The sequence below is a fragment of the Phyllobates terribilis genome, unplaced genomic scaffold (genome assembly GCF_046119375.1).
Source record: "Phyllobates terribilis strain yellow unplaced genomic scaffold, ASM4611937v1 Scaffold_5__5_contigs__length_657084704, whole genome shotgun sequence".
In the NCBI taxonomy this organism is placed as follows: Eukaryota; Metazoa; Chordata; class Amphibia; order Anura; family Dendrobatidae; genus Phyllobates; species Phyllobates terribilis.
The window spans coordinates 47655089-47793662 of NW_027362765.1; the positions used below are offsets into that span (position 1 = coordinate 47655089).

General features: G+C 43.7%; 2 protein-coding genes across 3 annotated transcripts; both read right to left on the reverse strand.

Annotated features, from left to right (window-relative positions):
• Nucleotides 1-2479: 2479 nt before the first annotated feature.
• On the reverse strand, nucleotides 2480-61651 carry LOC141271919 (uncharacterized). Its single transcript, XM_073682161.1, has 7 exons — nucleotides 61587-61651; nucleotides 28979-29132; nucleotides 28670-28849; nucleotides 28463-28586; nucleotides 28282-28379; nucleotides 27993-28083; nucleotides 2480-5633 (listed from the first exon to the last, which is right to left on the reverse strand). The coding sequence occupies exons 2-7, from the start codon at nucleotides 29048-29050 to the stop codon at nucleotides 4459-4461; spliced, it is 1740 nt and encodes a 579-aa protein (XP_073538262.1). The 5' UTR covers nucleotides 29051-29132; nucleotides 61587-61651; the 3' UTR covers nucleotides 2480-4458.
• Nucleotides 61652-85212: 23561 nt separating this feature from the next.
• Nucleotides 85213-117281, reverse strand: LOC141271912 (uncharacterized). 2 transcript variants are annotated; one of them, XM_073682149.1, is made up of 7 exons: nucleotides 117217-117281; nucleotides 105119-105291; nucleotides 104810-104989; nucleotides 104612-104735; nucleotides 104425-104522; nucleotides 104136-104226; nucleotides 85213-88985 (listed from the first exon to the last, which is right to left on the reverse strand). In XM_073682149.1, exons 2-7 carry the CDS (start codon nucleotides 105194-105196, stop codon nucleotides 87394-87396), a joined length of 2163 nt encoding a protein of 720 aa, XP_073538250.1. In that variant the 5' UTR covers nucleotides 105197-105291; nucleotides 117217-117281; the 3' UTR covers nucleotides 85213-87393. The 2 variants fall into 2 exon arrangements, with proteins under 2 accessions (XP_073538250.1, XP_073538249.1); XM_073682148.1 differs by having other exon boundaries at nucleotides 85213-88988.
• Between the last annotated feature and the right edge of the window lie 21293 nt (nucleotides 117282-138574).

Below are 138574 nucleotides of genomic sequence, written 5' to 3' on the forward strand. Positions count from 1 at the left end.
AAATACAGTAGTACACGCAAAGCGCCAGTGTCAACGACTACAGTGAAGAGGCGACTCCGGGATGCTGGCCTTCAGGGCAAAGTGGCAAAGAAAAAGCCATATTTGAGACATGCTAATAAAAGGAAAAGATTAATATGGGCAAAAGAACACAGACATTGGACAGAGGAAGATTGGAAAAAAGTTTTATGGACAGACAAATCAAAATTTGAGGTGTTTGGATCACACAGAAGAACATTTGTGAGACGCAGAACAACTGAAAAGATGCTGGAAGAGTGCCTGACGCCATCTGTCAAGCATGGTGGAGGTAATGTGATAGTCTGGGGTTGCTTTGGTGCTGGTAAAGAGGGAGATTTGTACAAGGTAAATGGGATTTTGAATAAGGAAGGCTATCACTCCATTTTGCAATGCCAGGCCATACCCTGTGGACAGCTCTTGATTGGAGCCAATTTCATCCTACAACAGGACAATGACCCAAAGCACACCTCCAAATTATGCATGAACTATTTAGGGAAGAAGCAGGCAGCTGGTATTCTATCTGTAATGGAGTGGCTAGCGCAGTCACCAGATCTCAACCCCAAGTTTGAAAGAGAAAATTATTCTTTCAAATTAAAATCATTATTTCTAACCTTATCAATGTCTGGGCTATATTTTCTAATCATTTTTGCAACTCATTTGATAAATAAAAGTATGAGTTTTCATGGAAAACACAAAATTGTCTGGGTGACCCCAAACTTTATATCCGACTAACAGTTGTTAAAGTGAGAAATAAATCTAATGGGCGGGTACCTCTCAGGTTTTTTCGGCGGTTTGGAAAGGAGTTGGGCACATGGAGTTCTCCTGGCACGAATATAACCCCTCCTGATAGTGTGGTTACTATACCCCCGTTCACGAAAACGATGGCCTAGGTCCCGAGCGTGAGCCTCATAAATCCCATCCGTGGAACAAATACGCTTCATTCTAAGAAACTGTCCCGCTGGTATAGTCCCAAGCGCAGTGCTGGTACCGTTATATAGATGATGTGTTCTTCATATGGCAGGGTCCCAAGTCTGGGCTTCATGATTTCATCACAACACTTAATTGTAACCAACGGAACATTAAACTTACTTACAAATACCATCAACCTCAAATTGATTTTTTGGACATTAAAATCATGGTCCAACCAAATTGGATTTATTGAAACTGACGTATTTCGTAAAGAAACGTCAGTAAACTCGCTTCTTTATGCCATATCGGCACATATTCGTTCCACTATCCAGGCTATACCAGTGGGACAGTTTCTTAGAATAAAGTGTATTTGTTCCACGGATGGGATATTTGAGGCTCAGGCTCGGGACCTAGGCCATCGTTTTTGTGAACGGGGTTATAGTAACCGCACTATCAAGAGGGGTTATATTCGTGCCATGGGGGCCTCCATGGGCCCAACTCCTTTCCAAGCCTCCGAAAAAAAAGTGAGAGGGACCGGTTCATTAGATTTATTTCTCAATTTAACAACTGTTGGTCGGATATACGCCAGATTTTGAACAAACATTGGTCCGTTCTGCAAACTGAACCGACATGTCGAATTCTACCTAATCGCCTCTTGCTGAATGCTAGGCGAGGGAAAAATCTCAAAGATGTGTTAGTAAAGAGCCACTATATGGCAACCTCTCCCACTCTTTTTGTCAAGTAGACAAAGGTGGGGTTGCTACCCGTGTGGGTCGTGTATTTTTTGCAAAAAATATAGTTCGGGCAACTTCTTTTTCATCTGCTGATGATCGCAGGACTTTCCAAATTATGAGTTACATCTCATACAGTACTACATTTGTAGTATACTTGGCTACCTGTTCCTGTAACCTTAGCTATGTGGGACTCAACTCTCGAGAGTTCCGTGTCAGAGCTAGGGAGTATATCAGGGACATTGGGGCAGCAAGAGATGCGGAGGACCTCACAATACTAAAAACCCACGACATTTTGAACTGCGCCATAATTGCAATTCAATTGGCCTCAGATTTAGAGGCATAGATAGAGGGCACCTCGGAACGAGAAGTGGCGACTATAAACACATTTTCGTGCAGCTTGAATGTCGGTGGATCGCTGTATTGGGCACTATGTCACCACAGGGCCTAAATGAGAAACTTAGTTTCACCTCATTTTTATAGGATCCTCATACTTATTCTTGATTTTTAATTCTGTGTGTTTTTCTCTTTTTTTTGTTTTTTAGCAGGGTCACCTTTCTGTGTCATTCAATTCCGGTCTACGCTTCTGGACCGGCAGAAATTTGTCATCATTTATTGAAGTCCATCACCTTTATACATTTGTATGCAGTATTTATCAAAAAATTATCCCTTTTTTGCTGTGTCACTCAAATGTTTCTTTGTATCTGATGGGGCTAATATGTATGTACTGTAGACCCTATTGTTTTCTTACTGGGCCAACGGGTACTTTATTAAAGTATATATTGCAGGGTTTCCCTCCCGCTGTAATTTTACTTCCTGTAGATTGCTCCATGATACTCACTTTTGAGATAATTTGTCCCACACTTTGCCCTTAACAACGATGGCCGCCGCAAGCCTTGCATTCGCTGTGCTCTGCCCTTCCATCCGCGTCAGACCGGGCATCCCTACGGCGGTGGCGTGGGCTAATGACGTCACTGGAACAATTGTTCATTCCACGCCACCAGGATCCGGCCAGATGTGACTCGGTTCTGGGGGCAGTCATCGCGCAAGCGCTGCGATACATTGCGGATAACACGGAACACCTGTGAGGTGGGTACTTAATGGTGTCCCACAACACACACACCACAGAGCTCCCCCGAGGAAGCCTACGCGAAACGAGCGTCGGGGCTCTTGGTAGGCACCGGGCCCTTACCTCTATGGGTGAATTTGCTATATCTCTCATGCAGCATTAGATTTTATCCCTATTTCCGTGGGCGACACTCTTATACACAGCCCAGAGAGCACATGGACTCTCCTGCATCAGTTTCATACTAATGACCTAATGCTACCTTACATAGGTTTTACATATTAAAGGGCATATTACCATGTGTATACATCTTCTTTTGAACCCACGGTTAATGCTTTTCTGGTTGCCTCCATATCTGTCTTATTTGTGCTCACCTTTTGACCCTTCATTTTAAATGTTAGTGTCAATTCTAGGAGTGTGTTCTTTGACCTCTCCCTATTTTATATTTTGCATATCTAATAAAATTGATTTTTATACTGTAATCAATTTTGTGCGTTGCCTTCATGTTTCTTGGGCATAGTTACTCCCATTTATTTTGTAGGTTTGGTTTCATTGGGAGTGCCCCTGTACTATTACGAGTATGGTGTTTGTGTATTATGCCATTATGTTCTGTGTTTTCGAATTCATATCAGAAAATGTCGGCGGTGAGTGGAATCTCCTCTCTGCCTATTGATTTCCCAGTGGTGGGCTTCGGGGAAAAAGTTGCCTCTGGCAGTGCATGCATAGATTGAGATCTCGGCTCCCAAGTTCTCAATCTGCACATACGCCACCCCGGCAGATGGCTTCCTGCAATAGCAACCCTGCCTCGTTTGATCCCGCTACACTGCATCAGCCCCCTTCCCCGGTAAGCTACATTCAAATTATAAGCCACACCACCATTTTCCTCCCAAACTGGGGGGGGGGGGGGGGGGGGGAGTGTGTTTTATAATCTGGTACTATGGTTTTTGCTAACCCAACCAACCAGACTCCGACATTATCAACTTCTACCCACCTCCTTCTCTGTAGATTGATGTTTAGTTCTACTTGTTGTGCCTCATTAAATATTACTAATTGTTACATAGTGTAAATCCTTTTTTGCATTCTGTAATTAAGAGTGCTATAGAACAAATATATTGCTACATAAGGTCATTTCTCTAGCAAGAGTTATAGCTCTCTATAACTATAATGAAGAAATGGACAGATAAAAGTATCTCTAGCCTGGATTAAAGGAACAGTATGGTTAATATACTTAATGCTTATAAAATAATAATTTTCAAGAGCAAAACTGACCTAAAAAACTCTTGGTGGACTCTACTGTGCATTTTTCATTTTACTATTTATACAGAAAATTGCTAACAGCTCTCAGACAACTCTTCACAGTTGTAGCATAAAACGAATAAAGATAAGCTCAAACACAAGCATATATTGCAAACATGTATTAATTATTGATATCAATTTTGAGATTCACATGAATGTATATATAACCCTTTGAAAAAGCTTGACCGTGAAACGTGCATCGGGGTTACAGTAGTGATCTTTTTTTTTTAAGCACTTTCCTATGTCCCAGTCTGGTCTATAATATTCTTTTTTATGCACTTTTGAGCCACTGGATTTTGTACTTTATTTTTCTGGCTTATATGCCTTTCTGCATCATGCAATCATCCTCAGAGCAATTGCAATATTGCACTTTTATATCGCCTATGATGTGATTTCGTTGATTTTTGTCATATGGACTAGTCTGCTTTCTAAAAATGCACATTATGAACATGAAAATGGCTCTTCCATTGTATGAATTCTCTGATGTCTAATAATATGCGATTTCCTGTTAAAACACTCTCCACATTCAGAACATGAATATGGCTTCTCACCTCTATGAGTTCTCTGATGTCTAATAACATGTGATTTACAGTTAAAACATTTTCCACACTCAGAACATGAATATGGCTTATTCCCTGTGTGAGTTCCCTGATGTCTAATAAGATGTGATTTCCTGTAAAAACATTTTCCACACTCAGAACATGAATATGGCTTCTCCCCTGTGTGAGTTCTCTGATGTCTAATAAGAAGTGATTTCCTGTGGAAACATTTTCTACATTCAGAACATGAATATGGCTTCTCTCCTGTGTGAATACTCTCATGTTTAACAAGACTTGATTTGTTGTTAAAACATATCCCACATTCTGGACATGAAAATGGCTTCTCTCCTGTGTGACTTCTCAGATGTATAGTAAGATTTGTTTTGTTGTGAAAACATTTCCCACATTCTGAACATGAAAATGGCTTCTCCCCCGTGTGACTTCTCATATGTATAGTAAGATTTGATTTGCTGCTAAAATATTTCCCACATTCGGAACATAAAAATGGCTTCTCTCCTGTGTGAGTTCTCTGATGTCTTGTAAGATTTGATTTTGTGTTGAAACATTTTCTACATTCAACACATGAATATGGCTTCTCACCTGTGTGACTTCTCTGATGTGCAGCAAGATTTGACTTCTTTGTGAATCTCTTTCCACATTCTGAACACTCCCCTGTGTGAATTCTCATATGTTTAACAAGACTTGATTTTTTGTTAAAACATTTCCCACACTCAGAACATGAATATGGCTTCTCCCCTGTGCAAATTCTCTGATGTGTAGCAAGATGTAATGTAGCAGTATAACTTTTGTCACATTCTGAATATGAAAATTGCCTTTCTACTGTATGAGATGATAGTTCGACATCCCTCCTGTGATGTTTGCTTTGCTTAACATTCTGTGATAAATCAGAAGATAGAAACTGTTGAAAATTATCAAATGACAGATCTTTGCTGGAAAGGGTTGTCTGTAAAGCAGGTATAATGTCATCCTCTTCATATGTATCTTGTGTGATCCCATGATCATCTTCAGCAAAATCTGATGACTTCATATGAGTCTCTGAGTTTCTGATACAGTTTTCTGAAAAAAAAAATATATAATTGTTTTTTTTTATTGATAATATTACTTTATAGTTATATTGATTTATTACCACACCTTTGTGTGAATTTTAGAATATAAATTGAAATACATGTAGGAAAATTCTATTTTTTCATTAAAGTTGCCATACACATTATACGTGGAAAACTTGCCTTACATGTAAGAAATTGTGGCTAACATAAAGAATATTGGTGCAATTTCGGATCTTATGAAGTTTGTAGCTATGTTATTTGCAAACCATGGGTGTTTACCCTTGGTTTTCTAGAGTTCAATAACTCAAGTAATAAAAGTATATTTCATTAAAAAATATTCCCTCAAAATATAATAATTATAATAATATAACAATAGAATCGGTGGGAGGCTGTTCAGCATATCTCCACCAGGGTGGAGTCCAGAGGATAAATACACAGCCTTCTGGCTCATTTAGTGTTGGGTGTGCCTGGAGGTGCTAGCTCCAGAGCTATGTTTTCATAAGAAAAGCTGAACCTTTTGTTGTTTGATCCCCGCAGAAACACGGACTGTGCCATATGTTATGTTTCTGTTTTCCCGTTAAGCCATAAAGGCCGTGTTTGTTTTGCTAACACTGCGCTGTTTTATGCAGTACCTTTTAATAAACAAGGGAAGATTTAAAGAGACAGTGTTCTGGTGTGTACCTCTATATGCAGCCGAGCGAGTTGATTTACATTATAAAAGCCATAACGTTTTTATTTCTGCTTTTATAGCCATATGAGGTATTGTTTTTTATTACTGGACAAATTATAGTTTTGAATAACAATATTTAGGTGGAAAAAAACACATGGTCATGGTAATTTGGTAATTTGGGGTTTTGTAAGTGGTGAAAAAAATGTAATTTTTTGGGTTTCATATGGGGTTCAGTAAAAGTGACTAGAACACAGGATTTTTCAATTATGACACTACCAAACTTGTACACTGTTATATACAGTTGAAACCAGAGTTTTACATACACTATATAAAATATCTGACATGAATAAACCTTTCCCATTTCAGGTTAATTAGGATTACCATAATGTTTAATATTTGCCATAATGAGAGAGAGAATGTTTTAAGGCATTTTTATTACTTACTGCAAAGTCAAAAGTTTACATACACTAAGATTACTATGCCTTTAAACAATTCTGGACTGCCCATATGACGATGTCATGTGTTTGGCTTCTGATTTTTTGGCAACATCTGAGTTAATTAGAGACACCTGTGGATGTATTTTAATGCACACCTGAAACACACTGCTTCTTTGTATAGCATAATGGAAATGTCTAAAGAAATCAGCCACGATATCAGGAAGAGAATTGTGGACTTGCACAAGTCTGTGTCATCCTTGGGTACAATTTCAAGATACCTGAAGGTGCCTCGTTCATCTGTACAAACAATTATACGCAAGTACAAACAAGATGGAAATGTCCAGCCATCATACCGCTCAGGAAGGAGACGGGTTCTGTGTTCCAGAGATGAACGTGCTTTGGTCCGACATGTGCATATCAACCCAAGGACAAAAGCAAAAGACCTTGTGAAGATGATGGTGCAAGCTGGTAAGATTGTGTCAATATCCACAGTGAAACGAGTACTGTATCAACATGGGATGAAAGGTCACTCTGCCAGGAAGAAGGCACTACTCCAAAAGAAACATAAAAAAGACAGATTAATGTTTGCAAATGCACACAGGAACAAAGACCTTCATTTTTGGAGACACGTTCTGTGGTCTGATGAAACTAAAATTGAACTTTTTGGGCATCGTTATGTTTGGAGGAAAAAGGGAGAAGCTTTGAAGCCTAAGAACATCATCCCAACTGTGAAACACGTGGGTAGCAGCATCATGTTGTGGGGTTGTTTTGCTGCAGGAGGGACTGGTGTACTTCACAAAATAGATGGCATCATGAGAACAGAAGATTATGTGCCAATACTAAAGCAACATCTCAAGACATCAGCCAGCAAGTTAAAGCTTGGATGGAAACGGGTCTTCCAAATGGACCCGAAGCATACTGTCAAAATGGTAACAAAGTGGCTTAAGGATAACAAAGTCAATGTTTTGGAGTGCCCATTACAAAACCCTGATCTTAATCCTATTGAAAATTTATGGGCAAAGCTGAAAAAGCAGGTGCGAGCAAGGCGACGTACAAACCTGGATCAGTTACACCAGTTTTGTCATGAGGAATGGACCCAAATTCTGACCAACTATTGTGAGAAGCTTGTGGAAGGATAACCCAAATGTTTGACCCAAGTCATTCAGTTTATGGGCAATGGTACCAAATACTAATGAAATGTATGTAAATTTTTGACTTTGCAGTAAGTAATAAAGATGCCTTAAAACATTATCTCTCTCATTATTCTGCCATTTGGCAAATGTTAAAAATTATGGTAATCCTTATTGACCTAAAATGGGAAAGATTTATTCTGATTTCATGTCATATATTGAGAAAAACATGCATATGTGTCTTTTTACATTGTGTATGTAAACTTCTGGTTTCAACTGTATATACATTTATTATTTTTTATGGCTGAAAATAATTGTGAACTTTGTAAAAAATATAAAATAAATTAAATTCTGGTTAGTGCGATCCATAACTTTTTATTTTTCTGTCAATGGGATATATACAACCTTTTGATCTCGGGGTGGAGTGGGGCGAAAACAGGGCACTCAAAAACATCAGTTCTGTAGTTCCAATTTTTTTTTAATCTCATTTACCATATGCGGTAATTAATTTTACATGTTGACAGATGGGATAATTACAGGCATGGCGATAGCAGATATAATTTGAATTTTCTTTTTTTCATATTCTCATAAACTTTAATTACTTTCAATTTTTTTGTGAAGGTGGAGATGAAGAAATGACAATGGATGCATAAACAGACTAGGAATGGAAAAGAGCACAGTAAGCCATCACTGACCGATCTGATGTTATATTCATTAACCTCTTCATGACATTTGATGTACCTATACGTCATGGTTGAGAAGGGGTTCATCATGGAACTGTGCCCGCACGATCGCTGTCGGGAGCTCTGCGTAAGTGAAAACTGAGACCCAGCTGTTTCTGCACCGCCCCAGGCTGCTTAATCCCCTAACTGCCATGATCAACAGGAATTGCAGCATTTAGGAGGCTCTGAGAGAGAGGAGGCTCCCGTCCAATCAGCACCCCAGCGATGTAATCGCGGGCAGCCGATCGTTGCCATTGCAGCACGAGGTCATCATCACGGCCTCCAGGTCTACCAATTGCGGTATGACTCTTAGACCATGCCAGGAGTATTGTCACGGGTTTATCGCGGCAGAGAGGAGCCTGAAGACAGCAGCATCTGATTCCTCCCACTCCTTCACTTACTAGAAGCCTTTCACCTTCATATTTAATGATGCAAGTTTCTTTCAGAAGTGCAGGGGTTAATCTCTGTTGTGAGCTCATGGAAGCTTACCTGCATTAACGCTCTCAGCTGTCCAGTGTTAGCCACTCCCGCTTCTATATATTCTGGGCTTTGGCTAGGAGTCATTGCGAGAGCTAGCTTATGCTGCATGGTTCTAGGAGTGTTGTTGTTTGAGAAGGCGTTTGGAGGATTTAAGCTAAGACTGTTGAGTGGTTTAGGTTGTGTGTAATCCTCTTCTTCTCCTATTTAGTTTTTTCCCCCATCCTCCACTCCCGGTGTTTACCTTGATTGTTTGTGTGCATATATTTGTACCATTGATATTTTCCTTTAGTCTTGTTTGTATTACCTTGTTAGTCAGGTTAGTGTACTGCAATGCACTTCTACTCCCCTCTTCCCTGGGTAGGGGAAGGGAACAGACTGAGGGCAGATTGAGGACCTCAGGCAAGGTACGTGGCCCCGGCGTCTTCACCTTCAGAAGTAATCCGGGGAATAGGACCGGCTAGGGCGCCACTAGCGTTAGGAACAGGGAAGGAGCCCCTGGCCCCGGGATACCCAACAACAGAGTAGTGGCAAGTATGCTCTAAAAGGTATTGCAATGCTTTATAAAAGTGTTCAGAGTAATGTACATTAACGTCCCATGGAAGGACAAAGTAAAAAAAATAAAGCTGTTTTTTGTTTATCTGCCTCTCTAAAATCGGAACAGAAAGCAATCAAAAAATGTCATGTACCCAAAAAGGGCACCAATAAAACAGTGATCCAACTAAAACCAAGCCCTCACATGACTGTCGGCAAAAATATAGAAAAATTATAGCTCTCAAAATATGGCAATTGTAGAAAAAAAATTAAAATCCAGAGAGGGACATATCACCCTCACACTGAACATATAGGATTAATTATAACTGGGGAACTAAGAAATTACATTCATTTCAACCTCCAATGAAGTAGGACTTTACATTGAACATATGGGATTAATTATAACTGGAAAAGCGAGAAACTAATAACTGGGGAAGCGAGAGAGAGTTGACATTTCAACTTCCATAGAAGTAGGGACCTCTTGCAGTGACCAGGTAATTACAACAGGAGATCTGCTCTGGGAATCAGCCACCAAGACCGGGATTCATTTATGCAGAGGCGGAAAAAAACACTACTGAGGCAAGAGCTTTCTCTGTTCAAAGGGAATATCGGGATTTGCATCAATCCGATATTTATGGGAGATATATTTTCTGTATCATAGTGGAGGGACGAACATAACACATTCACTCACATCACCGTAAGGCCATTATAACCCCCCCCCCCCCCCAAGTTAATATCGGACAGATGGAGGAGGAAATCCAAGCCATGTTTCATCTCTATAGAAAGGTAAAATCGCAATAGGAAACATGACGATATCTACCGCTTGGAAACTCCAGGGGCGAAGACATCCTGAAAGTTTGGGATCTCAAACTTTTAAAAGACCTAGCACATCCCACAACCAGCGCCCATATGAGCTCACCAAGGGGAAGGTATGTGGGCCTAATCTTGATCTAATAAAAAGCAGAATTTGGGTTTTTCTATTTTGTCAGCCCTGGAAGGTACTGTGACGCTGAGTCACCACTCACGGGCAAGCTGTGAGACAGGGTAGTTAAAAGGTCCAAGGTCAGATACCAGGAGGGCTCGTAGTACAGAGGGGTACGTCAAAGGCGTGGTCAGGAAACAGTCCAGGGTCAAATACCAGGAGGGTATGTCAAAACCAGAGGATACAACAAACGGATAGTCAGAGGTCAAATCCGGGGTCAGATGCCAGGAGGGTACGTCAAAAGCAGAAAGGGGAATCCACAAGAATAGTCACAACAAATCCTAGGTCCGGCAACAGGGTCAGAGGAAAGAGACACAGAGCTAAGCAAACACATCCAGCTAAGCAGAGCTAAAACTGACACTGGCTACTAACAGCTAGCCAGCTAAAGCAATTGCACATGACTAAGGATGAGAGACCCCTAGGGGGAATGCCCACAGACTAAACCAGACAGAACAGAAGGACTCTCAATCAAAATGCTGACAGCCTAGTACGCCCCAGGATCAGATTGAATGACTGGACTGTCACTCACAAAACAAACAGTCCAGCACACTCCAGATTCCATAGGGCGGCAGAGCTGTCACTGACAGCATCACTAGGGCACAGTCAGTTATGAAACCGTGACTGGTAAAGCTGGCAGTAGTTCTGTCTGTTTTCCTAAGGAGTACCTTCCTCCGCTATGGCTAAGCTCTAAGCCATTTCCTTGACACAGGTTTAGTCATTTTCTTGTGTTATCCCTTTAATCTCATGTAATTGTATATACCATATTGTTTTGTTCCCATTTTGTATCATCTTTGTATATTTTTTTTATAAACACTGCCTACCTTTCTGGATTAAATATAGAAAGATTAATATCTCTGTTCCTCATGCTCTGTAAACCACACCCTTGAAGCCATATGCTCCTGTAACGGGTGTTCAATCGGCCAGTATAAACCATTGGTGGTGGCAGCTAGTAGTTCCTTTTTGTTATTGTGGAGCTGGCAGTGACCGTACCAAGGTACACACCACATACATAGAATATTAAAATATATATATATATATACATACACATACATTATATATATATATACAGTACGGACCAAAAATTTGGACACACCTTCTCATTTTAAGATTGTTCTGTATTTTCTTGACTATGGAAATTGTACATTCACACTGAAGGCATCAAAACTAGGAATTAACACATGTGGAATTATATACTTAACAAAAAAGTGTGAAACTACTGAAAATATGTCTTATATTCTAGGTTCTTCAAAGTAGCCACCTTTTGCTTTGATGACTGCTTTGCACACTCTTGGCATTCTCTTGATAAGCTTCAAGAGATAGTCACCGGAAATGGTCTTCCAACAATCTTGAAGGAGTTCCCAGAGATGCTTAGCACTTGTTGGCCCTTTTGCCTTCACTCTGCGGTCCAGCTCACCCCAAACAATCTCGATTGGGTTCAGGTCTGGTGATTGTGGAGGCCAGGTCATCTGGCATAGCACCCCATCACTCTCCTTCTTGGTCAAATAGCCCTTACACAGCCTGGAGTCATTGTCCTGTTGAAAAATAAATGATGGTCCAACTAAACGCAAACCAGATGGAATAGCATGCCGCTGCAAGATGCTGTGTTAGCCATGCTGGTTCAGTATGCCTTCAATTTTGAATAAATGCCCAACATTGTCACCAGCAAAGCACCCCTACACCATCACACCTCCTCCTCCATGCTTCACGGTGGGAACCAGGCATGTAGAGTCCATCCGTTCATCTTTTATGCGTCATACAAAGACACGGTGGTTGGAACCAAAGATCTCAAATTTGGACTCATCAGACCAAAGCACAGATTTCCACTGGTCTAATGTCCATTTCTTGTGTTCTTTAGCCCAAACAAGTCTCTTATGCTTGTTGCCCGTCCTTAGCAGTGGTTTCCTAGCAGCTATTTTACCATGAAGGCCTGCTGCACAAAGTCTCCTCTTAACAGTTGTTGAAGAGATGTGTCGGCTGCTAGAACACTGTGTGTCATTGACCTAGTCTCTAATCTGAGCTGCTGTTAACCTGTGATTTCTGTGGCTGGTGACTCGGATAAACTTATCCTCAGAAGCAGAGGTGACTCTTGGTCTTCCTTTCCTGGGGCGGTCCTCATGTGAGCCAGTTTCTTTGTACCGCTTGATGGTTTTTGCAATTGCACTTGGGGACACTTTCAAAGTTTTCCCAATTTTTCGCACGGCCTGACCTTCATTTCTTAAAGTAATGATGGCCACTCGTTTTTCTTTACTTAGCTGCTTTTTTCTTGCCATAATACAAATTCTAACAGTCTATTCAGTAGGACTATCAGCTGTGTATCCACCAGACTTCTGCACAACACAACTGATGGTCCCAACCCCATTTATAAAGCAAGAAATCCCACTTATTAAACCTGACAGGGCACACCTGTGAAGTGAAAATCATTTCCGGTGACTACATCTTGAAGCTCATCAAGAGAATGCCAAGAGTGTGCAAAGCAGTCATCAAAGCAAAAGGTGCCTACTTTGAAGAACCTAGAATATAAGACATATTTTCAGTTGTTTCACACATTTTTGTTAAGTATATAATTCCACATGTGTTATTTCATAGTTTTGATGCCTTCAGTGTGAATGTACAATTTTCATAGTCAAGAAAATACAGAAAAATCTTTAAATGAGAAGGTGTGTCCAAACTTTTGGTCTGTACTGTATATATATATATATATACACATATATATATACACACACACACACACACACACATACAGTTGTGCTCAAAAGTTTACATACCCCGCCAGAATTTTTGCTTTCTTGGCCTTGTTTCAGAGACTATGAATGATAACAAAAAAATGTTTTCTGCACTCATGGTTATTGGTTGGGTGAGGCCATTTATTGTCAATCTACTGTGTTTTCTCTTTTTAAATCTTAATGACAACCAAAAACATCCAAATGACCCTGATCAAAAGTTCACATACCCTGGTGATTTTGGCCTGATAGGATGCTCAGAATTTGACACAAATGGGATTGAATGGCTGCTAAAGGTAACATCCTCACCTGTGACCTGTTTGCTTGTGTGTGTGTGCATAAAAGCTGAGTGAGTTTCTGGGATCCAGACAGACTCTTGCATCTTTCATCCAGCCACTGACGTTTCTGGATTGTGAGTCATGTGGCTCTGCATACATGACATTTGGTCCACCATGTATCCCAGCCAATTTTGAGTTCCAAAAGTCAAATGTTGCTCCTTCCCTTCCGAACCCTGCCGTGCACTCAAACAATAGTTTTTCACCACATATGGGGTATCGGTGTACTCAGAAGAAATTGCACAACAAATTGTACTGTCCATTTTCCAGTTCTCTTGTGAAAAAGCAAAATTTAGGGTTAAAGCAACATTTTTGTGGGAAAAAGTAAAATTTTAATTTTTTTCCTTCCATGTTGCTTTAATTCCTATGAAGCACCTGAAGGGTTAATACACTTCTTGAATATGTTTTTGAGCACAATGAGGGGTGCAGTTTTTAGAATGGTGTCACTTTTGGGTATTTCTGTCATATTGACCCCTCAAATCACATCAAATGTGACATAGTCCCTAAAAAATTGGTTTTGTAAATTATGCTGGAAAAATTAGAAATTGCTGATCAACTTTTAACCCTTTTAACTTGCTAACAAAAATAAATTATGTTTTAAAAATGATGCTGATGTGAAGTAGACATGTGGTAAATGATATTTATTATCTATTTTGTGTGATACAATTATATGGTTTAAGGACATAAAAATTCAAAGTTTGAAATATGGCTAAAATTTTTAAAATGGTCGCCAAAATTCCAATGTTTTCACAAATTAGCGCAAAAAAATTCAACCTAAATTTACCACTAACAAGTACAATGTATCATGAAAAAAAAATCTCACAATCACTGCAAAACGTTGAAAAGTGACACTGGTCAGAATTATAAATTTTGGCCTTTTCAGAAAGGTAAAAACAGGTTCGGGAGTAAAAGAGGTTGTCCACTACCTTGACTCACTGATTTCGCCAAAAATGTCTAAGGATAATGCCCCTTAAAGAGGTTATTCGGTCAAAAGTGATAAGTCTGCAGTCATTGTGAGCCTGCAGACTTATGAATCCCCCCAGAACAGACACTGTGCGCTGCAGGGATTTGCCGGTATGAGATTCGGGACCGGAGGCTATGTATACGTTAAACATACCCCCAGCCATTCAGCTCCACCTCTCTCCATTCACTTGTATGGAGCGAGGCCACGTCCGGTCTAGTGATGTGGACGGCCAGTGGGCGCGTCGACTAGAAGGTGCGGCCTCGCTCAATACAAGTGTATGGAGAGAGAGGCCAAGCCCACTGGCGGGGGTATTTATAACACATACATATCCTCCGTTACTGGGTGAATCCCCGCAGCGCTCAGTGCCTATGCTGGGAGGATTCATAAGTCTGCAGTCAAACAGAGTGACTGCAGATTTATCACTTTTGACCGGACAACCCTTTTAAGATCCCTATATACCTTTTCTGACAATTTTCATGTTTTGTGTTTTGTTTCTTTACACCTTTCTGCTTCACTTTCTGTGTCCTGGCTCCAACTCTGCTCTCACAGCCATCACTTCCAGTTCAGATTCCCCTGCTCCCTTCTGACTACATTTCCCATCAGCCCTCATGTTGGGCTGCAAACCAGCAGTGAGCACACCCTCTATCATTCCACCTTATCCTCTCCCACTCCTCCCCAGCTTCACACTAGTGATGGGTAGTCCGGATCTTTATGGTGATATAGATTTCTTTACTCCATTCATGAACATGATCCAGCTCTTTTAGAACCCAAATGGATCCATATTAGATATTGGTGAACACATATTTAAAATAAAATCGCAGCAGCTGAAACATCCCACCTGCAGTCAGCCAATGAAGGTCTGGAATCCATGGATGTCACCAATTGCTGAGTTTCCTCCGTTCTGATGCTTTGCTAGGCCTTTACTGCACCTGACTTCAGTTGTTGCTTGTTTGTGGGTCTTTCTGCCTTAAGTTTTGTCTTAAAACGTGAAATGCAGCTCGATCGGGTTGAGATCTGGTGCTTGACTTGGTCATTGCAGAATATTCTACTTCTTTGCTTTCACATGATGCTTTGATTCATTGTCCATCTGTACTGTGAAGCGCCATCCAATCAACCTTGCGGCATTTGGTTGAGTCTGAGCATAAAGTATCGCCCTGATCACTGCAGAAATCATCCGGCTGCTTCTGTCTTCAGTCACATCATCAATAAACACTAGTGGCCCAGCGTCATTGGAAGCCATGCATGCCCGTGCCATTACACAGTCACCACGTGTTACCATGTGAATCATGAGCCGTTCCAAGACTTCTCCATACTTTCTTCTTCCCATCATTCTGGTACAGGTTGATTTTCGTTTCATCTGACCAAAGAATGCTTTCCCAGAACTGAGCTGGCTTCTTTACTTTTTTTTTTTTGCAAAGTCAATTCTGGCTTTTCTATTTTTAAGGCTGGTTAACCCCTTAACAACCTTGGCCGTATAGGTGCGTCCAAGGTCATGTCTCTGCATTTGATGCGTGCTCTGGCGCTGAGCCCGCACCTTTACCTGCACATGATAGCTGATCTGGCCAGCTGTCATGTGCATCTAACAGGCGCGAATGGTTCCGAGATCCACCCGTGACTGTTAACAAGTTAATGCTGCTTTCAATCTCTGACAGCGGCATTTAATACGCTACAAGCGGAAGCGCTTCACAAGACCCATCCATCAGCGCCAATTTCACGTGATCGCAGGGTGCTGACGGGTTGCCATGACAGCTGGGGGTCTGCAGAAGAACCCAGTGTCTGTCATTGTAAATCTCCTATGAATGCCAACCCATTGCCGGTGTTCATAGGAGATCATAATTTATGTTACACATGGCAGGGCTGAAGCACTATGTATAGCACAGGCGATCAGAAGGTCACAGCTTCAAGTCACCTAAGGGAGCTATTGAAGCAAGTAAAAAAAATTAAAAAAATCACCCCCCTTTTGCCCCATTCAAAATAAACATTAAAAAAAAATAGACATATTTGGTAATCGCTGAGTTCAGGAATGTCAGATCTATAAAAGTATAAACTAAATTAATCAGATCGGTAAGCGCTGTAACGAGAAAAAAAATGAAAACCCCAGAATTAGGGTTTTTTTGCTGCCGCAACATTGCAGTGAAATGCAATAACAGGCGATCCCCTGGTCAATTTTAGCATTTAATGAACATAGTAAATAAAAAACCCAAAAAAAACTATTGTGGAATTGATAGGAAATTCAATGTATATATTAATCTAAACCCCTTTCAATCCATATATACCTCATCCCTTTAACACTCCTGTAAGGACCAATTTAGTAAAATATGCTGCTCAAGCAACTAGATCATAACAAGATTAATAAATAATCACTAAGCAAAGATGCAAAGTTTACCCAAGCCACTGTGGTATTTGCGGGGGCTGCTTATCTTAGTCAAAATGCCCTTTTAGGTCAGTTTGATCTAGGGTAAGCATATTGACCAACAAAATAGGTACATTGCATCAAGTAATTATATAAGTACATAGGTAAGCATTTTTATATAACTGCCTGATTAGTCATGATTGGTTGTTAGTGGTTTGTAAAATGATTGGTTATGTTATAATGTCCCTCCTACTTTGAACAACCCATTGTAATTTACTATAAGAATTGAGCCCCGATACAATGGAGGCAATTCTGTTCTAACATTGATCAGAGCTCTTGTGGCTACAATAAAACTTTCTTTAATCTTTAGAGAAAGTGTGTGACCTCATCCTTTGGGAGACTGAGAAGTTATTCTGTATCAGAATTGCACTTTTTTTTGCAGTTTCACCGCACTTGGAATTTTTTCCCCGTTTTCCAGTACACTATATGGTAAAAGCAATAGTGTCATTCAAAACTACAACTAGTCCCGCGAAAAACAAGCCCTCATATGGCTATATTCACAGAAAAATAAAAAAAATTATGGATCTGCGAAGAAGGGGAGAAAAAAATGAAAGCGCAAAAATTCCAAGGTGGTGAAGGGGTTAATAGTTGGCACGTTGTCGTGAACCCTCTGTATTTGCTCTCAGGACATCTTCTCTTCATGGTAGACTTAGATACTGAAACACCTACTATACCTCCTGGAAAGTGTTCGTCACTTGTAGAATGTTGTGAAGGCGTTTTCTTCACCATGGAAAGGATTCTGTGATCATCCACCACTGTTGTCCTACATGGACGTCCAGGCCTTTTTGAGTTCCCAAGCTCACCAGTTCTTTTTTTTGCAAAATGTACCAAGCTAATGATCTGGCCTCTCCTAACATTTCTGCTATCTCTGATGGATTTCTTATTTTTTTTTCAGCCTATTGATGGTCTGTTTCTCTTCCATTGATTGCTCTTTTGACCGCATGCTGTGGGTTCACAGCAACAGGTTCAAAACGCAAATGCCACACCTGGAATCAGCTCCAGACCTTTTACCTGCTTAATTGATGATGGATTAATGACGGAAAAGCCCATGCAGCCCATTAAAGAGCTTTTGAGATAATTGTCCAACTAATTTTCCCTGGGAAAAAAGGCAGCTACTTTACAGAGCTGTAATTCCTAAACCATTACTCCATTTAAGAGGTGAATACTCTCAAATTAAAGTTGAGAGTCTGCACTTTAGCCCATATTGATTATGTAACTATATCTTAAATATGTAACTATATCTTAAATATGGTTCACAGCCATATTTGTCATTGGCTGTAAGCCATAATCATCAACATTAACAGAAATAAACATTTGAAATAGATCACTCTGTTTGTAATGACTCTATATAATATATGAGTTTCACTTTTTGCATTGAAGAACTGAAATAAATTAACTTTTTGATGATATTCTAATTTTGTGAGATGCACCTGTATATATACATACTGCTCTGGCAAAAATTAAGAGACCAAAGCAAAATTTTCATTTTCTCAGATTTTTCTCTTTATAGGTACAGTGCCTACAAGTAGTATTCAACCCCCTGCAGATTTAGCTGGTTTGATAAGATGCAAATAAGTTAGAGCCTTCAAACTGCAAACGAGAGTAGGTTTTATGAACAGAAACATAAATCTTACAAACCAAAAAGTTATGTTGCTCAGTTGAATTTTATTAAATTTTAAACATAAAAGTGTGGGTCAATTATTATACAACCCCTATGTTTAATATTTTGTGGAATAACCCTTGTTTGCAATTACAGCTAATAATCGTCTTTTATAAGACCTGATCAGGCCGGCACAGGTCTGTGGAGTTATCTTGGCCCACTCCTCCATGCAGATCTTCTCCAAGTTATCTAGGTTCTTTGGGTGTCTCATGTGGACTTTATTCTTGAGCTCCTTCCACAAGTTTTCAATTGGGTTAAGGTCAGGAGACTGACTAGGCCACTCCAACACCTTGACTTTTTCCCTCTTGAACCAGGCCTTGGTTTTCTTGGCTGTGTGCTTTGGGTCGTTGTCTTGTTGGAAGATGAAATTAGGACCAATCTTAAGATCCTTGATGGAGGAGCGGAGGTTCTTGGCCAAAATCTCCAGGTAGGCCGTGCTATCCATCTTCCCATGGATGCGGACCAGATGGCCAGGCCCCTTGGCTGAGAAACAGCCCCACAGCATGATGCTGCCACCACCATGCTTGACTGTAGGGATGGTATTCTTGGGGTCGTATGCAGTGCCATCCAGTCTCCAAACGTCACGTGTGTGGTTGGCACCAAAGATCTCGATCTTGGTCTCATCAGACCATAGAACCTTGAACCAGTCTGTCTCAGAGTCCTCCAAGTGATCATGAGCAAACTGTACACGAGCCTTGACATGACGCTTTGAAAGTAAAGGTACCATACAGGCTCGTCTGGAACGGAGACCATTGTGGTGGAGTACGTTACTTATGGTATTGACTGAAACCAATGTCCCCACTGCCATGAGATCTTCTCGGAGCTCCTTCCTTGTTGTCCTTGGGTTAGCCTTGACTCTTCGGACAAGCCTGGCCTCGGCACGGGAGGACACTTTCAAAGGCTGTCCAGGCTGTGGAAGGCTAACAGTAGTTCCATAAGCCTTCCACTTATGGATGATGCTCCCAACAGTGGAGACAGGTAGGCCCAACTCCTTGGAAAGGGTTTTGTACCCCTTGCCAGCCTTGTGACCCTCCACGATCTGGTCTCTGATGGCCTTGGAATGCTCCTTTGTCTTTCCCATGTTGACCATGTCTGAGTGCTGTTCACAAGTTTGGGGAGGGTCTTAAATAGTCAGAAAAGGCTGGCAAAAGAGATCTTTAATCCACACATGTGAAGCTCATTATTCTTGGTGCCTGAACTACTTCTTAATACTTTAGGGGGACCAAACAGAATTCTTGTGGTTTGAGGGGTTGAATAATAAATGACACTCTGAATTAACTTTTAACATTTTTTTTTTAAAAAAATAAATAAATAAACAAAAACAAAATTTGCTGCAGTGCATTTCCCACTTCCAGGCTGATCTACAGTACAAATGTCACAATGCCAAGTTAATTCCGCATGTGTCAACCAGCTAAATCTGCAGGGGATTGAATACTACTTGTAGGCACTGTATATTTTTCAGTAAAATGTACATTGTTGTTTTATTCTATAAACTACTGACAACATGTCTCCGAAATTCAAAGCTAAAAATTTTGTATTTATTTGCAGCAAATGAGAAATTGTCAAAATAATAAAAAAGAAACAGTGCTTTCAGACCTCAAATAATGCAAAGAAAACCAGTTCTTATTCATTTAGAGACAACAATACTCATGTTTTAACTCAGGATGAGTTCAGAAATCAATATTTGGTGGAATAACCATGATTTTTAATCACAGCTTTCATGCGTCTTGGCATGCTTTCCACCAATCTATCACACTGCTTTTGGGTGACCTTATGCCACTCCAGGCACAAAAATATAAGCAGTTCTTCTTTGTTTGATGGCTTGTGACTATCCATCTTCCTCTTGATTACATTCCAGAGGTTTTCAATGGGATTCAGGTCTGGAGATTGGGCTGGCCATGACATTGCCTTGATGTGGTGCTCCTTCATCCACACATTGATTGACCTAGCTGTGTGGCATGGGGCATTGTCCTGCTGGAAAAAACACTCCTCAGAGTTGGGGAACATTGCCTGAGCAGAAGGAAGCAAGTGTTTTTCAAGGATAACCTTGTATGCGGCTTGATTCATACGTCCTTCGCAAAGATTAGCCTGCCCGATTCCAGCCTTGCCGAAGCATCCCCAGATCATCACCCATCCTCAACCAAATTTCACAATGGGTGCAAGACACTGTGGCTTGTATGCCTCTCCAGGTCTCCGTCTAACCATTAGACGACCAGGTGTTGGGCAAAGCTGAAAATTAGACTCATCAGAGAAGATTACCTTACTCCAGTACTCTATGGTCCAATCCTTATAGTCTTTGGCAAACTTCAGCCTGGCTCTCCTTTGCTTCTCATTGATGAAAGGCTTTTTTCTATCTTTACATGACTTGAGGCCTGCCTCTAGGAGCCTGTTACGAACTGTTCTTGCCGTGCACTTCACCCCAGCTGCCATTTGACATTCCGTTTGTAGGTCACTTGATGTCATCCTGTGGGTGCTGAGTGACATTCGAATAAGATGAAAGGTCATCCAGGTCAGTGGAGAGTCGCTTTCGCCCTCAGCTGCTCTGTAGCTTTGTTGTCCCCAATGTCTGCTGCTTGACCCCGTTGTAATGGACTGCCATCTTCGAAATTTTAAGGATGCAGGCAACATGAAGCTCACTGTATCCATCTGCTAGTAAAACCAGAATTGAGCCCTTCTTTTCCTGACTCAGGACTTTTCTTTTCAACTCCTTTGGCATGGTTAAAAGTTATTTTTTCATTCAAATTACTTTTGGACTATTCCTGCCACTTGTTTTGCCATCCAGCTTGTCCTATTGCAAGAGGATTGTGAAGACCACAGCAGTGTTTTTTATACTTTCCCTGGTTACATAAGATTTGGTTCAGGTGATCACCTAATCAGAAGCACATTAAGTAGAATGAGGTGGACTTTGGTTGGAATTCAACTGACACTGGAATGGAATGGCTGTCAGACATGAAGAGATGGTGATTTTTAGAAAACTGTGCAGTGGTCTCTTAATTTTTGCCAGAGCTGTATATATGTATTATACATAAATAAAGATAACAAAAGTAAACAAAATAAGCAGTTTTTAAATAAAGGTTTTTATTATTAAGAGAAAAAGTAATTGCCCCCCCCCCCCCCTTCCACTTAAAACATAAATTAACTGTGGTTTATCATATCTTTGGGAACCGGTGTTCAATTTACCTAGCCACACACAGGCCTCATTACTGCCACACCTGTTCTCAATCAAGAAATTACTTAAATAGGACCTGCCTGACAAAATGAAGTAGACCAAAAGAACCTCAAAATCTAGACATCATGCTGCAATCCAAAGAAATTAAAGAACAAATGAGAAACAAAGTAATTGAGATCTATCAGTCTGGAAAAGGTTATAAAGCCATTTCTAAAGCATTGGGACTCAGAGAACCACAGTGAGAAGCCATTATCCACTAATAATGAAAACATGGAACAGTGATGAACCTTCCCTGGAGGGGTGGGCTGACCAAATTTACCCTAAGAGCGCAGCAACGACTCATCCAAGAGGTCACAAAAGGACCCAGAACAACATCGAAAGAACTCAAGGCCTCACTTAAGGTCAGTGTTCATGACTCCACCATAAGAAAGAGACTCCACCATAAGAAACAGTTCCAAAACAATAACCACTGCTGAGCAAGAATAACTTAAAAGGCTTGTCTCAGTTTTGCCAGAAAACATCTTGATGATCACCAAGACTTTTGGGAGAACTGTGGACTGAAGAGACAAAAGTTGAACTTTTTGGAAAATGTATGTCCCATTACATCTGCCATAGAAGTAACACAGCTTTTCAGAAAAGGAACATCATACCAACAGTAAAATATGGTGATGGTAGTGTGATGGTATTGGGCTGTTCAGCTGCTTCAGGACCTTGAAGACTTGCTGTGGTAAATGGAACCACGAATTCTGCTGTGTACCAAAAAATCCTGAAGGAGAATGTGCGGCCATCTGTTTGTGACCTCAAGTTGAAGCGTACTTGTGTTATGCAGCAGGACAATGATCCAAAACACATCAGCAAGTCCACTTCTGAATGGCTTAAGAAAAACAAAATTAAGACTTTTTTTTAGCTTAGTAAAAGTCCTGACCTTAATCCGATTGAGATGCTGTGGCATGACCTTAAAAAGGCGGAAACCATCCAATGTGGCTGAACTATTAGAATTTTGCAAAGATGAGTGGGCCAAAATTCCCCCATAGTGTTGTAAAAGACTCATTGCCAGTGTCAAGACCTGGGGTCTTCCGTGGGCATAACGCTACTGAGACAACACAGGGTGAGGGTAAAACAGCGTGCCAATACTGTATTGAACCACAAAGCAGACAATAAACACATAGAACAGTCCCAGCAAATAACTAAATGGTACAACATTACACAGTCTTACCCTTACTTCTCCGCCCATCTGGGATAGAACAGCTGCGACTTTGGAGACTTCCAGGGCCGACTACCTCAACCAGTGGCCCCCCCGCTTCTGGCGGGCCCCCACAGAGAGAAGGTAGCGGCAAGCTTAGGAAGCTAGCAGTCCATCGAGGTGCAAGACCAGGAGACCCAAGGATCTCAACCTGGCCTCTTCGAGAGTTTCCATAGGGCCAGATGGCCGGTGAGTACCAATCTGGCTCCTCCGAATGTCTCCGTGGTTTGCAGGCGACTGGTGGATCCCTTCTGGCAACCCCAAACAACATATCCATGGGGCCAGGTGACTTCTTCATGCCAACCCTGGTCTCCCCAAAATGTATCCATGGTTTCTCTGATGGTTAATGGAGCAGATCCAAATCTTTCCAGTCAGGGCAGATACCCTTGGGCTAGAATCATATAGAATTCAAATCTGTGTCTATTTGAGTAATGTCATGCAATTCATCTGCTGTCCTGAAGAATGTGTATAATTCTCCTTCTAAAGTCTTTCTGATGTTCCTTGATTCTCTGTCCCAAGTCTGACTGCTACAAAAAAAACACATGTCTCTCCTGCTTCTCTGGGCTCAGCCCCCTGAACGGCAGAACTGCTCTCACGCTCCCCCCCAAAGCCAAGTGTGCATTAGTGGAGGTTTCTTTCTCAGGTCGACTGCATCACCTGGGTCTACATGTGAGACTCCCTGTGGTGAAGGCTCCACGGGATCTTCTTACAACACTTACACAATCGGCCTAGACGATTTTTGAACAATGGTTAGGGGCTCCTGAGATACTAATGAGATTAGTGGAATGCTGGACACTTTACAAGTTAAATTAGTGTACATGAACTGACAAGCAAGCAGAACATTAATAAAACACAGCCAGCAATCTCTAATAAAACACAATAAGGTATTTCTCTTGGTTTAACAAATCTAATCGTCTGGCTTATTAAGATTTTAAGGTGTATCGTCACAGTCAGTTATCGCAAACACTTGATTGCAGTTGTTGCTGCTAAGGGTGGCCCAACCAGTTATTAGGTTTAAGGGGCAATCACTTTTCCACACAGGGCCCTGTAGGTTTGGATTTCTTTTTCCCTTAATAATAAAGACCTTCATTTAATAACTTCATTTTGTGTTTCCTTGTGTTATCTTTGTCTAATATTTAAATCTGTATTGTGATCTGAAACATTTAAGTGTGACAAACATGCAAAAGAGTAAGAAATAAGGAAGGGGCAAACACACACACACACACACACACACACACACACACACACACACATACATATATATATATATATATATATATATATATATACAGTACAGACCAAAAGTTTGGACACATCTCATTTAAAGATTTTTCTGTATTTTCATGACTATGAAAATTGTACATTCACACTGAAGGCATCAAAACTATGAATTAACACATGTGGAATTATATACTTAACAAAAAAGTGTGAAACAACTGAAAATATGTCTTATATTCTAGGTTCTTCAAAGTAGCCACCTTTTTCTTTGATGACTGCTTTGCACACTCTTGGCATTCTCTTGATGAGCTTCAAGAGGTAGTCACCGGAAATGATTTTAACTTCACAGGTGTGCCCTGGAAGGTTTAATAAGTGGGATTTCTTGCCTTATAAATGGGGTAGGGACCATCAGTTGTGTTGTGCAGAAGTCTGGTGGATACACAGCTGATAGTCCTACTGAATAGACTATTAGAATTTGTATTATGGCAAGAAAAAAGCAGCTAAGTAAAGAAAAATGAGTGGCCATCATTACTTTAAGAAATGAAGGTCAGTCAGTCCGAAAAATTGGGCAAACTTTGAAAGTGTCCCCAAGTGCAGTAGCAAAAACCATCAAGCGCTACAAAGAAACTGGCTCACATGAGGACCGCCCCAGGAAAGGAAGACCAAGAGTCACCTCTGTTTCTGAGGATAAGTTTATCCGAGTCACCAGCCTCAGAAATCGCAGGTTAACAGCAGCTCAGATTAGAGACCAGGTCAATGCCACACAGAGTTCTAGCAGCAGACACATCTCTACAACAACTGTTAAGAGGAGACTTTGTGCAGCAGGCCTTCATGGTAAAACAGCTGCTAGGAAACCACTGCTAAGGACAGGCAAAAAGCAGAAGAGACTTGTTTGGGCTAAAGAACACAAGGAATGGACATTAGACCAGTGGAAATCTGTGCTTTGGTCTGATGAGTCCAAATTTGAGATGTTTGGTTCCAACCACAGTGTCTTTGTGCGACGCAGAAAAGGTGAACGGATGGACTCTACATGCCTGGTTCCCACCGTGAAGCATGGAGGAGGAGGTGTGATGATGTCGGGGTGCTTTGCTGGTGACACTGTTGGGGATTTATTAAAAATTGAAGGCATACTGAACCAGCATGGCTACCACAGCATCTTGCAGCGGCATGCTATTCCATCGGTTTGCGTTTAGTTTGACCATCATTTATTTTTCAACAGGACAATGACCCCAAACACAACTCCAGGCTGTGTAAGGGCTATTTGACCAAGAGGGAGAGTGATGGGGTGCTACGCCAGATGACCTGGCCTCCACAGTCACCAGACCTGAACCCAATCGAGATGGTTTGGGGTGAGCTGGACCGCAGAGTGAAGGCAAAAGGGCCAACAATGCTTTGCATCTCTGGGAACTCCTTCAAGATTGTTGGAAGACCATTTCTGGTGACTACCTCTTGAAGCTCATCAAGAGAATGCCAAGAGTGTGCAAAGCAGTCATCAAAGCCAAAGGTGGCTACTTTGAAGAACCTAGAATATAAGACATATTTTCAGCTATTTCACACTTTTTTGTTAAGTATATAATTCAACATGTGTTAATTCATAGTTTTCATGCCTTCAGTGTGAATGTACAATTTTCATAGTCATGAAAATACAGAAAAATCTTTAAATGAGAAGGTGTGTCCAAACTTTTGGTCTGTACTGTATATATATATACACACACGTGCACAAAATTAGAATATCATCTAAAAGTCAATTTATTTCAGTTCTTCAATACAAAAAGTGAAACTCATATATTATATTGATTCATTACAAACAAAGAGATCTATTTAAAGTGTTTATTTCTGTTAATGTTGATGATTATGGCTTACAGCCAATGAAAACACAAAAGTCATTATCTCAGTAAATTTAAATAATTAAATAATTAAAAACACCTGCAAAGGCTTCCTAAGCATTAAAAAAGGTCCCTTAGTCTGTTTCAGTAGGCTCCACAATCATGGGGAAGACTGCTGACTTGAAAGGTGTCCAGAAGGCAGTCATTGACACACTCCACAAGGTCCCAGAGTTCCAATTTTCATTTGGAAATCAAGGTCCCAGAGTCTGGAGGAAGAGTGTAGGGGCACACAATCCAAGCTGCTTGAGGTCTAGTGTGAAGTTTCCACAATCAGTGATGGTTTGGGGAGCCATGTCATCTGCTGGTGTAGGTCCACTGTGTTTTATCAAGACCAAAGTCAACGCAGCCGTCTACCAGGAAATTTTAGAGCACTTCATGCTTTTCTCTGCCGACAAGCTCTTTGGAGATGGAAATTTCATTCTCCAGCAGGACATGGCACTTGTCCACGCTGCCAAAAGTACCAATACCTGGTTTAAAAACAACAGTATCACTGTGCTTGATTGGCCACCAAACTTGCCTGACGTTAAGCCCATGGAGAATCTATGGGGTATTGTCAAGAGGAGGATGAGAGACACCAGACCCAACAATGCAGATGAGCTGAAGGCTGCTATCAAAGCCACCTGGGCTTCCATAACACCTCAGCAGTGCCACAGGCTGATCGTCTCCATGCCACGCAGCATTGATGCAGTAATTGATGCAAAAGGAGCCCCGACCAAGTATTGAGTGCATTTACTGAACATACATTTCAGTAGGCCAACATTTCGGATTTTAAAAACATTTTTCAAGCTGGTGTTATAAAGTATTCTAATTTACTGAGATAATGACTTTTGTGTTTTCATTGGCTATAAGCCATAATCATCAACATTACCAGAAATAAACACTTGAAATAGATCACTCTGTTTGTAATAATATAAGAGTTTTACTTGTTGTATTGAAGAACTGAAAAAAATTAACTTTTTGATGATATTCTAATTTAGTGAGATGCACCTGTATATACACAGACACACACACAGAGCTGTACACTTACAACTACAAAGGTAGAAGTCTGGAAGGAGAAATGTACAGAGGTGAGAGAGCTGTGTCTGCAGTCCTATACATAGAAGTAGTGACTGAGCGCTGATGAATAAAATCCTGCCCACCCACACAGCATAAAGGTCACATGACTGTGATGTCACATCAGATTCCAGAGCCAGGAAGTCATGGAAAATCTGATGTGACATCACAGGAAGTCAGAGGATTCTCAGCCAGAGATCATGTGACCAGAAGAGCAGCTCAGGTTACAGAAGGATTTGGGAAAGCAAGGTATTTAGTAAAGTAAAACATTTCCAAATAATTGTTCATATTACACTAATTTTGTTACACAAAACCTAAGATAGACACAAAATGATCACATACCCTGTTGTAAGTAAATAGTAGTAGTAGATATAAATAATATAGGGTACTGAGGAAACACTGTTTTTAATCAAAAAAGCCTAAAAGCTATTCCAATGCGACAAGGTGTACCCCAATCGGGATGGTCCTATCCTCTAGTATTAAAACCTCATCTAGTGTCAGACGACCACAATGAAGATAGGGGTAGACAATGTTTACCAAGCACACTATTTATACTGTATTTACTATTACTATTTACTTACAGCAGGATATATGCTCATTTTGTTTCTATCTTGGGTTTTGTCTGTTAAATGGCCACAGTGTGAACATGCTCCTATGTGTTGCAAGTATACCAACTTATATTCCAGCTCATTTTTTGGGTTTTATTTTTTATTAGTAGAATCTGTGACTTCTCCGCATTCAGTGGTTACTACTCACCTGGTCTGTTATCTGTAGGAATCTCCTCTTTACACCGCTCATCACCCCTCACATATGTCTCTGTAGTATTAATATGGGTCAGATCTTTACCCTGAAACAAATATTGGAAAAGTCACAGACAGATGGAGAAGTCCCATCTATGATCAGCTCTAATCCTGCCATCTCAACCGTTCTCATTACACAAGTATAAAACATATAATACTGGTGGATAAAACAAGACTGAACACAAGACCTTCACAGCCGTCTACACATCATAGGGGAGATCTCATGACACCTTCTCTCCATCTACCTGATGATCCTGAGGAACATTGGGATCTTCTTGTTTACAGTCCTGTGTGAGAAGAGGATGGGGCCTTCTTTGAGGTGTTGTCCTCTTACTGGATAGAACTGGAGGAAACACATACAGGGACTGGATTCATTCTTTACATACAGATAATTATAGGCCGTGTGTATTTAGTCCTGTCTATTACCTGGTGATGTGAGGGACTGGGGAACCTCCATCATGACGTCCTTGTATAAATCTTTGTGTCCTTCTAAATAATCCCACTCCTCCATGGAAAAATAGATGGTGACGTCCTGACACCTTATAGGAACCTGACAAATAAAATGATACAGTCATCCCCCTGATCCCTTCATAGTGTTACTGTATAATGTCCCAGCATTCCCAGCAGTGTCACCTCTCCAGTCAGCAGCTCAATCATCTTGTAGACGAGTTCTAGGATCTTCTGGTCATTGATGTCCTCATGTATCAGGGGGTGAGGTGGAGGCCTGGTGATTGGGCTCAGGGGTCTTCCCCATCCCTCAGACACAGGGGCCTGACAGCGCTCACTAGAGGTCTTCTTCACTACTGTGTAATCCTGGTTATGGAGAGACACATTAATAAATCTCACTGCAGACATTTCCAGAGTCCTCACCTCTCCAGTTCTGTCCATCTGTTATTCCCATAGATAAGAATGATGTAATGTGACGTCATCAGAATCTCTCACCTCTCCAGTAAGCCGGAAGAGGATCTCTAGGGTGAGGTGTAATATCCTCTCCACCATCCTATCCCTATCCATCCTTGACGGTTTTTCTTATTTAGAAGATCTCCACTGAGAGGATCCAATATTTTAAGGAACTAAATCTGAAGAAGGTGAGCTGCTGGAAAATATAAAGAATCTCATGTAAAAACATAAAATATAAAGCGATATTACACCTTTACAAGAACACTACAGCCATTGATAGCAGAGGTGATGCCATCATGCACGGCATATAATTATTGTAGACCAGCAGTTCTCAAACGGTGAGGTTCGGCTCATGAGTCAATCAGGGCATCGACACAAGCAGAGGCTCCACTGAAGAAATTTCCGTTGCATGCAGGACCTGTGGTTATGTGAACATGATATCACAACAGGTCATTAAGCCCTTCTAACCTCACAAACTATAAGTCTATAGGCTACTCGAGAACTGTCGGGGAAGAAAAAGACTAAAGAGCTCTGCTGACACTCTCCTTCCTTATCTGCTACTCTGGAAGTTGTGGGAATAGGAAAAGTATGGCTGCCTGTGGAAAATGCTTTTCTGAAGGAGAATGGCTGAATGCTGAGGAATTTTGTGCTGCACTGTCTTTATTCGCAGTTTGAGGGAGGGTTTTTTTGTATTTGGACTACAAGGGTACAAAATAGCATGTCTGAGGTGCAATCTTCACCAGAGGAAAGTAAATGTCTTTTCTATTTAATTTTCATGAAATAAATTCACTGAAAATCAATTATCCCAAATGAATTTGAGCAAATCTGGCAGCTTCCCTCTTCCTCCTCAGTAATAATCTGGCAGATTCCCTCTTCCTCCTCAGTAATAATCTGGCAGATTCCCTCTTCCTCCTCAGTAATAATATGGCAGATTCCCTCTTCCTCCTCAGTAATAATCTGGCAGATGCCCTCCTCCTCCTCAGTAATAATCTGGCAGATTCCCTCCTCCTCAGTAATAATCTGGCAGATTCCCTCTTCCTCCTCAGTAATAATCTGGCAGATTCCCTCTTCCTCCTCAGTAATAATCTGGCAGATGCCCTCTTCCTCCTCAGTAATAATCTGGCAGATGCCCTCTTCCTCCTCAGTAATAATCTGGCAGATTCCCTCTTCCTCCTCAGTAATAATCTGGCAGATGCCCTCTTCCTCCTCAGTAATAATCTGGCAGATTCCCTCCTCCTCAGTAATAATCTGGCAGATTCCCTCCTCCTCAGTAATAATCTATATTAGTCACCAGAACTACGTTCACATTAGAGGAGTATATAGATGGCATGTTTCCCATAAGCTCTGGCCGCCTCCATTAGAAGAAACAACAACGTTTATAATGTAGAAAAAATGAGGAATTCCTCCAATGTACAGTAGAAGAAAAGACAGTATGCAATGGAGAAGGGATCACCCATAAAAGTAAATTTTATTAAATAGAGCCAAAGATATGCATAAAAACACTTAAAAAGCCAAAAGGCTAGCACAAATGATTATAATCATACAAATTCTGGTGTTTTGATTTTTTTTCTCGTTACACCATTTACCGATCAGATTCTTTTTATATTTTGATAGATTGGACATTTCTGAAAGCAGCAATACCCAATATGTGTATTTTTTTATTGTTTTATTTTGAATAGGGCAAAAGGGTGGGATTTGAACTTCTGTATTTTTTTTTTTTATATTTTTTAAAACTTTTTTTTTCTACTTTTTACTGGCTTCAATAGTCTCCTTATAAGACTTGAAACTGCGGTCATCTGATTGATTATGCTACATATAGCAGAGCTAGGTAATCAGCCTGCTAATGCAATAACAATCCTGATGTGCTGTGCACATGATCTGGAATTTTCAGCTCAGGATTGTCATTGCGTTTAAATCCGCACCATGTCCATTCTTTGTAGCGTTTCTGCAGTGTTTCCCGCCCACTGAGCTCAACTGAACGGCAGCAAACCCGCAGGTATAAATATATTTGCGGATTTGCTGCGGTTGTTTGCTGCGTATTTAACTTACTCAATGAGTCAAATACGCTGCAAAAACACACAATGAATGGTACCCAGGCCAGCGAAGAAGAATACTTCTCCCATCATCCGACCACCGCCCCCGCTGATAACAGTGAGAGTAGCTCGCCTCGCCTGAGGGAAGAAGTAGTCTGCTCAGCCGAGCCGATGCCTGTGCGCGGTGTGTAAAAAGAAAAAAAATAATATTCAAATAAAAAAACACCTTATTCTCACCTGTTCGACATCCTCACAATGTCCACCTGAGACCCGATCACCCGGTGTTACTCTGACAGGAGCGCGCTCGCTCACGGCAGTGTACATAGCTGCGCTGCCGGGATTGAGTTCGCCAGCTGGAGATCAGCTGATGAGCTCCAGGACCTCACTTTACGGCACCAGTGCTGCATGGTAATTTTTTCACGAATTTTCTACCAATACTGATGCAGTAAGTGAGGGCACCAGAGCTGATTATCTAATCTTCAGCTGATGAACTCAGGTGAACTCAGCCAGCAGCACAGCGATGTACACTGACAGGAGTGGTTAAACTCCTGTCAGGGTATAGTGCTGTCTTCTACAGAAGTCACATCAGTGATTGATGTGGCTGCTGTAGAAGAGACCAGGATCACCGTGCGACACTGGGATTACGTCATGATGGTGGACAGGTGAGGGATATGGTTGTTTTTTATTTTTATTTTTTTTTACTGGATACGAGGGATTCGGGGATTAGGCGAATAATAAATAAATTATTAAAACCGTGTGTAATTTTACTTCAATAAAATACTTTATTGTGGCAGTGTCTTTATTGAAAAAGCATCGAAAAAGCATTGAAAACCTCACCTTCATGTCAGCCGCCAATACAAGGCTAATAAACAAAGTAGAACACTGCAACGCTAAGTATGCGAACATGAAATATATGAAATTTGAATTGCATTACGGCTCTAGAAAATAGAAATAAATTAGAAATCTTAGCGCATAAATTTGCCAATTCATGTGTACCTGGTAGCCACGTTAAGGCGTTTCTCATCATACCAGGAACCTGCCTGTGTGACCTCCTGTCTAAGAGACATAAGTCTGTTTATGTGTGGGAATGCAAGATCCTGCAGAGAGACTTTAGTACATATAAGGGTGTGGCCTTTGTCTTAGCTGAAAGGCTCATTCTGCCTCAGGTCTATGCTTCTACTAGGGGGTCAGTCTCTCTGCCCTTATCCATATGTACGTCACTTGACAAATGGTAAGGTTTTAATATTAGAGTTAGGACTGTCCCATAAGGGTTGCCGTGACGTGGCGGTATAGCTTTTACACTATTTTGATCAAAATTATGTTAACTAAATACCCTTTATTATTTATCATTATTTTTGCACTGTGCGATTTATCCATTTACTTCTAGTTACTTGGGTATTTTGCTTGTCTTTGGTTTTTCTTTGTCTAGTGGCCTTGTGTGAACATGCATTTACATTTTGCATGCACATCAATTTATGTTTCAGTTCAGACTTCTAGGTTTTTTAATAATTTCATTATGTGTGTGTAGATTGTAGACACAGTGGAGCCATCACCACAGGGGTTCTTACATGTAGTCTCAGATGAAGGCTTCAAGAATATTCTTCATTGTTTTAGTGAACAGTGAATGTATAAGGGGGAGGGTGTGATCACTTCTGACCTGGGAGGGGACTGATACCAGTGGAAGAAAGTGGAGACATGTTTAAGGAGTGGAATGGAAGGATTGAAAGAAGAGGATGGAGACAGTGGACTTGGAAGGATGGATTGATAAACATGTTACCATTATGGATTATGTCGTTTGGATTTAAACTTTCTTAATAGGATTGCTGCTACTGGATACCTGTGCTTTCATCGTTTTATCTGCCGTCTAGAGGATCAAGGACTGTGGCTACAGACTATACTGGCTGGAGATACAAAATCTATGGGCCAACCAAAAGTTGGGAGACAGTGAGTATGGTATGGCCTTATACAAAGGTAGTGGAACTACTGAACCCATATTGGGAACTTGAGGATTGAGAGAACTGTATTTTCGCCATTTACCTGGAATTGCTTTATGGCTGTGATCAATAAAATATTGTTGCATTGTTAACCTGCCTAGGTGATTACTTACAACCCACAACCTCAGATCTTTACAAGTGGTGGCAAGCGGTGGGATCACCTATCTCTGGAGAGCATACCAGGGAAAGTTACCGAGCGGTGACTTGGCAGAAGAGATGACGGAGGATGGACCAACTGAGTTAAGGAGGATGCTAGACACGCTAGGAGAGCAGGCCACGGAGATGAAGCGGGCGGCAGTGTTAAACAAATTTCTGTGTGTGCATGTAGCGATACACCCACCCGCCCCAGTGCAGAGGACAATGGTTAACAGGAGAGAGGGGCCTACATCTTTAAGGTACCGAGATATACCACAGTTTAATGAAGGGTCATTCCACATCAAGTGGACCAGTTTTAAAAATCGTCCCGACTCGACCTTCTTCGATTTTGTTGAAAATTTATAAGGATGTACATGTATGTTTGAAAAGAGGTTCTGTAAATTTTTAGGGCCAGTTCTCAAATACATTGGGCACTGTTGACCTTTCACTGGAGGTTCCACCAAGCCTGCGGCTTCAGCTAAGAAGATTTTGCAAACTTTGGCACATAGCCATTAGAGTTCTATACTGGCTATGATGCTGAAATTTGGCATACTAGCTCAACTTTTGCTGCTAAAACACGATAAAATTATTACCGGCTATGACAAAACAATATTTCGGCCGCAATTTTGTGTCAAAGTAGCTTGTAAAATGCGTCGCATAAAATTTATGCCAAACTTTGCCCATATATAACTCAAGACCAAAAATCAATAGTAACTGGTGCTTTGCCCTGTACACCAAACATCTACATGACTTTGCATTGCTGCAATATCACGGTCAAACCATATGTATTTGTGGAAATATTCACACCCACATATGATGAAAAACTTAAAAAAAACTAATTTTACCTATTTTTAGGTCAAATTTCTCAAAAAGGGTACCCCTAAAATATATTAATTCTGATATCATTAGAAAGAGCACATTTTTCTCTACAAGAATCATTGTTTTTTTTTTTTGGAGTCTCTCAGTTTAAGAAAAGAAAAATGCCACTGAACATGGTGTTATTTATGCGCGTAATGCATTGATTTTGTGTTTGATTTTCAGATTCTTATCACATGTTACTGAGTTGTATTATTGCTAGCAATGTCTATTATAATCAAAAACCTATAAACCTTTTTGTTTATGAAAAGTTATTGACTATTGTTACATTTTAATGCATATATTATTTATTTTTTAGCGATGGAGAATGAAATTGATGAAGAATCAGCCCAGTGCTCTATCGGCCTTGCGAACAATTCGAAGTGCCACCTTAAGACAGTCACCCATAGCAAGGATGAGTTGAAATTGTTTACAAGCTTTGGATTGGATGAACAGAAATTGCTGCGTCGACGAGTGGGACTAAATTTTGACGAACATTCACAAATCTGTTTACACCATGAAGCTTCATTCTTGACCAAATATGAGCATTTGCAAAAATTGTGTTGCAATCCTTTTGGGAAGAAAGGTCATAACACCAAAAAGAATTTGCGAGCTATCAATTTGTTAGCAGCTGACCAGTTGAACGAATTTACAAAGAATGATGTGAAGCCTGGCCAGAAGATGTGTGCATCATGTCGAAAAGAATTTGCTAACAGGAAAAAATCAGCTGATCCAGTTTCCTCTGAATCAGATCCAGATGGAATGGAATGTTCTCCTGAAAGTCTAAATTCAAGCTTAACATCCATTGGCATCTCTCCTCTGAAATATCCACGGGTAAGCCAGCGGGATTCACTTGGATATGCAAGGAGAAAGATAAGCTAGGTACAAAATGCATTTTCTAGCAAGATTGCTTAAATTGGAGGGCTTGAGCCGAAAGACATTGAGCAAACAAAAACAGCACAGTGCAAAATGTGTCTGGATTACAATCACCTTTTGGCAGATTTGAAGCAAAAGCTGCAGGTGTCCAGTCAGGCAGAAAAGGTCCAAATCTTGACATTGGCACCTAAAAGTTGGTCCATTAAGGCTATATCAGACGAATTCGGTGTCTCTGAACGAATGGTCAAACAAGCTCGAAAGCTTAAATGTGAACATGGGATCTTAGCCTTACCTAGAATCAAGTGTGGCAAGAAAGTTTCTGAGGAAGTGAAGAAAAAGGTGCAGGCATTTTTTGAGGATGATGAATTCAGTCGAATGTGCCCTGGTAAAAAAGACTATGTATCAGTGCGAATAGCAGGAGAAAAAAAGCAGATGCAAAAGCGACTATTACTGAGCAATATGAGGGAAATGTTTGTTGCCTATCGGGATCGGAATGGCCCTGAAATTGGATTTTCCAAGTTTTGTGAGCTTCGGCCAAAGTGGTGCGTAACCGTTGGATCTGCTGGAACACATTCCGTTTGTGTGTGAACCATTCACCAAAATGTCAAACTAATGCTTGCAGCATGCCCAATCAATGATGACTACAAAGAGCTCATATGCAAAATGGTCTGTGGAACTGAATCCAAGGACTGTATGCTTGGCCGTTGTGATAAATGCCCGGGTCCTGAAGTTTTAAAATAATTTCTAGTCAATGTGTTTGTCAACAGTGACCCTGAAGATATTATTGAGTTCAAACAATGGATTCACACTGATCGAGACACGCTTGATACCAAACAACTGACTATAGAAGATTTCATTGAAGAATTGGTTTTGAAAATTTCTAAACTTTGTAGCCATCACTACATCGCCAAGCATCAAAGTAGCTATTTGAAATCGTTGAAGGAAAATCTGAGACCTGGAGAGCTTGTGATCCTTATGAACTTTGCTGAAAATTACTCATTTATTGTTCAAGATGCCATTCAAGGTTTCCACTGGGAAAATAGTCAAGCTACAGTATACCCATTTGTAATTTACTTCAAGGAGTTAAATGGTGAAGCTGCGCAGAACATCAGCTTGTGCATAATCAGTGATTGCTCACGACATGACACAGTTACAGTCCACACTTTCTTAACAGTAATTGTGGAGTATCTCAAGACTCTCATCTATGGGATTCGTCATATCCACTACTTCAGCGATGGATCTGCAGCCCAGTACAAAAATTTCAAAAATTTTCTCAACTTGTGCCACCACAATGCTGATTTCAATATCAGCGCTGAATGGAATTTTTTTGGTACCAGTCATGGAAAGTCGCCCTGTGATGGGATTGGAGGGACAGCAAAGAGGTTGGCAGCTCGTGCCAGTCTTCAACGCCCAACTGAAAACCAAATACTGACCCCGGTGGATTTATTCAACTTTTGCAACGAGCAACTGCATGGAATCAAATTTTTTTTTGTTCCAAAAGAAAAAATTGACGAAATACGGGTAGTTCAAGAGGAAAGGTTCAAAGATGGACATACAATTGCTGGAACAAGAGAAAATCACTAGTTTGTGCCAATTGATGACAAAAAGATTCGCATTTCAAGGGTGTCAAATGACCCATCATCTTTCATTGCCCATGTAGATAGATCTGTCAGATCATAAATGCCTTTTGTGCCAATTGCAAACCTCCAGCCAGGGCAATACATTGCCTGCATTTACGATAGGAACTGGTGGATTGGAAATATTTCTGAAATTTCAGTCGACGACCATGATGCATTAATAAATTTTATGCATCCTCATGGACCAGCTAGCTTCTTTCACTGGCCTGTGAGAAATGATACATGCTGGATTCCCGAGCAGTCAATCATTGCAATAATTCCAGCACCAGCTGCAACAGCAATGGGCCGACAATACAGCTTCTCTGAACCGATTATGTTGCAAATTCAGCAACAATTCCAGACCACTTAGACTGAACATTATGGCTTGGGAACCAACAAAAGATACCCAATATTAGGCTTGGGATCCTAGGCAAAGACACCCACCCTCAGGCTTCGGAACCTGCGATAAAGAGACCGCCCGCAGCTGGCCTTGCACGGCTATCGGCCATGGCTCCTAGGCGATGGGGCTGCCAATTCTCGAAAGACAGCATTATTACAATTCTTAATAGGATTATAATACCAATTCTTAGGGAATTGGTTGTGGTATAACCACCATGGACCAACGCAAGGGTTTGAATAGTGCAGTTACCATTCATTGCTTATTAATAAATAACACCATGTTCAGTGGCATTTTTCTTTTCTTAAACTGAGAGACTCCAAAAAAAAAACCAATGATCATTGAAGAGAAAAATGTGCTCTTTCTAATGATATCAGAATTAATATATTTTAGGGGTACCTTTTTTGAGAAATTTGACCTAAAAATAGGTAAAATTAGTTTTTTTTAAGTTTTTCATCATATGTGGGTGTGAATATTTCCACAAATACATATGGTTTGACCGTGATATTGCAGCAATGCAAAATCATGTAGATGTTTGGTGTACAGGGCAAAGCACCAGTTACTATTGGTTTTTGGTCTTGAGTTATATATGGGCAAAGTTTGGCATAAATTTTATGCGACGCGTTTTACAAGCTACTTTGACACAAAATTGCGGCCGAAATATTGTTTTGTCATAGTCGGTAATAATTTTATCGTGTTTAGCAGCAAAAGTTGAGCTAGTATGCCAAATTTCAGCATCATAGCCAGTATAGAACTCTAATGGCTATGTGCCAAAGTTTGCAAAATCCTCTTAGCTGAAGCCGTAGGCTTGGTGGAACCTCCAGTGAAAGGTCAACAGTGCCCAATGTATTTGAGAACTGGCCCTAAAAATTTACAGAACCTCTTTTCAAACATACATGTACATCCTTATAAATTTTCAGCAAAATCGGAGGTCGAGTGGGGACCACTGGTCCACTTGATGTGGAATGACTCTGAAGACACCTCAGATATTGATGAACATCTCCGGTTATTTGAGAACCTCTGCCTGCTGCATGAGGTGTCAGTCAGTGACTGGCCCAGATTTTTGAGTGTTGGCCTGACCGGAAAAGCAAGTGAAGCTTTTAATAACTTGTCTTCAGTGGATCAGAGATGTTACTCTACCATTTGCAGTGCATTGCTAGAGAGGTAAGCCTTCACGCCGGAAACCTACCGGAGGAAGTTTCGGGAGACTGACAAGCCCGCTGCACACAAGCATCAGGAGTTTGCTAACACACTACATACGGCATGCACTCGGTGGATAGAGGGACTAAGGGCTCGGGAAGCAGAACATGTAATGGATATAGTCAAGCTGGAACAATTTATGTCAAAGCTCCCAGGTAATTTAAAAGACTGGGTGGCAGATAGAAAACCACTCAGCCTGGATGAGGCTGCAAGATTGGCTGATGATTGGTCTGCTAATCGACCAGGGCAACGTGGTAGTACAGCCCCAGTGAGTCAGGAACAGGATTTTACAGGGAGACCATCGAGACCCATGGACTGGCCAGATGAGGAACTGCAGGGATTTTGGACTTCACAAAGAGGGGGAGGTTTCCCAAGCCCCCAAGTTCGGTCTGTGTTGGGGCGAGGAGGGCTAAACTGCCATAACTGTGGCCGCATGGGGCATTTTGCCAGGGAATGCTAGGAACGTACTAGCCCACATCACAACCTAGGACGAGGATTGGTGTGCCACTGGGCCAATGTCGTAACCCAAAACCAAAGGCCGTTTCTCACTGCTTCAGCCGAGAGGGAGCGGCACTATCTGCAGACTAACCCCCCACCTGTGGTGAGTAATACACAAAATGCAATGACTGTCACAATGAAGGAATGTAATCTGGGGGAGGTAAATTGCATCAGGGAGGATGCCCAGGGACTTCGGGACACTGGATCTACCCTCACCCTGGTCAGCCCAGATACTGTTCCCACAGAGCTCCCTTTACCAGGCCGCCAAGTGACCATCCCCCTAACTGGGTGTCAGCACTCTAGGGTTGGTCGCAATGGATACAAGTTTGGTTCTCATTGGGCATGTGGGGAGTTTCCCAGGACAAACCGGGGATCAGGGGGGGGGATATGGAGGACCCTGCGGAAAGGACAGACCCCTGATCCAGCGAACTAAATAGAGTCCTTGTCTCAGGGCTTCCCCCATCGGGAAGTTGGCAGGATGTGAAAGACCATATGAGAGAAGTTGGAGATGTCTATTACACTGACGTATACCAGGGTGGAATGGGGACTGTGGAGTATATTCGCAAGGACGACATGGAATATGCTTTGAGGAAACTGGATGATACAAAGTTTCGTTCTCATAAAGGCGAGACCTCTTACATTCGTGTCTGTGCTGAAAAAGTGGGGGAGGTATGTGAGGAGCTGCCCACTTTCTAAAGACTATGATACTTTTCCAGCAACGGACCACCATTTTTGTTAATATTATTATTGTGTTTTATTATTGATTTACTTGTTATGTTTCGTATAGTTCTGCTAACTTGTCAGTATGTGCACTAGATTCACTTGTAAAATGTCCAGCATTCCACTAATCTGTATCTCAGGAAATCAGTATCTCAGGAGTATCTAACCATTGTTCCAATAGCCAATAATCTCATTATGTGTGTGTAGATTGTAGACACAGTGGAGCCATCACCACAGGGGGTCTTACATGCAGTCTCATATGAAGGCTTCTAGAATATTCTTCATTGTTTTAGTGAACAGTGAATGCTTAAGAGGGAGGGTGTGATCACTTCTGACCTGGGAGGGGACTGATCCCAGTGGAAGAAAGTGGAGACATGTTTTAGGAGTGGTGTGGAAGGATTGAAGGAAGAGGATGGAGACCGTAGACTTGGAAGGATGGATTGATAAACATGTTACCATTATGGATTATGTCGTTTGAATTTAAACTTTCTTAAAAGGACTGCTGATACTGGATACCTGTGCTTTCATTGTTTTATCTGCCGTCTAGAGGATCATGGACTGTGGCTACAGACTATACTGGCTGGAGATACGAAATCTGTGGGCCAACCAAAAGTTGGGAGACAGTGGGTATGGCCTTATACAAAGCCAGTGGAACTACTGAACCCAGATTGGGAACTTGAGGACTGAGAGCACTGTATGTATTTTGGCCATTTACCTGTAATTGCTTTATGGCTGTGATCAATAAAATATTGTTGCATTGTTAACCTGCCTAGATGATTACTACAACCCACAACCTCAGATCTTTACAGTGCCGGTCAGTTTTTTCTGTGCCAATACAAGGTCGACGTGAACCCCAACCTTATTACCCCACTCGCCACCGCTACACGGCAGTGGGAAGAGCGGGGGCTAAGCGCCAGATTTGGCGCATCTTATGGATGCGCCTTTTCTGGGACTGCTGAGAGCTGACATTTTTACCCGCGGAGGGGGCCAGGATCCATGGCCCCTTCCCTAGCTATTAATATCAGCCCGCAGCTATCTGTTTAGCCTTTTCTGGTTAGATTTTATAGCAGGACCCTACGTCAATTTTTTTCTGGAGTCCCCCTGTAATCTAGCCAGTACAGGCTAAGCAAACAGCTGTGGGCTGTTATTAATAGCCAGGGAACATGTTTGGCTAATGGCCCCTTCCCCAGCTACTAATATCAGCTCCCAGCGGTCAGCTTTCTCTCTGCTGGTTATGAAAATGAAGCTGGAGCTCACGCCATTTTTTAAAAGTTTTTAGGCTATGTGCCCACGATCCAGACATAGCAGCGCTTTGGACGCAGCATATTTTATCCATATTAAGTCCACATGTGTTCACTAAAACATTCAGATTTACAGCATTCAATACATTATACTGGTCAAATTTCTGTTGCAGCGACTCTGCAAGAGAATTTGACACGCTGTGGTCCTGAAAGACGTGCTGCATGTCAGTGTCCGCGGGTGATCTGCAGCCTCAGATGTACACATCGTTGACATGGGATTTCTAGAAATCCCATCCACTATGCTGCAACATCTTATTCAATTCTTTTTCCCCCGATAAAAAGGGAGTCGACTTTATAAAAACATTTTTCATGTCTATTAAATTATATATAGGTTTTAGGCCCCTTTTTTGGATGAAACATTTGAAAGAGTCAATGTTAATCCTGAGTTAACCATTCCCACTGAGATCGGAAAATGTTGTAGTGCGTGCCGAATTTGGAGATATTTGTAGAACTCTTTATTGGGAATATTGAAATGAGAATGTAAAGAAGCAAAAGCGAGGAGGTTAGGACCTTCATACAAATCTTTCACGAGTACAATGCCTTGTTTTATCCAGTCTTTAATATTAAGATCTGGTATTAAGAGTTCTAAGGTTTCCAATGGAGTTATGGACATAACAGAGACTGAGGCGTTAGAACTAGTGTTGAGCCACCCCCGTAGTGTTCGAGTTCGGTTCGGTTCGTCGAACACCCGTGTGTTCGCCGAACTGTTCGTCGAACTGTTCGTCGAACACCTTCGAACACCGTTAAAACCAATGGCAGGCAAACAAAAACACATAGAAACACATAGAAAACACCTTCAAAGGTGTCCAAAAGCTGACAAACTGCTCAGAAGACATAACTAACACATGGAAAAGTGACAAGTACATATAGTCATGCGAAAATAAAAGAGGTGGAGGAGTAAAAGGAGGGGGAGACACAGATATAGGCATGTCATGCCCTTCTAAAATCCAAAAAGTGAGAAGCCGACACGGCCAGTCCGCTCCTGCCCGTGCCACCTCCGTGTCGCCGGGTTTGTGCCAGAGCCGCGGTGAACCCTGATGGCCAGCCCCCCTCTCCCAATACTGGTGCCTGTCCGCTGGTGGGTCGAGCGAGCCCCCCTGTGGTGGAGGCAGCTCTAAGCTTTTTAATTTAAATTGTCTCTCTAATTTGAATGAATACACTTTAAATCCATTTACAAGGATCTATTGGAGGGCAAGTCTCATGCCAGCAGCCGCGTAATTCCAGCTCCAGTAGCGTCCACTAAAGCTGCTGCAGTTAAAAAGCTTTTATAAGGATCGAGCTCGGCTGTCCACCGCAAGGCATCCTACTGCCAGTCCCAGCCCCTATGCCTTGGGGTGCCTCCTGATGCTCTTCACTAAGTATCCCATGGTCCCGAAGCATTTCCTTTGAAAAAATTAAGTGTCTAAACTACAGGTGGTGTAGCTTGCTTAACAGCCGGGATAATCCGCTGACTAGCAGACACTGCTACTAGGCACAAAGTATTTCCTGGGCTAGATGCAGTTAAAAATTTGTAATTAGATACTCTCGTTGGATGCTGAGAAAGCATTCCATAGAGTCTCCTGGCACGCCATATATGATTCTCTTAAAAAGCTTGGGGTAGGGGTCTAGGGGACCCTTTTATAGCCAAAATCACGGCCCTGTATCACAATACGTCACCTAGGCTGAAGATAAATGGAACTGTAGCACCCTGAGGGCTCGGTTGCTACAGACGTATTGCACCTCACCCAGAGGTGTGATATCTCACTCTCAGGTAAGGATGGAGTGTGGATCAGGACCCGACACCTGCATGCATTACACCACATTGCCGTGGGGCAGGGCGACCAATATGCCCCTGAGATGGGCACGACAGTCCCTGTCCCTGGCTGGAGTGGGGGGAGGGAACACTGAGGAAGGGGAACCCTGTAGTGCAGGAGCAGGGAGGAAGCAGTTCCTGGGTGCATTGAGAAGGGAGTATAAAAGGTGGGCACCATCTTAGTTCAGTGCAGAGAAGTCTGAGCAGAAGTGGCAGGGAGCAGGGGCTCTGCATGAGCTCTGCTCCGGAGGCGGGCCTAGTAACAGAGGCCCAGGCCTGGAAGAGGGAGAAGGAAGGAAGAGGAGCGGAGAAGGCTCCAGGAACGAGGAATGAAGGGATCCCAGGGGTGCGGACGGGCGAGTCGCCACCGCACGCCCGAATCCACCTGCGTGGAGGGGTCAGGCCAAAGGGGGAGACCGGTCCCCGAACTAGTGGAGGCAGGAAACGACCCTCAGCTAGAAACCGGAGGCTCTGACATTTTATGTGGCGCAGCCCCTCGCTACACCCGCTAGGAAGGCACCACATAGGGTCAGGGAAACTGGCGCCAAGTTTACCAAGAGGAGGCCCGAGGCAGCCGGACAGAAGTGTTGGTAAGAAAGGCCAGACAAAGGACACACAAAGGGGGTCCTGTGAAGTGCTCCAAAGTTATCTGGGAGTTGTCTGAGCCCCTGACCTGGTGAGCACAGTACGACGTGGGCAGCCGTTACCTGCAGACGTGGTCTGGATAATAAGAACTGTGAGTAAAGGCCCTGAACTGCATCACTGACTCCGTGTCGTTACTGCTGCTGCCCTGCACCATCACCCCCATCCTCCGCATACACTGCCCTGAGGCTATACTCCTCCCGTGGGGAGTTATGCTACGCTCTGCTGCACCCACAACACCAGCCTCAGCGGTCTGCCCTGTAGCGGCGGTTCACTCTGACCGCAATCCACGGGTGGCGTAGTCGTACATTTAAACATCAAAACCACATAAATAGTTCCGCCACTGGTTTGACCGCCCTGAGCCACGGAACCGGGTCGCCGCCACGAAGACTACAACCACCAGCATCCACCAAAAAGGGTCCGGCTCCGGGTGTCCCAAGGCCCAGGGGGTGCGTCAGAACATTTTCATCACCTTTCACAATCACCAATGGGACAAGGCAGGGATGTCCTCTGTCCCCTCTCTTATACATCCTAGTGACGGAGCACCTGCTCTCATCAATTCGCCATAACCCCAATATTAGGTGGATTGAGGTGGGAGGCACCGAGTACAAGTGCTCTCTATTTGCTGATGATGTCCTAGTATATATCACTCAATCACATATATCCATCCATGCTGTTATGGCTGAAATAGATCACTTTGTTACATGGTCAAATTTTAAAATCAATGCAGCGAAGTCTGAGGCCCTCGATGTCTCCCTCCCCAAATCCATATAGGATTCCATCCAGTCCAACTTTCCCTTTGCCTGGCCCTCACAGGGTATCAAATACTTAGGAATTCCTATTCATAGAGACCTCTCCCATCTATGTTATCTTAATTTTGGGCCCTTTATTGAACAACTCCATACAGACCACGGTTGGCAAGTTAGAACTGTAAGATTCACTACGTGAACCGCTGGTGTTTTGTGGAAAAGCACATGTACACTGCGTTCCAAATTATTATGCATAAAGTGTTTAGGAATGATAAGGGAAGAATTTGTTTGTTTGTCAGTTAAACTCATTGATGGTGATGTGTGTCAGGGCTCTTTATATCACTGTAAGCAATTGCAGACACCTGTGCTAATTAGTTTGGCAGGTGTGTCCAATGAAAGGCAAGACTACTTAAGAAGGCTCTCTCACATTATTAAGCAGCCTACATTTTCTGCCAAAATGGGAAAGAAAAAGGATGTGTCGGCTGCTGAGAAGCAACAAATTGTGGAGTGTTTAGGTCAAGGCATGACTACAATCAACATTGTGCGATGATCAGGATGAAGTGTCTTGGCAATCAAGAAGTATGTAGCTGATTCACAGTACACACGTGTGCGTGCTGATAAGGGCAAATTGAGGACTCTTTCCTACAGGCAATTACGTCAGGTTGAAAGAGCAGCGGCAAAAAAGCCTTGTCATAGCAGCAGACAAGTTTTTGAAGCTGCTTGTGCCTCCAACGTCCCCCGAACAACAAGATGCAGGGTCCTTCAGAGGTTTGCAGCTGTGCATACGCCATCCTGTCGACCTCCTCTATCCACTTCACACAAGCAGAAATGGCTCCAGTGGGCCAAACATTACATGAAGACTGATTTCAAAACTGTTTTGTTCACGGATGAGTGCCGTGCAGCGCTCGATGGTCCAGATGGATGGAGTGGAGGATGGCTGGTTGATGGACACCCCACGCAAACACGGCTACAGCGCCAACAAGGAGGAGGTGGAGTAATGTTTTGGGCTGGAATCATGGGGAGAGAGATTGTCGGCCCCTTTAGGATCCCTGAAAGCGCTAAAGATGAACTCCATAATGTATGTGGATTTTCTCAAACAGCACTTCCTGCCATGGTTCAAGAAGAAGAACCGTGTATTTCACAGCAAGATCATTTTTCTGCATGATAATGCACCATCTCATGCTGCACATAAAACATCTGCATCTCTGGCTGATATGGGCATAAAAGGGGACAAACTTATGGTGTGACCCCCATGCTCCCCTGACCTCTACCCCATTCAGAACCTTTGGAGCATCATTAAAAGGAGTGTCTATGATGGCGGGAGGCAGTTCACATCTAAGCAACAGCTCTGGGAGGGTATTCTGTCCTCATGCAAAACAATTGAAGCAGAAACCATCCAAAACCTGACAAATTCAATGGACGAGAGAGTTCAGAAGCTCCTTTCGAACAAGGGGTCCTATGTGAAAATGTAACATCACCTAGAATAAAGTTTTGAGTTGAAAACTGTTTGATTTCAGTTTCTAACAACCTGCTAATGCTTATAATTTCAAAAATGACCATTTTTTTGGTCTTTATTAAAATGAAAAGGTTGATCGAAAAGTTTGGGGGATCTAAGAGTGTGGCAACCCAGTTGTCATGATTACTTCGAATTCTGACAATATGAGGGTCATGCTGCAGGTAGTGCAGCAAGAAGGCACTTATGTGTCTTGCGCATCTCGGAGCCCCAAAATTATTTTCCGGGCTAGATGCAGCTAAAAATTATTTTTAATTTTAAATCTGGTGAAGCTTTAGTATAGATGGCCTAATAGGATCAGTGCTGCACACTGCTACAAAGCCCAAATTATTTTCCAGTCAAGATACAGATAAACATGATTAGTAATTTGAAAGCTTAAAACGGTTGGTAGGGTGATTTTAACCAATCATCAAGCTTTTACTCTCCCCAGGATGACACAGGGGTAGAAAAGTCGTTTCGGATCCATGATTTGTTCATCTTTATGAACGTGAGTCTGTGTACATTATCAGTGGAGAGCCGCGTGCGCTTATCTGTCAGCACACCACCAGCAGCGCTGAACACACGTTCAGACAGAACGCTGGCTGCGGGGCATGACAAGATCTCCAAGGCGTAAGTGGCTAGCTCCGGCCATTTATCCAGATTGGAAGCCCAAAAAGAGCAATGGTCCAGTGACACAGTCGTGGCTTCAATGTTTACTTGGAGATACTCCTGTACCATCGTCTCTAGGCGTTGACTATGTGTCAGACTTCTTGTCTCCTGTGGCCTTGCAAAGGATGGGCTAAAAAAGTGGTGAAATGATTCCGAAAAATTGATGTTACCAGCAGATACTGTGGTTCTGTTACGGTTTGAGTGCTGAACACTTGACGGTCCCACGGTTGGCAAGTTGGAACTGTGAGATTCACTACGTGCACCACTGGTATTTTGTGGAAAAGCACATGTAAGATTCTGCAACAGTCTCTGCTGATACTCCTGCATGCGTGCATCCCTTTCTATGGCAGGAATAATTTCTGCAAATTTACTTTTGTACCGGGGATCTAACAGTGTGGCAACCCAGTAGTCAGGATTATTTCTAATTCTCACAATTCGAGGGTCATGTTGCAGGTAGTGCAGCAAGAAGGCACTCATGTGTGTTGCGCATCCAGGAGCACCAAGTCCCTGTTGTGTTGGTGGCGAGGTAACAATCATGCTTCCTTCCTCTGTCCTCTCCCCCCAACCTCGCACAACAGAAATGTGATCAAGGTCTCCCTCATCTGATGAGTCTTCCATCAGTTCGTCCTCCACTTCTTCCTGGGCTCCTGCACCTTCCTCACTAGTTTGGCTGCTACCATGCGCCCTGGTAAAACCATCTCCCCCACCCTCACATGCCTGCCGCTTTGGTGCTGCCGACCGTCTGGACCTTGCAGATGTTAGCCCTTCCGCATACAACTCCTCCTCCTCTACTTCCTCCACCTCCTCTTGTGCCACCACCTGACTCCGAATTCTGTTTAACATGTGCTCCAGCATGTAAATCACCGGAATAGTCATGCTGATAATGGCATCGTCAGCACTAAACATCTTCGTCGCCATTTCAAAACTGTGCAGAAGGGTGCATAGGTCCCTGATCTGAGACCACTCCTCCAGCGTGATTTGCCCCACCTCTGAATCTCGTTGGCCCAGGCTATACGTCAGAACGTATTGCACCAGGGCTTGTCGGTGCTGCCACAGTTGCTGCAACATGTGCAGAGTTGAATTCCACCGGGTAGGCACATCGCATTTTAGCCGGTGAAGTGGCAGGCCCAACGACTTCTGTAGACATGTAAGTCGCTGAGCTGCGGGATGCGAACGGCGGAAGTGAGCACACAGCGACCGTGCCCTCTGCAGAAGGCCATCTAGTCTGGGATAGTGGGCTAAAAATTGCTGGACAACCAGGTTCAACACGTGAGCCATACAAGGCACGTGTGTGACATTGCCCCGGCGAAGGGCCGCACCCAGGTTTGCAGCATTGTTGCACACGGCCTTCCCTGGTTTCAGGTCCAGTGGAGACAACCATTCATGAAATTGGTTCTCCAGAGCTGACCACAACTCCTCAGCTGTGTGACTCACATTTCCCAGACATTTCAATGTAAAAACCGCCTGATGACGTTGAGCCCTACTGCCAGCATAGTAAGGAGGTGTGCAGGATCCCTTCTGCGCAGTTAGAAAGCTTGTGGCATGACCAGACAGGCTTTGGGTGCAGGTGGAAGACCGAGAGGAGGTTGAGGAGGCAGAAGCAGTGGAGGAACTTTGACATAAAGAGGATTGACGCACAACTCGTGGGGACGGCAAGACTTGGACAGCAGCCCCTTGTCCTGCTGTCACCATAGTTACCCAGTGCCCAGTCAGCGACATGTAACGCCCCTGTCCATGCCTACTCGTCCAAGTGTCTGTGGTGAAATGCATCCTGTCACACACAGAGTTTCTCAAAGAAGCGGTGATGTTGTGTGCGACATGCTGGTGGAGCGCAGGCACACCTTTCTTTGAGAAGTAGTGCCGACTGGGCATCTGGTACTGGGGCACTGCGACGGACATAAGGTCTCGAAAATCCTCTGTGTCCACCAGGCGGAAAGACAGCATTTCTGTAGCCAAGAGCTTGCAGATGGTGAAATTCAACCTCTTAGCTTTCTCATGGCTAGGAGGAAATGGTCTTTTACTTGTCCACATCTGAGGGACCGAGGGCTGGCTATTGTGCTTAGACGGGGTTGATAAGGGTGTCCCCGGCAAACTGCCGGTCTGTGAGGAAGATGCAGGCAGACATGTTAGGTTGCCTTGATCCAAAGGTGGTGCTATCGATGTCGGACAGCGCTCAACACCAGCTGGTGTTCCCACCTCCAAAGAAAATGATGACCTGCCAATCACGCTGGCTGTTGCGGGTAAAGAGGTGGCAGGTCTGCGCCCCAAAACAGGTGTGACTGCTGTCCCCCCAGTCACAGAGGATGAAGAGGCCGCGGATGCACAAGATATGGCAGACGGTGGTTGGCCCGGCCGGCTAGGCCGCATTGTAGCACACTGAGCTTCCCACTGCAACTTATGCTTCATGTCCATGTGCCGGTTCATGCATGAAGTACTCAAACTATGTATTTTTGGCCTCTACTTAGCTTTTGCTGACAAATGTTACAGATAACACGAGTTGGGTCATCTTTATCGATCTGAAAAAATGCCCAGGCTATGCAAGGCTTAGCACCCATGCGACCTGAAGAGCCACCACGACTTGTGGTGAGAGGCAGAGTTGTGTTTGAGGATGCAGTTGTTGACGTGCTTCCAGTACTACGTCTCTGTCCAGGAAGGCGCAACCTGACCTCGTCGTCACTAGCATCTTCCTCCACCTCCTCTGCTGACCTCATTTCTTGGCTGACTGTGGGTTGACAGTAAGTGGGATCTCCAACCTCATCATCATCACCCTGTGCGTTATCACACCCGTCGTCCTCAGAGCCAACCTGTTCCTGCCCTGACAAAAAACTAAAGTTGTCGCTCCAATCAGGTGTTTGAGTCTTATCATCGTCTTCCTCATTGTCTCCACCAACAGGAGTTACAGTTTGGGAATGAGGGTCTATATTATGGTCAGAACCTTCTGCGTCTGGTCCTGGATCCGACTCATAAAGATTCTGGGCATCAGTGCAGATCATTTCCTCGTCTGGATTCACAGAAGCGCTGGAGTCGACCTCTGATTCCCAGGCTATAGTATGAGTAAACAGCTCTGCAGACTCAACCATCTGTTCTACCTCATACTCAGACGGGCAGCTGGAGATTTGGGAGCTGTGAGGAAGCAAGTGCGATTGGGGTGACACCTTTGAGGACTGGAGTATTTGTGATGTTGAAGTTGATGTGGAGGAGAGCCCACTTAAAGGAGCACTTGATATCCGTTGAAGCACCTGCTGTTTTTGTGCCTCATCTGGAATTTGTAGCGATTGGCGTGGCCGTAAGAAAGGGATCTTATCACATTGTCCGCTAAAAGAAGTAGACATTTTAGTTTGGCTGGAAGAGGGTCTTTCTTCTGCAGATGTTACTGTTGCTTTAACACCTACCCCACGGACACAACCTTTTTTCCCCTTCCCAACACGCCTATTCCCCTTTCCACCAGCAGCAGGCCTTTTTCCACTCATTTTGGTGGTTAACTAATTCACAACTCTGGAGTTGTTTGCACAAAAAAACAATGGATGGTAACCGAGCAGAGCTGAGTGGCCAAACTGTGGTATTAGGCCAAAACTATTGGCTGGGTTAGATGCAGAAAAAAATTATATTCAATTTGCAACCTGATGGAGGTCAGTATAGATGGACTAATACAACAAGTCCCACACACAGCTAGAAGCCCAATATTTTTTCAGAAGTAGATGCAGAAAAAAAATATATTTTTAATTTGCAACCTGATGGAGGTCAGTATAGATGGACTAATAGAGAAAGTCCGACACACTGCTAGAAGGCCAAATATTTTTTCAGAGGTAGATGCAGAAAAAAATTATATTCAGTTTGCAACCTGATGGAGGTCTGTATAGATGGATTAATAGAACAAGACCCACACACAGCTAGAAGCCCAATATTTTTTCAGAGGTAGATGCAGAAAAAAATATATTCAGTTTGCAACCTGATGGAGGTCAGTATAGATGGACTAATACAACAAGTCCCACACACAGCTAGAAGCCCAATATTTTTTCAGAGGTAGATGCAGAAAAAAATATATTCAGTTTGCAACCTGATGGAGGTCAGTATAGATGGACTAATACAACAAGTCCCACACACAGATAGAAGCCCAAATATTTTTTCAGAGGTACTGTAGATGCAGATAAAAATTATTTTTAATTTGCAACCTGATGGAGGTCAGTATAGATGGACTAATAGAGAAAGTCCGACACACTGCTAGAAGGCCAAATATTTTTTCAGAGCTAGATGCAGAAAAAAATTATATTCAGTTTGCAACCTGATGGAGGTCTGTATAGATGGATTAATAGAACAAGACCCACACACAGCTAGAAGCCCAATATTTTTTCAGAGGTAGATGCAGAAAAAAATATATTCAGTTTGCAACCTGATGGAGGTCAGTATAGATGGACTAATACAACAAGTCCCACACACAGCTAGAAGCCCAATATTTTTTCAGAGGTAGATGCAGAAAAAAATATATTCAGTTTGCAACCTGATGGAGGTCAGTATAGATGGACTAATACAACAAGTCCCACACACAGCTAGAAGCCCAAATATTTTTTCAGAGGTAGATGCAGAAAAAAATATATTCAGTTTGCAACCTGATGGAGGTCAGTATAGATGGACTAATACAACAAGTCCCACACACAGCTAGAAGCCCAAATATTTTTTCAGAGGTACTGTAGATGCAGATAAAAATTATTTTTAATTTGCAACCTGATGGAGGTCAGTATAGATGGACTAATAGAGAAAGTCCGACACACTGCTAGAAGGCCAAATATTTTTTCAGAGCTAGATGCAGAAAAAAATTATATTCAGTTTGCAACCTGATGGAGGTCAGTATAGATGGACTAATAGAATGATGCTATGCCCAAAAGATTTTACTTCACTAGGTGCAGTAAAAAAATTGGTATTCTATACACAGGTGGTATATCTTGCAACACAGATAGGCTACTCCACTGACTAACACACTCTGCAATAGGCCAAAAAGGATTAGCTTTGCTAGATTCAGCCAAATGCTGTGAAAAAAACTTGCACAGCACTGGCACAGACCTGCCTGGCAAAAACTGATAGGAACTGATGTAACCTAGTCCTGAAAAGGACTCCAATTACAATTAGTCTTTACTCCCACAATCTATCTATTTAAGAGCACAGACCTCCCTGATAAAAGTCGTAGGAAATGCTGTAACCTAGTCCTTAAAAGGACTGCAATCACAACTATTCCCTACTCCCAAGCTATCTGTATATTTGTGCGAAAATTGGCTTGAAATTAACAAGGTATAGCACACACAGCAACAGCGGTGCCGTCTAACACGCAGCTGCAGCAGTGAGAAAATGGTGGCGACGGGGAAAATGGCTTGGTCTTATAGGGCAAGGACATGTGACATACACTGCCAATGACACATGCCCTTGCTTGTGTGAAAAAAAGCACTTCACTCCGTGTGTGCGCTGCTGATAGGCTGACAGATTGCACCTCCCCACTGCAAATGCGGGAAAGAGAGAAAAAAATGGAGATCTTCATTGTTCCTGCAGAGATCCATCCCCTGCCCCTCCCCCCACCCCGCTGTACACTCAAACTGCGTATTAACATTAATTTTCATCATTACTGAGAAAAAATCCAGTTATGATTTTGGTGCACGAACAGTTATCGAACATAACCTCGAACAGCCGAATTTTTCTCAAATTGTTCGTGTTCGCCGAACGGCTCGAACACCGCCCAAAACAGCTCGAATTTGAGATTGGCGAACAGTTCGAGTAGAACAACGCTCATCTCTAGTTAGAACCTTTTTTGTTCCTATTACTTCCTGTAGGTGGCACTAGAGTTCTGGTCCTCTTCCTCTCTGAAGAGACAATTTGCAACCTTTTTTATGGAATGCTTTCCAGCTGGAGATGAATGAAACCGTCACAGGAAAAGCATCTATTTTATTAGTTGGAGCAATCAAAGACACACTAAATAGAGGTTTTAGATTTTTAGAGGCAGCACATTGTGATTCAATTTGAACCCAATTACAAGTTTTATTCCCATTCCACCACGGTCTTGATCTGATTGGGTAGATAGATAGTAATCTTGGATATTAGGGAGGTTGAGCCCCCGAAATTTCTTAGGTCTTTTCATGATGTGATTAGATAAGAGAGGTATTTTGTTCCTACACACAAAAGTGTTTAAGATTCTGTGTACCTGGTGGAAAAAAGTTTTTGGGAGGGAAATTGGAACAGTGCGAAACATGTATAATAATTTGGGTAGTGAGAACATCTGAAAGGCCGCAACAGGTCCCACCCATGAAACCTCGTATTGGCCTACTTTATTTAGGTCAGATTCTAGAGTCTGTAATAAAGGAAGATAATTTGATTTATATAAGGTTGATGTAGATATAGTTAATGACGTTCCTAAATATGTAATTTGGTCCTGATGCCAATCAAGAGGAACATTTTTTTATAGATGTAATAGAACCTCAACTGGGGTGTTTAAAGGCTGAATCTTGGATTTGGTTTCATTTACTTTATAGAATGACCTGTTTCTGAAATCTTTGATGGTCTCTAGGGCTTCCCCAAGTGAAGTCTTAGGCTCCGCTAAGGTTAAAATCACGTCATCAGCATATAATGAGATGCTATGTGAACTTCCAGAAATCTCCACCCCCATTATTCTTATATATTGCCTAATGGCCTGTGCCAAAGGTTCAATAGTGAGCATAAACACCAGGGGAAACAGGGGGCATCCCTGTCTTGTTCCGTTTGTTATTAAAAATTCTTCTGATAAGGTGCCATTAACGTAAACTCTTGCTAAGGGTGTGGAGTAATGGGCTTTAATGACATTTAGTATTGAGCCCCCGAAACCCATTCGATCCAATACCGAGAAGGCGAGCGACCAGTTAACCTGGTCAAACGCCTTCTCGGCATCCAATGCCACCAGGACCGCCGTAGACCTCCTATTGTTTATGACATCAATCAAGTCTATGACCCTCCTTGTGTTATCCGCCACTTGACTCCCATTTTAAAGCCAGTTTTATCTAATGATATTAATGATGGGAGAATAGGGGCTAGGCATTTAGCATAGATCTTAAGGTCGGTATTTAATAAGCATATGGGTCTAAAATTTTGTGGGATGTACGGCTGCTTGCCGGGTTTTGGTAATGTTATTATTGTGGCTGATAACATCTCTTTGGGAAATGAACCCTGAGTAACCGCATGCTGGAGGGTTTCTGTCAGATATGGGGTTAACTGATCTCTAAAGACTTTATAATACATATTTGAAAAAACGTCCGGGCCCGTCGCCTTATGTGATGGTAGAGATAAGATGGTTTTCTTTATTTCTGCATTAGTAAGAGGGGCACTCAACTGCTCCAATTGATCCTTAAGGCCCCGTCACACTAAGCGATATCGCTAGCGAGATCGCTGCTGTGTCACGGTTTTGGTGACTCACCAGCGACCTCACCAGCGATGTCGCTGTGTGTGACACTTTGCAACGATCAGGCCCCTGCTGTGAGGTCGCTGATCGTTGCAAAGTGTCCTGGACCATTTTTTGGTCGTTGGCCTCCCGCTGGCCAGCACACATCGCTGTGTGTGACCAGCGGGACCAACGATCTGGCTGGTAACCATGGTAAATATCGGGTTACTAGGGGCACGCGCGCACTTAGTAACCCGCTGTTTACCATAGATACCACTCTGCTACGGTGAGCGGAGGCTCCAGCACACCGTAGCAGAGTGGTATCCATGGTAAACAGCGGGTTACTAGGGGCACACGCGCACTTAGTAACCCGATGTTTACCATAGTTACCAGCCTGCTCCTGCTTGCAGCAGGCTGGTAACGGGAGCAGGACATCGTGGAACGATTCTTTCCACGATATCGCTGCTCCCCTCATCGCTGGTGAGCCTGCCTGTTTGACAGCTCACCAGCGATGTATTAGCGATGCAGCAACGATCCCTGACAGGTCATATCGTTGTCGGGATCGCTGCTGCATCGCTTAGTGTGACGGGGCCTTTAGGCACAACAGGAAGACTAAGATTAGATAGGAAGGACTCAATGTCCAACAAACTGGGAGGAGTATGGCAGGGGCAGAAGGTAAGTTATAAAGTGAGGAATAATATTCCTTAAATTTGTTTGCAATATCTTTAGGGCTGTATAATTTCTGTTGTTGAGGGCCATTTTTGAGATAGGGTATTTTTGCTTTAATTTCTCTGGATTTTAGTCTATTCGCTAACAATTTCCCTGCTTTGTTGTCTTGAGAATAATAATGCGCTTTTATTTTTTGAAAATTTTTCTCATATTTATACAATAAACAGTCTCTCGATTGAATTAGAAGATTACATAGTTTACCAGCTCGTTTTCTATTGAAAGAATGTTTGTTTAAGACTTCTAGATTCTGGATTTCAGAGAGTATTTAATTGAATTTTTTATCCCTTTCTCATTTAATTTTATGGCCTAGTTTAATAAAAATCCCTCCAGGCATGTATGCCTTTTGTGAGTTCCAGAGGGGGAAAGGGCTATCCACTGATTTGGTGTTAATTTGAAAAAATTCTTGTAAATTATTTTGAAGGTACTCAACGTTTTGTGGAGAAGATAAAAAAAATATACGAATTAGCTTTCCAAAGATAAGTGGGAGGGGACGAGTGTCTCTCCTCCACATGTTACCTTAACGGGGCATGATCTGACCATGTAATGAGGCCTATGGACGAAAGTACAATGTCATCTAGAAGTGATCTGCACACCAAAAATAAATCTATGTGTGAGTATGTGTTATGGACAGACGAGAAGAAGGAATAATCTCTTTCATTCATATGATGGATTCTCCAAATATCATATAGAGCTTTTTTGTTAAAGATGCTAAATTGTTAATGTCCCCTGTATACATGAGCACATCCAGCGTTATAATACTGTACATATACACATGGCAAAACTGGGGGAAGGGGACACTATCTCCAGGAATGGAGGGGTTAATGCCCACTGTATACATGAGCACATCCAGCGTTATATCACTGTACATATACACATGGCAGAACTGGGGGAAGGGGGCACTATCTCCGGGAATAGAGGGGTTAATGTCCCCTGTATACATGAGCACATCTAGCGTTATAATACTGTACATATACACATGGCAGAACTGGGAGGAGGGGGGCACTATCTCTGGCAATGGAGGGGTTAATGCCCCCTGTATACATGAGCACATCCAGCGTTATATTACTGTACATATACACATGGCAGAACTGGGGAAAGGGGGCACTATCTCCAGGAATGGAGGGGTTAATGCCCCCTGTATACATGATCACATCCAGTGTTATATTACTGTACATATACACATGGCAGAACTGGGGGAAGGGGCACTATCTCCAGGAATGGAGGGGTTAATGCCCCCTGTATACATGAGCACATCCAGCGTTATATTACTGTACATATACACATGGCAGAACTGGGGGAAGGGGGGCACTATCTCCAGGAATGGAGGGGTTAATACCCACTGTATACATGATCACATCCAGCGTTATATCACTGTACATATACACATGGCAGAACTGGGGGAAGGGGGCACTATCTCCGGGAATAGAGGGGTTAATGTCCCCTGTATACATGAGCACATCCAGCGTTATAATACTGTACATATACACATGGCAGAACTGGGGGGAGGGGGGCATTATCTCCGGGAATGGAGGGGTTAATGCCCCTTGTATACAGTACAGACCAAAAGTTTGGACACACCTTCTCATTTAAAGATTTTTCTGTATTTTCATGACTTTGAAAATTGTACATTCACACTGAAGGCATCAAAACTATGAATTAACACATGTGGAATTATATACTTAACAAAAAAGTGTGAAACAACTGAAAATATGTCTTATATTCTAGGTTCTTCAAAGTAGCCACCTTTTGCTTTGATGACTGCTTTGCACACTCTTGGCACTCTCTTGTTGTTGTAGAGATGTGTCTGCTGCTAGAACTCTGTGTGGCATTGACCTGGTCTCTAATCTGAGCTGCTGTTAACCTGCGATTTCTGAGGCTGGTGACTCGGAGAAACTTATCCTCAGAAGCAGAGGTGACTCTTGGTCTTCCTTTCCTGGGGCAGTACTCATGTGAGCCAGTTTCTTTGTAGCGCTTGATGGTTTTTGCAACTGCACTTGGGGACACTTTCAAAGTTTTCCCAATTTTTCGCACTGATTGACCTTCATTACGTAAAGCAATGATGGCCACTCGTTTTTCTTTACTTAGCTGTTTTTTTCTTGCCATAATACATATTCTAACTGTTTATTCAGTAGGACTATCAGCTGTGTATCCACCAGACTTCTGCACAACACAACTGATGGTCCCAACCCCATTTATAAGGCAAGAAATCCCACTTATTAAACCTGACAGGGCACACCTGTGAAGTGAAAACCATTTCCGGTGACTACCTCTTGAAGCTCATCAAGAAAATGCCAAGAGTGTGCAAAGCAGTCATCAAAGCAAAAGGTTGAAGAACCTAGAATATAAGACATATTTTCAGTTGTTTCACAATTTTTCGTTAAGCATATAATTCCACATGTGTTAATTCATAGTTTTGATGCCTTCAGTGTGAATGTACAATTTTCATAGTCATGAAAATACAGAAAAAATCTTTAAATGAGAAGGTGTGTCCAAACTTTTGGTCTGTACTGTACATGAGCACATCCAGCGTTATATTACTGTACATACACACATGGCAGAACTGGGGGAAGGGAGGCACTATCTCCAGGAATGGAGGGGTTAATGCCTCCTGTATACATGAGCACATCCAGCGTTATATTACTGTACATACACACATGGCAGAACTGGGGGAAGGGAGGCACTATCTCCAGGAATGGAGGGGTTAATGTCCCCTGTATACATGAGCACATCCAGCGTTATATTACTGTACATAGGATTTAATTCATCGCACTCTCATAATTTTGAAAGAAATGATTTATTTAGAGCAAAAAATTATAAGATACTTTAACCAAACCAGAGATGGGTGACAACAATATAGCGAGTATAAGACGTTTCGGCCTGAATTGGCCTTTTTCAATCAGTCGCTACTGGAAAACAAGAAATAAGAGTATAAATACACTGTGTTCCAAATTATTATGCAAATAATATTTTCTCAGATTTTCCCAAATTACCTATATGAATTGCAGTCATTGTAATTTTCCAGTCAAATAACCATTAGAGTACAATTGAAAGGTTTTTTGTATAAACTGCCTATGATAACAGTAAATTTTTAAAAAAATAAAAAACTCAAACTGCATGTTCCAAATTATTATGCACAGCAGAGTTTTCAACCTTTTCCTTTCAATAAAGAACAAAAAAATGGTCATTTTTGAAATTATAAGCATTAGCAGGTTACTACAAACTGAAATCAAACAGTTTTCAACTCAAAACTTAATTCTAGGTGATGTTACATTTGCTCATAGGACCGCTTGTTCGAAAGGAGCTTCTGAACTCTCTCGTCCATTGAATTTGTCAGGTTTTGGATGGTTTCTGCTTTAATTGTTTTGCATGAGGACAGAATACCCTCCCAGAGCAGTTGCTTAGATGTGAACTGCCTCCCGCCATCATAGACACTCCTTTTGATGATGCTTCAGAGGTTCTCAATGGGGTTGAGGTCAGGGGAACATGGGTGCCACACCATAAGTTTGTCCCCTTTTATGCCCATAGCAGCCAGAGATGCAGATGTGTTATGTGCAGCATGAGACGGGGCATTATCATGCATGAAAATGATCTTGCTGCGGAATGCACGGTTCTTCTTCTTGAACCATGGAAGAAAGTGCTGTTTGAGGAACTCAACATACATTACGGAGTTCATCTTTACCCCTTCAGGGATCCTAAAAGGGCCGACAATCTCTCTCCCCATGATTCCAGCCCAAAACATTACTCCACCTCCTCCTTGTTAGCGCCGTAGCCGCGTTTGCATGGGGTGTCCATCAACCAGCCATCCTCCACTCCATCCATCTGGACCATCGAGATCATTTCATGCATGATAATGCACCGTCTCATGCTGCACATAACACATCTGCATCTCTGGCTGCTATGGGCATAAAAGGGGACAAACTTATGGTGTGGCACCCATGCTCCCCTGACCTTAACCCCATTGAGAACCTCTGGAGCATCATCAATAGGAGTGTCTTTGATGGCGGGAGGCAGTTCACATCTAAGCAACAGCTCTGGGAGGGTATTCTGTCCTCATGCAAAACAATTAAAGCAGAAACCATCCAAAACCTGACAAATTCAATGGACGAGAGAGTTCAGAAGCTCCTTTCGAACAAGGGGTCCTATGTGCAAATGTAACATCACCTAGAATAAAGTTTTGAGTTGAAAACTGTTTGATTTCAGTTTGTAATAACCAGCTAATGCTTATAATTTCAAAAATGACCATTTTTTTGTTCTTTATTAAAATGAAAAGGTTGAAAACTCTGCTGTGCAGAATAATTTGGAACATGCATTTTGAGTGCAGTTTGAGTTTTTTATCTTTTTAAAAATATACTGTTATCATAGGCAGTTTGTACAAAAACCTTTCAATTGTACTCTAATAGTTATTTGACTGGAAAATTACAATGACTGCAATTCATATAAGTAATTTGGGAAAAACTGAGAAAATATTATTTGCATAATAATTTGGAACACAGTGTATAAAGTAGTATATACAAGCTTATAAATTTGAAACTGTGTCAGTTATCACAGTGCATTAAAGATATTTACAAAACATAAATTCCAAGTTAAAAGAAAATGGTGAAACGCCAGGAACGGGGGAGGAGGAGGGGACGGGGTGGGGAGGGGAGAAAGGGAAGAGACTTAAAGAGAGTGGGAGACATCACTAGCAGTTTTTTCACATTTATAGTATAATTTTAATGCATGTCATATCAATTGCAACAATATAAAGAGACAGAAAAAGAACTCACTTTTACTGGATGGTGTATATATGTGAGAATTAGGCTGTATGCTCAGGTAGGTCAGACACCTTGGAAGAAAAACTATGGAGAAGAGGTATTAGGGAAATTGTGGAGTAGATGTATTAGGACATGGTATCTTCTAATAGTACCAACATACCTAGGATAAAGGTAGGTACCTCTTAGTCCAAAACGTGCTGGTTTGGGCAAGCCTACGGGGAATATAATAGTCGGTATTGAGGGAATGTGAATCCACAATAAGGGAGATCATTTAAAGGGTTCTATACTCACGAATGAGAGCCGGTATCTGTCCGGTGTCTGGTTAGTGATAGCGAGTAGCGGTGCTGCCAGCACCAAGCTCATGGAGAGGACGTGGTTCCATAGAGGAGCGGGGCCCTTTTTAAAAGTCTGCGTTACCGCCGGACCGGAAGGGGCGGGGCGCCGGATGTGACGTGTACCTATTCAGTATCATGAAGCCAGGTGTCCTGTGTTGTTCGCGCGATAGGTGGAAGGGAGGGGGGGGTCGTCGAATATGATGTCACGGTTTACATAGTGTTGCTATGGGGACCTGAGTGCCCTGTCCCTGAAGCGCAATAGCTGGAGGGGGCGGGACGCTGAATGGTTGTTATGGGGACCAGAGTAACAAAAGGATTAGAAGTGTAGACTCAACAGTATGAGTCATACAGAGGAAGGACAGGCAGCATATAAGAGTAGACGCAATGTGTGCAGCATTGTGGGTCATATAAAGACAGGACATGCAGTACAGTTATTGGACTTACACCTAATATATATGCTTGTATATACTACTTTATATTTATACTCTTATTTCTTGTTTTCCAGTAGCGACTGATTGAAAAAGGCCAATTCAGGCCAAAACGTCTTATACTCGCTATATTGTCATCACCCATCTCTGGTTTGGTTAAAGTATCTTATAATTTTTTGCTCTAAAGAAATCACTTCTTTCAAAATTATGAGAGTGCGATAAATTAAATCCATTGTACTAGTTTGGGCCTACAAGCCTATTGCTTCAGCACCTCAACTCATGACCGAGTGCACGCCAACTTAATCCCATATTACTGTACATATACACATGGCAGAACTGGGGGAAGGGGGCCACTATCTCTAGGAATGGAGGGGTTAATGTCCCCTGTATACATGAGCACATCCAGTGTCATATTACTGTACATATACACATGGCAGAACTGGGGAAAGGGGGCACTATCTCCGGGAATGGAGGGGTTAATGTCACCTGTATACATGAGCACATCCAGCGTTATATTACTATACATATACACATGGCAGAACTGTGGGAAAGGGGCACTATCTCCGGGAATGGAGGGGTTAAAGACCCCTGTATACATCAGCACATCCGGCGTTATATTACTGTACATATACACATGGCAGAACTGGGGGAGGGGGCACTATCTCCGGGAATGGAGGGGTTAATGCCCCCTGTATACATGAGCACATCCAGCGTTATATTACTGTACATATACACATGGCAGAACTGGGGGAAGGGTCACTATCTCCGGGAATGGAGGGGTTAATGACCCCTGTATACATGAGCACATCCAGCGTTATATTACTGTACATATACACATGGCAGAACTGGGGGAAGGGGGCACTATCTCCGGGAATGGAGGGGTTAATGCCCCCTGTATACATGAGCACATCCAGCGTTATATTACTGTACATATACACATGACAGAACTGGGGGAGGGGGCACTATCTCCGGGAATGGAAGGGTTAATGCCCCCTGTATACATGAGCACATCCAGCGTTATATTACTGTACATATACACATGGCAGAACTGGGGGAAGGGGGGCACTATCTCCGGGAATGGAGGGGTTAATGCCCCCTGTATACATGAGCACATCCAGCGTTATATTACTGTACATATACACATGGCAGAACTGGGGGAAGGGGGCACTATCTCCGGGAATGGAGGGGTTAATGTCCCCTGTATACATGAGCACATCCAGCGTTATATTACTGTACATATACACATGGCAGAACTGGGGGAAGGGGGCACTATCTCCAGGAATGGAGGGGTTAATGCCCCCTGTATACATGAGCACATCCAGCGTTATATTGCTGTACATATACACATGGCAGAACTGGGGGAAGGGGGGCACTATCTCCGGGAATGGAGGGGTTAATGCCCCCTGTATACATGAGCACATCCAGCGTTATATTACTGTACATATACACATGGCAGAACTGGGGGAAGGGGGCACTATCTCCAGGAATGGAGGGGTTAATGCCCCCTGTATACATGAGCACATCCATCGTTATATTACTGTACATATACACATGGCAGAACTGGGGGAAGGGGGCACTATCTCCGGGAATGGAGGGGTTAATGCCCCCTGTATACATGAGCACATCCAGCGTTATATTACTGTACATATACACATGACAGAACTGGGGGAGGGGGCCACTATCTCCAGGAATGGAGGGGTTAATGTCCCCTGTATACATGAGCACATCCAGCGTTATATTACTGTACATATACACATGGCAGAACTGGGGGAAGGGGGCACTATCTCCGGGAATGGAGGGGTTAATGTCCCCTGTATACATGAGCACATCCAGCGTTATATTACTGTACATATACACATGACAGAACTGGGGAAGGGGACACTATCTCCGGGAATGGAGGGGTTAATGTCCCCTGTATACATGAGCACATCCAGCGTTATATTACTGTACATATACACATGGCAGAACTGGGGGAAGGGGGCACTGTCTCCGGGAATGGAGGGGTTAATGCCCCCTGCGCCCAGTAATGGGGGATCTCCACATACCTCCACCTGCAGAGCCGCCACCACATATATGGCTGTTCTGTGCGCACAGGACCTGTGATGAGGTCACAGGAGGGGAGGAGTCAGGGGTCACATGATCAGGGGCCTCAGTGGATGCAGGACTCTGCTGTGCTGGTTGTCATGGTGCTGGATGAGGTGAAGGTTATGTGTGGGGTCAGGAGGGGTTTACAGGGTGGATGTAGGAGAGCCGCGTGTGTACGAGGTGTATGGAGCGGAGCCGTGTGTTTACAAGGTGTACGGAGCGGAGCCTCATATGTACGAGGCGTACGGTGCAGAGCCGCGTGTGTACGAGGCGTACGGAGAGGAGCCGCGTGTGTACAAGGTGTACGGAGCGGAGTCGCGTGTGTACGAGGTGTACGGAGCGGAGCTGCGTGTGTACGAGGTGTACGGAGCGGAGCCGCGTGTGTACGAGGTGTACGGAGCGGAGCCATGTGTGTACGAGGTGTACGGAGCGGAGCCGTGTGTGTACGAGGCGTACGGAGCAGAGCCGTGTGTGTACGAGGTGTACGGAGAGGATCCGCGTGTGTACGATGTGTACGGAGCAGAGCCGCGCGTGTACGAGGTGTACGGAGCAGAGCCGTGTGTGTATGTAATAGAAGGAGAAAATTCTTTCAGAGAATCAATGCGAGATGTATGTAATAAGGAGAAAGAGCACCATCTGGTGAGCATTTCAAGTTTGCACGTTGGACCTGGTCAGGTGATCTCCAGCAGAGGATTTCAAAATTTAACGGTCGAGCGCGCAGGGCCTGAGGTGATTTCGGCGCCAGACACAGAGAGAGACGTGACGCAGGCTGGACGCGCTGAAGGAACCAGCGAGAGATGGGTGGCTGCCGGTGAACGGGATTCAGCGCAGCAGTCCCTCGGGTGTCACGGCTACGAAAGAGGACCGGGACTTGGATATGACATTATGGAAATGTTCAAGACCCTCCTACCCACGACGTGGTAAACCGCCCCGATTGACAGGACAAAGAGAGGATAGAAACGAGTTGTGCCGGAGAGATCACGTCAGCAGAAGCCGACGAGTGTCATCACTGAACAGGGCTGTCACTTCAACCGCTCCCTCACGGTACCGGGAACAATCGGATTTAGGGTATCAGGTTGGGTGGGAGGGGAACGGGTGAGGTGGGACAAGCCAAACGGGATCTAATTGACTTTTTCAGAAAAAGACTTAAAGGCCTAGCGGGAATAACCGGAGACCCCCGCTAGGGCCATTTGCAGAACCAATGGACTTCAGTGCTAATCCCATATTTGGGCTAGATACAGTATTTTAGAGAAGGATTTTATTGCTATTGTTATTGCTATTGTGATAGTGTTCTCATTACTAACCCCTGTTGCAATCCCTGTCAGCTTGTTTAATATATATACATATATAAATTATTATTCATAGCTATTTGACTGCCCTCATTTTGTGACTCTGCGCGTTGCATTCTGACACCTGCATTACATTTGGCGTAATCGGCAGGATGCAAAATTCAGACGCATAGATGGTGTATCAGTCTGTGACCGGGTTGGTCAGTGGACATATACCCTTGGGGGCTATGCTCAGTCACCTTCCCAAATTTACAGGGGATGGTACGTCACTGTGGGACTGGGTAGAGAGACTGAAAAGTATGCTATGCATGTATCCCCTTAATCCCTTAGCCCAGGCTGAGTTGGCCCTACTCATACTACGGATCTGGGGCATTTACGGTTGCGGTTATTTCAGAGAGTTCAAAAGGAAAATGAGACTATTAATCAACATATTAATGCATTGCAGGAAGTGAAAGCCCATATCATTAAGAAGGCTCGAGCTGGGAATCGAGGACTGGGATCATTAGATGAAATATTGCTTGACCAATTGATTGCTGGCTTAAAAGACCCCTCCCTGAGACAGATCTTAAAGGAGTGGCTACGCCTGAGGCCCGGCCCGCCTAGGTGTCTTAGAGATTGGAGCGGAAGCTAGAGTCTTGGAGGAAGAATTTCCTGTTCTCAAGGCCAATGTCAGAAGTCATGAGGCAATAACCCCTCTTCCACCCTATTCTCAGCACACTGCTTTCAGTCAGTTGCCCGATTGGGCACAAGAGATACGTCAAGAGATTCGAGACCTTCGAAATGAACTGAGCACTACTAGAGAGACCCCTATAGCCCCCTTGTTAATGGACCGCTCTGCCTCACGTGGACGGAGACAAGAGCGAGGAAGACGTTCCTATCAGATTCCAACGAGTCGTGCACTCAATCCATCGGTAGAGCGAGGACCGGAGTGGTGGACCTGTGGCTGTAGAGGTCATATCTCCAGAGACTGTCCGAATAAAGAACAGAGGAGTCAAGGGCAGCTGTTAAACGAAGACGCCCCACGGTCGTGGAGCATACCGTGGGGTTTCAAACTTCAGGCTGTGTAAGGAGAACCTCTCAAGACATGGTCTCCGAGAGGTCTATTATTTGGGCTGAATTCAATGGACAGTGGATTCATTGTTTAATGGATGTAACATCCCTGGCGGCGTGCTTGCATAGTGCACCACCTCCCACTATGCAAGACCGCAATCTTACCTGTCAGTTCAGCCTGCAAACCGTGCTCCAGTTCATGCTGTGTGCATGTCTTTTGACTGATTGCTTAGGGCGGCGGCCCGGTTACTTCCTGATTCTTATAGCTGCTGTGGGCGCACCCCTAATGCGTCTCCAGCCTATTGTTGTGAGTCACTGGATATTTAAACCCCCTCCACCCAGTAGGAGGTGCCTGAGCAACACTAACATTCAGTGTGCTCCTTGACTCTGAAGTTGCCAGGTCCAGTTCTGCTTCTTGTCTTTTTCCGCCATCTCTGGGGGCTGGATACCCAGACCTGTTATCTCTGACTTCTAGTCTCTCCCGCCACTCTGGGGGCTGTATACCCAGGCTCGTTCTTGTATCTCATTGCAGTAGCAGTTTCTGTCTGAACTGTATCTTAGCCTGTTACCTGTTTGTCTCTATGTCCGTAACTTCCCTTTTCCTGCAGTATCTGAACCTTCACCCAACTCCAACTCGTTGTCTCTGTACTTCTGTTTGTGAGTTTTGTGTCCACTCGCTACTTCATAGGAAGCACCTTGTGTGTATCTGGTTCTGCTTGTCCCTTTTCCCTTCCTCCGTATCTTCCTTTATTTTCCAGTCTGTTCCATGTGAACAGAGCCCTGTCCTCTCTGCCTTGTCCACCGCACCTGCGGTTTCGCTCCGCTCTGTCTAGCCCACCGCTTCGGCGGTTTCCCTCTGCTCTGACTTGCCCACCGCTCCGGCGGTTTCCCTCTGCTCTGCCTTACCCACCGCTCCAGCGGTTTCTCTCTGCTCTGACTTGCCCACCGCTCCGGCGGCTTCTCTCTGCTCTGACTTGCCCTCCGCTCCAGCGGCTTCTGTCTGCTCTGCCTTGCTCACCACACCAGCGGTTTCTTTCTGCTCTGCTTGCTCACCGCTCCGGCGGTTCCCCTCTGCTCTGCCTAGTCCACCGCTCCGGCGGTTCCTCTCTGCTCTGCCTTGTTCACCGCACCTGCGGTTTAGTTCTGTTCTGCTTGCCCACCGCTCCGGCGGTTCCCCTCTGCTCTGCCTAGCTCACCGCTCCGGCGGTTCCTCTCTGCTCTGCCTTGTTCACCGCACCTACGGTTTAGTTCTACTCTGCTTGCTCACCGCTCCGACGGTTCCCCTCTGCTCTGCCTAGCCCACCGCTCCGGCGGTTCCTCTCTGCTCTGCCTTGTTCACCGCACCTGCGGTTTAGTTCTGCTCTGCTTGCTCACCGCTCCGGCGGTTCCCCTCTGCTCTGCCTAGCTCACCGCTCTGGCGGTTCCTCTCTGCTCTGCCTTGTTCACCGCACCTGCGGTTTAGTTCTGCTCTGCTTGCTCACCGCTCCGGCGGTCCCCCTCTGCTCTGCCTAGCCCACCGCTCCGGCGGTTCCTCTCTGCTCTACCTTGTTCACCGCACCTGCGGTTTAGTTCTTCTCTGCTTGCTCAACGCTCCGGCGGTTCCCTTCTGCTCTGCCTAGCCCACCGCTCCAGCTGTTCCTCTCTGCTCTGCCTTGTTCACCGCACCTGCGGTTTAGTTCTGCTCTGCTTGCTCACCGCTCCGGCGGTTCCTCTCGGCTCGGCCTAGCCCACCGCTCCAGCTGTTCCTCTCTGCCTTGTTCACCGCACGTGCGGTTTAGTTCTGCTCTGTTTGCTCACCGCTCCGGCGGGTTCTCCTCTGCTCTGCCTAGCCCACCGCTCCGGCGGTTCCTCTCTGCTCTGCCTTGTTCACCGCACCTGTGGTTTAGTTCTGCTCTGTTTGCTCAACGCTCCGGCGGTTCCTCTCTGCTCTGCCTAGCCTACCTTTCCGGCGGTTCCTCACTGCTCTGCCTTGTTCACCGCACCTGCGGTTTTGCTCCGCTCGGCTTGCTCACTGCACCTGCGGTTTCGCTGCGCTCTGCCTTGTCCACGGCACCTGCGGTTCCGCTCTGCTCTGCCTTGTCCTCCGCTCCGGCGGTTTCGCTTTACTCTGCTTGTTTACCGCATCTGCGGCTCTGTTCCTGTCTTCCAATCTGTACTGGACTCTATCCAGCCTGCACTCCAACCTGCTAGAACCTACCTGTCTGCATTCCAGCCGTGCTTGCCAGTATTTCCCTGTCTGCACTCCAGCCGTGCTTGCCAGTACCAACCTGTCTGCACACCAGCCGTGCTTGCCAGTACCCACCAGTCTGCATACCAGCCGTGCCTGCCAATACCCACCTGTCTGTATGCCAGCCTAACCTGCCTGTTCCTGCATTCCTCGGTGTGGGTCAACAGCTGTGACCGGGGTCTGACCTGGAGTAGCACCTGGTCCCTCTGCTTGGTTCCTCCACAGGAAATACGGCTCCCATTCAGGAAAAGTATCGGCAGATCCCACCTCAAATGTACCGGGAGGTGAAAGAACTTTTAGCCCATATGCTGTGGAATGGTGTAATTCGTGAAAGTCAGAGTCCTTGGACAGCTCCTATTGTGCTAGTTCGGAAAAAAGACGGTACTCCGAGATTTTGCGTAGATTATTGGAAATTGAATGCATGTACTGTGCGAGATTCTTACCCATTACCCCGAATAGAAGAATCTCTATCCGCATTAGGAAGTGCTAAATTCTTCTCTTCTCTTGACCTGGCCAGTGGCTATTGGCAGGTCCCAGTAGCTGAGAAAGATCATCCAAAAACTGCAGCAAGAAATCGAAAAAGTTTGCCGAAGGTGTCGGCAAAGTGAGTTGAGCAAGCCTCCTGAACAAAGAGCTCCCATTCAGACCATCCGAACTTCTGCACCATTAGAGGTTCTGATGATCGATTATCTGACGATCGGAGCTTCATACAAAGGCTACGGTCACTTCACCAAGTTTGCAGTGGTGACACCTACTCGGGATCAGATGGCAGAAACCACAGCCAAGGCTATTTGTCAAGATTTCATTCAGATCTATGGGTGTCCGAAGCGAATACATTCTGACCAAGGGGCCTGCTTCCAAGGGCGAGTCATGGATGAGATATATCATATCTATGGGATCAACAGATCTCGAACAACGCCCTATCACCCCCAGGGAAATGGGGCATGTGAGCGTTTCAACCGAACCTTGTTGCAGATGTTACGAACGTTGGAAGAGGACAAGAAAATGAAATGGCACGAGTTAGTGTCCGAGTTGGTGTGGGTGTATAATAATCGTGTTCATGCGACTCCTGGTTACACACCCTATATGCTGCTGTTTGGAAGGAATGGACGAGAGATTACTGAGCTGGAGCTAGACTCAGAAGATTCCGGTCTGTACAACAGTCCGAGTACCTGGATTCAAGAACACAGACTGCGGCTTCATACAGTGAGAACGCTGGTTGCACAGAAATTTCAGGAAATAGAGCATACAGGGCGGCCCCCGATTTCAGTGAGCCCACTCTGACCAGGAGATCGTGTCTTTGGAAGGGCCAAACCGGTTGGGAGTAAGCTAGACCATCATTGGGAGGTGGTAACATATCGAGTGGTGAAGCAGATCCATACAAAGAATTCAGTTTACGAGGTTAGGCCTGAAGGGGGTGATGCCACGACATCTAGGTTGTTGCACCGTAATATGCTACGACCCTGTTCGTCCGAAGCAGAGGACTGTAACAGAATTGAGTCTGCGGAAAAACTAACTGAAGTGCCACACATGGTGACTCTGGAAGACGAAGAAGGATGGGCTACAATGCAACTGAGCCTTCCAGTCCCGAGTGAGATACAAAATGGATCAGGAGGCGATTTACAATCTTCACTGCTTGATTTATCAGATACCCCAGAATCACCTTTGCGGTAGGAACCCCGCAGAACCGAACGGGCTAATGTACGGGATCCCTCCTAACCGATATGCTCAAGAGGAGTTTATCTGGTCTCAGATTCAACAGAAAACAGAAGAGTGTGCTCAACTCTTCTCTGAACTTACGCTGCCTCGAAGGAGGCATCGATCTCGCAAAGAATCCACTCGCCCGGGGACTGGCGATCAAAAAGGAGGGAGGAATGTAATAGGAGAAAAGTCTTTCAGAGAATCAATGCGAGATGTATGTAATAAGGAGAAAGAGCGCCATCTGGTGAGCATTTCAAATTTGCATGCTGGACCTGTTCAGGTGACCTCCAGCAGAGTATTTCAAAATTTAACGGTCGAGCGCGCAGGGCCTGAGGTGATTTCGGCGCCAGATACAGAGAGAGACGTGACGCAGGCTGGATGCGCTGAAGGAACCAGCGAGAGATGGGTGGATGCCGGTGAACGGGATTCAGCGCAGCAGTCCCTCGGGTGTCACGTCTACGAAAAAGGACCGGGACTTGGATATGACATTATGGAAATGTTCAAGACCCTCCTACCCACAACGTGGTAAACCGCCCCGATTGACAGGACAAAGAGAGGATTGAAACGAGTTGTGCCAGAGAGATCTCGTCAGCAGAAGCTGACGAGTGTCATCACTGAACAGGGCTGTCACTTCAACCACTCCCTCACGGTACCGGGAACAATCGGGTTTAGGGTATCAGGTTGGGAGGGGGATGGGTGAGGTGGGACAAGCCAAACGGGATCTAATTGACTTTTTCAGAAAAAGACTTAAAGGCCTAGCGGGTATAACCGGAGAGCCCCTCAAGGGCCATTTGCAGAACCAATGGACTTCAGTCCCATATTTGGGCTAGATACAGTATTTTAGAGAAGGATTTTATTGCTATTGTTATTGCTATTGTATTGTATTGTGTGTTATTGCTATTGTGATAGTGTTCTCATTACTAACCCCCGTGGCAATCCCCGTCAGCTTTGTTTAATATATATACATATATAAATAGTTATTTATTGCTATTTGACTGCCCTCATTTTGTGACCCTGCGCGGTGGTGCTTCATTGATGCTCAAAACATTGACCCCGTGGGCCCTGAAAGACATGTTCTGTCCCTGACCATAATTGCTGCTTCACATGTCGAATGTGCAGTTCCCTTTCAAGCTCAATGCGAAATTCAGAAAACCGCATTCTCCCGCACTCCCAGTAGACAGTGGTTTTGCATCGACTGTACCACCAGAAACTTCACGAAGTGGGAGTTGAGTTTGCACAAGTGAATGATTGGGAGCGTATAGCTGTTTTCTGGTCACACAATTAGATATGGATCTGTGTTGCGCAAATGTGCTTAGACAAGGTGTTATCTGAGCACACTCGGGTGCTGAATGTCTTTGGTGTGCTCGAAAAATATGTTTGCGTCGCCGCGGCTGTTAGACCCCCGCACCACATGCAGGGATTGTCTGTTAGGCAATCCCTGCATGTGTTGCAGCTGTCTAACATTCACGAGACATGGAGCCACGCCGACACAAACATATTTTTCGAGCACGCCGAAACGACTTATCCGAGCACATTCAAGCAACACTAGTATGGATATCTGATGGTGAGAAAAGAGGAGGAATAGTCAGAGTTCGACAAGCCGTAGATGATGACACCAACCAGGTACCACCTGAGGATGTGGCCTCAGGAAAAAGCTCATCAAGAGAATGCCAAGAGTGTGCAAAGCAGTCAACAAAGCAAAAGGTGGCTACTTTGAAGAACCAAGAATATAAGACATATTTTCAGTTGTGTCACACTTTTTTGTTAGGTATATAATTCCACATGTGTTAATTCATAGTTTTGATGCCTTCAGTGTGAATGTACAATTTTCATAGTCATGAAAATACAGAAAAATTTTTAAATGAGAAGGTGTGTCCAAACTTTTGGTCTGTACTGTAGGTAACAGAAAAATGAAACCGAGAAAAAAAAAGTGCCCACCTAGCTTGACGGGCATTCAAGCGCTTGGCTGCATCCAGATAGATCAAATTCTTATGATCTGTGAACACCTGAATAGGAAATCTAGCGTCTTCCAAAAAATGACGCCAATGTTCAAATGCAAGTTTAATAGCCAGCAACTCCCGAATTCCAACATCATAATTCAGTTCGGTTTCCAAAAATGTTTTTGAAAAGAAGGCACAAGGATGTACTCCATCCTTGTTCTCCTGTGACAAAACTGCTCCGACCCCCACTGATGAAGCATTGACCTAGACCAAAAAAGGCTTTGTTTCATCAGGCTGCATACGGATAGGGGCAGAACTGAACCTCTGAGATACTCAAACGCTTCAATGGCCTCAGTTGTCCACTGGACCATATTCGCACCTTTCCTGGTGAGAGGGTCAGAGGCTTAACAATTACAGAAAAATTCTTAATGAATTTTCTGTAATAATTGGAAAAACCCAAAATATCTCGGTATAGATTTCAAACCAATAAGCCTAGGCCATTCCTGCACAGCCTGAACCTTCACCGGGTCCATCTCAAAGCCCTCGCTGGAGACAATGTAGCCCAAAAAACTAATTTTCTGCATAGCGAACTCACATTTCTCTAGCTTAGCAAAGAGTGAATTATTACTCAATAACTGCAAAACTTCACGTACACTCTGCCAATGGGACTCTAGATCTGGTGAATAAATCAAAATGTCATCCAAATACACAACCACATTCTTACCAATCAAAGGTCTCAGGATGTCATTAATAAGGTTCTGAAAAAATGCAGGTGCATTGGTAAGACCAAAAGGCATCACCAGATTCTCAAAATGACCTACCGGAGTGTTAAAAGCAGTTTTCCATTCATAACCCTCCTTCACTCGTAACAAATTGTATGCCCCCCGGAGATCAATTTTAGAGAACCACTTGGCCCCCACCAACTGGTTAAACAAGTCAGGAATTAACGGCAATAGGTAGGAATTGCGTACGGTAATCTTATTAATTTCACGAAAATCCAGACATGGACGTAAACCCCCGTCCTTTTTTTTTTAACAAAGAAAAGTCCAACTGCCACAGGCGACTTAGAAGGTCTAATGTAACCAGCAGCCAGGCTAGTCTGTATGTACTCCTCCAAGGCCTTTCTTTCAGGGAGAGTCAGATTAAACAAGCGACTCTTGGGAAGAGTAGCTCCAGGAACAAACTCAATGGCGCAATCATAATCCCTATGAGGAGGTAAAACTTGCGACTCCTCCTCTGAAAAAACCCTCCAAAAATCTTGAATAGGTACAGGTAATTCCCCTTTTTCCACAGCCGCAATGCGACCATTACAACATTTATCATAGCACTTCGGACTTCAAGACTTAATCACATTAGTAGACCAGTCCAGCAAAGGATTGTGCAGTTTTAACCAAGGCACACCTAAAACAACCGGAGAGGGTAAATTATCTAATACAACCAAGTCCAAAATTTCTTGGTGAACTCCATTGATAGTGAGGGGAAATGCAGCAACCTTGTGAGTAATACATTTCAAGGGAGTGTTATAAATTGCAATCACAGAAATAGGTGATGACAAAGGTTTGGATTTCAATTTAAGGTTTTCCAAAAACCCTTTATCAATCACATTAAGTGTTGAACCACAATCCACAAATACCTGAAATTCAATCAAATTCTCCTGCAAAGTAGTACTCCCAGAAAGAAATACTACTGCAGAGCGTAAACAAGCTATACGGGCGTAACTGACCTTTTTTTTTCCTTTACTTAAACGAACCTCACAATACTTAATCAAATGATCAGCTTTACCACAATACACAATCCCTCGGCAAACCTCCGGTCTCTTTCCTGAGAGGGGAGCGACCTCGCCCCAACCTCCATTGGTTCTCCGCCGTCAGAGCAGATTTTCTGGGGACTAGGACCTGGCATTACAGGAGTCTTTACCTCATTCAGTTTAAATCTCAGCTGTTCATGTGGATAGGAGACTAATTGCATGGCATCCTGCAGAGTTTAAGGTGCGGGCAATTAGCAAATCCTTAATCCTTTCACTCAGACCAGCAAGAAATAGATATTTCAGCGCAGGCTCATTGCATTTAACTTCTGAGGCCCATCTTCTGAAGTGTGTGCAATAATTTTCAACATCACCTGACCCCAGATTCAAACGCCTGAGTTCTGCCTCAGCAGATCAGATTCGATCAGGATCATCATATAATAGCCCCATAGCAGAAAAAAATTCTTCTACAGACCTTTTTTTTTAAATCAGATAAATTTTTATTCATTTAAAGATAGGATAATAAAATACATCTTCAGTACAATAATTTCACATTTTCTTATTATCAAAAAGAACCCCTCACCCACCCTCCCCGTTTACGGACGACAATAAACCCTTATCGTTATATAACATATGTTTCAACGTCTTATAATCATTGCAATACGTTTTATAATGTAATGTAGTCATCGGATTCTTTCCTCCAAAAGCATTATCATTAACACACCTTCCATGGTGCCCATAGGTTGTCACTGAGTTTGGCGTTTTTCCTTTTTAAATAAATTTTATCCTCCATTCGTACCACATACTCCACCTGCCTTATATACTCCTGTCTAGAGGGAGGCTCCGGTCGCACCCAATACCTAGCTATTACTTTCCTAGCTGCATATAAAAGTCTGGCAATTGCCAGTTTTGTGACATCATTCCCCACAAGTTCTTCCACATATCCCAGCAAGCAAACTACCGGATCCCTAGGAATTATACAATGCTATCGTCCTTCAATTAGGGCAGCTACTTCAGACCAATAGTTTGCAAGCTTTGGGCAACTCCACATAACATGTAATATATCAGCATTTTCTGACCCACATCTCGGGCAATTCGATTTCTCCCGTACCCCTATCCTGAACAAAAAATCGGGTGATCTATATGCTCTATGTACAAGAAGTAACTGAGACATTCTGGCAGGTTCATTTAGAGACAATTTAGGAATATATTCCAAAATGGATTCCCACCTGTCATCTTCAATGGTACCGTCTGCTTCCCACCTCTCCCTCGCCAAAACAGGATATTTCAATAGAAAGGTGTGAAGCAGATCAGCATACACCCTAGATATAACGCCTGCTGTACATCCCCCATACAAATATAGTCAATAACAATATCCTTTTGAACAGACAGGTTCTTGATTTTCCTTTACTTAATAAACGAATGTTTAACCTGTGTATACTGATACCTGTGTCTGTCTAATAAATGAAATTCCTCTTTTAGCATCTTTAAGGTTTTGATGTTTTGGTTATCCATCAGTTGGTAAATGTACTGTATACCCCTTACCACCCATCCTCTCAGCTCTCCTATCTTATAAAATTCACCTAAATTTTCGTTATCCCAAATAGGAGTATACATAGACATTCCCACTATACCTCTAATCCTCTTCACCCTCATCCACAGTTTATGGACTAAGCCACATGTCGGGTATGAGCTGCCTTTCTTCCCAAAAAGTTCCAATTCTAGGCCCGCCACCAATGGATCCTTTTTTAAAATGAGCTTCCAAAACCGCCTGGTTAGTCCCCTTCGCCGCCTTCAGTGCCCACCCTCTAATATGCTGGGACTGTGCTGCCAAAAAGTATATCCACAGGTCTGGTAAGGCGAGACCCCCCTCTTCTTTCGGCCCCTGGAGAGTCTCCAGCTTAATCCTGGGTTGTCCTCCACCCCAAACCAGATCCCTAAATATTGAATTAATACGCTGGAACACCGACCGGGGGATCCACACAGGGGAGTTATGTAAAACATATAGCAATTTGGGCATCAGCACCATTTTAAGAAGATTGGTGGTCCCACCACCGAGAGGCGCATTTTGCTCCACGTAGATGCTTTATCTTTTAATTTCCCAATTATCGGGTATACATTCAACTGAAGGTATTCCTTTACTGGTAACGTTATTGTAATTCCAAGATATTTAAACTCTCGTACTAATTTAAGTTGTGTACGTTCCACCTGTTCAACATCTAAGCCATCCAGGGTATCTATTTCCATAATATGAGATTTATCCCAATTAATTTGTAACCCAGATAACAGGCCAAATCTATTGATGACAGCTATTGCACCATGTAATGACGCTTGAGGGTCCTGTAAGAGTAATAAAATATCTGCGTACAACGCTATCTTCTCCTCAACCATTCCATACCGAAATCCCTTTGCCACGTCTGACTGTCTCATTACAGAAGCCAGCGGCTCTATGGCCAGGGCAAATAACAGCGGGGAGAGGGGGCAGCCCTGTCTGGTTCCTCTTGTCATATCAAATTTCTCTGACCGTTCCCCATTTACTCTTATTCTAGCTACAGGGCGCGTATACAATAACTTTACCCAGGCCACAAAAACCGGACCAAATCCCATCAGTTGGAGAACTTGCCAGAGATAGCTCCACTCCACACTATCAAAGGCTTTTCGTGTGTCCAGTGAGACTACAACTCTATGCCCAGCATTGTCAGCGGCCAATTGCATGTTAAAAAATAATCGCCTCAAGTTAATGGCCATTGATCTATCTGGCATAAAACCTGACTGATCTGAGTGTATAATACTAGAGACTACACGGCTTAATCGGTTAAACAATACTTTAGCTAAGATTTTAATATCAGCCGGTAGTAGAGATATGGGTCTATACGAATCTGGCTGTCTCCGGTCCTTATCCGCCTTGGGCAAAACCACTACTGTAGCCTCCCGCATTGACTCCGGTAATTCTCCCACCTCCAAGGCCTCCAGAAACACATCCTTCAATTTTGGCAATAGTATATCTCTAAAATGTTTATAAAATTCTGTTGGTATGCCATCTGCTCCTGGGGCTTTATTATTTGCCATTGAAGCCAGATCTTCCTCCATCTCCTCCGCCGTCAGGGGGCCCTCCAAGCTATCCCTAGCCTCCTCACTAAGTCTAGATATCTGGGTTCCCCTCAAGAATTGGTCTATGTCATCTCCCGTATTACTTAACTTAGAATGATATAGATCACCATAGAAGTCCCTAAACACCTTCAAGATATCTTGCGTTTCAGTGACTAAGGTGCCAGTTGGATCCAGGAGACCGTATATATATATCCTGCTTCTCTCTGCGCTGCCGCTATAATAGACAACAGGTGGCCAACTTTTTCACCTTCTTCATAAAAGGCAATTTTTTGAAATTCCCTCTTTTTTTCCCCATTGGCTAGAAATATTTTATCCACACCTTTTTGAGCATCTCTCATGGTCTGTTGCGCCTGTACGGTGGGGTTAAGCACCAATTCCTCCTCTGCTCTCTTCAGCATGGCCAATGCCTCTCTTTCCTCCATTCTGTTCTGATTTTTAACTCTGGAAATATCTCGGATCAGCAAACCCCTAACATAAGCCTTGTGTCCCACACAGTTCCTATGGCTGTACTTCCCACGTTATTCTGGAAGAACTCCTCCACTTCTCCTGCTATTTTCTGAATATCCACCGTTTCCAGCCAAACTGGGTGAACCTTCCATTCCTTCCGCCCACCGCCCCCACATATACCGGACCTCAGCTCTACCAACAGTGGGCAATGATCAGAGAGTATCCTAGGTAGATATTCAATATGCATAATGTTTCGGTCAATCATCCCATTTCCAAGGGCTAGGTCTATTCTAGACATAGAGCCGTGTGTCGAAGAGTAGCACGAGTATGTCCTCACTCCCACACGTCTCACTCTCCACAAATCTATCAGGCCCAACTCTGATACATACTTAGCAAAGGGTGTCTCCTCCTCTCCGTCATTTCTTCCCGAATGCCTATTAGTTTTGTCCCAAATTTTATTCATTATATTGTTGACATCCCCAATCAGCAACACAGGAATCCCTACCCAATGCCTCATGAGCTCTATAATCTCCTGCAGTTTCGTCCCAGTGTATGGCGGTGGAAAATACACTGCCACCACACAATAAAATTTGCCATAAAGTCTGCAAACTAGAAAAACGTATTGCCCGTCTTTATCTATTTTAATCTCAACCTCCTCGAACGGAGTTCCCACATGCACCAGGATAGAAACCCCCCTTGCATATGCAGAATAGGTAGAATGGTATGCTCTGTGCACCCACTTCCTTGCTAAAAAAACAATTTTGTCCCTTGTCAGGTGTGTTTCCATAAGGTAGATAATGGAGGGCCCTCGATCTAAAATATTCTGCAGAATAGTGGCCAGTCTCTTACGGTCCGCCAAACCACGTATGTTCCAGCTTAATACCTTAACCATACCCGCCATTGTTTATCAGAATCAATATCTGCGTATATAACCACATCATACAGTGCCCCCCATGCCGCCCGCCCCCCCATACCCAAAACTAAGATAACTTCCAACTCTTCTAACCATCCTTGTCACCCCTAATCCTCCTCCCAATTTGTCGTTCCGTTCTCTCTCTCTATCCGAGAGTGGGTGAATGAAACCGGCCTACTCCACCAGATAATCCCTCCCGCCTAAACTTCAAATAGACAAGAACCGAATGTCTTCCCCAAGGTCTCTCCCGCCTTATGAAAAACATATTAGATTACAAGTATATAAACTGTATGCATCGCCAGCACACCGCCTTCGTCCAGAATCAAAACTTGTATCCTGCAACAAGCAGTTAAATGCAGTTGAAAAAGGACAGCAAATGATAACTATAGACACATGTTCAAAACATATATTCTGCCTCTCTTCAGCTGTCTTTGTATTCCTGCACTCTTTTAGAGTTCTTTTCAATCCATTCCAGAGCTTCTTCTGGAGATTGCAAAAAGTGAATTCTACCCAGTGCAACCAGTGGGTGAATAGTCTGAATAAAACGAGATATCTTGACCATCTATTGTTAATTCCTTAGTCTTTCTCGCCATACGCAGGATAGTGTCTCTGTCTCTATAATTTAAGATCCTAGCCAACATGGCTCGGGGAGCTGCTCCTGGAGGCTGGGGTCTCAGTGGGACTCTATGAGCTCGCTCTACAACAAAGACTTTTGATAGTTTATCAGCTCCAAATTTTTCCAGCAGCCAATTCTCAATAAATTCTGTAGGGTTTGATCCTTCTGCTTTTTCTGGGACCCCCACTATCCTGACATTATTACTTCTTGACCTGTTTTCCAAGTCGTCCTTTTTAGCAATAACATCATTTAACAGCTTGTCCTGCTTTTTTTGAGCAGCTTGCACAGATATTATGGTGTCCTCAGCCGTGCTCACTCTTTCCTCTACTTCTCCTGTGCGGACATCGGCTTTCTGCATGGCAGCTTTAATATTAGTAATTTCTGCTTGCACACCAGTAACCTGTTTTGACAGCTTAGTAAGCGTTTGTTTGCAATACGACACCACAGTGAACACATCTTTCAAAGTGGGTTCTCCCACATCAGGATCACTCCACATTTTGCTCATCTTCTCCAGAGCCATCAGCCTCACAGTCCACTGTACCTATTGCACTCTCCTGATCCTCCATGTCATTTACTGCCCCAGCCTCCCCCTCTGAGAGTCCAGCTTTATTATTACTTGCTTCCACCCTTGCAAACCTCTCCAGGCGTGCAGCAGCCGACATCCTCCTGGAACACGCTGTGTTTTCTCTGGCCGCCTCCTCCTGAGCTACGGTGCTATCTTGGCCCCTACCTTTTCTTCCAGGGCCAGGATCTCGCTGCCTGGTGCGGGTCATTACGGCAGTCCTGCTTGTCAGGAACTCTCCCCGGGGCGACAGGAGACCTTCCCCCACGATCCAGCGGTACTTCAAAGGCTTTGTGGCGTCCTGGCTCAGCGCAAACAGCTACGGTCGGCGGGAGAGTTCCAGACCGCGTCCTCTCACATCGCTGGCTAGGCCACGCCCCCCTCTACAGACCTTAAACATGGATCATTAGGTTGGAAAGGAAAGGCCCACCCCTGTGGTTCTTTGCACAAAAGTGACATAATAAAACCAATGCGCTGTGATTCATTCCCAGAGGATCTTGGTCTCAAACGGAAATATAACAAGCATTTTTAAAAGAAAATAAGTCTTGCTGTTTACCATAAAAAACATCAGGCAGTCCTACCTTGGGTTCCACAAAATGCGCTTCAGAACAGCTACTCACGTGTTGCTGGAACTTGGCCACCTCCAGAGACAATCCCTGCAGGCGTTGAGCAAAATCCTGGACGGAAACCATACTGATCCCCGAATTTCTTTCCTTTTAGTTTTTTTGGGCTGGACTTACTGTTATGATCTGCAACAAGTACTAAGGAAAGATAAGGGAAAACTGTCCCTACAGTAAGACTAAGCTGAATCCCTACGATGTAGACGGCTGCCTGTTCCTAGCGAACAGACCCGCCTTAGTCCTCGGCTAGTCTGAACAAAGACCTATAGCATAAGGGGAGGGGTCCCTAAAAGAACTAAGGACTGGGACAAAAATGGGACACCTCCTAAACAGAGAAGTTGTTGCAGAACACAAAAAGACAAACAGACAAAAAGGTACTAGAGGTCCCAGAAGGAACAAGCGAACTGACAGAGAAAGGCACAGAAGCACCTGGCTAGAGAAAAAGTAAACACTGAAGTCCAGCACAGCCAAAAGGGCAGAGCTGGAATATAAAGGCAGGTGGTCACATGACCGCAAAACACAAGAAGGAAAAAAAACAAACAGGAGGGTTCTAACAAGGACAATGGCATACCGCCAAAGGCAGCAGAACATGGAGCCGCTACGGGCCCCTGAGTTAGGGGGGTCCGATGCCAACGCTGGCACAGCTCCCCCCCATCCTACTTTTCAACTGTTTCGGCATCCTGGTCCTGTATGCTGATACAGCTGAAAAGAATGGTAGCGGAGGGAGATGTCTGCTGACACTCCCTCTCCCATCTCTGCATCTGAGCTCTGTGACATCACTATAGTGCGCCCTCTGTGCTGAGCAGTGCAGTGTCAGAAGATTGGAGACTGCAGAGACCAGAGCACCTGGGAATGGCGAGAGGTGAATATTTATGCATGAACCAATATATGGGACCCATTATACTGTATGGATCAATATATGGGGCCCATTATACTGAATGGAGCACTATATGGGGCCCAATATACTGTATGGAGCACTATGTGGGGACCATTATACTGTTTTGAGCAGTGCCCATAATACTGTATGGAGGACTATGTGGTGCCCATAATAGTTACATAGTTTATAAGGCCGAAAAAAGACAAGCGTCCATCGAGTTCAGCCTATTTCTTGTGCACTGCAGCTATTCCGCAGCGTTGATCCAGGGGAAGGCAAAAAAAAAACATGCGGTATAGGCCAATTTACATCATTGAGGAAAAATTCACTTCCCGACTCCAATCTGGCAGTCAGATTAAATCCCTGGAGGACTATATGGTGCCCATAATACTGTATGGAGGACTTTGTGGGGCCCATAATACTGTATGGAGGACTATGTGGTGCTCATATTACTGTATGAAGGGGTATATAGGAGGAAAGTGACTTTGTAAAGGCTGCAAATTTGTGAGACATGCTCTTCTGTGACCACGCCAAATATTAAGGTTTTTTTTGGAGGGGGGAACCAAATAGAACTTCTGCTATGGGGCCCCTTCATTTCTATGTACACCCCTGCTACAGGAGCATATGCCATTGTGCGTGTTTAGGCCCAAAATGCCGTATGGACATGAACAAACCTTTATCCATATTTTCCTGGATTCTGAACGGTAGATTGCATCTGTTTTTGTCAATATCATGGCCGAAGATGTTGCAGCAGTGTGAGCCCGTGGGTCAGGCCTTTATCCATGAGTGAATGTTCAAGTTCCGGTACCAAGAGGATCACATCTCAGCTGTTGCATGTAGACCCTTCTAATGAATGAAGAGAAGAGCAACCCCCCTCTGTGTGTCATGTGATTTATATATGTCTCACATACCACCTGTTTTCTATGTATGCCTCTACCATGTACCATGAGCTAAGTGTACAGAAATAACACATGTAATGTCAGCTAAACCTTCCATGAAGCAATATACCAGTACAGAGTTGTAATTAGAAATTAATATTTGATTGTTTAACATGGTGTAACATGTATGAACAACAAATGTGACAAACAAAACAGTACAAAAATCTAAATTTGTGACACACGACAGTCACAGTTAAACATATGGATTTTGTAGACACCATAATTCCCGAAATGAACATGAAATGCTAGATACATGTCCAAACAACAGCAGCGGCACATTATGGGGATGGCGAGTACAGATGTCAAATTTAGCTAATAAAATGGAGGCGCAAAAAGGTAGTATCTCTTTTTCATTGTGTTTGATAAGGGTAAATGTTTATTCATTTATTTTTTGGGACAAGTTGTGTTTGTCTGTGGCATCATTTTGGGGTACATATTACTTATTAACAAACTTTTATCAACTCTTTATGTAAAGGAATATAAAAAAAAACTATTCTGTTTTTTTTGCTTTTTACATTTTTCGTGTTTTGCTGTGCTGCACAAATAATGTGTTAACTTTATTCTTTGGGTCAGTGTGAATATACCAAATCGATATAGTTTTTATTTCTTTTTTTAATAACTTTTGTACATTTAACCCCTGCCCGCAAAATGACGTAACTGTATAAGATTGCAGGTTTACTTCTATCTGATGTACAGTTATGTCAGGGAGAGGGCACGGGCTCGGGAGCTGTGCTTGTCTCATCTGCAGAAGTTGGATGCCACAATTCTGCTGCATGTGCTGAGACCAAAAATAATGGCACTCTCACCCCTGATGTTCCGCTGTCATTAGTGATAACGGCATGTGAGGAATCTGACAAAAGAAGATTGCTCCCTTTATCAGCTCATCTGCACCTCAGCAACACGATTGCAGGGTGCCGATTGATAGGGAGGCCTAACAATGGCTTCCCTGTCTGGCATATCCCTCAGCCAATCAGATCCTGCTGGGGGTGTCGCCTGATTGCCTAAAGGTCATGACGAGATAATACACTGTAGTACATAAATACTATAGTGTATTATCAATGCAATCAAAGGATCGCCAGTCCACACTGTACCCGTGGGACCAGTAAATATTTCAATCTAATGTGACAAAAACACAAATCCCAGTTTTAAAAATAAGTAAAGGTTTAACTGTAAGAAACACAAATTAGCGTAAAATTTAAAATGCAAAAAAAACAGTGGCAGAACAGTTGTTTTCTTTATATTCCATCCAACAAAGACTTAAAGTATGTTAATGGGAACCTGTCATGTCAAAAAATGCAATTAACCTGCAGATATGGGGTTAATCTGCAGACTAATAGTATTCTAAGGCTGTGTGCCCACGATGTGTTTTTTAAGCGTTTCCGCAGCGGCAAAAACGCTGCAGAAACGCTTAAAAAACGCATGGTAGAAGGCCTGCCATGTCCCCCAATGATAATCCGCATGTGCTGTGCACATGCTGCGGAAATTTTCGCTGCGGATTATCATTGCGGAAAAAAATGCAGCATTACCAATTATTTTGCGGAAGCGCTGCGTTTTCGCCACCATTGACTTGCATTGGAACGCATGTATTTCGCTTCACTAGATAAACACATGCGGAATACATGCGTTCAATGTGCGGATGGTACCCGGGTGTGGAGGAGAGGAGACTCTCCTCCGGACCCGGGTACCATAGAAACTGTAAAAAAAAAGAGAATAAAATAAAAAATAAATATGATACTTACCTTCTGATGGCCCGCGGTGCGCTCGTCCTCCCTTGCTGGCAGATCACGATGGACTGGAGGACCTGCGCTGACGTCCTAGTCATGTGACAGGTCACGCGACGCTGAAGTCGGCAGGTCCTTCAGTGTAGTGTACCGCGATCTGCCAGCAGCCAGGACCGAGCGAAGCAAGACTGCGGGGGCCATTGGAAGGTAAGTATAGATTTATTTTTTATTTTTTGACATTCTCTCGGGTAACACTATATAAATCCATGCTGTTTGCATGGATTTATATAGTGTGATCAAGTTGACAAGCACTTTCCAAGTGATGCTAAAATCACTTGGAAAGCACTTGTCAACCAGCATGCGGAAATGCATGTGAAGAACGCTTCACTTCTGCTTGTCCCTGGCAGGAAAATGCATGTACAATCCGCATGCGTTTTTTTTTTGCCAGGGAGATGCAGAAACGCTCAGGAAAAATCAGGAGCATTTCTGCATCGTGGGCACATAGCCTAAAGCTGCTCAGCCACCACACTGAGAGCTAGGCTAACCGGAGGAAATAATCTTCATTTCTCCCTGCAGTCTCTGGATTTCAGACATAGAGGCACAGTTTTAGTCAACCCTCAGTGCATAGTTAGCGGCAGCAGTAACAAGACCTCAGCACTGACTGCCAACTCAGCAGTGCATCAGTACAGAGTCAGCTGTCATTCAGTGCCGGGGAGTGGTTACAGCCGTCACTCACTATATACTGAGAGTTGACTGAAGAAGCAGCGGCTGAGCTTCATAGAATTATAGAATGTTAGAGTTGGAGGATACCTCTAGGGTCATTGTGTCCAAACCCCTGCTCAATGCAGGATTCACTAAACCATCTCAGACACCTGTTTAAAGACTTCCATTGAAGAACGCTAGTCACAGTTGCAGAGTATTCAATGACTAATTTTTTTATTTTGTTCACCATGTTGTGACACCCATAACTTTTTTATTTTTCCATAAATGGGGGCCTGTTTTTTAAAAGGGCTTGTTTTTTTGCAGGACAAATTAGTTTTGGTCTCACTTTTGTTACATACAACTGTTTGATTACTGTTTAATACTTTTTTTTTTCTTTTGAACTAGGCTTGAACAAAACATGTTACCGTATTTTTCGGACTATAAGATGCACTTTTTTCCTCAAATTTTGGAGGAAAGTGGGGGATGCGTCTTAAAGTCCGAATATATATGTACACTATGGCTATGGGTGGTGGGGGGAGTGGAGGGAGCGGCAGCGGAGATGAGCCGGCCACAGGAGGCAGCAGCCGCCGGCTTCAGCCTACACTGTACCTGCAGCAGGCTCCAGCTGCGCTCAGCAGTCCTGGGTGCCCACTATTAAAAACCATGAATATTCACTACAACCCACTCCCTTGGGTTGTAGTGAATATTCATGGTCTTTAATAGAGGGAGCAGGAGCTGCGGGTACAGTGTGCGCACTATTAAGGAAAGTGAATGTTCACTGCTCCCCAAGCACACAGTCCCGGTGTGGGGAGCAGTGACTATTCCGGCAGAGCATCTCATAGTGTGAGGGCGCATGGCAGTGACGCCATGCGCGGCTCACACAGTGAGATCAGTGTCGGCAGCAGAGCAGGACTCAGCGCTGGAGCAGAGAGGAGGTGAGTATAGCATACCAGGATGAGGGATTGGGGTGCCATGCATATCAGGATGGGGATGAGGGCCACGTATAACAGAATTAGGGGGCCATATATACCAAGATGGGGGATATTAACAGAATTGGGGGACATTACCTCTATAACAGTGCCAGCAGCAGGCCCTCTCCCACTTAACAGTGCATCATGACCACATTTTTTGCTTAATTTTTCTTTCTATTTTTCTCCTCTAAAACCTAGGTGCGTCTTATGGTCTGAAAAATATGGTAAATGTTTTGTTTTTTCATTTTTTTCCCCGAGTTCACTGTGCAGTATAATTGACGTTAACTCTGCTGCTCAAATAATCTACCTCTCTTCAATGCCAATCTCTTACCCATAGAATTAAATTCAAAATGCTAACGACGACCGACAAGGCCGTCCATAACCTGTCCCCTCCATACATCTATGATCTAATCTCCTGTCACCTCCCCATACTTTCCAGTCCTTCCAAGACCTTCTTCTTTGCTGGAGAAAAAAATGATGAAGTCAGCTCACCAAACTGGGCGTAGTATAGTTCGGAGCTCTCAGTGCCTCACACGGATCAAGTCAGATCGGCTGCAGCATGAACACAAAATAGAGGAGTAGTGATGCAGCGAATAAGGCTGCATTCCATGTAAGTAGAACATAACGTTTAATATGCAGATTAAAAGAGGCTCCAAAAGCAATTCAACATTAGTGCAAGTAGGGTAACTGGACTTTTGCGTTTCTGCTTTCCGCCTTATTCATGGTCTAGTTAGCTGACAAAAAAATCTGTCTTTTTAAACATATCCCATGAGCTTTGGACATTTCCAAAGAAAATGTGATCATCCAGACAGGAACCAATAGTAGTGACTAGTGTGAATTAAAAACAAAATAGCGTACATGTCTACAGACATTCTTGTGATGTGGTAGTCTTCTATTCTTCTATTCTACATCAGATTAGCTCCATCATGTCTTTCATATCATCTAGGCACTTTCAGCACTTATAATTCGGAAATGAAAGAATTTTTATTATCATCTGTTGACTTCCTTCTTAAACACAATTATTTCAGTTTGGATTGTTTCCTACAAAAAGGGGACTGAATATGGGCGCTAAATTTCCCCCCGTCCTTAGCAAATATAGAGGTGTCCAGATGGGAAGAATTATTTTTATATAATGACAACATTTACGCTTCTAAGATATTATGGTACCGCCGCTTTATTGATGACTACCTCATGGTATGGGGGCACATTTGAGGACGCACAGGAATTTTTGGAATATATTAATAATAACGAGTTTAAATCTTAAATTCACCAGCTTTTTCCATGATACGAGCATTCATTTTTTAGATCTTAATTTAACAGCTAATATTCCCAAAAAAGAAGCACTCCTAGAACACCTACCTCAAGTAATTCTATCTTCACAGCTCAATCCTGTCATCCTCCTCAGATCAAGAAAAATATTCCCTTTGGAGAATTAATTAGAATAAAACGCAATTGTTCTGATGAAAAAAAACATTTCTGTGAATCCAATAAAATCTGTGAAAGACTCTCTCAGAGGATATCCCGAGTGGTCCCTAAATAGGGCAAAGTCAGCAGTTTCCAAAATAGACTGCAAAAATCTTTTGAGTAATAAAAAAACACTATGATCACTTTTTCTACAGTATATAGTCCCCAGAACAATAAAATATCCATCATATTTTTTTTTTACCTATGTTAAACCAGGACTATAAATGAAAAAACATACTTACCAATAGCATACAATTTGTGGTAAAAAAAACTCCGACCTTAGGCTCAATTTTATCTCCTAGTTACTTAAACGGTGATTCTAATAAACACCTTAAATAAAGTATGTGGTTAAATTTGGAAGTCTTTTTTTAAATGTGGCGCTAAACATTGTAAATCCTGTGATTTCGCATGTAAAACAACTTCATTTCAGTCCACACAATCAACAAAATTTCAAAATTCATGACTTTATTAATTGTAACACAGCAAATAACACAGCAAATATATTATTGATTGCAATATTTGCAAAATCCATAGATTCATAGAACGTTAGAGTTGGAAGGGACCTCCAGGGTCATCATGTCCAACCCCCTGCTCAATACAGGATTCACTAAACCATCTCAGACAGATGTCTGTCCAGCCTGTTTGAAGACTTCCATTGAAGAAGAACTCATTACCTCTCATGGCCGACTGTTCCACTCATTGATCACCCTCACTGTCAAAAAGTTTTTTCTAATATCTAATCTGTATCTTCTCATTTTCAGTTTCATTCCATTGCTTCTCATGTTTCCCTGTGCGAATGAGAATAAGGATGATCCCTCTATACTGTGACATCCCTTCAGATATTTGTAGACAGCTATTAAGTCTCCTCTTAGCCTTCTTTTTTGCAAGTGAAACATTCCTAGATCCTTTAACCGTTCCTCGTAGGACATTGTTTGCAGTTCGCTCACCATCCTGGTAGCTCTACTCTGAACTTGCTTCAATTTTTCAATGTCTTTTTTAAAATGTGGTGCCCAGAATTGTTCACAGTATTCCATATGGGGTCTGACCAAGGAGGCGTATAGGAGGATAATTACTCCAAGTGATCTAGACTTTATGCTTCTCTTAGTACATCCCAGAACTGTGTTTGCCTTTTTTGCTACTGCATCAAAACTGTTGACTAATGTGCAGTCTGTGATCTATTAGTATAACCAAGTCTTTTTCACACGTGCTGTTGCTTAGTTCTATTGCTCCCATTCTGTAGATGTCATTATCATTTTTCTTGCCCAGATACAGAATCTTGCATTCCTCCTTGTACATAGGCTGCACTACTGGACCACTTAAAGTATGCATAAGAAGGCATTTGTCGTATGCGGTTAACTCCTCAGCCATTTCAGCCTTAATGGTTTCTAAACACTTTGCCACAGTTCACAAAGGAAATTTGACAGGGTTCAGTTTTATAGGCATTGAAAAGGTACATAGACCATTACGAGGAGGGGATCACGAACGAAAACTGCTCAATAGGGAATCATACTGAATATTCATTTTTGAAACTCGTATACCTTATGGTCTCAACAACAGACAAGATTTGATTTTACAATACTGAATATATTCATTATTCCTGACCTTTTCTCATTCTCTTCTAAAAACAGGTACGTTATTTTTTTTTATTATTCACACTAGTAACTACTATTAGTTCATGATCACATTTCCTTTGGAAATGCCCAAAAATCATGGGATATGTTTAAAAAGACTCTTTTTTTGTCAGATACCTAGACCATGAGTAAGGCGGAAAGCCGAAACACGCATCTCCAGTTACTAGTACCCTACTTGCACTAATGTTGAATTGCCATTGGAGCCTCTTTAATCTGCATATTAAACGTTGTTTATTTGCTGAATCGCTACTCCTCTATTTCTACTTCTTTGCTCTCCTCTTTGCTCCTCACAGAATCCTCTCCAAGATTGGTATAGCACTTCCCATATACTCTGGTTTTTGCTAACCCAACCAACCCGACTCCCGCTTTTTAAAAGCAATCTGAAAACTCACCTCTTCAAGAAAGCCTACAACTTGCCAATAACCACCATACTGCCATATTATCAACTTCTAGCCACCCCCTTCTCTGCAGATTGTTAACGGATTGTTACATAGTGTAAACCCTTTTTTGCATTTTGGAATTAAGAGTGCTATAAAACAAATATATTGCTACACTAGAACATTTCTCTACCAAGTAAAACTATAGTGATGAAATGGGCAGATAGAAGTATCTGTAGCCTGGATGAAAGGCACAGTATGGTTAATATAATTAACACCAATAAAATAATCATTTTCAAGAACATAAAATGACCTAAAAAACTCTTGCTGGAATCTACTGTGCAATTTTCATGTTACTATTTATACACAAAATTGCTAACAGCTCTCAGACAACTTCACAATTATAATATGAAATGAATTAAGATAAGCTCAAACACAAGAACATACTGCAAACATTTATTAATGATTGATATCAAGTTTTGAGATTCACATATATGTACAGTATATATAACCTCTTGAAAAATCTTGACCGTGAAATGTGCATCGGGGTTAGAGTGTTCTGGTTTTTGCACTTTCCTATGTCCCAGTCTGGCACATAATATTCTTCTTTGTGTACTTTTGTGCCACTGTATTTTGCACTTTTGGCTTATGTGCCTTACTGCATCATGCTTTCATCCTCAGGCCAATTGCAATATTGCTCTTTTGCATCTCCTGTGATCGTGCATTTTTTGTTTGTCATATTACCTTATAAATTTTGCATGATGTTGTCTGAGGAAAACATTTTCTGCTTTCTGAACATACAAATGGCTTCTCTCCTGTGCGAATTTTCTGGTGTACAGCAAGAGTTGATGTATAAAACATTTCCCACATTATGAACATGAAAAAGTCTCCTCCCCTGTATGAATTCTCTGATGTCTAATAACATGTGATTTCCTGTTAAAACATTTTCCACATTCAGAACATGAATATGGCTTCTCACCTGTGTGAGTTCCCTGATGTCTAATAAGATGTGATTTCCTGTAAAAACATTTTCCACAATCAGAACAAGAATATGGCTTCTCCCCTGTGTGAATACTCTCATGATTAACAAGACTTGATTTGCTGTTAAAACGGATCCCGCATTCTGAACATGAAAATGGCTTTTCCCCGGTGTGACTTCTCAGATGTACAGTAAGATTTGATTTGTGTTTAAAACACTTTCCACATTCAGAACATGAATATGGCTTCTCCCCTGTGTGAATTCTCTGATGTCTAATAACCTCTGAGTTACTGTAAAAACATTTCCCACATACAGAACATGAATATCGTTTCTCACTTGTGTGACTTTTCTGATGTGCAGCAAAATCTGATTTCTTTGTAAACCCTTTACCACATTCTGCACTGTCCCCTGTGTGAATTCTCTCATGTTTCACAAGACTTGATTTTTGGTTAAAACATTTTCCACATCTCGAACATGAAAATGGCTTCTCTCCTGTGTGACTTCTCAGATGTACAGTAAGATTTGATTTGTTGATAAAACATTTCCCACATTCTGAACATGAAAATGGCTTCTCCCCTGTGTGACTTCTCAGATGTACAACAAGATTTGATTTGTTGTTTACACATATCCCACATTCTGAACATGAAAATGGCTTCTCTCCTGTGTGACTTCTCAGATGTATAGTAAGATTTGATTTGTTGTTAAAACATTTCCCACATTCTAAACATGAAAATGGCTTCTCCCCTGTGTGAGTTCTCTGATGTCTTATAACATTTGATTTCCTGTTGAAACGTTTTCCACATTCAGCACATGAATATGGTTTCTCACCTGTGTGACTTCTCTGATGTACAGCAAGATCTGAATTCTTCGTAAACCCATTTCCACATTCTGAACTTGTATGTGGCTTCTGTCCTGTGTGCATTCTCTTATGTGTGACTAGATTTGATTTCTGGTAGAAACATTTCCCACAAATAGAACATGAAAATGAATTTACCCCGATGTGACTTCTCTGATGTGTAATGAGACTGAATTTCTGGGTAAAACATTTCCCACATTCTGAGCATAAAAATGGCTTCACTTTGGTGTGAATTCTTTGATGTGCAATAAGACATGATTTCTGTTTAAAACATTTCCCACATTCAGAACATGAATACGGCTTCTCCCCTGTGCAAATTCTCTGATGTGTAGCAAGATGTAATGTAGCAGTATAACTTTTGTCACATTCTGAATATGAAAATTGCTTTTCTACTGTTTGAGATGATAGTTCGACATCCCTCCTGTGATGTTTGCTTTGCTTAACATTCTGTGATAAATCAGAAGATAGAACCTGTTGAAAAGCATCAGAAGATAGATCTTTGCTGCAAAGGGCGGTTTGTAAAACAGGAATAATGGCATCTTCTTCATATATATGTTGTGTGATCCCATGATCATCTGCTTTAAAATGTGATGACTTCATATGACCCTCTGAGTTTCTGATACAGTCTTCTGCCAAAAATAAAATTGAGTTTTTTCTTTTAATAATATTACTATATAGTTATATTGATTTATTTTCTCTGTATAAATTTTAGCATACAAATTGCAATACATATAATGAAAACATTTATCTTTCCTAACCCCTTCCCGACCTTTGACATATCCAGTACTCCATGGAAGAGAAAAGACTTCGCGTCCTTGGACATACTGGGTACATCATGGCAATTTTGTGCGCACAGGCGCTGTGCACATGCGATCGCCGCTCGGTGTTCAGCTAAACTGCTGCACTCCAGCTGAACATGGTCTAACAAGCTTGTGTGTTAGTGAAGAACTGACAGTGTTAAAGCACAGCAATACTAGTCCCATAAAGGTACTAAAGTGATAAAGTAAAAAAAAAGAAAAAAAGTTAAATAAAATTGTAAAAATATTTTTTTAAAAATAAAGCACAAAATAATTAAAAAAACTATATCTTATATATATTTTGTACCCATAAATTGTATTTTTATGTAAAAAAAAGAAAGTACACGTTTGCTTTTGCAGCGTACAGAACATAAAAACTGTCACACTAGTTAACCACTTCTGTGAACACAGTAAAAAAATAAATAAAAAAAGAGCAAAAAAACGATGCTTTTCATCTTACCGCCGAACAAAAAGTGGAATAAAACGCGATAAAAAAGCCCAATATAAATAAAAATGGCATACCTGAAAACGTCATCTTGTCCCGCTAAAAAGAAGCCACCATACAGCTCCATCAGTGGAAAAATAAAAAAAAAAAGTTATAGAGAATCAACCAAAACCGCCTTGTCCAGCTATCGCCCCATATCGTTGCTCCCATTTGCCTCCAAACTCCTTGAGCAACACGTTCACGCTGAACTTTCCTCCCACTTTTCATCTAACTCTCTCTTCGACAACAGACAATCCGGCTTCCGCCCCCACCATTCCACCGAAACTGCCCTTACCAAAATCACCAATGACTTACTTACAGCCAAAGCTAACAGACAATTCTCTGTATTCTTCTTGACCTGTCCTCTGCTTTCGATACAGTTGACCATTGCCTTCTACTACAGATCCTCTCTTCCTTTGGCGTCAAAGACCTTGCCCTATCCTGGATCTCCTCATACCTTTCTAAACGCACATTTAGCGTCTCCCACTCCCACACTACCTCCTCACCCCGCCCCCTCTCTGTTGAAGTCCCTCAAGGCTCTGTCCTAGGACCCCTACTCTTCTCAATCTATACCCTTGACCTGGGACAGCTCATAAAATCCCATGGCTTCCAGTACCATATGTACGCTGATGACACCCAGATGTCACCTCTCTGCTGTCCAGAATCCCAGCATGTCTAGCAGCCATATCCTCCTTCTTCTCCTCCCGCTACCTCAAGCTCAATGTGGTCAAAACTGAACTCATTATCTTTCCCATATCTCGCATATCTTTTCCACCTGATCTTTCTATCACAATAAGTGACATTACTCTTTCCCCTGTACCGAGAATCCACTGCCACGGAGTAACCTTTGACTCTGCCCTGTCCTTCAAACCCCACATCCAAGCTCTCGCCACCTCCTATCGCCTCCAGCTCAAAAATATTTCCAGAATCCGTCCTTTCCTCAACCCTCAATCTACTAAACTGCTTGTGCATGCCCTCATCATCTCCCGCCTCGACTGTTGCAACATCCTCCTCTGTGGCCTACCTGCTAACACTCTCGCACCACTCCAGTCCATCCTCAACTCTGCTTCATGACTTGTTCATCTCTCACCTCGCTACTCCTCTGCTACCCCACTTTGCAAATCCCTTCATTGGCTCCCATTCCCCCAGCGTATCCAGTTCAAACTACTAACACTGACCTACAAAGCCATCCATAACCTCTCTCCTCCGTACATCTCTGAACTAATCTCCCGATATATTCCCTCAAGTAACCTCCGGTCCTCCCAAGACCTCCTTCTCTTCTCCACACTTATTCGTTCCTCACACAATCGCCTCCAAGATTTCTCCCGAATATCCCCCGTCCTATGGAATTCTGTGCCTCAACACATCCGATTATCCACCACACCTCGATCCTTCAGACGGAACCTGAAAACCCATCTCTTCAAACAAGCTTACAGCCTGCCATGACCTTGCTTACTGCCACCTCAACCAACAACACCGGAGCTACTGCAACCCCTCAACCTACTGTCTCCGTCCCATTCCTGTAGAATGTAAGCCAGCAAGGGCAGGGTCTTCTTCCCTCCGTACCGTTCTATCATTGTTAGCTTGTTTACTGTAAGTGATATCTGTATTTGGTATGTAACCCCTCCTTATGCACAGCGCCATGGAATCAATGGCGCTATATAAATTAATAATAATAATACAAATATAATTATTTTTTCTGTAAAATAGTTTTTAATGTGTAAAAGCAACAAAACATAAAAAATTATAGAACTGTGATATCGCTGTAAGCATAGTACTGACCCAAATAATAAACCTGCCTTATCAATTTTACCACAAGCGGAATGGCATAAAAAAAAAAAAAAACAACTATTCCTGAATTGGTCATCGGAATAGAAAGCGATCAAAAAACATTATGTGCCTGAAAATGGTATCAATAAAAATGACAACTCATCCCGCAAATAACAAGCCCTCACATGACTCTTTTGGCAGAAATATAGTAAAATTATAGCTCTCAAAATATGGTCATGCGCAATGAAAAGCATTTTTTAGTGTCTGACAGGAGCCAAATCTAGAAAAAAAACATTATAAATCTGGTATCATTGTAATTGCACCGACCCAAAGAAGAAGGTGGTCTAATCACTTCTATCACACGAGGAACGGTGTAAAAAATAAATGAAACCAATTCTTCACCTGCTGTTGATTTTTTCATTCTGCCTCCCAAAGATCGCAGTACGGCTCAGCTCACATATATCCTGCACTTTACGCTGAGCGCTTATACCGGGGTTTCCATGTAAATCTCTGAAACACGTGATTTAGACGAAACCCCCGGCGGAAGATTACCTATAATGACACTGTGGATGCGGTTTGTCCTATGATCCGGTGGTGTTAGTTTTTTAGGCATGCATAAAAGCGCGGTCGACCATAGTATTGTGCACTTCTGAAAAGAAGGACAACGCTGAAAAGAGGCCATAGTCCAGAGTAACTCTGCTTCCTCATTATCATGAATGGATCCCTCAGGGATTTTATTTGAATCACGTCACTCAGAAATTTAGATAAAATAAAAAGTGCTCAGCGTAGAGCGCAGGATAAATGTGATCCAAAATATTATGTAAAATGTTCCCAACAAAAGCTTTAAATCAATCCACAGAAAAATAAAGTCTCCACTCAGGTCCGTCTGTTAACGGAATTATAGGGGGCTTCCACGTTACTGGTAGTACAAAAGCTCTGGAAAAGCGAAATGACTCCTTGCCCCCCAAAAGATATTCAGCAAATTCTGCGCTCCCAAATCCAAATGCCCCCCTTCCTTCTGAGCCCCAGTGTGCCTAACCACACTTAGAATCCACATTTTTGTAGAGATGAAAGTCTGCCTAATTTACAGGTGCATGTCTCCAGAAGCATAAGCTGGGCACTACAACGTACTGGGCACTACAATATCAGTTTGCAATTTTCACTCAGCAACATCTACTGCTGCTTGGAGTGAAAATCGTCACTACACTTGTAGATAAACTCCCAAAAGGGTATAATTTCCAAAATGGGGTCACTTTAGGGTTGAGTCTGCTCTTCTAACACTTAGGGGCTATGTATATCGAGTCCGCAAACTATTGTAGGAAAATCTGCGCTCCAGGAAGCAAATAGCGCTCAGTCCCTTCAGAGTCTCGTCATATGGCTAAACAGAACTGTACAGCCACATATGGGGTATTTGCACATTCAACAGAAATTGTTGGACACATTTTTGTGACATTTTTACCTATTTTCCTGTGTGAAAATGTAAAATCTGGGGCTAAAACAAAATTTTGTTGTTAAAATGTAATTAATTTTTCTTCACTGCCCAATGGTACAAAATGCTGTGACACACCTATGGTGACAATATAATCACTACATCCCTAGATGAATTCATTCAGAGGTGTAGTTTGTAAACTGAGGTCACTTATGGAGGGTTTCTGTTGTTCTGGCACCTCAGGGGATCTCCCAGTGGGTTATCACAAATCATAACAGTAAAATCTGTGCTATATTATGGAGCTCCTTCCCTTCTGAGCTGTGACTGAAAAATATTTCCCAATTAGATGTAGTGTATTGGCGCACTCAGGAGAAATTGCACAACAAACTGAGGTCCATTTTTTCCTACTAGCCGTTAGAAAAATTAAAAACTTGAGGCTAAAACAACATTTTAGTGGTAAAAATGTAATTATTCTTTTTTCACCGCCAATCATTTAAAATTCAGTGAGGCACAGGGGTGGATTAAGAGTAGCAAGGGCCCCGGGCTGTTTAGAAGGCGCGCCCCCTCCCCCCCACACACACACCTGATGTATCACGTCACATGATCCCTTGTGATAGATCATGTGATAGTTCACGTGTAATTAATTTGGCACAATATTAATTATAATAATTTTTTTAGGCTGTGTGCGTTTTTTAAGCGTTTTCGCAGCGGCAATTCCGCTGCAGAAACGCTTAAAAAACGCTTGGTAGAAGGTCTGCCATGTTCCCCAATGATAATCCGCATCTGCTGCGCACGTGCTGCGGAAATTTCCGCTGCGGATTATCATTGCGGAAAAATCCGCAGCACTACCAATTATTTTGCGGAAGCGCGGCGTTTTCGCCGCCATTGACTTGCATTGGAACGCATGGATTCCGAATCACTGCATCTGTACATGCGGATTCCATGAATTTCAATGTGCGGATGGTACCCGGGTTTGGAGAAGAGGAGACTCTCCTCCGGACCCGGGTACCATAGAACCTGTAAAAAAAAGAATAAAATAAATATCATACTTACCGTCTGATGGCCCTTGGTATCTTTATCCGATGCATCCTGGCTTGCCGGTAGACTAAAGGACCTGCCGTGACGTCATTTAGTCATGTGACGGGTCACGCGACCGCTGACGTGGGCAGGCCATCAGAAGGTAATTATATATTTATTTTTTTACCATTCTTTTACGGTCACACTATATAAATCCATGCTGGTTGGGGAGCGGTCCGGGGACCCCCCGCCACTGTCTGCCGGTATGTGCCGCGGCGCCGCACATATAATGAGGGCAATCTGGGGGTAGCCCAGATTGCCCTCATTATAATCCGCCTATGGTGAGGCACATGTGGTGTCAATATGCTCACTGCACCCCTAAATGAATTCATTGAGAGGTGTAGTTTGTAAATTGAAGTCACTAAGGCTACGTGTCCACGATGCAGAAATGCTGCATATTTTTTACGCTTCTCCCTGGCAGGAAAAACACATGCGGATTTTACATGAATCTTGATTTTTACAAGCGTTTTTGCATGCATTTCTGCATGCGGGTTATCAAGCGCTTTTCCAAGCGATTTTAGCATCAAAGTGCTTGACAACTTGGTCACACTATATAAATCCATGCAAACAGAATGGATTTATACAGTGTGACCAAGTAATAGTTTAAAAAAAAGAATAAGAATGGTAAAAAATAAAGATTATACTTACCTTCCGATGGCCCCCGGTCTCCTTCTTCGCTCCATCCGGTCTCCCGCGAGCCGCCCAACACATTGCACGCATCGCTGAGGAGGCCGGGGGCCATCGGAAGGTAATTCTATGGTACCCAGGTCTGGATGAGAGCCTCCATCCGCACATTGAACCGTGTGATATCCGCATGTGCAGATGCAGTGATGCAGATGTCACGCGGTCCAATGCAAGTCAACGGCGGCGATTATGCTGCGTGTCCGCAAAACTAATGCACATGCTGCGTATTGTTCCGCAATGATAATTCGCAGCGGAAATTTCCGCAGCATGTGCACAGCACATGCGGATTATCATTGGGGACCATGGGGCATGTATTACCAAGCGTTTTCGCTGCGGAAATTCCGCGGCAGAAACGCTTGAAAAACGCATAGTGGGCATGCACCCTTATAGGGATTTTCTGTTGTCTGGCACCTCAGGGACTCTGCCAATGTGATATGGCACCCACAAATAAAAACAGCAAAAATCTGAGGTACATTATGGCGCTCCTTCTCTTCTGCGCTTTGCACTGTGCCTCAAAATTAATTTTTGACCACATATGTGGTATTGGTGTACGCAGGAGAAATTGCCTAATGAATTATACAGTTCAACCAAAATGGTAATTTTTTATTTACTCAGCCCAATGTTACACAATTCTGTGAATAGTTGAAGGTTAAAAATGCTCACTACACCCCTAGATGATATCCTCGAGAGGTGTAGTTTCCAAAGTTTTGTCACTTGTAGGAGTTTCTGCTGTTTTGGCTTGTTACGGTCATCCTGCGCTACGCTATGTATTCCAGCCAAAATGGTGCTTCAAAGTTCAAATAGCTTTCCTTTCCTTCCATTATGAGCCGTGCTGTGTTCCCAAAAAGTAGACTTCCACCACTCATGGGCTATCAGTGTACTTTTGTGAGAAAAATGTGTTTTTTAATTTTCACGGCCTACCAGATTATATCTCAGAGTCTCAATTGCCCATTTAATGGCCAAGCACTCCTTCTCTACGATGGCATAGTTCTTTTCACAGAAGGAGAGTTTCCTACTCAGGAATAGGACTGGATGGGGACTGAAATAGATGTCCCCATCTATTTCCTGGGACAACACAGCTCCCAAACTGAACTCAAAGGCGTCAGTCTGAACCACGAACTCCTTAGTGAAGTCAGGCGTTACTAAGACTGGTTGTTTACATAGGGCGAGTTTGAACTCCTGGAATGCCATCTCTACTTCAGGGGACCACTTGGCCATCAATATCTTTGTGCCCTTGAGAAGGTCAGTCAGGGTGGTGGCTATCCTGGCGAAAATCAGGATAAATCGCCAATAATACCCCACAATTCCTAGAAATGCCCGAACTTGGTTTTTGAAGTTCGGTTGTGGATAATTTCAGATAGCCTCCACCTTATTTACTTGCGGCTTTATTTTGCCCCTTCTGACGATGTAGCCCAAGTATTTTCCCTCTTCTTTCCCCATGGCGCACTTCTTTGGGTTTATCATAATCCCTTCCTTCCTTAGCGCATCCAGTTCCACCTGGACCTTCTGTGAATGACTTCCCCAATCCGGGCTGAATATTACAATGTCATCCAGATAAGCATCCAGGTAGTATTTGAGACTAGGATCCGGTCCATGGCCCTCTGGAAGGTAGCTGGGGCTCCCTGCAGACCATACAGCATCCTTGTGTACTGAAAGCACTCGTCAGGATTAGATAAGGCCGTCTTCTGTTTGGCACTTGGGGACAGGGGAATCTGCCAGTACCCTTTTGTTAGGTCCAGGGTGGTGATATATTTTTCTGACCCTAGCCTCTCGATGAGCTCATCAACGTGGGGCATCGGATACACGTTAAAGTTTGACACCTAATTCAGCTTCCTGTAGTCATCACAGAATCGCCATTCTCATCTGGCTTTGGCACCAGGACAATGGGGCTGGACCAGCCGCTCTTTGATTCCTCAATGACACCCAGGCTCAACATTCTCCTCACCTCTTTAAAGATCACCTCACGGCGGGCTTCAGGAATCCGATACGGCCTTTGATTCATTCTCACATGCAGCTCTATCAAGATTTCATGCTCAACCATCTGCGACAACCTAGCAGCTCTAAAAACAGGTTCCGGTTCCGCTGAAGCAGCTCTCGGCACTGTTACTTCTGGGCCAGTGATAGTGTCTCTGTCACTGTGACATCCTTGACTCAGGCTTCAGAATGGGCCCCCAGGCATGTAGCTTCCACCAGCTCGCTGTCTCACCAAGGTTTGAGCAGGTTAACGTGGTACACATGATACGGCTTTCTTCTTCCTGGTTGGTGGACCTTATAGTTGACGTCACTCAACTTTTCAACCACCTCATATGGCCCTTACCACTTGGCCAGGAATTTACTCTCCACCGTGGGGATCAACACCAACACCTGGTCTCCAGGGCTAAACTGCCTCAGTCTCGCTGACAGATTGTAGACCCTTGCCTGGGCCTCTTGTGCTTGAAGAAGGCTTTCTCTTAAAATCGGCATCACCGTCGCGATCCGGACTTGCATCTGGGCCACATGCTCGATGACGCTCCAGTGGGGTGTTACCTCGGCTTCCCAGGTCTCCTTCTCAATGTCCAACAATCACCAAAAGGTGAGAACCACGTAGAGGCCTGGGGAACTTCCCAAATGGAGAATATAAAGTAGGGGAGTAGGCAATCCCAGTCTCATCCATCCTTCTCCATGACCTTTTTAAGCATGGTCTTTAGGGTCTTGTTGAACCTCTCCACCAGGCCATCCGTCTGTGGATGGTACACTGACGTCCTGAATTGTGTAATCTGGAGAGCCTTACACAACTCCCTCATCACATGAAAGGAGTTCCCTGGTCTGTCAGGATCTCCTTTGGCTGGCCTATCCGGGAGAAGATATGTACCAGCTCCTGGCTATGCTCCTGGCAGGGGAGTTTCTCAATGCTACCGCCTCTGGGTACCGTGTTTCATAGTCCAGCACAATCAGTATGTATTGGTTATCCCTGGCGGACTTAACTAAGGGACCTACAAGGTCCATGGCAATTCGGTCAAACGGGACCTCTATAATGGGTAACAGAACCAGGGTCTGCACAGGCCTAGGGACGCAGTGAATAAATCTGTCCATCACGACCCATTCTACCATCTGGGCTGGGGTAGAGGACTCTGGCTGCAACCACTTGTGTACAAGATGGAGGAGATCGAACATTTGGGAGCGAGGGGGTTTATTACCGCAATATGCCCAGTGGTGGAGCCTTTGAGCTCGGACACACAGTCACCCAAAAGTGTGCCAGTATCTCAGTTTTTAACTTTGAATACTCCTGGGCATCCTGTAAGGCCAGGTCATAATAAGCCTTTTGGGACTCGCCAATCAAATAGGAGGAGGCCAGCACCTCCACCCACTGCTCCTGCGGCAGCTTCTCTCGCTCTGCTACAATCTCAAAAATGCTTCCATATCATCCCCCGGGCTCATTTTATGCATGGCTCATCTTACCGCTTTCGGATGTACGAGTCATCAACCGGAGTTGGGGGAGGGGCTGCCAGCCTCCCACAAACTGCCTCTGCAAGCAACTCCATCTGATGTTGCTGCTCTCTGAGCTGGTCTTGTTGGTATTGCTGCTGGTGGTGGATCTGTTGCAATAGCAGCTTGCTTGTCTCGTACTGGGGTAGCACAAGATGCTTGACCAGGTCCTTCATACTGTCTGTCTGTCTTTTTTTGCTGGCTTATGGCCGCCTTTACCCAGGACATGCGGTTTGTCCTTAGTCGTTACACATGCGTCCTGGGGATCTTGCACCCACTTCTACTGCCACCTGTGGTAGATCGCTCACTCAGCTGCACACGGAGGTAGACACAGGTACGCTGTCTCTTTAAATTTTGTGTTGGTTTATTAAAGTGCAGCATAAACCAACATTTAAGTCCATAAAAGAAAACATGGCCCGCTGGGCAAAACAGGAAAAACCAAATGAAAATACCAACACAAAGCACAGCAGTCCATGTGGTAGCAGGGATCCAGCTGCTCAGAGGTTAGCAACTCCACATGATTCAGGTCAGCTCAACACAAAGATGTCTGTAGTTACTCTCTCCAGACTCATTGAACACTGAAAGCCTCAGCAGGCCGAATATTTAAGCCACAGACCACACCTTGAGGTGCAGATATGGTGAATGACCTCCCACCCTTCACAATGATTATTCACAAAAAATCACTCCCTTTTAAAATGGAGGTTTAACCCTCTCAGCAAATAACATGCTGGAGCAAACTTCATGGTTTCAATTCAAGGAAGCTAATAGCCTCCATGAAAAATATCTTCCATCACCTTACCAGTAACTTTGTCACACCAATTTTGCATTCCAAAAATCAAATGGTGCTCCTTTCCTTCCCAGCCTTGCCGTGTGCCAAAACAGTAGTTTCCCACCACATATGGGGTATCAGAGTACTTAGGAAAAATTGCACAAAAAATTGTATGGTCCATTTTCTTCTCTTACTATAATGAAAATAGAAATATTGGGTCGAAATCAATATTTTGGGGGGAAAAAGGAGCTCACCGTACATTCCTTGATGGGTGTAGTTTCCAAAATGGGGTAATTTGTGGAGGATTTCCACTGTTTAGGCACATCAGGCGTTCTGCAAACACGACATGGCATCCACTATCTATTCCAGCCAATTTTGCGTTCCAAAAGACAAATGGTGCTCCTTCCCTTCTGAGCCCTGCTGTGCGCCCAAACAGTATTTTTCCACCACATATGAGTTATCAGCTTACTCAGGAGAAATTGCACAACAAATTGTATGGTCCATTTTCTCCTGTTATCCTTGTGGAAATGCAAAATTTAGGGCTAAAGCAACATTTTTGTGGGAAAAAGTAAGATTTTTATTTTTTCCTTCCACATTGCTTTAATTTCTCTGAAGCACCTGTAGGGTTAATAAACTTCTTCAATGTGGTTTTGAGCACTTTAAGGGTGAAGTTTTTAAATTGGTGTCATTTTTGGGTATTTTCTGTCACGTAGGCCCCTCAAAGTCACTTTAAATGTGATGTAGTCTCTAAAAAAAATTGGTTTGGTCAATTTTGTTGGAAAAATTAGAAACTGCTGATAATTTTTAACCCTTTTAACAGGGTTTCAAAAATTATGCTGATGTGAAATAGACATGTTTTAACTGTTTATTTGTTAACTATTTTGTGTGACATTACTCTCTGGTTTAAGAGCATAAAAATTAAAAATTTGAAAATTGCTAAATTTTCGCCAAAATTCCGATATTTTGACAAATAAACGAAAAAAAAATTCAACCTAAATTTACCACTAACATGAAGTACAATGTATCACGAAAAAAAACTATTTCAGAATAATTGGGAAACTTTGAAGCGTTCCTGAGCTATTACCTCATTAATTGACACTGGTCAGAATTGTAAAATTTGGCCTGGTCAGGAAGGTGAAAACAGGTTCAGGGTGAAGGGATTAAGGAGGATGTCCACTACCCAGGCTCACTTACTGGTTTTGCCATGAATGTCTAAGGATAATGCCCTTTAAGATCCTTGTATACCTTTTCTGACAATTTCCATGTTTTTTTTATACCTTTCTGCTTCACTTTCTGTGTCCTGACTCCAGCTCTGCTCTCACAGCCATCACTTCCAGTTCAGATTCCCCTGCTCCCTTCTGACTACATTTCCCATCAGCCCTCATGTTGGGCTGCAAACTAGCAGTGAGCACACCCTCTATCATTCCACCTTATCCTCTCCCACTCCTCCCCAGCTTCACACTAGTGATGGTCAGTCCGGATCTTTTTGGTGATTTAGATTTCTTTACTCCATTCATGAACACGATCCAGCTCTTTTAGAACCCAAATGGATCCATATTAGATATTGGTAAACACATATTTAAAATAAAGTCACTGCAGCTGAAACCTCCCACCTGAAGTCAGCTTATGAAATTGCTGAGTAATTGGGATTCGTCCAGGTGGGTAGGGTTTTGGCTACCGAACACTATCACTTTACCCCCAACGAGAGCCAAAGACTATAAGTGGCTGTCACTGGTGTGCCGGCTCCCATCGTTCATAAGAAGAAAGCTGGCTCTTTGTACTGGATCACTAGCGAATGACACTATATCACACACAGCTTAAGCGTTAGTTCTTGTCTTGTCCAAGCAAGTTACCAATATAGGGACTAGAACACAAAGTACCAGAAGAGTACTCCTGATATATATATATATATATATACAGACCAAAAGTTTGGACACACCTTCTCATTTAAAGATTATTCTGTATTTTCATGACTTTGAAAATTGTACATTCACACTGAAGGCATCAAAACTATGAATTAACATATGTGGAATTATATACTTAACAAAAAAGTGTGAAACAACTGAAAATATGTCTTATATTCTAGGTTCTTCAAAGTAGCCACCTTTTGCTTTGATGACTGCTTTGCACACTCTTGGCATTCTCTTGATGAGCTTCAAGACGTAGTCACCGGAAATGGTTTTCACTTCACAGGTGTGTCCTATCAGGTTTAATAAGTGGGATTTCTTGCCTTATAAATGGGGTTGGGACCATCAGTTGTGTTGTGCAGAAGTCTGGTGGATACACAGCTGACAGTCCTACTGAATAGACTGTTAGAATTTGTATTATGGCAAAAAAAAAGCAGCTAAGTAAAGAAAAACGCGTGGCCATCATTACTTTAAGAAATGAAGGTCAGTCAGTCCGAAAAATTGGGCAAACTTTGAAAGTGTCCCCAAGTGCAGTTGCAAACACCATCAAGCGCTACAAAGAAACTGGCTCACATGAGAACCGCCCCAGGAAAGGAAGACCAAGAGTCACCTCTGCTTCCGAGGATAAGTTTATCAGAGTCACCAGCCACAGAAATCGCAGGTTAACAGCAGCTCAGATTAGAGACCAGGTCAATGCCACACAGAGTTCTAGCAACAGACACATCTCTACAACAACTGTTAAGAGGAGAATTTGTGCAGCAGGCCTTCATGGTAAAATAGCTGCTAGGAAACCACTGCTAAGGACAGGCAAGAAGCAGAAGAGACTTGTTTGGGCTAAAGAACACAAGGAATGGACATCAGACCAGTGGAAATCTGTGCTTTGGTCTGATGAGTCCAAATTTGAGATCTTTGGATCCAACCACCGTGTCTTTGTGCGACGCAGAAAAGGTGAACGGATGGACTCTACATGCCTGGTTCCCACCGTGAAGCATGGAGGAGGAGGTGTGATGGTGTGGGGGTGCTGTGCTGGTGACACTGTTGGGGATTTATTCAAAATTGAAGGCATACTGAACCAGCATGGCTACCACAGCATCTTGCAGCGGCATGCTATTCCATCCGGTTTGCGTTTAGTTGGACCATCATTTATTTTTCAACAGGACAATGACCCCAAACACACCTCCAGGCTGTGTAAGGGCTATTTGACCAAGAAGGAGAGTGATGGGGTGCTACGCCAGATGACCTGGCCTCCACAGTCACCAGACCTGAACCCGATCGAGATGGTTTGGGGTGAGCTGGACCGCAGAGTGAAGGCAAAAGGGCCAACAAGTGCTAAGCATCTCTGGGAACACCTTCAAGATTGTTGGAAGACCATTTCCGGTGACTACCATTTGAAGCTCATCAAGAGAATCAAGCTCATCAAGAGAATGCCAAGAGTGTGCAAAGCAGTCATCAAAGCAAAAGGTGGCTACTTTGAAGAACCTAGAATATAAGACATATTTTCAGTTGTTTCACACTTTTTTGTTAAGTATATAATTCCACATGTGTTAATTCATAGTTTTGATGCCTTCAGTGTGAATGTACAATTTTCATAGTCATGAAAATACAGAAAAATCTTTAAATGAGAAGGTGTGTCCAAACTGTGGTCTGTACTTATATATATATATATATATATACACACACACACACACACACACACACACACACACACACACACACACACACACAGTTAGGTCCAAAAATATTTGGCCAGTGACTGAATCTTTGTGATTTCAGCTTTGCAGGCCACTATTTTGGATTTAAAATGAAACAGCTGAGCTGGAGTTAAAGTGTAGACTTTCAGGTTAAAATAAAGTGATTGAACAAAAATATCTTGTGAAACATTTAGGAATCACAAACATTTTTCTACAAAGCCTCCTCATTTCAGGTGCTCAAAAGTAATTGTATAAATTAACTTTATCATAAATAAAATGTTCATTTTTAATATTTTGTAGAAAATTCTTCGCAGGCAATGGCGGCCTGAAGTCTGGAAGCCATGGACGTCACCAAACGCTGGGTTTTCTCCTTTGTGATGCTTTGCCAGGCCTTTACTACAGCTGACGTCAGTCATTGCTTCTTTGTGGGTCTTTTTGTCTTAAGTTTTGTCTTAAGCATGTGAAATGCAGCTAGATGAGGCTGAGATCTGGTGATTGACTCGGCCATTTGCTTTCGCAAGATGTTTTGGGTCATTGTCTGTACTATGAAGTGCTGTCCAATCTACCGTGTTGCATTTAGTTGAGTATGAGCAGAAAGTATTGCCCTGTACACTTATCAGGCTGCTTCTGTCTTCAGTCACATCATCAATAAACACTAATGGCCCAGTGCCATTGGAAGCAATGCATGCCCTCACACTGTCTCCACTATGTTTTACAGAGGCTGTGATGTGGTTTGGATCATGAGGCGTTCCAAGTCATCTCCATATTTTCTCCTTCCCATCATTCTGGTACAGCTTGATCTTAGTTTTACTTTTCCAGAACTGGGTTGCTTCTTTTGATGTTTTGTTGGCACAGTCTAATCGGGCCTTTCTATTTTTAAGGCTGATTAATGGTTTGCACCTTGTGGAGAATCCTCTGTATCTGCTCTCATGAAGTCTTCTCTTTATGGCAGACTTAAGATACTGAAACATCTACTTCTGGGACACTGTTATTCACTTGTAGAATGCTGTGAAGGGGTTTTCTTCACCATGGAAAGTATTCTGCAATTATCCACCACTGTTGTCTTCAGTGGACGTCCAGGCCTTTTTGAATTCAAAAGCTCACCAGTGCATTTTTCTTTTGCAAAATGTACCAAACTGTTGATTTGGCCACTGCTAACATTTCTACTATCTCTCTGATGGATTTCTTCTTTTTTTTCAGCCTGTTTCTCTTCCATTGAGAGCTCCTTTGACCGGATGTTGTGGGTTCATTGCAACAGGTTCCAAATGCAAATACCACATCCGGAATTAGCTCCAGACCTTTTACCTGCTTAATTGATGATGGATTAATTAGGAAATGGCACATACACCCATTAAAGAGGTTTTGAAATAATTGTGCAATTACTTTTGTTCCCTGGAAAAAGAGGCAGCAACACATTAAAGAGCTGTAATTCCTAAACCCTTACTTTGATTAGTATGTGAATACCCTCAAATTAAAGCTGAGAGTGCACTTTAAGCCCATCTTGATTATGTAACTATATCTCGAATATGTTTTAGTAAATGGATAAAAAAAAACTCATTTTGTTTCTATCTTGAGTTTTATATGTTAAATGGCCACAGTCTGAACGTTCTTCTATGCATTTATAACAACTTATTCTCATTTTTTTGTTTTATTTTTTATTAGTAGAATCTGTGCCTACTCTGAATTCAGTGGTTACTACTCACCTGTGCTGTTATCTGCAGAAATCTCCTTTTTACACAACTCATCACCCCTCACATAAGTCTCTGGAGTATTAATATGGGTCAGATCTTTACCCTGAAACAAATATTGTAAAAGTCACAGACAAATGGAGAAGTCACATCTATGATCAGCTGTAATCCTGCCATCTCCACCCCTCTCATTACATGAGTATAAAACATATAATACTGGTGGATAAAACAAGACTGTACACAAGACCTTCATAGTCGTCTACACATCATAGGGGAGATCTCATGACACCTTCTCTCCATCTACCTGATGATCCTGAGGAACATTGGGATTTTCTTGTTTACAGCCCTGTGGTAGAAGACGACTGGGACATCTCTCTGGTGTTGTCCTCTTACTGAATAGAACTGGAGGAAACACATACAGGGACAGAATTAATTCTTTACATACAAATTATATGAATTATAGTTCATGTGTATTTAGTCCTGTCTATTACCTGGTAATATGAGGGGCTGGGGACCCTCCACCATGACTTCCTTGTACAGATCTTCATGTCCTTCTAAATACTCCCACTCCTCCATGGAGAAATAGACGGCAACATCTTGACACCTTATAGGAACCTGACACACACAATGATACCGTCATCCCCCATATACCTTCATAGCTTTACCGTATAATGTCCCAGCAGAGTCACCTCTCCAGTCAGCAGCTCAATAATCTTGTAGGTGAGTTCTAGGATCTTCTGATCATTCATGTCCTTATGTATCAGGGGGTGAGGTAGAGGCCCCTCGATTGGGCTCAGGGGTCTTCCCCATCCCTCAGACACAGGGGTCTGACAGCGCTCACTAGAGATCTTCTTGACCATTGTGTAATCCTGGTTATGGAGAGACACATTAATAAATCTCACTACAGACATTTCCAGAGTCCTCACCTCTCCAGTTCTGTCCATCTATTATTCCCATAGATAAGAATGATGTAATGTGACGTCATCAGAATCTCTTACCTGTCCAGTAAGCTGGAAGAGGATCTCTAGGGTGAGGTGTAATATCCTCGCCGCCATCTTCTCCTTGTCCATATCCATCCTTGATGGATCAATCAGGAAAATTCTCTTATATAGAAGATCTCCACTGAGAAGATCCGATATTGTAAGGAACTAAATCGGAAGAAGGTGAGCTGCTGGAAAATATAAAAAATCTTTTGTAAAAACATGAAATACAAAGCAATATTACACCTTGACAAGAACGTTACAGCCATTGATAGCAGAGGTGATGCCATATTTTACGGCATATAATTCTGTAGACCAGCAGTTCTCAAACGGTGAGGTTTGGCTCATAAGTCAATGAGGGCATTGACACAAGCAGAGGCTACCCAGAAGCAATTTCCGTTGCATGCAGGACCTGTGGTCATGTGAACATGATATCACCACAGGTCATTAAGCCCTTCTAACCTCACAAACTATAAGTCTATCGGGTACTGGAGAACTGAGAAAAAAGAAGACTATGGGTATGTGCCCACGATGAGGAGCCACTGCGGCCCCGACGCAGCAGAACAGCTGAGTGGCTTCCACCCTCATTATGCAAATGAGAGGCTGAGATTTTTTTTTTCACATGTGGACTTTCCTCATTGATGTTAAGTCTATAGGGAAAGTCTACATGCGTACCCGCAAGAGAAATTTACATGATGCAGATCTGAAAGATGCGCCGCATGTCAGTTTCCGCTGAAATCACATCCACTATGCTGTAACATCTATCTGCTGCGGTTTTGACGCAGCATAAATACGCAGCTTCAAAACCACAGCAAATCCTGATTGTGGGCACATAGCCTAAGAATCTCTGCTGACACTCTCCTTTCTTATGTGCTAATCTGGAAGTTGTGGGAATAGGAAAAGTATGGCTGCCTGTGAGAAATGCTTTTCTGAAGGAGAATGGCTGAATGCTGAGGGATTATCTGATGCACTGTCTTTATTCGTAGTTTGAGGTAGGTTTTTTTTTTACATTTGATGGAGAAAGATTCTCCAGTCTGCTCCCCCTCCATGCTTGACAAGGATACAAAATATCATGTCTGAGGTGCAATCATCACCAGAGGTACCGAAATGTGAAAATGAAAATGGAAGAGAAGACAGGAGGCAGTGAGCCAATGGAGGACTGGGTAAGAGCTGCTGTACCAGGAAAGGTGAGAGATGAGGTGAGAATAATGATTGTTTCCTTAACCCCCAGAGGAAAATAAATGTATTTTCTATTTATTCAATTTTCAGCAAATAAATTCATTGTCAATCAATTATCCCAAATAAATTTGAGCAAATCTGTCAGATTCCCTCCTCCTCAGTAATAATCTGGCAGATTCCCTCCTCCTCAGTAATAATCTGGCAGATTCAATCCTACTCAGTAATAATCTGACAGATTCAATCCTACTCAGAAATAATCTGGCAGATTTCCTCCTCCTCAGTAATTATCTGGCAGATTCCCTCCTCAGTAATAATCTGGCAGATTCCCTCCTCCTCAGTAATAATCTAGCAGATTCCCTCCTCCTCTGTAATAAACTGGCGGATTTCCTCCCCCTCAGTAATAATCTGGCAGATTCCTTCCTCCTCAGTAATAATCTAGATGGGTCACCAGAACTACATCCACATTAGAGGAGACACGAAACGTGGGGAGGTTTATACTGCAGGATCCAGATAGCCAGTTCCCCATAAACTCCCGCTGCCTCCATTAGCAGAAACAACAACTGTTATAATGTAGAAGATATGAGGAATTCCTCCAATGTGGAAATTTAAAAAATGAACTTACAGTATATGTGTCTGCATTACCTGGAGTAATGCAAAAAACACAACTTATTAGAGAATACCATTATTTTAAAACTGAAATTTGGAAAATTACATTTTCTCACATTCCATGACTATAAAAAACAGACATTTCCATTCCCTTTAAATCTCCACCCCAGAAAAAAAGCGTCATCTGTCCCCAAACCAGAGTGACCTCCCCTGTATACATGAGCACATCCAGTGTTATATTACTGTACATATACACATGGCAGAACTGGGGAATGGGGGGCACTATCTCCGGAAATGGAGGGGTTAATGCCCCCTGTATACATGCTGGAGAAAAGTTGTAGGTTCAGTTCGCTAAGGCTAGCATCCGTAGCGAAACATACCTCCCCTCACATATAACACCAGTGACTCTGTCACATATTCCCCCCCTCTGCCCAAAGCCAGGGGTTTGGGCACCTTCAGACACCAGACAGGGAATTCTAGAGAGGGCATCAGCATTACCGTGTAACTTCCTGGGACTATGCTTCACTTGGAAATTAAAGTCCTGGAGACCTAAGAACCACCTAGTTACCCGGTCATTCTTACCCGTCCTTTCCCTCAACCACCTTCAAGGAGCATGGTCTGACATGAGCTTAAACTTCCGGCCTAATAGGTAATATCTCAGTGTATCAGATAATATCTTAGGGTATCTACTGCCCACTTTATGGCTAAGTCACTATCGCACAGTTTTTCTCACAGGACGAGAGCTTCTAGCTCAGATACAGAATGGGTTGTTCTTCCCCATTTATCTCCTGAGAGAGCACGGCTCCTAGGCCAACTTCTGAAACGTCTGTCTGGACCACGAATTCCTTCTCAAAGTCTGGTGCGACTGGGACCGGCTGCTTGCACAGTGCCAGCTTCAGCTGTTGGAACGCCATCTCCATTTCATCCGTCCATTTCACCATCGTTGCTCTGGTGCCTTTGAGAAGATCTGTAAGTGGCGCAGCTATCATGGCAAAATTTGGGATAAACCGCCGGTAATATCCCACAATTCCAAGAAACGCTGTCACCTGCTTCTTGGAGAGCAGTTGCGGCCATTTCTGTATTGCCTCGACTTTCTTGACTTGCGGCTTAATTTCGCCTCTCCTGACAACATAGCCTAAGTACTAAGCTTTCTCCTTCGCAATGGCACATTTCTTTGGATTTATAGTAAATCCCGCCTCCCTCAGAGCATCCAGAATTGTCTGTACCTTTGGTAGATGACTATCCCCGTCTGGGCTAAAGACCACAATGTCGTCAAGGTAGGCTTAGGTGGGCCTACTATCCGATCCATAACCCTCTGGAAGGTGGCTGGGGCTCCCTGCAGAGTGAAAGGCATCTGAGTGTATTGGAAACACCCATCAGGTGTCGAGAACGCCGTCTTTTCCTTGGCCTTCTGGGACATGGGGATCTGCCAGTAGCCCTTTGTCAGGTCGAGGGTGGCAATATACCTCGCAGGTCCAAGTCTCTCAATGAGCTCATCAACACGGGGCATCGGATATGCGTCACACTTGGATACCTCATTCAGCCGTCGGTAGTCATTGCAAAGCCTCCATTCCCCATTGGGTTTTGGCACAAGAACAATAGTACTCGACCACCTACTCTTTGACTCCTCTATCACTCCAAGGTCTAACATCCTTTTCACCTCAGATGAGATCACCTCCCGACGTGATTCAGGAATCCTGTAGGGCTTCAGGTTCGCTCTTACATGCGGCTCTGTTAACACATCATGCTCTACCACTTGCGTATGCCCCGGCAACTCTGAGAACAGGTCACGATTTCGCTGTAGCAGTTACCGACACTGTTGCTTCTGGGCCGGCGATAGAGTCTCTGCTATCATGACATCTTCCACCTTGCCTTCGGTAGCTGCTCCCAGGCAAGGGGCTCCCACAGGTTCCCGATCTCACAACGTCTTGAGTAAGTTGAAATGATGCGGCTATCTTCGGCCTGGCTGGTAGACTTTATAATTAACTTCGCTGAGTTTCTCCACCACCTCATACGGGCCTTGCCACTTGGCCAGAAACTTGCTCTCGACTGTAGGGATTAGAACCAGAACACGGTCCCCAGGATGGAACTGCCTCAGCCTCGCTGATTGGTTATAGAACCTTGCCTGCACCTTCTTCATGATAGGCATCACTTTCACCATTCTCTCCTGCAACTGGGCGATATGCTCGTTGATGCTCCGGTGGGGCGCGACCTCGGCCTCCCTGGTTTCCTTGACGATGTCTAGGAGTCCTCTTGGATGCCGACCATAAAGGAGCTCGAACGGAGAGAAGCCAGTGGAGGCTTGAGGAACTTCTCTGACCAAGAAGAGCAGGAACAGTAGCAGGTACTCCCAGTCACGACCATCCTTCTCGACGACCTTTTTGAGCATCGCTTTTGTTTTATCAAATGATTTTTATTGATTTTGAAGTATATAAACACACAAACATAAACATATAAATTATGTGTGCACTGGTTGTCAGCCTTACACATATTTGCATTCAATATATAACAACAATAATATCCAGCTCCCATATAATCTGCATGGGTATTGGTATACATGAGTCTTATTTCCCTTACTTTCTTTATAGACTTGCCATTTTTCCTTTTTGTCCTTGTTTTACAACCCCATCTTATTATTTCATCGGGTCTTGATAGTGCTTTGCAAATCTAGGGCACCTTCAGTTTGCCCAGGGTGCCCCCTATGTCTTCCATAAGGTACCATCTTGTCTGTCTAAATTTTTTCATTTTTTCAATCATTTCTTCACCTGTATAGTATTTGAGCAGAAATTTTTTCCATTTTATCATGAGTGATCTTATATTTTTTTCCTTATTCCATTCTGCTTCTAGCCACTCCAGTGACTCAGTGACGTCATGGCAGGTCCTTCACAATAGCGCGATCATTGCCAGAGACCGGACAGCGTGGACAAAACACCGGGAGGACATCGGAAGGTGAGTATAAACTTTATTTTTTATTTTAAATTCTTTTATTTACAGATTCTATGGTACCTAGGTCTGGATGAGAGTCTCTTCTCCTCCAGACTTGGGTACCATCCGCACATTAGAACGCGCCAATTATGCAAGTACAGATGCAGTCTCGCGGAATTGGCGAGTTCTAATGCAAGTCAATGGCGGCGGTTACGTTGCATGTCCGCAAAATTAATGGACATGCTGCGTATTTTTGAGCGCAGCATAAACGCTGCGGAAAAATACGCAGCATGGGCATTGAAAGTGCGGAATCGCATTGGAGACCATGGGGGAAGGTTTACCAAGAGTTCCCCAAGCGTTTACGCTGCGGAAATACCGCAGCGTAAACGCTTGAAAAACGCATCGTGGGCACACAACCTTACTATGCTCTTTTTACCATTCTCCCCTTTGCCAAGTTTGCTAAGAGTTTGCCTGCCTTATTCCCATATCTTCTTAGTTCAATCTCCCATTGTGCTCTCCTAAACTGATCTCTTTTTTCAGCCCATTCGTCAAATTCTTTTTGGGCTTTTCTCCATTGTTCTCTATTCTTTTCGCTATGTTGTCTTTGAAAATCTATATAGCTTTCTCTAAGCTGCCTGCTTAACTCCTCGTATTTAGTTTGTTTGTTTTTAGTGTGTGCATGTAAGCTATTAATTTCCTCTTATTACTGCCTTCCCTGCTTCCCAGTACACTTGTGGCTTAATGCCCTCTACCAGGTTGAAGTCGGAGTATTCCTCCCACCACTCCTGCAAAGTTTCCTTGAACTGCTGCTGATCCTTGAGCAAAAAAGACAGGAATCTCCACGTGTAATCTGTGTCCCTGGGGATACGCTCCAATATTTGTATTGAGACCGGAACATGGTCAGAGATTACCATATCCTCAATTTTAGCCTCTCTACTTCTGTCTTCAATTTCTCTACTAACTAACAAGTAATCGATTCTAGACAAAGTTTGGTGGGGGTGGGAAAAATGTGTATACTCTCTTTCATTAGGGGAGTTCAGTCTCCAGATGTCTGTCAAATTCACATCTTCAATTAACGTGGCTAGGTGTGTGGTTGTCACAATGTTCCACCCTCTCTCTCTAGGCCCTTCTACCCCTCTCCTGTCTTCAGTTATTGAGTGGGTGCTATTGAAATCTCCTCCCACTATCAATTTCCACTATCAATTTTCCCATTACGATTTGAAGTTGATTGGCGTCAATTTTTTCATAAAAGGATTTTTGTTCGGAATTAGGGGCATAAACATTTCCTATACATAGTTCTTCACCCCTTCCTTCTAGCTTTAACCTAATGTATCTTTCTTCTGTATCTTTGTCTATCTCTGTCACCTTATAACGGAGATGCTTATTTAACAGGATCAACACTCCTGCCTTTCTACCCTCTCCCTCTGAACCATACACCTCTCCCATCCACAACTTCTTCAATCTAAATAGGTTCTCAGGTTTGAGATGCAGTTCTTGTAATAGGGCTACGTCTGTTTTCATTTTTTTCAAATGTCTTAGAATCATCATTCTTTTAGATGGGGCTCTCAGTCCCTTAACATTCCACGATATGATGTGCATACTAAGTCCTTCTAATTTTTATGGTGTAATCTACATGTATGGTCCACTTCTTGGTTCTGTCTTTCCTGTTTCGGTCCCTGTTTATTTCTCTCTGCATGTTCCCCAACATATCTAGATCCCCAACAGAAATTAACATTCAAAAATTAAAAAACAGTACTTTCTTACTAATCTAAGTCAAAATTAGTCTATCTCACAATTTCCTTTTTTCTGGCTCTTCTTCACCCCGAGCTCAACACCCCAGTAACATTTATAACGTTAAACAGTTGTAATGTTCTTTTAAATGTACACCCCCTTAGATGAGACCTGACGGGAGATTCTTTAGGTCTCTCGTTTTAACATAACAAGTTTCCAATGTCTCAAGCTATCTTCATGGCAACTTATTTGCATTTCTGTCCTGGTCCTTATCGTTCCTGTTACCCCGTGGTGACCTTCTCCTTTGGTTCGTCGGGTAAAATCGTTGTTTTCTCAGTTCATCTTCCTTTTCTGGTGATTGGTCAGTTTCAGTTCTTCCTTTCTGTGCCTTTCTTGTTCTGGTCTCCCCTTGTTCGGCATCTCCCAGCAGTTTTAACACAAAGTCTTTTGCCTCAGCCGGGTCTTGAAAGGTCCTCGTAACATCCTCTTGTCGTATCCTCAGAGTTGCCGGGTACTGCAGCTGGAATTGGATTTGATTTTTAAACAGTCTGGAGCAGCATTCAGTAAATAATTTGCTAATCTATCCCCAGAGCTTCTGGCAGTTCATCTTCAAAAATTTTCTGTAGCTGTCCAGGCTTAATAGTTTCGGGCAAGCCCACTAGCCTCAAATTGTTCCTGTGCGACCTGTATTCCAGGTCTTCAATTCGGTCCACCAATATGTGAACGCTGTTTTGTAGCAGATTAATGTCTTTATTAACTTAATCATTTTAATACTCCAGCCTCCCCAGTCTACTTCCTACTTCCTCCAGTCTCTCTTCATGCTGCGCCACTGCCCCTTTAAGGTCCACCAGAGCCAGTTGTAAAACCTGTGTAAGAGAGTCTGTTATGTCTGGGGCTATGAGTCTGGCTACCTCATGTGCCAGGTCTTTGCAGCTCAAGTTGCTGTGGATTGCTGAAGCAGGTACCTGTGCTTCCCCTGCGTGTTGTTCTGCTCCCCTCTCCACCTCTCCCTCCAAACTTTTTTCAGCCTTAGCGCTGCTCTCTGGGGCGATGTGCACGCATTCTCTATGCTGGCGGCCATTTTGATTTCTCCCTGCGTGCTGCTCATCAGCCTGTCTACTGGGTTCTTACTGCCGCTCCTGAGGACGTAGCAATCCATCACCGGGTGCACGTGCTCTCTAGTGAGTTCTCTGCCCATGGCTGCCACTGTCTTCTGGTCCCATCGCTCTTTTGGGGGTGAAAGCTGCTGGGGTCCCGCGGAGCTCCTGTCTTTCTACTCCTCCTCAGCCAGTGCCGGAACCGGAAGTCTTGAGCATCGCTTTTAAGGTCTTATTAAAGCGCTCCACCAGGCCGTCTGTCTGCGGATGGTGAACGGAGGTTCACAGTTGGGTAATTTGAAGGACCTTATACAGCTCCTTCATTACCTTGCTCATGAATGGGGTTCCTTGGTCCGTTAGTATCTCCTTCGGCAGGCCGGTCCTGGCAAATATATAGACCAGTTCCCGGGCTATGCTCCAACTAGTCAAGTTCCTTAGTGGTACCGCTTCCGGGTACTGAGTTGCATAGTCCATGACCACCAAGATGTATTAGTGGCCCATAGCAATCCTCTCAAAGGGAATTTCTATCACAGGAAGTGGGACTAAAGGACTATTGAATTGGGAAGAGGAGTCGGTTATCAGGCAGGTGGGGTAGGACCTACAATAGTTTAGGATCTCCTGGTAACACCATGGCCAATAAAACCTCCTCAATATCCTCTCCTGAGTCTTCTCGACCCCCAGGTGAATGGACCATATCTAATACCCTCTGTCAGTATGGCCCTGGAACTAACAGCTGCTCCACTATTTCATCACCCCTTGGTTTGGTCACCAGATACAATAATTGCCCCTGAACTGCGAAGTGTGGATATCTGGTGTCTGCCCCCGGCTCTTGAGCAACCCCATTACAGACAGTTACATTGTCCCACACCCACTTCAAGGTCAAGTTCCGAACTTGAGCAGACCCAAAGTTCTCTCCGGGCACCTTTAACTCAGGGAGGTTGGCATCCTCGGTCACAGTCTCGTCCTCGTCGCCGGCAAGGACACACAATGGGAACTCATCCACTTCAGAAGTCGACCAGGGTATTTCCCTAGGGACCTGGCTTTTGTCCACGTGACTCATCCGGTTCCCTTCCCCCACAAGTCCCAGAACAAAGCAAAATCGCGCCCCAATATGACAGGATGTATCAGGTCCTTGACCTCCACAACCTTGTGGGACTGGGCACCACAGACTGTTCCCACTGTTACTCTGGCCACAGGGTAGACTTTGGCATCCCCATGTATGTAGTGAACAGCCACTGTTTTGACAGGAATCAGCTGGTGGGGAAGGGTGGCACTAATTAGGGTCATCAGACTCCCCAATTCCAATAGTCTAAGCACCATCACCCCATTAATTGACACTGCACACGCCTGCGGCCCCTCGCTGGGTTGACAGTCCACACGGCAGGCCGGGTAAGCGTAATAAGAACAACGCCGGCCTAGGCTGCAGTCCATTGGCTCAGGAGACATATGACATCGGGCAGCTACGTGTCCAGGATTGTAACAGCGCCAACAGATCACATCCTTAACAACAGTCTTTGTGGGATCCTCAGTGAAACTGGGATGCCCCCCAGTTGTGGTTCTAGACCAGGTGCTTGATGAGCTCCTCCATGCTGCCGGACATCTCTGGCTGGCTGACGGTCTTTACCCAGGACATTCAATGTTCTCTGTAGCACGTACACATTGTTCCTGAAATCTTGCACGCACTCTCACACCAACTGTGGTAAGACGACTTACTCTCTTGCTTTCAGAAGTAGACTCAGGAAACGGTTTCGTCTGCAGGTTTATTGCAACGGCATAAAGCACTGCACGTTCAGCAAAATAAACACAACCTTTCTGACATAACGGCAACACAAAGGATAAACGATAGTACAGTCCATATGTGTGTGGGGTTTGCCCACACAAGTTATAGCACACCCTTTAGCTGCTCCTGAGCTGAAGCTTTCCAGTCTGGAGACCTGCCTCTCCAAACTGACAACCGCAGAAAAAAAAATAGTAACTGAGCAATTAACCTAGATCAGCCACACCGTGAGGCGGAGGTAGGGTGAATGACTTTGTTCCTATCTCTATGTCATTCACACAAAACCACTCACTTTAGGTGATTTAACCCCAACATATAACATGCTAACAGCCCTAGCGAACCCCCTCCCCCCCCTTCATATATAACAACAGTGACTCTGTCACAATGTACACATGGCAGAACTGGGGGAAGGGGGGGCATTATTTCCGGGAATGGAGGGGATAATGCCCCCTGTATACATTAGCACATCTAGTATTATATTACTGTACATATACACATGGCAGAACTGGGGGGAGGGGGCACTATCTCCGGGAATGGAGGGGTTAATGTCCCCTGTATACATGATCACATCCAGCGTTATATTACTGTACATATACACATGGCAGAACTGGGGGCACTATCTCCGGGAATGGAGGGGTTAATGCCCCCTGTATACATGAGCACATCCAGCATTATATTACTGCACATATACACATGGCAGAACTGGGGGAGGGGGGCACTATCTCCGGGAATGGAGGGGTTAATGCCCCCTGTATACATGAGCACATCCAGCGTTATATTACTGTACATATACACATGACAGAACTGGGGGAAGGGGGCACCATCTCCGGGAATGAAGGGGTTAATGTCCCCTGTATACATAAGAACATCCAGCGTTATATTACTGTACATATACACATGGGAGAACTGGGGGAAGGGGGCACTATCTCCGGGAATGGAGGGGTTAATGTCCCCTGTACACATGAGCACATCCAGCGTTATATTACTGTACATATACACATGGCAGAACTGGGGGGAAGGGGGGCACTATATCCAGGAATGGAGGGGTTAATGCCCCCTGTATACATGAGCACATCCAGCGTCATATTACTGTACATATACACATGCCAGAACTGGGGGAGGGGGACACTATCTCCGGAAATGGAGGGGTTAATGTCCTCTGTATACATGAGCACATCCAGCGTTATATTACTGTACATATACACATGGCAGAACTGGGGGAAGGGGGCACTATCTCCGGGAATGGAAGCGTTAATGTTCCCTGTATACATTAGCACATCCAGCGTTATATTACTGTACATATACACATGGCAGAACTGGGGGAAGGGGGCACTATCTCCGGGAATGGAGGGGTTAATGTCCCCCTGTATACATGAGCACATCCAGCGTTATATTACTGTACATATACACCTGGCAGAACTGGGGGGAGGGGGCACTATCTCCGGGAATGGAGGGGTTAATGTCCCCCTGTATACATGAGCACATCCAGCGTTATATTACTGTACATATACACCTGGCAGAACTGGGGGGAGGGGGCACTATCTCCGGGAATGGAGGGGTTAATGTCCCCCTGTATACATGAGCACATCCAGCGTTATATTACTCTACATATACACATAGCAGAACTGGGGGAAGGGGGCACTATCTCCAGGAATGGAGGGGTTAATGCCCTCTGTATACATGAGCACATCCAGCGTTATATTACTGTACATATACACATGGCAGAACTGGGGGAAGGGGGCACTATCTCCAGGAATGGAGGGGTTAATGCCCCCTGTATATATGAGCACATCCAGCGCTATATTACTATACATATACACATGGCAGAACTGGAGGAAGGGGGCACTATCTCCAGGAATGGAGGGGTTAATGTTCCCTGTATACATGAGCACATCCATCGTTATATTACTGTACATATACACATGGCAGAACTGGGGGAAGGGGGCACTATCTCCAGGAATGGAGGGGTTAATGTCCACTGTATACATGAGCACATCCAGCGTTATATTACTGTACATATACACATGGCAGAACTGGGGGAAGGGGCACTATCTCCGGGAATGGAAGGGTTAATGTCCCCTGTATACATGAGCACATCCAGCGTTATATTACTGTACATATACACATGGCAGAACTGGAGGAAGGGGGGCACTATCTCCGGGAATGGAGGGGTTAATGCCCCCTGTATACATGAGCACATCCAGCGTTATATTACTGTACATATACACATGGCAGAACTGGGGGAAGGGGCACTATCTCCGGGAATGGAAGGGTTAATGTCCCCTGTATACATGAGCACATCCAGCATTATATTACTGTACATATACACATGGCAGAACTGGGGGGAGGGGGCACTATCTCCGGGATTGGAGGGGTTAATGCCCCCTGTATACATGAGCACATCCAGCGTTATATTACTGTACATATACACATGGCAGAACTGGAGGAAGGGGGCACTATCTCCGGGAATGGAGGGGTTAATGCCCCCTGTATACATGAGCACATCCAGGGTTATATTACTGTACATATACACATGACAGAACTGGGGGAGGGGGCACTATCTCCGGGAATGGAGGGGTTAATGCCCCCTGTATACATGAGCACATCCAGCGTTATATTACTGTACATATACACATGACAGAACTGGGGGAGGGGGCACTATCTCCGGGAATGGAGGGGTTAATGCCCCCTGTATACATGAGCACATCCAGCATTATATTACTGTACATATACACATGGCAGAACTGGGGGAATGGAGGGGTTAATGCCCCCTGCGCCCAGTAATGGGGGTCTCCACATACCTCCACCTGCAGAGCCGCCACCACATATATGGCTGTTCTGTGCGCACAGGACCTGTGATGAGGTCACAGGAGGGGAGGAGTCAGGGGTCACATGATCAGGGGCCTCAGTGGATGCAGGACTCTGCTGTGCTGGTTGTCATGGTGCTGGATGAGGTGAAGGTTATGTGTGGGGTCAGGAGGGGTTTACAGTGTGGATGTAGCAGAGCCGCGTGTGTACGAGGTGTACGGAGCGGAGCCGTGTGTTTACAAGGTGTACGGAGCGGAGCCGCGTGTGTACGAGGTGTACGGAGCAGAGCCACATGTGTACAGAGCAGAGCCGCGCGTGTACGAGGTGTACGGAGCAGAGCCACATGTGTACGGAGCGGAGCCGCGCGTGTACGAGGTGTACGGAGCGGAGCCGCGCGTGCACGAGGTGTACGGAGCGGAGCCGCGCATGTACGAGGTGTACGGAGCGGAGCCGCGCGTGTGCGAGGTGTACGGGGCGGAGCCGCGCGTGTGCGAGGTGTACGGAGCAGAGCCGCGCGTGTACGAGGTGTACGGAGCGGAGCCGCACGTGTACGAGGTGTACGGAGTGGAGCCGCGCGTGTACGGAGCGGAGCCGCGCGTGTACGAGGTGTACGGAGCGGAGCCGCGCGTGTACGAGGTGTACGGAGCGGAGCCGCGCGTGTACGAGGTGTACGGAGCGGAGCCGCGCGTGTACGAGGTGTACGGAGCGGAGCCGCGTGTGTACGGTGCGGAGCCGCGTGTGTGCGAGGTGTACGGAGCAGAGCCGTGTGTGTACGAGGTGTAAGGAGCAGAGCCGATTGTGTACGAGGTGTACGGAGAGGAGCCACGCGTGTACGAGGTGTACGGAGCGGAGCCGCACGTGTACGAGGTGTACGGAGTGGAGCCGCGCGTGTACGAAGCGGAGCCGCGCGTGTACGAGGTGTACGGAGCGGAGCCGCGCGTGTACGAGGTGTACGGAGCGGAGCCGCGCGTGTACGAGGTGTACGGAGCGGAGCCGCGTGTGTACGGAGCGGAGCCGCGTGTGTGCGAGGTGTACGGAGCAGAGCCGTGTGTGTACGAGGTGTAAGGAGCAGAGCCGATTGTGTACGAGGTGTACGGAGAGGAGCCGCATGTGTACGGAGCAGAGCCGCGTGTGTGTACGAGGTGTACGGAGCAGAGCCGCGTGTGTACGAGGTGTACGGAGCGGAGCCGTGCCGTGTTTATATCCTGGTTACTGTGGTGCATTGCTGCCGCTCAAAGTATTTACCCAGTGGGCTTTGATTGGCATGTACTGTCTATCTATAATTGCTGCTCTATGTGTCGACTGCAGTCCACTTTCAAGCTCAATGTCAAGTTCTGCTTGAGGATGTGGCCTGGCTACTAGAAAGACAAGCATGAAGAAAAGGTGTAAATGGACAGCTCATGATAATAATTTTAATTTACAGTATATAGCGCTAACATATTACGCAGCACTTTGCAATTAAGTAGGGATATGTACAGACAATAAAAACAATACAATGTAACACATTTCAACAGTTAAAGGATCAGTGAGGGCGCTGCACGCAAACTTACAATCTATAAAGAAATAGAGGGACACAATAGGCAGAACGTGCTTGTTACAGTTGAAACCAAGACACATATGCATGTTTTTCTCAATATCTGACATGAAATCAGACAAACCTTTCCCGTTTTAGGTCAATTAGGATTACCATGATTTTTAATATTTGCCAAATGCCAGAATAATGAGAGAGAGAATGTTTTAAGGCATTTTTATTACTTACTGCAAAGTCAAAAGTTTACATGCACTAAGATTACTATGCCTGTAAACAATTCTGGACTAGTCTAAAGAAATCAGACAAGATATCAGGAAGAGAATTGTGGACTTGCACAAGTCTGGCTCATCTTGGGTACATTTTCAAGATACCTGAAGGTGCCTCGTTCATCTGTACAAACAATTATACGCAAGTAAAAAACAAGATGGGAATATCCAGCCATCATACTGCTCAGGAAGGAGACAGGTTCTATGTCCCAGAGATGAATGTGCTTTGGTCCGACATGTGCATATCAACCCAAGGACAAAAGCAAAAGACCTTGTGAAGATGATGATGGAAGCTGGTAAGATTGTGTCAATATCCACAGTGAAACGTGTACTGTATATACATGGGCTGAAAGGCCACTCTGCCAGGAAGAAGCCATTAATTTTGGGAGACATGTCCTGTAGTCTGATGAAACTAAAATTGAACTTTTTGGGCATAATGACCATCGTTACATTTGGAAGAAAAAGGGAGAAGCTTAGAAGCCTAAGAACACCACTCCAACTGTGAAACACGGGGGTGGCAGCATCATGTTGTGGGGTTGTTTTGCTGCAGGAGGGACTGGTGCATTTCACAAAATAGATGGCATCAAGAGAAAAGAAGATTATGTGGCAATGCTGAAGCAACATCTCAAAACATCGGCCAGGAAGTTAAAGCTTGGGCGGAAATGGGTCTTCCAAATGGACAATGACCCGAAGCATACTGCCAAAATGGTATCAAAGTGGCTTAAGGATAACAAAGTCAATGTTTTGGAGTGGCCATCACAAAGTCCTGATCTCAATCCTATTGAAAATTGATGGGCAAAGCTGAAAAGGCAGGTACGAGCAAGGCGACCTACAAACCTAGATCAGTTAAAGCTGTTTTGTCAGAAGGAATGGGCCCAAATTCCGACCAACTATTGTGAGAAGCTTGGGAAGGATATTCCAAACGTTTGACCCAAGTCATTCAGTTTAAGGGCAATGGTACCAAATACTAATGGTATTTATGTAATGTTTTGACTTTGCAGTAAGTACCGTATATACTCGAGTATAAGCCGACTTTTTCAGCACATACAGTACAGAGCAAAAGTTTGGACACACCTTCTCATTTAAAGAAGTTTCTGTATTTTCATGACTATGAAAATTGTACATTCACACTGAAGGCATCAAAACTATGAATTAACACATGTGGAATTATATACTTAACAAAAAAGTGTGAAACAACTGAAAATATGTCTTATATTCTAGGTTCTTCAAAGTAGCCACCTTTTGCTTTGATGACTGCTTTGCACACTCTTGGCATTCTCTTGATGAGCTTCAAGAGGTAGTCACCGGAAATGGTCTTCCAACAATCTTGAAGGAGTTCCCAGAGATGCTTAGCACTTGTTGGCCCTTTTGCCTTCACTCTACGGTCCAGCTCACCCCAAACCATCTCGATTGGGTTCAGGTCTGGTGACTGTGGAGGCCAGGTCATCTGGCGTAGCACCCCATCACTCTCCTCCTTGGTCAAATAGCCCTTACACAGACTGGAGGTGTGTTTTGGGTCATTGTCCTGTTGAAAAATGAATGATGGTCCAACTAAACGCAAACCGGATGGAATAGCATACCGCTGCAAGATGCTGTGGTAGCCATGCTGGTTCAGTATGCCTTCAATTTTGAATAAATCCCCAACAGTGTCACCAGCAAAGCACCCCCACACCATCACACCTCCTCCTCCATGCTTCACGGTGGGAACCAGGCATGTAGAGTCTATCCGTTCACCTTTTCTGCGTCGCACAAAGACACGGTGGTTGGAACCAAAGATCTCAAATTTGGACTCATCAGACCAAAGCACAGATTTCCACTGGTCTAATGTCTATTCCTTGTGTTCTTTAGCCCAAACAAGTCTCTTCTGCTTGTTGCCTGTCCTTAGCAGTGGTTTCCTAGCAGATATTTTACCATGAAGGCCTGCTGCACAAAGTCTCCTCTTAACAGTTGTTGTAGAGATGTGTCTGCTGCTAGAACTCTGTGTGGCATTGACCTGGTCTCTAATCTGAGCTGCTGTTAACCTGCGATTTCTGAGGCTGGTGACTCGGATAAACTTATCCTCAGAAACAGAGGTGACTCTTGGTCTTCCTTTCCTGGGGCGGTCCTCATGTGAGCCAGTTTCTTTGTAGCGCTTGATGTTTTTTGCAACTGCACTTAGGAAACACATTCAAAGTTTTCCCAAGTTTTTGGACTGACTGACCTTCATTTCTTAAAGTAATGATGGCCACTCGTTTTTCTTTACTTAGCTGCTTTTTTCTTGCCATAATACAAATTCTAACAGTCTATTCAGTAGGACTATCAGCTGTGTATCCACCAGACTTCTGCACAACACAACTGATGGTCCCAACTCCATTTATAGGGCAAGAAATCCCACTTATTAAACCTGACAGGGCACACCTGTGAAGTGAAAACCATTTCCGGTGACTACCTCTTGAAGCTCATCAAGAGAATGCCAAGAGTGTGCAAAGCAGTCATCAAAGCAAAAGGTGGCTACTTTGAAGAACCTAGACTATAAGACATATTTTCAGTTGTTTCACACTTTTTTGTTAAGTATATAATTCCACATGTGTTAATTCATAGTTTTGATGCCTTCAGTGTGAATGTATAATTTTCATAGTCAGGAAAATACAGAAAAATCTTTAAATGAGAAGGTGTGTCCAAACTTTTGGTCTGTACTGTATTTTATACTGAAAAAGCCCCCCCTTGGCTTATACTCGGGTATATACTTAAATATACACTTCTATTTAGAGCATATACCGGTGGGGTAGGGGAGGATGCGGCGGCGGAGAAGCGGAGCACAGGCAGTAGCCGCTGCTGCAGCTACCACATGTGCCTGCTGCTAAAGAAAATGAATATTCACCCGTCTCCAGACCCATGTGAGTGGAGAGGGGTGAATATTCATTCTCCTTAATAGCGCAGTGTGAGTCGCAGCTACCGCTTTCTCCAGCGGCTGAGCGATCCTCTGTGCCTGCTATTAGAGAAAATGAATATTCATTCTTCTCCACTCCCATAGGCATGGAGAGGGGTGAATATTCATTCTCTTTAGTAGCGGGTACATGTGATCACAGAGCTGCTGCAGGAAGCGGCAGCTGCAACTCACACTGCGCTATTAAGGAGAATGACTGACTATTCTCTCCTCTCCACGCGCATAGTCCCGGTGTGGAGAGGAGTGAATATCCCGGCACTTCACCTCGGTGTCTGAGGGCGCATGGCAGTGAGGTGAGATGCTGGCAGACAGGACGCAGCACTAAAGCGGAAGGGGAGTATATATTTTTTTTCATTTATGCAGTGATGGGGTGGCCATGCATACCAAGATTGGGGATGATGGGGCCATGCATACCAGGATTGGGGATGAGGGGGCAATGCTTACCAGGATGGGGAAATTTACCAGTAGCTGCATCATTTCCCATCCTAGGCTTATACTTGAGTCAATAAGTTTTCCCAGTTTTTTGTGGTAAAATTATGGGCCTGGGCTTATATTCGGGTTGGCTTATACTCGAGTATATACGGTAATAAAAATGCCTTAAAACATTCTCTCATTATTCTGGCATTTGGCAAATATTAAAAATTATGGTAATCCTAATTGACCTAAAAAGGGAAAGGTTTATTCTGATTTCATGTCAGATATTGAGAAAAACATGCATTTGTGTCTTTTTATATAGTGTATGTAAACTTCTGGTTTCAACTGTATGTATAGTCCAGCCATCATTATAAGAAATAAGAGTTTTTATATAAAGCTGCATGATTCGGTAATCAGCCTAAGTGCAGTTACCATGCGCTATTGGGTGCATGGAGGATGTGGAGACAGATTAATGGGAAGGAGCAGATTATGATTAACATTTAGAAGGAAACAGGTGAGAATTAGGTTAGTGAGTTGAGGTGATAGGCTTGTCTAAACAGATGTGTTTTTAAAGCATGTTAAAAACATGGGGGCTAGATATTAGTTGGATTGTTGGGGGTAGTGCATTCCAGAACAGCTACGTAGCATGAGAGAAGTCTTGGAAACGGAGGTGCGAGGGACGGATTATGGAGGATGTTAGTCTTAGGTCAGTTGCAGAACAGAGAGCACATGTAGGGTGATAGACAGATGAGGGATGAGATATAGGGTGGTGCAGAACTATGGAGAGCTTTGTGAGCAAAAGAGATGTTTGTTTTGTATTTTGCAGCGAATGGGCAACCATAGTAACGACTGGCACAGGGTGGAGGCATTGGTGTAAACAGCTTTTACTCATCACTAACCTGGACAACCCCTTTAATGCTCCCAACATAAATAAAAATATGAGCTTTAGTCAGTATCACAAATAAAATTTACATCCAGGTACCTGATAGATGATGTTGTCTCCGGAGTCGTTCTCTTTCTTCTCCATCTTGTCCAGACTCCATGATGACTTTTCTCATCCACAGCTCGTCTCTGCAGACTTCCATCTTCTCTGATCTTCTGCTGCACATCCCAACATGATGCCCTTAAAGATAGCAGTGTCATTATAATGCTCCTGAATACAAGTATCTGCCCTACGCTGAGCCCCTGAATAAATAATTGCCCCTCACTATATTCCCTTCACAAAATATGACCCACACACTGTCCCTCTTATGGTATATGCTCTTCACACTGCCCTCTTCTTTCCATACTGGGCCCCCTCTTCACACTGTCCTCACTCTGTGTCCCCCCTATAGGGCCCAGTCTCTATACTGTGCCCCCTCATCATACTCTCCCTCCTTGGCTTACTATGGCCTCTTGGCTGTGCCCTTACACTGTCCCCCCACACTACTCAGCTTCTATTCTGTGTCAACTCACACTTTTCTCCACCCATTATTTCCCCCTTCTCCTCATACTGTCTTCTCTCACATCCCCCTGCTAACCATACTGTCTCCTCATATATTTAACTCCTCACACATCCCCCCAGTTCCCCGTACTGGGTCTGCACTCATATCACCCTCGCTCACCATACTGTGTCTGTATACATTCCCCTCTTTCGCTCCCCATATTGCTTACGCACCCATCCTCCCCATTCTATGTCCGCACCAATCACCCACACACAAAATATCCCCCACCCCTCCCCCCACACTAAATGTCCCCCCCAAACATACAATAAATCTCTCCCCATAGTAAATCTCCCCGCAGCCATACCATAAATCAACCCCTATCGTAAATCATCCCCAAGCCATAGCATAAATCACCCCCCAGTCATACCATAAATCACCCCCCAGCCATACAATAAATCACCCCCCAGCCATATAATAAATCATCCCCCTAGACATAGCATAACTCACTACCCCCCCAGCCATAGCATAAATCACTCCCCCAGCCATAGCATAAATCACTCCCCCAGCCATAGCATAACTCACCCCCCACAATTAATCTTCACCTCCATCTTCGGTGTCTTCAGCTCCAGTGTGGAGCACTTTCCACCAATGGCCTTCTCTGCCTGAGCTGCAGTGCCGGTGAGTGACATCAGCAGCGTGATCACATGACCGGATCACGCTGCTGGCGTCGCTCTGATCCTGAGATCAGAGCTTCAACTCTGGGAGCCAGCAGCTGCATGTTCTGTGAGTTGTGTGTCAGCTTGAGACTCTGCTCAGAGAACTGCCGACTAACAGTCTGGGGGGCAGCAGAACGCAGCCGGGGTGGACACCTCGCACCGCCGCCTTAGGCGCCTCGTCTGCGCCAACCCTAGATACACCCCTGCTCCCACCCCTGAGAAAAAATACTGACCGAATATTGACCAAATACTGATAGTGGGGCCGTGGCCTTAGCCAAATCATTCTTTGCATTGAAGAGAGGCAATACACCGACACAGTGTCTGTAAATTAAGATTCTGATTTGGCCATTATCCTAAGTCATATTGCAAGGCTTGTTAACTAGTCAATATTGACTTAGGATCGCTGCTTCCAATAGGTGACGCCAGAGTTCAAGTCCTCTTTGTTAGAACCCTCCTGTTTGTTTTACCATCTTGTGTTTTGAGGTCATGTGACCACCTGCCTTTATATTCCAGCTCCGCCCTCCTGGTTGTGCTGGACTTCAGTGTTTGACTGTTTCTCTAGCCAGGTGCTTCAGTGCCTTTCTCTGTCAGTTCGCTTGGTCCTTCTGGGACTTCTAGTACCTTTTTGTCAGTTTGTCTTTTTGTGTTCTGCAACAACTTCTCTGTTTAGGAGGTGTCCCATTTTTGTCCCAGTCCTTAGTTCTTTTAGGGACCCCTCCCCTTATGCTATAGGTCTTCGTTCAGACTAGCCGAGGACTAAGGCGGGTCTGTTCGCTAGGAATAGTCAGCCTGCTACATCGTGGTGATTCAGCTTAGTCTTAAGGCACTGTCACACTGAGCGACGCTACAACGATCCCAACAACGATACAACCTGGCAGGGATCGTTGGCTGCGTCGCTATATGATCGCTGGTGAGATGTCAAACAGTCCGATCTTACCAACGACGCTGCAACGATCCGGCGACCTGTACAACGATGTCGTTGGTCGTTGTGACCCTGTCACATAGCAGCTACTCTGACGATTTAGACCTCGATGAGGGACGTACTATGTGACGTTGTAGTCATAAAGGCGTGCATTTGCATTGCCTTTTCCGCACCCATTCAGTTCCGATTGGTGGTCACTACTGCGTTCTGATTGGGTGGCGGCCTTGCCTTATGAGGCGACATAGTAGCGCTTCCGTCCATTGTTCCTGACCGCGTGCTGGTTTACAGATCGTAGTAGAGTTCTCGGTGCTGCGACTCTTCTTCGATTCTTCAACGGTTCTTTTGACACCTATACTCTGTTCACGGTAGGTTTCGTTTGGGGTCTCAAATGCGTTCCCATTGCCTTCTTAATTAATAGGACACCTACTAATTATCTCCTATCATTGCTCTGGAGGGAGGGAGGGCTTGGCTTCTATCTGTGTACATATACTTTTGCATGGGCAGCCATTTTAGGGGGTCTTGTGTGCACACGGTAGTGTGGTTCAAACTGTTTTTTTTTCTTTTTTTCAAATGCTCCATGTATCCTAATTTTTATTTCAGATGTCTTACAATAGTGAAGAATTTGTCCGTGAACTAATCGAGATGTATCGGTCCCTGCCCTGCCTTTGGCAGATTAAGTCTGCCGATTACAGTAACCGAAATAAAAAAAGGGAGGCATATGGGAAACTAGTTGCTCTTTTTAAGCATCATAATCCCAGCGAGAAGGTGGATGAGACTGTTGTTCGGAAAAAGATGCAGGGTCTTCGCACAGTCTATAAAAAAGAGCTGAACAAGGTGGAGAAGTCAATGAAGTCTGGTGCCGGCACAGATGAGGTGTGTGTGCCCTCGTTATGGTACTATGACTTACTTTGCTTCACCCCTGACCAGGAGCTGCCGCGCACAATGGTACTTTCGATGCGGAAGACCCTGGATCAAGACCCTGTGATCCCGACTGACACCCCTGTTGGAGATGGAAGTACCTTCTTTGCTTGCTTCCCTGTAAATAGCATTTAAACTTGGTAAGTACATGCCATAGTTGAATAGAAAATATTAACTAAGGTTTTACCTGCTTAATTCTGCAGTTTACAAAAGTTATCCCTTCCAGTTCAGATAAGTACACTCCTTTACTATTTCCACCCCACTCAGTTCTCATACCGTTGAATGCCATTTCATATCCTGTACTGCTAGTGTCGCCCCTCACATTTGTTTCCAGTGCACGTTTACCCATGCTGGTCATGATATATCCAATGCCAACATTTCTTTGGTGTGTTGCTGGATGTTGTAAAATAATTTTTATGTTTAGCTTTAACATTAATTTTCTGTTCCCGCAGCAACATCAGCAAGATCTGTCAACCCCAACAAGTGACGACATCCTGGCTGATGAACCTAGCCTGGCGGAGGCTACTGAGGGGTCGAGTGAAGACCCTGCACCCTCAACCCTCAACTCAGCTACTGTACCTCGGCGAATAATCAATGCACGTAAGAGAAAGGCCACCTTGTCGCCATCAACGGAGCTAGTCTGTTTGGCAAAGCAAATTTTAAGCCAGCAGACCAACACCGGCATGGACAGCTTTGCCAACTTTGCCGCTGATCAACTTCAGAAGCTGGACGAAACACAGAGGATCCATGCCGAAAGGGTAATTTTTGAGACTTTGAGTAAAGCGGCAGCCGGTCAACTGGATGATACATCAACTGTACATAGTAGGATCGACCGTGATCCTTGTGCAAGGCAGTCATAAATGGCAGAGCCACTGCGTAGCACACCAGTGCGACGGATTGGACCTCAACACAACCTACCGCTTGACCCCCCCCCCACAATATCCCAGGTTTTCTCATTCTTTCCTTGCTGAACTATCTTCTCCGCCCAGGCAAGGATTTTTGAATGCAGAAAACCAATATCAAGATCTTTAGTGACGTTTTACATTTTTTGGTTTAAGTTTAATTATTCAATTGTTAAGTTATTGTTTATTTAATAGTTAATTTAATTGTTTATTTATTAAAAAATTTGTTCGTAATAAAAATGTTTTTTGGATTAAAACTTGCAGCCTGCTTTACTGAATTCAGCATATAGTTATTAACAGGTCTACTAGGCGGGGTAATGGACTGGGTGCATCTATACAGATGCATACATATAATGGGTGTGAGTGATGAAACATGTTATTTGTTTGTAATAAAGCGTACACAACAGCGGATATAAACTTTAACGTTTTTTTTATAACAACAAAAAAATATATAACAACAACAAACATCAAAAATATAGTAACAACAAAAAACAAAAAAGTTAGTGGCTGCCGTGCCGCTGTTGGGCCGCCACAAACCTTGCCAACATCACTCCGTGCTGTTGGACTGCTTCTGTTAGTGTCCGCTGTGACGCCAGGAGGTCGTCTAATGTTGGGATTTCTAAGTAGGGAATGGATAAACTTAAGACGAATAATTCTGTACATTCATCTAATTAACAGGTATATGTTATTTAACACTTACGGTTTTCGGTTTGCTCGGGTGATGATGAGCTGATGGACCACCCGGATCCTCTGGCATCACCGGCTAGGGAAAGACACAACACTTCATGGTACATGACAGCCCTATACTTTCCAAGTTGTATGGACCTTATTTTATGTGAAAGAATTAACGGAAGACAAAGCTACATCCATATCATGGAGTGATGCTGGCGAGCCTGTAGGTGACTCCTGCTGGGGCTCCGGGTCTGCAGGTGCTGGAGAAAAAATAACTTATTGCATACCTGAGGTACTGCACTGTAATTAGAGTTGTAACCAATGTGCTGCCATATACTGTGCTAACCATGGGCGTACCCACTGTGGGGCAGGCGGGGGGGCAGCTGCCCCCCCCCCTAGAAGCAGGGCTGCACGCCGCACACCAGGGCCAGCGTCAGCACCCGGCGCACCAGGGCAAATGCCGGGGCCCTGAGCAGGCGGGGGGGGCACCCCGCACGCTATGGGACCCGTGAGCTGAGGAGAGCGGTGTCAGTGCCCGCTCCCCCCCGCTTGCTCAGGGCCCCGGCACAATACTTACCCCTCCCCGTGCCTCCGCAGCAGCTCCTGCATCCTCCGCGGCTGCTGCACTGTGACATCTCAGGTCAGAGGGCGCGGTGACGTCTTTACACCGTGCTCTCTCCTGAGCAGTCACAGCGCAGAGCGGGATGAGGCTGGCGACGCTGGAGTCCGGAGCAACAGCAGGTGAGGAGTGAGTTGAGTATTTGATTTTTTTTTTTAATGTATGGAGGCCTGTGGCAGTATAAGGGAGGGGGTGAGGTGGGAGTGTGTGACATCCTGCATGGGGCATAATAAGGGAGGGGAGGGGTGTGACATCCTGCATGGGGCATTATAAGGGAGGGGAGGTGTGTGACATCCTGCATGGGGCATTATAAGGGAGGGGAGGTGTGTGACATCCTGCATGGGGCATTATAAGGGAGGGGAGGTGTGTGACATCCTACATGGTGCATTATGTGGGGGGAACAGCCTGTGTGGGCCATTATGTGGGGGGAGCAGCCTGCATGGAGCGTTATATGGGGGCCAGTATTCTGTATGGAGTGTTATATGGGGGCCAGTATCCTGTATGGAGCGTTATATGGGGACCAGTATCCTGTATGGAGCATTTTATGGGGGCCAGTATACTGTGTGGAGCGATTCGCTAGTTTCTGAGATATTGTGGAATTTACAATAGATATTACTCATGTAATGTAAGAAGTGAAATCTTTGCATTGTACTATATATATATTTCTCTTCGGTATCTGTGACCATGGCTTGCCCCCCCCCTAGTTTTGATCATGGGTACGCCCATGGTGCTAACCTATGTTAACACCACTCACCACGATGGGGCAAGGTCTGTGACCGGATGCTGGTGATGCGGTCACTAGATCTGTACCTCAGATCTGCCAGCTTCTTTTGGATCTGGGTAGCTGAGTGCTGAACCCCAAATCTTCGGGCTAGGCCCCGACTTATCCTCCGCAGCACAGCCTGCTTATGGAGCACTGGATGTCCCGGATGCTCATGGCACTCATAGTCCTTGGCATCCAGCTCTGCTATCAGGTAGCACAGCTCTGCATCCCCCCATGGAGTTGCCCTTCTCCTGGCCGCCATGTTGCCGCCTCTCCTGACAAGCTAGGCCGCAACAACGTCGTAAAACCCGCCCACGACGCATCAACGCCGTAAACCACGCCCATGACGCATCAACGTCGCCCATAGTGGGCGCGCGCGCGCTCTCGTGCCCTATGAGAAGACGCTACTGCGTGCATGAAGGAAGCGGTCTGAATTCAAAGTATCTCCGTCAGACTGGAGACACTGCTGCGTTCGAAAAATGACGCATTATTAATACAGCGTCTCTTGTCACATGGGAAGACTGGTGTGTTGGTGGTTTTATGTATGGATATATATCTATATTTTTAGATAGGTATGCATACTTGTATGTCTGTGACTATGTATGTGTATATGTAGGTATCTGTATATATGTGTGTATATTTTTATGTATCTGAATATGTATGTGTATATGGATGTATCTGTATACATATGAGTACACGTATGTATATACGGGCCCTTACTACGGAAAGAATGAGAAACAAAGCTTTTGCAAAGTAAAACACACAGTTTATTAGACAAATCAGTACAAAAATGAAACTAGTGTATAAATGTCAGTAGTAGCCCACTATAAGTTCTGATGCTGCCAAGTAACAGCACCAGGACCATTAAAATATTGGTAGTAGTTGTCTCGGCACGTCTTCGCATTGTGGGTGTTTCTGCCGGGTCCCAATGGTTGAAGGCCTGCAATTGCTGGATCGTTTGCACGCCATTCACCGAGCTGCACTTCCCCATTTGTTAGGCCCACAGAGTCACGAAGCCAGTACGCCAATGCATCGCGCCGGCGAAGGAAGTTGTGAAGCGTGCAATAGGCCAAAACAACAGAGTCTATTGATTCAAGCTTCATGTTAATAGGCGTGTGGAAAACTCTGAAGCGATTGTCCATGATACCAAAGGCATTTTCTACAACCCGACGTGCCCTTGACAAGCGGTAATTGAAAATTCTTCTTTCCTCCGTCAGACTTTTTTGGGGGAATGGTTTGATAAGATTGGGGTGAAGCGGGAAGGCCTCATCACCGACAAAAACAAAATTAAGGTTGCCTCTAGTCTCAGAGTTGGGAGGCAAGTGAAGGTCACAGTTGTTCAAACGCTCTCCAAAGAGTGTGTGCTCTAAAACACCACCATCGGAAACCCTTCCGTTCATGCCAACATCCACATTTATAAATTCGTAATTGGCGTTAACAAGGGCCATCAGGATGATGCTGAAATAGCCCTTATAATTAAAGAAATAGGATCCGCTGTTTGGTGGTTGAGTGATCCGGACATGTTTCCCGTCCAAAGCCCCACCACAGTTAGGAAACTGCCAAAGCTGCTCAAAATCGGAGGCAATCTTTTTCCATTCCTCCTTCGTGTTGGGAAACTTCATGTAGCTACGTAGACTGTGGAAAACCCATTACATGTCTCCGTAATTAGAACGCTGAGCAGGGGCCTTGAAATGGCTGAAGAAAAATGCAAGTCTTGCAGTGAGCGTCCGGTGGCCAGGAATCGCAGCGTGACTGCCAATCTTTCATCTGCCGGGATGGCAGCACGCATCGCTGTATCCTGCCGTTGAATCAGTGGAGTAATTCTTTCCAGTAAATGTATGAAGGATTCCTCTGACATCCGCAGATAGTTGCGGAAATCATGAGGATTCTTCTCCTGAAGCTCTCTTACAATTTGCATGTGGGACAAATCTGACCTCTTCTGCAGCCACTCTCTGGTCCACATGCGACATTTTCGCTTGGAACGCCTCTCTAGCATCCGTGCCTCATCTAGACGCTTTGCTTCCTCAACCAGCAATGCAGCAAACACAACAGCACGCTGTGCATTTTTCATGATGCTGCAAACTGAAAAATATAAAATAAAAACATGAGAAAAGCAAAAAAAAAACATAAAGCAATAAATGCATTTCATTCTGTTAGCGCGCGTGCCAAAAAACATGCCGTACGGGTGTGCGCACACGAGACCCCCTAAAATGGCTGCCCATGCAAAAGCATATGTACATTGATAGAAGCCAAGCCCTCCCTCCCTCCCGAGCAATGATAGCAGATAATTAGTAGGTATCCTATAAATTAAGAAGGCAATGGGAACGCATTTGAGACCCCAAACGATACCTACCGAGCAGAGATAGGTGTCAGAAGAACCGTTAAAGAATCGATGTGGAGCGAAGTCCAGAGAACTCTACTACGATCTGCAATCCACCACGCAGTCAGGAACAAAGGACGGATGCACTACTATGTTGCCTTCAGTTTACAGAAAGGCCGCCAATCAGAATGCAGTAGCGACCACCAATCGGAGCTGAGGGGTGCGGAAAAGGCAACGCAAATGCACGCCTATGTATCTCAACTCTGAGTCGTCAACAAGGTCATTGGTAAGGTGTCAAACACAGCGATGCATGCTACCCAGCGGGGCCTCAACAATCAAAGAAATGTCCAGACCATTCTGACACGATCAGCGATCTCACAGCAGGGGCCTGGTCGCTGCTAAGTGTCACACTAAGCGAGATCGCTACTGAGGTCGCTGTTGCGTCACAAAACTTGTGACTCAGCAGCGATCTCGCTAGCGATCTCGCTTAGTGTGACGGGGCCTTTACTGTAGGGACAGCTTTCCCTTATCTTTCCTTAGTACTTGTTGCAGATCATATCACTCTTCTTCTCTGAAGAGACAATTTGCGTATCTTAAAGTACAAAGGCTCTTTAATCCACAAGAAACTCCCCACTGTAAAAGAGGGTGATACCACCTGGTCAACACATCTCTGGGTAATTTAAATACAGTGTGTGAACAAAAAATAATTAGGATGTTTTTATCCTTTGTAAGCATATTGTAGTGCAAGAATAGGTAGATCAAAACAGTTCTTTTTTCACAAGGTGAGACATAAGGCCCAGTCACACTTAGCGACGCTGCAGTGATCCCGACAACGATACGACCTGTCAGGGATCGTTGCTGCGTCGCTATGTGGTCGCTGGTGAGCTGTCAAAAGGGCAGGCTCACCAACGATCAGGGGAGCAGCGACATCGTGGAAAGCATCTTTCCACGATGTCTTGCTCCTGGTTACCAGCCTGCTGAAGCAGGAGCAGACTGGTTACCATGGTAAACATCGGGTTACTAGGGGCACACACGCACCTAGTAACCCGCTGTTTATCATGGTTACCACTCTGCTACGGTGAGCGGGAGGTTACCGCTCACTTTAGCAGGCTCGTAACCATGATAAACAGCGGGTTACTAAGTGCGCGTGTGCCCCTAGTTACCCGATGTTTACCATGGTTACCAGCCTGATCGCTGCTCCCGCTCGTCACACACAGCGATGTGTGCTGACCAGCGGGAGGGCAACGACCAACAAAAGGTCCAGGACATTCTGCAGCGATCAGCGACCTCACAGCAGGGGCCTGATCGCTGCAAAGTGTAACACATAGCAACATCGCTGGTGAGGTCGCTGTTGCGTCACCAAAACTGTGACACAGCAGCGATCTCGCTACGTGAGACGGGGGCTATAGTGTCTATAGGTTAAAGGGGGAAGTAGATAACTTACTTCCCAAAAACAGATATAAAGACCCAAGTGTGACAAGGAAAAAGGATGAAAGGAGGAGATTGAGAGACTAAAGGAAGATTGGCATTTAGGGATTAGTCTGTGAGAGAGGTAGGCCATACCAAGGAAAGGACATGGCAAGGAGATGAGGGCTACACAAAAGGTGGCATGTCCAGGAGGCACTATGTGAAGGGTTCCTTTCTGGTAACTATGACATTATGTGAATGACCATGAGCTTAAAGGGGTGGTCTGAAGTCCAATTAAATTTCATTCTAAATCCCGATCTATTTAGTGCCATAATCAAAACTATTTTTCTAATGTACCGTTTAAAAATTCCCTACCGTTCCCTAATTACACCATCTAACTGCTAGTCTATTTTTTTTGTCCCTATTTCCTGTGTGACGACGCTTCATTTGAGAATCCCAGTACATGGACATTTTTTACCTGTTTTGTCATTACTCTCCCTGTAACAGATGAAAATAAACTGATGGAAAATTTACATTTTACATTTAGTTGCATAATAATTCTGCACAGAAAGATATTCTCCTAAGAAAGATAAAACCACACTTTTACTTTCTTAAACATTCCGGATTATTAATCTTTTTGATTGACTGACATCACTGGAGATGTTCAATAATAAAATTCTCATCAAAAATACAAATTGTCCAATAATTGTGCACACCGTGTAGTCTGAACTCTCAGAATCTGCTAGCAGAGGCAGGAGGAGCTCAGGGGCAGTGAAGCTTGCCAAATCCAGCAATCTCTCCAGCTTCCAAACAGCACTTCCGAGCTATAATACCTCAATTTATGAAGATGAAGAACATTTTTAATATGCGGAGTTGCTTGTTTTTACAAACACTTTGCAATTTTACCTCTTTAACAAATTTTAGAAGATCCAAATACTTTAAATAATATTTTTATATATAGACCCTTTTTTGCTGTTAGTTAATACTCACTTGCAGGTAGAAGAAAGATGGAGGACTCTTATCCTGGATCCAAGTGAAAAGTGAAATAAATCACCTAAATTCCATTTACAATGGGGAAAATAAGTATTTGATACACTGCTGATTTTGCAAGTTTTCCCATCTACAAAGAATGGAGAGGTGTGTAATTTTTATCATAGGTACACTTAACCTGTGAGAGACAGAATCTTAAAAAAAATCCAGAAAATCACATTTAATTTGCATTTTATTGCATGAAATGAGTATTTGATACAATAGAAAAACAGAACTTAATATTTGGTGCAGAAACCTTTGTTTGCAATAAGAGAGGTCAGATGTTTCCTGTAGTTCTTGACCAAGTTTGCACACACTACAGCAGGGATTTTGGACCACTTCTCCATACAGGTCTTCTCCAGATCTTTCAGGTTTTGGGGCTATCGCTGGGCAACATGGAGTTTCCATTTTCTATTTGATTCAGGTTTGGAGACTGGCTAGGCCTCTCTAGGACCTTGAATTGCTTCTTAAGGAGCCACTTACTTGCCCTGGCTGTATGTTTCGGGTCATTGACATGCTGGGAGAGCCAGCCACGATCCATCTTCAATGCTCTTACTGAGAAGAGGTTATTGGCCAAAATCTCACAATACATGACCCCATTGACCCTCGCTTCAATACAGTGCAGTGGTCCTGTCCACTTTGCAGAAAAGCACCCCCAAAGTATGTTTCCCCCACCATGCTTCATGGTTGGGACGGTGTTCTTGGGGTTGTACTCATCCTTCTTCCTCCATATACGGCGAGAGGAGTTGATACCAAAAAGTTCTATTTTGGTATCATCTGACCACATGACCTTCTCCCATACCTCCTCCGGATCATCCAGATGGTTATTGGCGAACTTCAAACAGGCCTGAATATGTGCTGGCGCAAGCAGTGGGACCTTGCATGCCCTGCAGAATTTTAATCCATGATGGTGTAGTGCGTTACTAATGGTAATGTTTGAGACTGTGGTTCCAGCTTTCTTCAGGTCATTGACCAGATCCTTCCATGTAGTTCTGGGCTGATTCCTGACCTTTCTTAGAATCACCCTTACCCCAAGAGGTGAAATCTTGCATGGAGCCCCAGACATAGTAAGTGACAGTCATTTTGGGTTTCTTCCATTTTCTAATAATTGTGCCAACAGTTATTGCCTTCTCATCAAGCTGCTTGCTTATTGTCCTGAAGCCAATCCCAGCCTTGTGCAGGTCTAAAATACTGTCCCTGGTGTCCTTAGATAGCTCTTTGGTCTTGGCAATGGTGGAGAGGTTGAAGTGTGATTGATTGTGTGAACAGGAGTCTTTTAACCAGGTAACGAGTTCAAACAGGTGCAATTAATACAGGTAATGAGTGCAGAGTAGGAGGGCTTCTTAATGAAAATCTAACAGGTCTGTGAGAACCAGAATTCTTGCTGGTTGGTAGGTGATCAAATACTTATTTCATGCAATAAAATGCAATTTAATTATTTAAAAATCATACAATATGATTTTCTGTGTTTTTTTTTAATTTTTAGATTCTGTCTCTCACAGTTGAATTGTATCTACAATAAAAATTACAGACCTCTCCATTTTTTATAAGTGGGAAAACTTGCAAAATTGGCAGGGTATCAAATACTTATTTTCCCCACTCTATATATGGTCGCTATCATTTCAACAAACTTTGCGCAAATCAGAATTGCAACAAAATATCAGAAACCCTGTAACATATCCTATCAGAGAAATATGCTTCTTTCTCCTATGAGCCACTTCGTCTCCACTGCTGCCTTACGAACTCTTCATTCGCTCTGAAAAAACTACTACTGCAGTCTCACTGAAGTATCCAATAACACAGGCCTAGTGAAGTCTATGGAACAGGGGAAGAGCAGAGAGTTACAGACAGAAAATGGACTGCTACTTTCTAGTAGGTGTTTTAACTTGCTTATGCTAATGCTGGATTCCCAGCATCACTGCTTAGTACTACTGTATAATGTCATCAATACAGCTAATGCTTCTGAAGAGACAGTAGACCAAGAATCCCTCGTGCTTCTGTGTTGTGTGCATAGAAGACATCATTAGCAGTTAATCTCCACTCACTAGCTTTTGATAAAAAAAAAATAAAATTGGAGATGGAGCCTCAGCCAGTGAAAACAGGTGAAAAATACAGAATATAATGGCCATAGTGTTATTCCTGTACGTACACTTCAACTCAGTCTGAAAAAGAATCCTAAATGACAGTTACACCTTGAGGGGAAACCTCATTTTATTATTTTGTTGTCAATTGTACAAATGAACATAGGTTATATTTTTCAAAATTTCTCATTTAACAAAGTTGCATCTTCTCCCATCACAAGCTTCTTGTCAGCTTCTCAACTGATCCTTCACTCGAAAACCACTGCTCAAATTTGTCTTATCGGGATCTGTCAGCAGATTTTCAATACAAATTGCATATTGTAAATTATTAGATATCAATCAAATCCCCACCAAACATGATCAATGTTAATGTGACGCCTCCATTTCCCCAGTCTCCCAATTCTGCCTTGGGGTTAACCTTTGACTCCATCTTGTCCTTCAAAGCTCACATTCAAGACTTTATTACCTCCTGCTGCCTCTAACTCAAAAAAACATTTCTAGAATCCACTCTTTTCTCAACTGAACCAACAAAGTACATGCCCTTATCTCTTACCTAGACTACTGCAACATCTTTCTCTGTGGCCTTCTACTTGCACCCCTTTAATCAATTGTCAACTCTGCTGCCCAAATAATCTCCTTCTCCCCTCTGCCAGTCCTTTCAATGGCTTCACTTTACCCATAGAATTCATTTTAAAATGCTAAAGACAACAGACAAGGCTGTCCATAACCTGCTGTCTCCATACATCTTTGACCAAATCTTACACCTCCGCAAACTTTCCAGGGGTTTCAGGACCTCAATATTTGCTCTTCTATTAATCCCTCACACAATTCTCTCCAACACTTCTACCACGCTTCCCGATTCTATGTTATGTGATAACCAACTAATCAGGCTCATTCCCATTCTTAAATAAAAAAAATTAATGTACTTAGTGCAAAGAGTGCATTATGTAGGTTTATAATAAACATTACTATTTATCTTATAACCATATCTGCATTGGACCTGGTCAATTCGGAACATATACACAATCCAAAACACAAAAAGAGAACAACCGAACAAAAATAGACCAAAAATAAACGGATACATAAAAAACCTTTATTCAATCATGGTTTGGCCAAAGGTGGCACTACATAGAGAGGCACTCACATGAATCTGGTACATTTAAATAAAGACAAGAGAATATCATATCCATATATGTATATCAGTGTAATAACTGGTCAAAAAGTGCATATACAGTCAAGCATAATGGTATATCCTGTATGTCTCACTGTTGAAAACGATACCTAGACATTTTAGAAATTTTCATGATTGTGATGCTACAAAGCTACAAGTACGAGGGATTGATATGATATTGCCAACCGAACGTGGTGGCAACATCAGTAACCGGTTGGCAAGACTTGAGGCCAAGTGGATTTGGACTCTCGATACTATATGTCCTCGCGGTCTCAATGAAAACCTTAGTTTCGCTCCATTCCTATGATGACTTTGCCAGTTTTATGTTGGGCTAGTTTTTTATTATAAATTTTATTAGTTGTTTTTAATTCCTTTTTATTTGCAGCTTGGAATTGGAGAAGGTAGCGATATATGGCCTCTAGTATTAGACTTGATGTGATGATGCTATATCTATACAGGCTCGCTTTCTGAGCATAGATGACATCATAAACAAGATAATATCAACAATACCATTGGATCTGTACTGCCATCTGGACAAATCTAAATCATAGACACGTATCTCAATTTGAATGTGGAAACATCAAAATGGACACCTGATGGAACGTGAATTACTTACGAACATTATATGTGATATATTTTGTTGGTTCGTTACCCGGGTTGCACCCCAGTGGAGAAAATTATGGGACATGAATGTGTGCGATATATATCAGTTACTTACCAATACTTTATTGATGGAAAGGTGTAATGAAATAACTGAGATAAAATTTGACGGAGGTATGTGTGTACATTTTTGTCCCACACTCTACAAAGGATGTCTGGGTGATAGCTCTTTTTATATGATTTATATGATCCATGAATACTTTGTTTGGGATATAACGTTTTCCACTGTGTGTCCTCCATATAATTATGGATGTTTAAATATATAAATATATGATCATGTGCATGTCCAAAGTGTTGGCTGAGAGAGTAGATAGCTTCTTATTCACCAATGGTTTATTTTGTATAGATATAGATATATACGTACCATTTATCCTTCTAGATTATATGTCTTCCCACTAATAAGATGGCTGCACGTGTACTTCCGCCTTCTAAATTGCTCTGACTAGCACGCATGCGCTGCCCTGGATCCGGAGGTCGCGGTGCAGGTGTCTATACGATGCGCACGTCACCGGGTCATGTGACCTGATGCGATGCGCACGTGACGCCGAAACCGGATGTACCTCCGTTGAGTCCTTAGCAGCGTGTGTGTCATCTGAGTCACACTTTTCAC

Coding starts and splice junctions, on each gene's coding strand:
- LOC141271919 (XM_073682161.1), bottom strand. CDS start 29,050: ATGGATAGGGATAGGATGGTGGAGAGGATATTACACCTCACCCTAGAG. Junction 28,587..28,669: donor TTGAGCTGCTGACTGGAGAG/GTGACACTGCTG, acceptor TTTATTTGTCAG/GTTCCTATAAGGTGTCAGGA. Junction 5,634..27,992: donor TCCTACAGATAACAGACCAG/GTGAGTAGTAAC, acceptor TTTTTTTTTCAG/AAAACTGTATCAGAAACTCA.
- LOC141271912 (XM_073682148.1), bottom strand. CDS start 105,196: ATGGATATGGACAAGGAGAAGATGGCGGCGAGGATATTACACCTCACC. Junction 104,990..105,118: donor TCTTCCAGCTTACTGGACAG/GTAAGAGATTCT, acceptor CTCCATAACCAG/GATTACACAATGGTCAAGAA. Junction 104,227..104,424: donor ATGTTCCTCAGGATCATCAG/GTAGATGGAGAG, acceptor TATTTGTTTCAG/GGTAAAGATCTGACCCATAT.